The sequence below is a fragment of the Actinia tenebrosa genome, unplaced genomic scaffold (genome assembly GCF_029948245.1).
Source record: "Actinia tenebrosa isolate PJP-AT-01 unplaced genomic scaffold, QUT_ActTen_1.0 PGA_scaffold15__27_contigs__length_11533743, whole genome shotgun sequence".
NCBI classification, from domain to species: Eukaryota; Metazoa; Cnidaria; class Anthozoa; order Actiniaria; family Actiniidae; genus Actinia; species Actinia tenebrosa.
In genome coordinates this window covers 8,778,135-8,897,201 of record NW_028292575.1, presented here as the reverse complement: position 1 = coordinate 8,897,201, position 119,067 = coordinate 8,778,135, and the positions used below count along the sequence as shown (strand labels likewise).

At 37.6% G+C, this 119,067-nt stretch overlaps 14 protein-coding genes and 2 pseudogenes across 14 annotated transcripts; 7 read left to right on the top strand and 9 right to left on the bottom strand.

Annotated features, from left to right (window-relative positions):
* The first annotated feature begins 14,172 nt into the window (after positions 1–14,172).
* LOC148911027 (uncharacterized) lies at positions 14,173–15,389 on the top strand. The gene is made up of 2 exons (XM_089030162.1): positions 14,173–14,463; positions 14,583–15,389. Exons 1-2 carry the CDS (start codon positions 14,173–14,175, stop codon positions 15,387–15,389), a joined length of 1,098 nt encoding a protein of 365 aa, XP_088886288.1.
* A 5,910-nt stretch (positions 15,390–21,299) lies between these two features.
* LOC148911026 (uncharacterized) lies at positions 21,300–25,197 on the bottom strand. Its single transcript, XM_089030781.1, has 3 exons — positions 25,174–25,197; positions 23,038–23,386; positions 21,300–22,925 (listed from the first exon to the last, which is right to left on the bottom strand). Exons 2-3 carry the CDS (start codon positions 23,380–23,382, stop codon positions 22,533–22,535), a joined length of 738 nt encoding a protein of 245 aa, XP_088886907.1. The 5' UTR covers positions 23,383–23,386; positions 25,174–25,197; the 3' UTR covers positions 21,300–22,532.
* A 2,505-nt stretch (positions 25,198–27,702) lies between these two features.
* LOC116299733 (uncharacterized) lies at positions 27,703–29,495 on the bottom strand. Its single transcript, XM_089030161.1, has 2 exons — positions 29,151–29,495; positions 27,703–29,029 (listed from the first exon to the last, which is right to left on the bottom strand). Exons 1-2 carry the CDS (start codon positions 29,493–29,495, stop codon positions 28,232–28,234), a joined length of 1,143 nt encoding a protein of 380 aa, XP_088886287.1. The 3' UTR covers positions 27,703–28,231.
* A 3,632-nt stretch (positions 29,496–33,127) lies between these two features.
* Positions 33,128–44,793, bottom strand: LOC148911025 (uncharacterized). Its single transcript, XM_089030815.1, has 3 exons — positions 44,764–44,793; positions 35,006–35,354; positions 33,128–34,893 (listed from the first exon to the last, which is right to left on the bottom strand). The coding sequence occupies exons 1-3, from the start codon at positions 44,775–44,777 to the stop codon at positions 34,096–34,098; spliced, it is 1,161 nt and encodes a 386-aa protein (XP_088886941.1). The 5' UTR covers positions 44,778–44,793; the 3' UTR covers positions 33,128–34,095.
* Positions 44,794–58,570: 13,777 nt separating this feature from the next.
* Positions 58,571–59,973, top strand: LOC116299735 (uncharacterized; the record flags this gene model as incomplete). Its single annotated transcript, XM_089030160.1, has 2 exons — positions 58,571–58,762; positions 58,882–59,973. Coding segments are annotated over 2 exons (1,002 nt in total), but the record flags the coding sequence as incomplete, so codon positions are not given.
* A 10,006-nt stretch (positions 59,974–69,979) lies between these two features.
* On the bottom strand, positions 69,980–71,313 carry LOC116299737 (uncharacterized). The gene is made up of 2 exons (XM_031708454.2): positions 70,915–71,313; positions 69,980–70,795 (listed from the first exon to the last, which is right to left on the bottom strand). The coding sequence occupies exons 1-2, from the start codon at positions 71,251–71,253 to the stop codon at positions 69,980–69,982; spliced, it is 1,155 nt and encodes a 384-aa protein (XP_031564314.2). The 5' UTR covers positions 71,254–71,313.
* A 3,806-nt stretch (positions 71,314–75,119) lies between these two features.
* Positions 75,120–75,494, top strand: LOC116299724 (histone H2B.2 pseudogene; annotated as a pseudogene).
* Positions 75,495–76,392: 898 nt separating this feature from the next.
* On the bottom strand, positions 76,393–76,787 carry LOC148911024 (histone H3-like). Its single transcript, XM_089030158.1, has 2 exons — positions 76,779–76,787; positions 76,393–76,692 (listed from the first exon to the last, which is right to left on the bottom strand). Exons 1-2 carry the CDS (start codon positions 76,785–76,787, stop codon positions 76,393–76,395), a joined length of 309 nt encoding a protein of 102 aa, XP_088886284.1.
* Positions 76,788–76,973: 186 nt separating this feature from the next.
* On the top strand, positions 76,974–77,285 carry LOC116299726 (histone H4-like). Its single transcript, XM_031708444.2, has one exon. It carries the CDS (start codon positions 76,974–76,976, stop codon positions 77,283–77,285), a length of 312 nt encoding a protein of 103 aa, XP_031564304.1.
* A 592-nt stretch (positions 77,286–77,877) lies between these two features.
* LOC148911023 (histone H2A pseudogene) lies at positions 77,878–78,255 on the bottom strand (annotated as a pseudogene).
* A 1,292-nt stretch (positions 78,256–79,547) lies between these two features.
* Positions 79,548–88,497, bottom strand: LOC116299723 (polyadenylate-binding protein-interacting protein 1). Its single transcript, XM_031708442.2, has 10 exons — positions 88,239–88,497; positions 87,043–87,317; positions 85,150–85,271; positions 84,728–84,836; positions 84,223–84,339; positions 83,183–83,298; positions 81,898–82,072; positions 80,970–81,036; positions 80,223–80,289; positions 79,548–79,874 (listed from the first exon to the last, which is right to left on the bottom strand). Exons 1-10 carry the CDS (start codon positions 88,360–88,362, stop codon positions 79,781–79,783), a joined length of 1,266 nt encoding a protein of 421 aa, XP_031564302.2. The 5' UTR covers positions 88,363–88,497; the 3' UTR covers positions 79,548–79,780.
* A 578-nt stretch (positions 88,498–89,075) lies between these two features.
* LOC116299740 (TM2 domain-containing protein biscotti) lies at positions 89,076–100,138 on the bottom strand. The gene is made up of 6 exons (XM_031708457.2): positions 99,942–100,138; positions 99,748–99,824; positions 92,396–92,483; positions 91,415–91,506; positions 90,994–91,067; positions 89,076–90,459 (listed from the first exon to the last, which is right to left on the bottom strand). Exons 1-6 carry the CDS (start codon positions 100,052–100,054, stop codon positions 90,358–90,360), a joined length of 546 nt encoding a protein of 181 aa, XP_031564317.2. The 5' UTR covers positions 100,055–100,138; the 3' UTR covers positions 89,076–90,357.
* A 266-nt stretch (positions 100,139–100,404) lies between these two features.
* On the top strand, positions 100,405–111,267 carry LOC116299728 (Fanconi anemia group C protein homolog). The gene is made up of 12 exons (XM_031708446.2): positions 100,405–100,668; positions 101,350–101,437; positions 102,076–102,173; positions 102,427–102,540; positions 102,971–103,035; positions 107,397–107,493; positions 108,684–108,733; positions 109,189–109,286; positions 109,749–109,828; positions 110,235–110,321; positions 110,919–110,974; positions 111,147–111,267. The coding sequence occupies exons 1-12, from the start codon at positions 100,516–100,518 to the stop codon at positions 111,250–111,252; spliced, it is 1,092 nt and encodes a 363-aa protein (XP_031564306.2). The 5' UTR covers positions 100,405–100,515; the 3' UTR covers positions 111,253–111,267.
* On the top strand, positions 105,337–106,958 carry LOC148911022 (uncharacterized). The gene has a single exon (XM_089030821.1). It carries the CDS (start codon positions 105,489–105,491, stop codon positions 106,419–106,421), a length of 933 nt encoding a protein of 310 aa, XP_088886947.1. The 5' UTR covers positions 105,337–105,488; the 3' UTR covers positions 106,422–106,958.
* Positions 111,268–111,317: 50 nt separating the features above from the next.
* On the top strand, positions 111,318–116,738 carry LOC116299730 (uncharacterized). Its single transcript, XM_031708448.2, has 3 exons — positions 111,318–111,620; positions 113,279–113,393; positions 114,809–116,738. The coding sequence occupies exons 1-3, from the start codon at positions 111,318–111,320 to the stop codon at positions 115,258–115,260; spliced, it is 870 nt and encodes a 289-aa protein (XP_031564308.2). The 3' UTR covers positions 115,261–116,738.
* LOC116299727 (galanin receptor 2a-like) lies at positions 116,279–118,804 on the bottom strand. The gene has a single exon (XM_031708445.2). It carries the CDS (start codon positions 118,405–118,407, stop codon positions 117,250–117,252), a length of 1,158 nt encoding a protein of 385 aa, XP_031564305.2. The 5' UTR covers positions 118,408–118,804; the 3' UTR covers positions 116,279–117,249.
* Positions 118,805–119,067: the final 263 nt, after the last annotated feature.

The window sequence follows — 119,067 nt, the reverse complement described above, 5'->3', positions numbered from 1 at the left end:
GCTAAAATAAGAAAATACATCTCTTTGAAAACAACTGAAACTCTCGTCCACGCGTTCATATCCTCCAAACTCGACAACTGTAACTCTCTGCTCTTTGGCTTACCAAACAAACTCTTAGATAAACTACAATCTGTACAGAATGCTGCTGCCAGAATAATCACTCTTTCCCATAAACATGACCACATTACACCTATCCTCGTTAATCTGCATTGGCTACCAATTGAATCTAGAATCAAATATAAAATCCTATTACTTACTTTTAAAGCTCTTCATGGCCAATCTCCTATCTATATCCGGGAACTCATTTCAGTGTATAAACCGAACCGTAATCTTCGTTCTGCATCACAAGTTCTTCTATCAGCACATTCTTATAATCTTAAATCTTATGGTCATCGCTCCTTCTCTGTGGCTGCTCCTGAACTCTGGAACTCACTTCCAATATCTCTCCGAAATGCATCAAGTCTTGCCTCATTCAAAACTGAACTTAAAACTTATCTCTTCAAATTAGCATATTCTTTGTAAATTATTTTATTTTGTCGTTGTCTTTGTCGTTTGTTTACTAGCGCTTAGAACAGATTTGTATTTGCGCTTTATAAATAAATATTATTATTATTATTATTATTATTATTATTATTATTATAAGGTCGTATCGTAACGTTGGTCCATGTGGGAGCAGAAACACTATGAAAATTCATCAGAAAAAGAACAGATACATGCGCAAACCCATATTTATGCCGAATGTTTGCCGTAGTCTATCGGTGAGAAAGCGTTATGAACGAGTGAAAAGCTATTGTTATTCTTTTTTTATTAACCTAACTTTGCCTCCAGTTTTAAATACGGAGGGGGGATCTGATACAAATATAGATACATGAGAACGGGAAACGATAAATGCGAAATGTTTTAATTTACTGACCGGCATAAGATCGATGGTTAACATTTTTTTCCCCCAAAGATATAAGCTAAAATATAATAGCATGCTACCTTAGACTGTATCGTGTTTGATATATACTATTCACCATACGACTCTTTCCCCTCTGTTTTTTCGTCATTCAATAAAAAACAAAGTTTTCAATTAACTTTACCTCCAGATTAAACCATTGAAAAAACACGAAGAGTGCGCCTTTGTTTAGCTTGTTAGGGAACCGTTAAATGATAAGACTAGAGTTGAATATTTTTCTAAAAAAAATCGATCATTTGAAATTGCGATGTAAAGCTTTTCTTAATAATTATGTAATTATGACTCATAATTGGCATGAAACAACTTATTGACGTTTCGGACGCTAGTTTTTCGTCGGGGTAAAAGAGAAAGAGGTGGTAGAAAGGAGTGTTTATATGATAGATGTTTTTTCATCTTTTCACGGTGTATAATTTACCTTTTCATCATTACTGTTTCATTAGAAACACCGACGCAGCTCACACTAGTTTTTAGCTAGTTATATCTTCTTAAACAATTATTGAATTACATTCTCTTAAGTTATAAATTTAATATAGACGGGGGAAAACTTGCTAAAGGCCTAGCTATATATATATGTTTTCTGGTTATTTTTGAAAATACAGTCAATTTTATCATATGCTTCTAAAGTGACATTTATCCAATTGATCAAACGCTTACGAATTTATTTATTGGATTGTGAAATCGATTCATCCTTACTTTTGCTAGTGCTTCAATTTAACTGGATTTTTCGTATAATGTGCTTTGATTATCCTAGCTCATAACAGTGTATTATATTTTAAGATTTTTTAAGTGTTTAGCCTATTACGACCGAAAATTAAAAAGTGCTATTTTTTGTTTTTGGCTTCCTTTAATTTTGCGATTCTTTCTGCTAAATCTCTGGAACAAGAGCAATAAACTGACTCTGATTAAGTTATTTCCTTGAACTGTTAGACGCCATTTTGAATACCACAGGGGCCCCAACTGTTAATCAATATTGTAGAGATAAAAGCAAGTTCAGTACAGTCAATTCTTGACTTTCACATCCCCATAATCCTTTGCGTCTTTGCGGGGTAACCAGAGGGTAAAAACCCACTTATTTTGCTGAAGGCTGATCAAATAATGTTAAAAATACCTTGTTCTGTATCCAAAGATAAAATGAAGAAGTAAAAAACAGAAAAAGATAGAAGCTTGAAGACGTTTAAGGTAAATTTTAAACATTCAGTTTTCGTAGATCAATACATTTTCTGTAAGACCAAAACTCTTGATGATATGTACACGCAAAAATAACTTGGAATAAACTGATAATCAGTATTGTACAGATAAAAGCAGGTATAGTATAAATTCAATTAAGAAACCTTTCAATTTGGGACAGTTTTTTGATTGGTTACCCCCAAAGACGCAAGGCATTATGGAGATGTGAAAGTCGAGAATTGAAGCGCGTTTCATTTTGGGCCAGTCTCTTGATTGTTTTTTCCCCAATACGTAAAGCATTATGGGGCATGCGAAAGTAGAAAATTCACTCTTTTTAATAATATGCAAATATTTAACAAACATCATCAAAACGAGTCTAAGTCCGCAAAGCTTTGACTGATTCATAATGGTAATTGAACTTCGTGTCGTGCAATTTGGTCTGAAATCAAACGCGCGATTACAAAATCGCACGACCGCGTAGCGGGAGTGCGATTTGTAATTGCAAGTTTGATTTCAGACCAAAATTGCACGACACGAAGTTCAATTACCACTTTATTACATCCATTTTGAAATCTATTTTGAAAAAGACGTTTTTTCCAGTTAAACCGACATGACTTACAATCTAAAAGCAGTTGATTCAAACATGCTGCCAAGAGAACTTGTTTATACTGATCGAGCAATGATTCTCATTTTGAAAACGAACACTTTCAATCCAAAACTAAAATGAATTTATATTGGACCAAAAGGCATTACATGTATTAAGAATCATTTACTTACGTTAAATAGCAAGACAATCCTGCCCAAAAGGGTTGTAATGAACTGGCTGTGCTCCACTGCTTGTATTTTTACGATTTCTGTTAAACATGTTTAGATCACACTTGTGCCGACAAAACAGCAAAAATCAAAGGTTGTTTAGTCCTTCGGTTGTCCTTAAGAAGTCACGTAGCTCAGCAAAAATCTTCTTCTTAAGAAAAACTTCTTTTAGTGACTGTATTTTCGATGTGTTGTTATGCTTTAAAGATTGAAAAGGAAACCACTTTCCACGATCAATCGCCAAGAAGTCACATTCAAAAGATGCCGATTGCATTTTCTCCCACTGCTTTTCGCTGTAATATCTTCAACTTACTTAAGCACAAAGATGCTTTTGACGATTTTAAGTGATCAGTTGGTCTTTTTAAGTCCTTTTTACGGCTTTTTAAGTCTTTTTTTAAAGACTTTTGACGGTGAAATCGTTCTTCAGAAAAATTTTTTTTGAGCAGCTCAACACTCAGATGGATTCCCTGTTATAATTGGCTAGAAAATGACATGTCTCTCTTGTGATTGGTTCATATCAGTTGATGTGCAAAATCGTGCAATTTAGAGCTCAAAATCGTGCAATTTATGCTGAAATCACTGCTGCAGGGAACCAATCAGATTGCAGGATTTGCTTGTGATTTCAAAATGGATGTAATAAAAATGGCTAACAAGCAGTAAAAATAAAGGAGCTTAGTTCCCCCCCCCCCCCCCCCCCCCCCAAGGTTTTACATTTTTATTTTTGAAGGAATTTAAGAAAACTACATACAAGAGTAGCGGGAATAAAGACATTTTAATGCCAATACCAATATTTAAAAATATTCAATACCAATATTTAAATATATATATTGTTATGACTGAATTATTGTATAAACGTAAGCATTTGCACGTAATTTGAAAATGGCGATCTTATATTAAAAATACAAGTCTTTGTGTGATTGCTTTTCCGTATTTCATGCCTTTGATGTAAATCATCTTTTGATATAATTTTACCAGGAAGTTATAGAGTACTTTTTGAATGCTACTACATTACATTTACAAAACGTCTGAATTCGGTCACTCGATCAAAAGTCTATACACACTTTTAAAAGTCATACGACTATAATCTGCATAATCGCTACCTAGAGATTGTATCCTGGTACTCCTTCAGCACTGGAGACCCCATATAGCGGCAATCAAACACAAACCTTCGAAATCATAACTAGCACTTTCATGTTTTAATGTGTTAGCAGTTACTGGCCTTCAGAAGCTCGCGATCGACAACAATTGTTTGATATGAGTGGTTTCATTTCTTTATTTTATGCAAAGGCGATAGAATACAAACCATAGAGAGTGCAAACCATATATCCGTGAGATAGCACAAAAACTATAAATAGCACGGTAAACACCTCTACTTTTTTGTTTTTAATTGTTTTATTGGTGCTGTTAACACAAACTTCTATTATTATTCGCTTTTCTATCACTCGTTCAAGACATTTAGAATGAATCAGAGCGGATAAAAGTTAAAACAAATAAAACGTGAATGATAGTATTTGGTTATACTTTTATTATTTTTTATTTTTTATTTAGAATTTTCTCTGTCAAGTTTTGCAAGCAATTACAAGCAGACAAGCATGTAATAAAGCAATAAATCTTTGTGACCAAAATCTGTATTACCATCTATAGATAACGGGTGCTTCTAGACATTGCGTCTTGTTTGAATTATACTATTTTTGAATTCAGGCACCCCTTTAGAACTTCTGTGTGGTTCATTGTCCTCCCGGATAGCAACAAAGGCCAAGATGAGTCCTACAAGAACGTGTATAGTCATAGCCTCCACCCGGGCACTTCCATTTAAACGGCCAAAGGTCGCCATTCTCTCCGCTAAAGTTACATTTACAATCAATGGCTCGGGGTTTCAAAGGTATTTCTATAAAACATAAAAAGTAGCAAATAATCAACAAAAAGGGGCCAGATAATGGGAAGTACATTTCTATTTACTATTATCTTGGCCAATCATTTAAACATTTACATTAAAAATTATTGTCTTCTGTTGATCTTGAGTTCGGGTAAATTTGGCATACGTTCAAAAAATACTGTCATACTCCTCGTGAAGTAAAATTTTCACTATCTTGGTTACTCTTATATGTCTCCTGAGGCAGTTTTGACCCTGGCTTTCGAAGAAGCTGAAAGCGTTTGTGATAAAAGCAAACTAGTATGCTGTTTTACTAAGAAATATTTCGAAATAAAAAGCTTAAAACGTCACTAATGTGGCTTTTACAAAAAAGTTAATAAGTATTTTATTCCATACCTTCTTTGTCCGCTAAGACAAGAGTAACACAAAGTACCAACACAGCCAGGAAGACAGTTTTCTCCATTTTCTTTGCTACACCGAGTTTTAAGTACTGTTTCAGTAATAAACGAGCAGGAGTGTTTTATCGGGTATAAAACACGGGGCGTAGCCGAGTGGTTTTAGACCCGATAAAACACGATCTGCGAGTTTATTAAACGGCTTAAAAAACTCCTGATGTATGTTCTCATACTGTACCGAATTCTTTACGAAATGAACCAAGTTTGATAGAGAAAATCCAAGTTAAAGTTTATGCAAATGAAGACGAATCTATATCAGATATAAAACCTCCTTCATGGTCATGATGTCTATTGTGTTTCCTTCATAAACTACTAATGAGTTTTTTAACTAGTTTTAAAACTGTTAATCTGTTGAAGAAAAATCCAAATATATAAGCTCTACTTTTAAGTTGTTAGTTAGAAATTATATTATTGATCCAGAAAAGAAGAAGTTTAGTTCCTGAAAAAATAAGAATATGACAAAAGAAATCAAAGTGTATTTTTCTTTGAGAATAAATGAAGTTCTTTAATTCTGAATTTTCTTGTGAGGTTCACAGACAAGATATCTTTCAAAGTATTCCACAGTAAAATGATAAAATACCTTGTATCTTGGAATTTTGGTTTAGTACTCTTGCCACGCGTTGTGATGAGAAGTGAATCAAACTCATGTCTTTGATCTTATATTTGTACCTGATTGATCACCATCCAGAGTCTGTGGTGTTGATAAATTAGCCTTGTGCGTTGGGGGTGAGGGAAAGTAGTGTTTTGTCATGTATTTATGTAGTATTAATCAAGTATTAATCAAAAATGTTATAAATTCCTTTTGTTGAACTGAGATTCTTTGACTAATAATGTTCAAACATGATCTATATCCTGAATCGAGTCCATGTCAAGACTTTAATGAGCTTAGAACGTCTACAACATGGACTCCACTCCTCCCTCTTGAAATGATAATTCTACTGCTCAGGGTATAAAAACACGTCGCTCAACAAAATAACAAGAAATTATTCAACATGGGTGTATCCTATATTTACCTTGACCCCTAGACCGGTTTTTGTATCTTGGGAAAACACGGTACTGACTTACAGCAAGTACACGGTCATGCGAAATAGCATTTATGATAGAAAACAATTATTGAACAACTTGGACCCAAACCTTTCCCCTTATTTCATTCTACTGCTCAGGGTATAAAAACAAGTCAACAAAATAACAAGCACTGAAATTATTCCACATGGTGTGTGCTATATTTACCTTTGTGCGTCAGTGGAGTAATTACTGATGGATTTATCCAAAAATTTGTGTCATAATTGATAATACTCATCATTTTCCATACATCGGTTCACTGGTCAAACACGAAGAGCTCAAGCGAGGCGACAAGGTACTTTCAAAGAATTAAAGTGAAAATCAGTACATCATACTCGCATCCTTTTATTTCGCAAACGCGTGAAAATTTAATTTTTCGCCAACATATCTTTATCTCATAGGAGCAGTTCCTTTAATTATTATTATCGATTTGCCGCGTAGGACATTTCTCCAAGTTCAATGTGTTTATTATAGTTAGATAGCGTATTTTTAGCTAGAATCACTGTCATTAAAACGTTTATGACAGAACTAAAGTGCGCCTAAGCTCTGATACAATAGTTTTAATGTGAAGAAATAGAATTGAAAACGCGCGCGCGTGCTGTGTGCTGTCATAAAGCACGCGTGTGTTGGCAGAACATGAGAAAAGTGTTAGGAGAAGCACGACGCTTAGCGGAGTGCTTCTGGACACTTCTCGAGTGCTCTGCCAATACCCAAGTGCTTTACGACTGCACACAGCACAGCAAGCAAGTTTTTATTTCTTTTATAAAATACAAATTACAATAACAGATAAGAAAGACGCAACGGAAAGTGCGCACGCGTGCAATGTGCTCTCATAAAGCACGCGCTCCAAACCAATCAGAACGCGACATTTTATAATGGCTCTTGGCGTATGGGTGGGAAACATACGTTATTGAATTACAGAATGCATATACACGGTACGACATGCCGTAACATTGGAATGGCTTTCCGTAAGAGTGGATCTCGTATGGTTGAGAAACGTACGCTATTGATTTACAGCGCGTTACGCGGTACGACGTGCCGTAATATTGTTCAGTAACTCATCCAATCACACCATCACGTAGTTACGTCTGTACGGTAAGATAACGCGATACGGCTACAGCATGCGCACGACTACGAATTTGCCGTATCGCTTGCCACGCAAACGAAAACAACTCTATAGAGTCTTCACACAATCACGTGATGGCAGCCATGATAAGATGCACAACAACAGAGCTTTTTCTCATGGGAAACTGCATTCCTTAATTCTGATGTAAATATGATTCAAGTGTTCCTGCCTCCTGTCATGACTGCCATCACGAGATGGCGTAAAGATGGCGTAGTATGATTAGAGTATGTTAGTTGGCTTCCCGTGAAGGTGATCAACAGCTACAAAAGAATTTTCCATGCAATTCCTTATTGCAAGCCTACGGGGCTCTATTGAACTATATTTATATTTAAGTCACGGCTTTGCCTAACTGTTTAATACTCGTAAAGAATAAGCTTACTGCATGGGATGTAAAAGTCTGTGTAATCAATGTCTTGGCAATTACCAACTAGGTACAGTTTCATGTTTATATTATATTTAAGTAAGTATATTATGTATTTTTGGTTTCCTCGCTTTCCTTTCCACGGTTTCCTCGGTTTCCTCGATGTCGCATTGCCGTCATTAGTTAGTGTAGTCTAGACTTTTTGATCGATGAAAACCTTCAATTTCCACGCAAACTTTAAGTACCATATACTAGCGAAAAATCAATACGAATTACTACAATTGCCCCCTAACACGATGTATTATGAAATGAGAACTAAATCGGTGACCCTCATTTCCCCCCTCCTTTTTAACTCGTGGATAAGCGAAGCGTAGAAACGAGTTATTGTGAGGGGCCTGAATATGCAAATGTGTCACTCGCTTACTCACTAAGATGTTAGCAGACCGTTAGTTAAACGTTTATCGATCGTCTTAGGACTCCTGATTAAGAACGTTACACGACACTAACAAGCACAAAGCTCTTACACAATGTTACAACGAATCTTCCCGCGGCTCGCAGTTACCCATGGGCCTGCGCGTCGCCAGAGTTCTCGCGGCATAAGCAAACAACTGTCGGACGATCACACGTTTATGGTCAGTTAATCTCTTCAGTTCTTTTCCTCGTACTGTCTTCACCTTAGGATCATAACCATCAGGTAATATCAACCTAGTAATTTTAGTTAAGATGTGAGCATACCTTTTTCATAATTACACTGTTAATTTTCTTAGAAACCTTCATCTCAAATAAGTCTTCAACATATCAAACCATCTATCCGAACCTGTCTATTCCTGCAACAAGTTTAACCGAAATTGTTGAAATTAAACATAAAATTGAGAAGCGTTTCTCTGGTTATTCATTACATGCAATATAGATTTTTTATTCATATGAGGAAATGAAATGCTGAAGTTCCTTGTGAAGTTCCGTGAGGACCCACTGTGCATGCGCACACTCGCACTTAGTTTTATCTTAGGATTATTCATATTAAAAGAATCAAGGAGAGATGCAAGTTAATATAAAATTATACTATTAACACCTGAAATAAAATTTCAATGAGTCAAACCTTTTTTTCTGGTGTATTAAAGTAAATCGCTTATGGACAACGCCAACATTTCGATTTTTCAGAAGACTCGTAGATCGAGCCGTATGCATCGAAAAACTTAAGTACAGCATCCTAGGTAGCCTTTACTGCATCCGGAATTTTCTGTCGTAAAGACTTTACGAGTAAACGTTCGGAGGCACGCAGGCTACATCCTAGGCCTTAAGGTACAGATTGTTTTCTACGGAATGAAGTATGTAGGGTTATAATAAGAAGGAAGAACTATTTTACTGCGTTTTAATGCGGATATTTTCAGGTTTTTCTTTTTAACTTCGAGCATATATTTTTAAGAAGGACTAAAGTTAGAGTTATTCCCTGATTTTCGGATTGGAAGTATTACTAACGCAGTCTGTGACGTCACCTCATGCAAACACATACATATCACACATTTGTTTGAATTTTGTAATCGAAATATTCAATAATTTCAAACTAAGCATTGACGAAAAGAGACCAAAAATGATTTTAACCACGAGTAATGTACGTTATGTCGAGAATGATCCCAAGTTCTTATAATTTCACTCGATATGAAGAAAGTAAAACCACCTGCTTACATGACTAAAGTTTTTCTAGTGACACATGATTATTTTCTTTGTTCTGGCGGGAATTTCGTAGCATGATGTCTTTCAAAGTGAAAGAAAGCTCACAATACCTACGCCAGCCACGTAATAACAAGTGTATTAAGATGACAATGCGTTAAATATATACGGTAAATATTAACACTCAGAATGAATAAACAAAATATTCAAAATATTCCTACCCTGCCAAACTTTCTCAAAACGTTTCCATCAAGACTAAACTTTTGAATGCTGCTGTGATTATGACAATCAGCAATGGCCATCTCTCCATTGTGAGGAAAAAACTGGTTCGAGTTGCAATTGCAGTACCTTGTGGGCTTTTTTAAGGGAGTACATGTTTCCAAGATGGCGTCTTTTTTTACTCCTAACCAGCCTCACAATGCACTGCCATGCCAACTCATACCAGTCTTTTCCTTTCCTCCTCCCCTCTCCCTCCCCAAAGCGCCGCTACACAGGCTAGCGAGGTCGCTGAGAATAATATTCAGCGTCCTTCCTGCTGTGGACAATTAAAAAAAGAAAAATTAATTGCCATGCAAACAAAATTGCGAAGTACTTCATATTTCGTGTTACAAGCAGCTAGCTAGAAGATAAGGATTAGATGAAAGAGGGCGTTTCAAACACGTTCAGGCAACGTCTATGATTTAGCAGGTAAGGCTTAAGTAAATCTTGACCACGTTTTATTAGATATTTTTAGTCTAGAATCGAAAACAAAGCAGAAGAGTTCTTGGTTGCGATGTGTGATCATACTTTTAAAAAAATAAATATATATAGCCGATCTAAAACGTTGTTTGAAAAATATATCACAAATTTTCGACTCCAGAACTGTGAGTCTTTGTGAGGTATATTATGGAAAGAAGAATTCTTATTCACTAAAACATTTGAAAGTTGGTAAAGAAAACTACGCGTTCTAGATAATATAATTACCTTGGTTAGAATATATTGTGTTACAAGAACAAGAGATGATAGCGTTCGACCGGCATCCGTCTCTTTATCATGAGATGTTGAAATGATCACTCATTAATTGGTTATCGCTTATTTTTCTATTACAAAATTGTCCGTTCAATCGTTACTCATTGGTTTGTTAGTATTCCCGAAAGATGGAGCAGATACATATATTCCTATCAACCTAGTTTTTATATACACCTATTTTTAAAGACTTTGTCTGTCGGAGATCTGAAATCTGAAATCAGAGACCGAGTAACACCTGAAGCAGCAAAATGTAATATATTGACAGTCGAACAATGTAGTTTGCTTTTGCCATTTCAGATCTCAGACCGACAACGTTTTTAGAAATAGTTGTATACGATATTAACTGCTGTGTCTCATGCATCTTTAGAGGTACTAACAGGACTGGTTTAGTATCTAAGTACGGCATCCTAGGCCTTAAGGTACAGAGTTTTTTCTACAGAATGAAGTATGTAGCTTTTGGGGAAGGGTTGGAATAGGAAGTAAAAAAGATCTTACTGCGTTTTATATTAATACGGACATTTTCTCAGCATTCAAGTTTCCCCGCTTAAGTTTCTCGTCGAGTATATTTTTTAAAGAAGGACTAGTACGAAAATCGTCCGAATTTTTATTAAGCTGAAACTTTACTGGAATAATCCTTAAAGGTATAATAATTATTGGTTAAAGTTTTCACCAGATATTCGGATGGAAAGTATTATATTTTTTGAGCATTTTTAACAGGGTCTGTTACGTCACCTACTCATACCAACACTAAACATCGCTTCACACATTTCTTTGTATTTTGTAACCAAAATATTCGCTAATTTCATACTCAGCATTGAAGAAAAGACACAAACAATGATTTTAACCACGAGTAATGTACGTTATGTAAAAAAGTATACCATGTCACGACCCTGTTATGTCAAGAATGATCCCAAGTTCTTATGATTTCACTCGATATGAAGAAAGTAAAACCACCTGCTTACGTGACGAAAGTTTTTCTAGTGACACATGATTATTTTCTTTGTTCTGGCGGGAATTTCGTAGCATGATGTCTTTCAAGGAGTAAGAAAGCTCACAATACCTACGCCAGCAAAGTAATAACAAATGTATTAAGATGACAATACGTTAAATATATACGGTAAATATTAACACTCAGAATGAATAAACAAAATATTCAAAATATTCCTACCCTGCCAAACTTTCTCAAAACGTTTCCATCAAGACTAAACTTTTGAATGCTGCAGTGATTATGACAATCAGCAATGGCCATCTCTCCATTGTGAGGAAAAAACTGGTTCGAGTTGCAATTGCAGTACCTTGTGGGCTTTTTTAAGAGAGTACATGTTTCCAAGATGGCGTCTTTTTTTACTCCTAACCAGCCTCACAATGCACTGCCATGCCAACTCATACCAGTCTTTTCCTTTCCTCCTCCCCTCTCCCTCCCCAAAGCGCCGCTACACAGGCTAGCGAGGCCGCTGAGAATAGTATTCAGCGTCCCTCCTGCTGTGGACAACTAAAGAAAGAAAAATTTATTGCCATGCAAACAAAATTACGAAGTACTTTATATTTCGTGTTACAAGCAGATAGCTAGAAGATAAGGATTAGATGCGTTAGTAAATATTAACACTCCAGATGAATAAACAAATATAACTAGTGGCCTTGTAAAATATAAGACGTTCTCAGCTGGAACAAGTTAATATAGTGTGGGTTTTCGTATCGAGGTTAGATTGAATAAATAAATCAACAGAGAAAAACTAGCTGATTAAAGAATTGTGTGGAATAAATTGTTTGGTTACCTTTCTTATTGCTTAAATATAAGCAAAATATATCAAGTCCGCAAACTATGTAAACAACAAAAAACGGTAGCACACGTACTTACAGAAATATAAATATCCAGTTAAAATACAAAATCGAAACATGTTCTAGAACATTCAGTTCAGATAAACGAAATGTGTGGTCCCGGAGGGAAATAGTTCAGTTTTATTACCTGAGGTTTTCCCTGAACTTCGGGATGGCGTTGGAATGGCCTAATATTCTACTTTTTGTGAACTTCCACTGAGCTTCATTTATCACGCGTTGTTTACAGCTCTCCTCGCCACGTAATAACCTAAGCATTTTAGCAAACCCGGTTTAACAAGTGAGGGTTATCGGCCTTCCAGCTCGTGGTTATGTGAATATATCAAAGGCCGATAAACGGTTTATTTTTACATCGGGGAGGTTTTCTGAATAAAATAATAATGAAGCTATGCCTCCTTGACACTCTCTGTGAAAAGAAAAGCAAAGAAGACTTTAGGTGACAGGGCTTTTGTAAAAGTAACCCCAAGAATATTGAATAGACTGCTGCCTCTGGAAATAAAGCTGACTAAATCTTTTTAAAGCGTTTCATGATTAGAACTTATCATAGTTTATATTTTATTAATTTTATACCTATTTATTTACTTTTATTAATTTTACTTAATGATTATTTTTTATTTCATTTTAATAGTTAGGAAATTTTATTATATTGTTTATTACATCCATTTTGAAATCACAAGCAAATCCTGCAATCTGATTGGTTCCCTGAAGCAGTGATTTCAGCCTAATTTCACGATTTTCAACTCTAAATGCACGATTTTGCACATCATCTGATATGAACCAATCACAAGAGAGACGTCATTTTCTAGCCAATTATATTAAGGCATCCATTTGAGTGTTGAGCTCGCCGCTTCTTGCGACCACGGCTCAAAAAAAATTTCTGAAGAACGATTTTACCGTAAAAAGTCGTAAAAAAGACTTTAAAAAGCAGTAAAAAGGACTTAAAAAGACCAACTGAGCACTTAAACTGATTGTCAAAAGCATCTATGTAAAGTAAGTTGAAGATATTACAGCGAAAAGCAGTGGGGAAAATGCAATCGACATCTTTTGAATGTGACTTCTTGGCGAGTGATTGTGGAAAGAAGTGGTTTCCTTTTCAATCTTTAAAACATAAAACACATGAAAAATACAGTCATTAAAAGAAGTTTTTCTCATAAGAAAAAGATTTTTGCCGGGCTACGTGACTTCTTAAGGACAACCGAAGGACTGTAAACAACCTTTGATATTTGCTGTTTTCTCGGCACAAGTGTGATCTTAACATGATCTCTGCTTAAATTGTTAAATTAGACACGTTAAATTGCTTTGTAACTTGAAATTGAAAGTATCTTTTAAGGGAAAGCAAGCATTTTGGGAAAGGTTTTGGAGATGACATTAGTAATCCAGCAAAATTATTTTCATTAAAAAAGTTGGATTTTTCGGCTACTGCTACTGCTACTGCTACTGCTACTGCTACTGCTACTGCTACTGCTACTGCTACTGCTACTGCTACTGCTACTGCTACTGCTACTGCTACTGCTACTGCTACTGCTACTGCTACTGCTACTGCTACTGCTACTGCTACTGCTACTGCTACTGCTACTGCTACTGCTACTGCTACTGCTACTGCTACTGCTACTGCTACTCGCGGGACTGATATATTTAAATTTAATCAAGGAGAACACACTTTTTTAACCAATAAACACTTCCATATTCTATCCGGGCAAATGAATAATCCATTATTTCCTTTCAGAAACACAGTATACAAACCACTCAGTGATAGCACTGATCAGTAACTTGATTGCAGATTCAAAGTTGAACATGACAGTCATGATATTCTTTGTATTATTGACCACATCCACTCGAAACATGCAGGCTCTTTCGGACCAAGACACGTGCCCAGTGGTCAGATACACTGGCAAATTTAGAGAGAGTGACAACGTGAAGGACCACGCCCTGATTGGACGATCCTACACAAACCTAACATCCAATACCGTACAGGAGTGCTTCAGTGTCTGTGTTAATGACTGTCGATGTGTGTCCTATCAACTATCTGGTAGACGATGTGAGCTGATTGACGAGAACAGATACACAGCTCCTGATCTTTTCAACCCATTGGTAGGATACAAGTACTACGACCTAAAGCAAAAATTTAAAAAGGTAACATAAACAAAATATAAATTAAATAAAACGTAATCGTGCACTAACTACTTTTAAAACTCTTTCAATACACTTCTAGAATTTTCAATTTTGTAAATAGAGTTTTTAATCTATCGCAGTCCAACAGTGCTGGTTGTTCAAGTCAGTGTAATAACGGCTGTTGTCGTTATTCTAAACCTTGCCTTAACGGTGGAACCTGCATCGAGACGTGCCAAAACGTCACACACAAGTTTCAGTGCAAATGTCCACAGGGTTTTGGTGGAAGAGTTTGTCAGATTCCTCCTTCATGTGCAGCGTACAGCCACATGTCTGTGCCAAATATCTATCCAATCCAAACGACCATTGGTAAAGTTTTGAAGGTGTACTGTGATATGACGTCAGAGCAGAGGATGGTGTGGACTTTGATCGAGTCATTTGCTCTTTCGGCAAAAGAAAAATACAAACCGGCACCCATGACAATGAATTTTCCTTCCAACGAAGAAAACCCTCTCAACTGGTCTGACTATCGCTTGTCACGCAATACAATGCAACACGTCAAACGTGACGCTACTCACTGGAGAGCCACTTGTAACTATGACACTGAGAGACTGGTCAAAACAGACTATATCCGGGGACATCTGAGTGAAATGGATATTCTGACGTACTTGGGGGGTCCCACGTGTGCTAGAGTCGAGTACATCAACGTGCGTGGAATCAGCTGTCCGAACTGTACCACTCATTTCAAGCAAGGCTCTGCTCTGCATCCATTTGTTGATAGTGGGCAGGGATTTAAACTCGGTTGCCAATGGAATGGAAGATCTGGAGGCACTCGTACTAATAACAACTGGTGCGACAACTTTGGAAAATATAAGACAATAAACCCTGGTCATCGATGTTCATCTTCGTCTTCATCTACCACCCAGTGGTGGCTTGGAAAAGCTTGTTAAGGATGTGAGTTTTACCAAAAAGACTTTCCCAAATGGTCTGACTATCGCATGTCACGCAATACTTTGTAATTAAGTAATTGGAGGGCTGGACTGGAAAATCTTTAGCTCGAGGTCATGCCGCATGGACCGAGCGCAGCGTTTATAAATGGGCAAGAGCCAAATATTTTTCCATCTGGCCCGACCTAACTTAGTCAATTAGCATTTTGTTACATGACCCAATTTTTGTCGTAAAAATGATTGAAAAATCCTCCTAAAATTGATAAGAACGCGCGCGTAAACGAGGTGGACATTAGGATTTTTCTCGGCCCGCTCAAGTCAACTGGTCTTGCCCCATCACGTGACTTTTCCCAAAGGTTTCATTATGAGAGCGCGCGAGCAGGACGGTACGGTCATAAAATACAACACGTCAAACACTTTGGCCAAAAAAGGTCATATCATCCCTTTATTGACAGTTCTAGGGGGTTAGATCTTGGGTGTAAATGGAAAGTAGGTCCTGGAGAATGCTCACCGGTTGTGAATTGGTGCGATGACTAGAGGGATATTATCGAGCTACCAACCCTGCTCATCGTTGTACTGTATCGCCGTGTTCTACTTTAATAGTCAATTTTCGTTCACTGTCTAACAATTCTTGCACATTACAATGTTTGAATGCTCTTGCGAGAATGCCAAGCAAACGATAATTAGCTAAAAAACTGCTATAATAATATACAAATATATATATATATATATATATATGTATATATATATATATATATGTATGCAGCGATATGCAGAAATTCTGATCCAACCAAGTATATAGTATATATACTATATCGGGTGCATTATGGGTAATAGACCCGCGGGATTCGAAGCTAAGTACCAAAGCGTTGGCTGGCCTACCGAGTGCTGTTATAAACAGCGCTAAAGTCAAGAGGCGGGAACTATGTATAATTATATGTATATACAGCGATATGCAGAAATTCTGATCCAACCAAGTATATAGTACATAACTATATCGGATGCATTATGGATAATGGACTTGCGGGATTCAAAGCGGGATTCAAAGTACCAAAGCGTTGGCTGGCATTTTGTTTAAGATAAGCTTCTTTGATAATCTTCAAAACAAACTCCGCTTGTTCCAACAAATTTTTTTTTGCAGATACGGGTTGCGTCCACACGTGTCCGGAAATTTTTGTATCCGTATCCGGAAATTTTCGAAAACGGTCTCTAGAGATGAAATTTTCTAATGCGCTCCGAATACGAATACGCGTGGACAGTCGTATCCGCAAATTTTCGTATACGCTGACGTAAACACGATTTTGCGCATGCTCAATAAGTAAAACTGTCCGTCAAAGGGACTAGACACTAGTGTGCATCAGGGCGGATCAAGAAATTTCCGGATATGTGTGGACAGTGAAAACAATTCGAAATTGATTCGAATACTCTGCGTGTGGACACGAACATTTTCGTATCCGCAAAAGAGAGAGAGAGAGAGAGAGAGAGAGAGAGAGAGAGAGAGAGAGAGAGAATAAGTATACCGACTGTTTTGGTTTTGCTGTCCTCGGAGTGATTGATTGTTTTAGAAGGGCACATATAAATAACCGAAGAACGAGTTCAGAATTGAGTTCAGCTCAACCGAAACTTCCAAGAAGAGCAATTCCAGAAGGCTGATTTTAAACCGAACCAATTGCAAAACTTCCAGTGTTTCACTTTACATCAATAAAACCGTTTACAATATGACATTTTGTTCTAATAGTGTAGAAGTGCTAAAAAGTGAACACATTCTCGCCTCTTGACTTTAGTGCTGTTCATAAACAATACACGGTGCGCCAACCAACGCTTTGGTACTTAGCTTGAATACAACTGATTTCCAAAATTCATTATAAACACAAGATCATTCGATGAACGAATTCCATGTTTATTATCAATAAACTAGACCCTGTTGCAGGGTACACTGGGATACCTTGGGAATGGATCTTGAGTGCCCAGGGCTCACTTGTGAAAATGTTCTTTTCTGCGAGTTAACGAGTATGTTGACTTTTAAATTCTTAAAATAGTATGATTTTTATCAATTTTGCTTGCACTGGAGAGGGGTATTTGAATAACATTTCCCAGGCCCCGACTTTGGGGTATTTGCCTTTTTATGTCGGCCGCACATGTGGTGAATTTGAGAAAGGTTTGAACGAAAGAAGAAATTGTTACCAAATGGTAAACTTTCCGATCAAATCTCCCTCCCCTGCCCGGGTACCCCCTCCCCCAACGGGATTTACATTGATAGATGCATAATTTGAAGGGAAAAATATGCGCGGGGTGTTACCAGTTTACTTTGAGACGTCTGGTTGTCACGCCACTTTAGACATTGTTTCGTGCGTCTAGTCTATAGTTGTCATGGATTGTTTCAAAGTTTGACATATGCCCGATAACAAGTTTTCATATCCATAAGTTTCCCCTGTTATTATGTAATTTGATTTCAAACTTTCACGAGAATTCGATTGCTACTAGTAAGAATAAATGTGGGCAAGGATAAATTTAATTCTTATGAGGAAAACCTTTAGCTAGTTCGGTGTATTAAGAATACACGTAAAAAAATCAATGTCTTTTAGCACGACGACCATAAAACAAACAGTAAAATTTTGCAAAAGCCCCACAAACAGCACGTGTACTAATGCAAAGACTAAAATAAACAAACGTCTCGTATCGAGATCTACAGTTCTTTATTGATAATGACTCGTTATTATCACTTAGAAAAGAATAGATAATAAGCCTGATGCGAGATGACGTTTTACCCCCGACTCTACACCATAATAGTTCTTAAAATTCTTTCATATTAAAATTTTTGATTCCTTAGAGAATACAGGAACAATAGTCATAATTAAACAACAAAAGCAATGTGAAAAGGATTATGGTCTAGAGACGGGGGTAAAACGTCATCTCGCTTCAGGCTTATTGGGCGGCTTCCTTAAATAAATCACACTCACCGAAGCTATTCATGGTAAAAATAACATAGGAATAAGCCCACGGGAGAGTCGCGTGAACACACCATAATATCATAACATGAACCAAGAGAAATTTAAGATTTTGGATATGTTTATCAAACAAAAATATCAATGCAACAAAGATGATCACCTTTCTGATCAAAACATCTTTACAGCTGTTTCGTGTACTGCAATCACATTCCTTAGCATGAAGTGAATCCAACATGGCGTATCTCGTCACAAGCATTTCGTCGCATCCATTAGAGGTTGGTTGTTTAGTAAAATGCATATTTAAAGATGGATCACTTTGTTGAACAATGCATTTTTTTGAACAAAGGCATAGGCATACAAGGCTTTCACATTGGCATACAAGGCTTTCAAGGCATACGAGGCTTTCAAGGAGGCAAGGCTTTCAGGGCATACAAGGCTTTCAAAACTTGACTTTCAAAACTTCGCGAACCAATCCGTTCCGAAATGATCGCTCAATAACATCTTTTTGTGTGGATTGTTCGCGACTCAAAAGCTGGGTGAATGCATTTGTAAGTATTTCGAGCGTTCGTAGCATAAAACTCCAAATAAATGCAAGTAAAAAACGGATAGACTTATGCTTCAGCGATAACGAGCCCCAAAAACTGACGCCTGACGAAGAGAAAAACCTCGTGGTGATCATCTAACTATCAATCACGGACACTTACTTAAATACTAATTTACCCTGATTGGACCGTTGGTTGTCAGGTGATCCTGTCAATCACGAGTTTCGATCATTCACACAACACTACTTCAACCTGATATTGGACTATTCGTATGTGTCTCTTTAACTTTGAAAACTAAAATTTTTTGGCTTTCCGCTGTTTTAATAAAATCATGTAGTGTATACTGCGGTAAACAAACTGTCTCAGCTTTCACTTTTGCTGTTCAGGCGCCCTATAGTTCGAGTTGGTATTCTGGAGACAAACCAAGCCCAAAGTCAGGATCCGAGCCAGGACTCGAGCTGGGACTCCATTTGCGACATATTTTTTAAAGAATAATCTAAATCAGATAAAATGCAAAATGTAGTCACGACGCTTCAAAGTTTTTCGGTTAAAGTACGCTTAAAGTATTAACATTTAAAAAACTGAAACAATAGAGTCGTTTTCAAAAACCTATCATGCATTGCTCTGTGGCAATTTTTGGCTAATCCAAGTGCTCTCTCCCCCTCCATCCCCCCCCCCCCCCTCCCCCCTCTCCACACACACACACAAACATTCTCTGGGGCATCTCCCAAATAACTAAACAAAGCCAATTTTACAAAAATCTAATAGCTTTATTGAATTCAGTCAGAATTGCCAGCCAATATGATGTGTACTTCTGGCAGAACATAAACTAAGAAACTAAACCGTGACTTCAGGGTTAACTCGTGCCCTGTACATGTATAGTGGTTGCTTAATTATACTTAACTGCGATCAAATGACTCGATTAAAAGGGTGCGGAAGGGTTAATAAGAGCTGGGATATTTATAAGCAATTAATAATGAACACTCCCTTAGAGCTGGGAAATGGGATTTTATAAATTGGAACTGGGATTCACAAACAAGAGAAAAATGGGATTTAGATTTGTTCTTTTGCACTGGGATGAGATTAGGACGCCCTTCAGAATCCTCGCTTGATAATGAGACAAGACATAAGACTATAATGAGCACTTATTTCAGCTTGTAATATTAGTGGGATACCTGGAAAGGGGACATAAAGGTGGTTGAGCTTCCAAAAAATACTGATATAGTGGCAGTGGCAGTGGCAGTGGCAGTGGCAGTGGCAGTGGCAGTGGCAGTGGCAGTGGCAGTGGCAGTGGCAGTGGCAGTGGCAGTGGCAGTGGCAGTGGCAGTGGCAGTGGTATATCGAACGTCTGGCACAAACAGGGACAAAATAATGTCGAGGAAATGAAGAGCAAGGGACCTTCAAGGAAATGCAGAATATTCATACACATATTCTTCAAGAAACAGATGTCTAGCTTTTGGAACCAAATTATGTTATAACTGTGGTGGACCAAACCATTGGCCTGGAGTATGCCAAACAAAACGAAACAACACTTTTGTTAGGCCCATGGCAAACGTCGGAGTAACGTCGACTAAGGGCCTACGTTGCGGCAAACGTAAAATCAATGTCGATCTTTAATTCACTCACCCATTGTTATCATAATTTTAATTGGACATGAAATGCACGAGGGAACGCACGGACATTTGTTTGTCTTTTCCTGATTAATGTATATCCTTGCAATGGCGAAATATAGCGCTGGACCACAATTAAAACGGGCATTTCTATGGAATGCAGTACAACAAAACAGAAAACGGAGAATGGCATTGCACTCTGCACTTATTTCCTGTTTTTCATGTTTAGGGAGCATCCACAAAACCTTGTTGGGGGGGGGGGGACTGATGAGAAATTATTCTTTGTAAAAAAATTTGCAGGACCCCCCTTGTTCCATTATAAAAATGTCAGGGACAACCCCCTGTCCCCCAAACCTGACATTTTTAGACCTCGAATTCACTCTTCATCAATTAAAATATTTAGTATATTATAGTAGAGTGCCTCTCATATGATTCGAAAACGGTATAGCCCGTAACGTAGCTGTCAGTGCGTATATATATATCTAGAGCACTTTTCGTATGACTGTGAAAACGTCGGTGCCGTATGCGTGCCTTGCTGCGACCGTGATGTTTTCTAGAATTTTGATTGGGGGATTTTTTTCTCGCGCAATGTGATAGGTGGGACAGTGCCGTGACATTGGTGTGACCGTGTCCGCGCCGTGTTCCGAGCCGTGTTTCTGACATTTGATTGGATAAAGAGTAAATTCTCGTGCAATGTGATTGGTCTGGAGTATGCCTTGCCGCGTCATGACCGTGTTCGTGCCGTGAGCTATTCAAGGTCATACGAAAACTGCTCTATAGAAAAATGTCAATTGAACACTCATACAAAAAACACCCTAATGAAGACATTTTATTTCTAATTTCTTACCTAACCACAATCAGTTAGCCTGCTTACAGGCGCTACACATTCAGTAGTACAGCCAGTTAGTCTCGAATCTTCTCACAATCCTTCTTCCCGATCTTGTAGCTGTTACACTATCTTCTTCTGTGACTTTATCATCCTCTTCCTTTTCATTTCCATATCTTCACCAACATTACTTTCATTTTCACTGCCATCTGTAGTCCACTATTCTTCACTAGCACTATACTGCTAAGGAGATTTACACTTTCTTCTTCTTGTCTTCTTGCATAGTAGTGATGCCTTATAAATTCTAATTTTCCATCTTTGGAGAGGTATTTGCAAGAAAGTTTATAATACTCTATGTATTTTTCGAGTTCTTTGGCTGTTAGCTTCCAAATCCCCCTGATTTAATGAGGTAGGGCCAGTCATAGTCATCGTACAATTTAGCTTTCCGATCTTCCTTGTTTTGCTTTCTCTTACGAGCCCTCATCACGCTCAAAATTTTGAGCTCCTCGTAGTGTTTCACGGAATCTTGGAATAAATGTACAGGGACACACAATTCTTTACTGAGGTCTGTCAATGTTTGTTTGTCAGAACTCTGTAAGACACAGCAGCAAAACATTTCTTGACTCTTGCTCTTCTTGGTAAGAAGTCATCAATTTCTTGAGGTGATCCATCTTCAGTTGTAGTTGCATGCGTACTGAAAACACATCTAAGTAATGACCTTCTCTTGCCTTATCCGGGAAAGGACTTGCCATTGTGTAAATTGGCTATATTCACATTTTGTAGCTGGATCACATGAATCTCGAATATACTGCAAATACAATTCGCCTAATTGAACGTGCCTCTGCATAAAGACCTCAAATTTCTGCATATAGTGGTATCCAGGAACAGAAGGCTTGTTGTTAGCTGTTGCATGCTGGTACTCCTTTATGTAAGTCAGGTTGAAAAAATGAGAATCAGTTCAAATGATGGGGCCATTTGTGAATGAATAAACTCACCCAAAACAGGTGCACCACCAATTCTTTCAGCAATTTCATCTGCCACTCCATGCATTCTTTTGCATTCTAATCTCTTCGGTTCTAGTGTGCGCTTCTATTGAAAGATTTTTAATTTCTTCATCTGTGAGGCAATCAAAAATTGGGTAATAATCAGAGCTTTCTTTTTTTCCCCAGTACCCCCCTTTTATATCTTCATTTCTTTGGGGGAGCCCCCACCCTTTTTCATCAATAGTCAGACCAGTTGAGAGGGTTTTCTTCGTTGGAAGGAAAATCCTTTGTCATGGGTGCCGGTTTGTATTTTTCTTTTGCCGAAAGAGCAAATGACTCGATCAAAGTCCACACCATCCCCTGCTCTGACGTCATATCACAGTACACCTTCAAAACTTTACCATTGGTTGTTTGGATTGGATAGATGTGTGGCACAGACATGTGGCTGTACGCTGCACATGAAGGAGGAAGAATCTGACAAACTCTTCCACCAAAGCCCTGTGGACATTTGCACTGAAACTTGTGTGTGACGTTTTGGCACGTCTCGATGCAGGTTCCACCGTTAAGGCAAGGTTTAGAATAACGACAACAGCCATTATTACACTGACTTGAACAACCAACACTGTTGGACTGCGATAGATTAAAAACTCTATTTACAAAATTGAAAATTCTAGAAGTGTATTGAAAGAGTTTTAAAAGTAGTTAGTGCAGTTTTATTTAATTCATATTTTGTTTATTTTACCTTTTTAAATTTTTGCTTTAGCTCGTAGTACTTGTATCCTACCAATGGGATGAAAAGATCAGGAGCTGTGTGTCTGTCCTCGTCAATCAGCTCACATCGTCTACCAGATAGTTGATAGGACACACATCGACAGTCATTGATACAGACACTGAAGCACTCCTGTACGTTATTGGTGGTTAGGTTTTTGTAGGATCGTCCTTTCAGGGCGTGGTGTTTCACGTGGTCACTCTCATTGAATCCGCCATTGTATCTGACCACTGGGCACGTGTCTTGGGTGAAGGCTGCTCTCGGTAGATATGAGACAACGATAAATATCAATGCATGAAGTATGAGCATCTTGGCCATTTTGCTTTATAGGAAAAAACGAGAAAATCATTTTTTTATTTATTTATTTGTTCAATTTAGTTGATAAATACAAAGCTTACAGTGCAAATACACCTACCAAGGGCACCAGTACAAATTGTCACACAGACTAGACAAATCCCGATTGAGTATTCAAACAATAGAACCCATACAATCTTTGTTATCACCAAAGGTGCTACCACCTATTTTTTTATCTTGCAAGAACTTTAAAAATAGTGCCAAAGCTCTTTTCGAAACTTTTTTTTTGACAAAAATTGGTGTAAAATATAAGAAAGAAAGCCTCTACGTTACGCTAGCAACCGTAACAATAAGTGCATTTTTAAAACCCTGAATAATTCATAATCCTTTTATCCAGTTGGACAAATGTCTCTTTAGACGCATAAGACACAATGACAAACAAAATTGACTATATTTTCAAACATTTCAATAAAAACGTCCATATAAATAAGCCTGTAGTAGGATTTCATTTCCTGCTAAACTTAAAATACTACAAGATTAGGAGAATATGCATATGCGGATAACTATGTAATTGTTCAGTGATACCTCTTTCGCTGATCGGGGATTTTTTTTCTTACGGCACTGTCTAATAATAATAATTAAGGAGAGTGTCGAAAGTATTTTCAAAAATTTCCATAAAAGACGTCCATGTAAATAAGCCTGTAGTAGGATTATTTTATTTCCTGCTAGACTATTACAACATCAATAGAATATTCATATGCTCTAACTATGTAATTGTTTGATAACTTTTTCTCTGATCGGGAATTTTTCTTCTTACCTACTGTCTAATACTAATAATTAAGGAGAGTGTTGAGAGTAGATCGGCAAAAATATATTAAAGATGAAGATGATTAGGAATCCCTTGTTAGTAATAACTGGATTCTTAAAGCAAGGAGGAACTTATCCAGAATGAAAGTTCGACTTTTGAAGTAAAATACAATGGAGTCCATTACCTTGGCCAAATGTAAATATGGCCATGATGATCTTTATTATTATAATGGTTGACAGCAAGAGGGCTACAACAACTTTTATTTCAAGGAAGAATAGCTATGTTGGCTAAAATCCCCACTAAATTAATTGAAAGTTCAGTGTGTAGGTGGTTTTGAAACGAATTTAAGGCTGGGGTTTTCCCCCTTGAACTTCGTAAAATACTGTTTAAAATAAAGTCTTAAAATACTTGCAATCATCGAAAATATATTATGTCGTTCGATGCCTTTTTCGGTGTTTATTTGGGTGGTGAATACACTCCCTCGTGTAGGAAGAATACACAAGGCCAGGACTCCAATCAAACTCACATTCTTCTCAAAATCTAACAGGAATTAATCCTACGCTCTCTGGCACATAAAAGGATGATAATCAATGATTCTTCTGGGAAATGTTTTTGGAAAATCGCTTCAATATTACAAACGAAACAAATTTAAGAAAGTCAGCCTGTGCGTTCATTATGGCATCTGAAAATACTCGAAGTTATTACAAGCATTTGGCACAAATTTACAAGATAAAAAAAGTCAGATTAACGCTAACTGTAAAAGGAAAATTCAATAAGGAATAATTATAAAAAATTAAAATCAATCTAAATGGTGAAGTCTACGTTTTGGTTAAATGTCATAATTTATGGTAACATTAGATTGAAATTCTAGTTTTCTTATTAATCCCATACAATATGCTGAACAAAACCAAGGAATCCATTTTGTTTTTATCACATACCTCTAAGTATTGAGAGCTGAAGATTGTCTTTGCTTTGTTAAGGACATATTTCATTATTCAAATACATACCTTAAACATGGCAGCTCCGAGAGAAATAACTTTACCTTGATTCCAGCATGAAATGTAAACAGAATTGCAATGCGCGTTCTGATTGGTCAAAAGGCATCAAAAACAGCCTACGTACTGCAAGATGACATAAGTCCCACCAAACTTTAGAACATTCGCTCTAACAAATCTTTCAATATATAAATTTATGCACTCACTTAGCTGCCTGAATTGTTTTGGCTTGCAAGGAATTCGAAAATAGTGTGAAAGCTTTATTATTCCAACTATTTATATATTTTTCAAGATTTCATTTGAAACTGGTTGAGAATAGATCGATTTCAGTCGCGGGGGCCAAATAGACCTGTTTATCATATATAAAACTAGAATTCCATACAGTAAATCCGTGTTATAAAAATATCTATGTTTATATTTCACATGTGAAAAAAGCAATACGACCAATTAGCGTCTCGTCGCTCGTACCTCGCTCGTTCATGTTTTTACACAAACAACTCATGAATATAACCCCGTACGCCGCCCTTTTCATTAATAAATCTATATTTACCGATACGGTGACCATCTTCTATTGCAGGAGTTTTAGTAGAGTAATACCCTTGTTTTGCACTGCGAATGCAACTAGAAGCATGGAACTAACAAAGTATGAAGTGTTTTCTCGATATTCAGGACGAAAGTATGATATTTTTACGATTATTTTTTGGAGTCTGTGACGTCATACACTCAACATCCAACATCGCTCCATACATTTATTTGTAGTTTATGATCAAAATATCAGTAATAAAGGGAGAAAGAAATACCCAAACACCCCAAAATATAAATTATAGTCACAAGTAATGTGAAATAAGCACATTAGCCACCCTTTGGGCTACATAGGAATAAAATAAATTAAGGATTTATATACGAAGAAATGTATATAGCAGTGTTTGATGTTGAGTGTATGACGTCACAGACTCCAAAAAATAATCGTAAAAATATCATACTTTCGTCCTGAATATCGAGAAAACACTTCATACAGTGATTATTGGACCTTTAAAGAGTATTCTTAGGAAGTTTCAGCTGAATCCAAGTTTGAGCGGTTTTCGTCAGAGTAGCACTTTAAATTTACTCGGGATGTTCATGGATTTAGACTTAAAATAAGTTGAAATACAATAAAATGTATTTACTAAGAACGTAAACTAACCTTCGCTCATTCCCGATGTACCCAACATGTCTTCCCTTCGGAACTCCACATACGGCAGAAAATCGGACAGAATTGAAGCGAAATCCAACAAAAGAGGTTTGTTTCTTGTCAGACAAAGCCAATAATTTTCTAATACGAACCTATGGCGACATTTTATTAGTGGAGCCCGAAAATCATTCCAAAATTATACTTTATGCACGGCTTACGGCTTTGCCTCTCTGTGACAGTAGCTACAAAGCTTAGATAGAATGTATGGCTTTGGAGGACGCTGTTCGCCAACATACATTCTCTCTTATTTTTGCGAAAAAACTGACGATGATGGTCCAAATAGTAAAGGCCGGATACAAGAGTTTGAGAAGGGTAGTACGCTATGATAACCGTCACGAAATATGTATTTTTGGCGTTTTGTGATTATAGGAACTATGATGTCGTTAAGCAGTGTAGCAGTGTAGCAGTGTAGCAGTGTAGCAGTGTAGCAGTGTAGCAGTGTAGCAGTGTAGCAGTGTAGCAGTGTAGCAGTGTAGCAGTGTAGCAGTGTAGCAGTGTAGCAGTGTAGCAGTGTAGCAGTGTAGCAGTGTACAAATAAATAACAAGGCCTGGTTTTCATTTTCAACGTAGTCGGTGTCCAACACGGAACCAAACTCCGACTCCGGGTAAGACTACGATTTTGTCGAAAGTAAAAATTTATTCAGGCTTAAGAGGTTAATTCGGAATGCAAGACAGTTACACTGACTCCATTACACTACACACGTCGATTTCAAATGATTGATGATTGATGAACCATTCTTAATTTCACTCTTGCTTTCTTCCTCTTTCTTTCCTTTCTCGCTTCCCTTTCGTTCCTTCTCTGTTTCCTTTCTTTCTTCTCTGTTTCCTTTCTTTCTTCTCTGTTTCCTTTCTTTCTTCTCTGTTTCCTTTCTTTCTTCTCTGTTTCCTACTTTATCTCCCTTTCGTCTTTCCTTCCTTTACTTTCTGCCACATTTCATTCTTGTTTTTGGAACAACAAGCGCCAATTACCATTGTGTAATGATATAGATAAAAAGATATATATGGGATATATATATAGCAGTTTTTAGCTAATTATCGTTTACTTGTGTTTTTATTTCATTCTCGCAAGAGGATTCAGACTTATTTGTAACGTGCAAGAATTTTTGGACAGTGAACGAAGGTTGACTATTAAAGTAGAACACGGCGATGCAGTACAACGATGAGCAGGGTTGGTAGCTCGATAATATCCCTCTAGTCGTCGCACCAATTCACAACCGGTGAACATTCTCCCCCAGGACCTACATTCCATTTACACCCAACATCTAACCCTCTAGAACTGTCAATAAAGGGATGATATGACCTTTGGCGAAAGTGTTTGACGTGTTGTATTTTATGTCCGTACGGTCCTGCTCGCTCGCTCTCACACTGAAACCATTGGGAAATGGTTAATTAATTTTAACAGGATGTTTCACTCTTTTCACGACAAAAATTAGGTCTTATAACAAAATGTTAATTAACTAAGTTAGGTCGGGCCTGACGGGAAAATATTTGGCTCTTGCCCATTTGTAATCGCTGCGCTCAGTCCATGCGTCATGACTTCGAGATAAAGATTTTCCAGTCCAACCCTCCAACTCAGTCAATAAATACAAAACATTGCGTGACGTGCGATAGTAAGCGATACCATTTGGGAAAGTCTTTATGCTAAACCTCACATGCATAGAATGCTTTACCAAGCCACCACTGGGTGGTAGGTGAAGACAAAATGAACATCGCTGAGCAGGCTTTATAATCTCGTACTTCCAAAGTTCTCGCACCAGTTTCTTTTAGTAGGAGTGCCTCCAGGTCTTCCATCCCATTGGCAACCGAGTTTATGCTAAACCTCAAGAGAAAGTCACATGCTTAGACCTCTTTACCAAGCCACCACTGCGTAGTTGATGATAACGAAGATGAACATCGATGAGCTGGGTTTATAATATCGTATCTTCCAAAGTTGTCGCACCAGTTACTAAGAGCTCCATGTCTTCCATCCCATTGGCAACCGATGTTCAATCCAAACCCACTATCAACAAATGGATGCAGAGCAGAGCCTTGCCTGAAATGAGTGGTACAGTTGTGACAGCTGATTCCACGCACGTTGATGTACTCGACTCTAGCACATGTGAAACCCCCCAAGTACGTCAGAATATCCATTTCACTCGGACGTCCTCGAATGTAGTCTGTCTTGACCAGTCCATCAGTGTCATAGTTACAAGAGGCTCTCCAGTGAGTAGCGTCACGTTTGACGTGTTGCATTGTATTGTGTGACAAGCGATAGTCAGACCAGTTGGGAGGGTTTTCTTCGTTTGAAGGAAAATCCATTGTCATTGGTGCTGCTTTGTATATCTTTTTTGCCGAAAGAGCAAATGACTCGATCAAAGTCCACACCATCCCCTGCTCTGACGTCATATCACAGTACACCTTCAAAACTTTACCATTGGTTGTTTGGATTGGATAGATATTTGGCACAGAAATGTGCCTGTACGCTGCACATGAAAGAGGAATCTGACAAACTCTTCCACCAAAATTCTGTGGACATTTGCACTGAAACTTGTGTGTGACGTTTTGGCACGTCTCGATGCAGGTTCCACCGTTAAGGCAAGGTTTAGAATAACGACAACAGCCGTTATTACACTGACTTGAACAACCAGCACTGTTGGACTGCGATAGATTAAAAACTCTATTTACAAAATTGAAAATTCTAGAAGTGTATTGAAAGAGTTTTAAAAGTAGTTCGTACACGATTACGTTTTATTTAATTTATATATTTTGCTTAAGTTACCTTTTTAAATTTTTGCTTTAGCTCGTAGTACTTGTATCCTACCAATGGGATGAAAAGATCAGGAGCTGTGTGTCTGTCCTCGTCAATCAGCTCACATCGTCTACCAGATAGTTGATAGGAAACACATCGACAGTCATTGATACAGACACTGAAGCACTCCTGTACGGTATTGGTGGTCAGGTTTTTGTAGGATCGTCCTTTCAGGGCGTGGTGTTTCACGTGGTCACTCTCATTGAATCCGCCATTGTATCTGACCACTGGGCACGTATTTTGGGTTAAGGCTGCCCTCGGTAGATATGAGACAACGATAAATAACAATACATGAGGTATGAGCATCTTGGCCATTTTGCTTTATAGGAAAAAACGAGAAAATCATTTTTTTTTAATTTATTAGTTCAATTTAGTTGATAAATACAAAGCTTACAGTGCAAATACACCTACCAAGGGCACCAGGACAAATTTTCATACAGATTAGGCCAATCCCGATTGAGTATCCAAACAACAGAACCCATACAATCTTTGTTGTAACCAAAGGTGCTATCACCTATTTTTTACCTTGCAAGAACTTTAAAAATAGGGCTAAAGCTCTTTTTGAATTTTTTTTCTTCACAAAAATTGGTGTAAAATATAAGAAAGAAAGCCTCTACGTTACGCTAGCAACCGTAACAATAAGTGCATTTTTAAAACCCTGAATAATTAATAAGCCTTTTATCCAGTTGGACAAAAGTCTTTTTAGATGCATAAGACACAATGACAAACAAAATTGACTGTATTTTCAAACATTTCAATAAAAACGTCCATGTAAATAAGCCTGTAGTAGGATTTTATTTTCTGCTAGACTTAAAATACTACAAGATTAGGAGAATATGCATTTGCGGCTTAGTATATGTAATAGGACTCCATGCTGTCCAATTAAGAAATAATTGGACGAGGAAAATTCCGAGGACTTCCAAAATTGGATGAGGCCGTATGCCCAATCCAATTTGGTAGTCAGAGGAATTTTTCGAGTCTAATTATTTCTTGATTGGGGAGCATGGAATCCCATTACCTATTAATTATATAGCTGCCTAATTAATCCCATATCAACAAGACTTGTCCAATTAAGAAAATAATTGGACAGTTCCCTATATAGGATTAATGAGTAGCTATGTAATTAACTATGTAATTGTTCAGTTGTAACTCTTTCTCTGATCGGGATTTTTTTCTCATACTGTCTAGTACTTATAATTAAGGAGAGTGTCGAAAATAGATCGGCAAAAATATATTAAAGATGAAGATGACTAGGGATCCACTTTTCTAGTAATAGCTGGATTCATGAAGCAAGGAGGAAATTATCCATAATGAAAGTTCAGCTTTTAAAGTAAAATACAACTCCCACACCCTTGCAGTGTAAATAATGTTGGCCGTGGTCTTTATTATTATAATGGATGACAGCAGGAGGCCGGCAACCATATATCGAGCCAAAATATTGTAAAACAACCTTTATTTCAAGGAAGAATGAGCTATATATTGGTTAAATCCGCACTAAGTGACCAAAGTAATTGAAATTTCAAGTTGTAGGTGGCTTGAATTACAAATTTAAGGTTGGGTTTTTATTCCTTTCCTTAAAATACTTACAATCATCTAAAATGTATTTTTTCGTTTTTCGCTGTTTATTTGGGTGATGAATACACTCCCTCGTTTAGGAAATATACACGACGCCAGGACTCCAATCAGACTCACATTCTCCTCAAAATCTAACAGGAATTAATCCTACGCTCTCTGGCACATAAAAGGATGATAATCAATGATTCTTCTCAGGGGCGGCGGAACCGGGGGGGTAGATGTTTCTAATATTTCTCATTAGCTCTATTATCTCGATAAAAAGAACTCTAATTTTTCGATGATTCAAAAGAGAGGCAGCGTCAATAAAAAAAAACAAATGATAGCAGACATTGGAGTTATACTCTACTGCTTCAGAACAATAATTTTTGCCTTGGGTCAGGGGGGCCTGGCCGCCCCAAAAATTATTAGTTCTTAGTCATTCTATTACGCCGCATGCGTCTGCAATCAAACAAAACATTGTCATTATCACATAGCGTTAAATATAATCTTCAGTGCCCCCCCCCCCCCAAGATTTTTGGCTTCCGCCGCCCCTGCTTCTGAGAAAGTTTTGGAAAATTGCTTCAATATTACAAACGAAACAAATTTAAGAAAGTCGTTAGACTGTGCATTCATTATGGCATCTGAAAAGACTCGAAGTTATTGCAAGCATTTGGAACAAATTTACAAGATAAAAAAAGTCAGATTAACGCTAACTGTAAAAGGAAAATTCAATAAGGAGTAATTATAAAAAATTGAAATAAAAAACAGTCTAAATCGTGAAGTCTACTTTTTGGTTAAATGTCATAATTTATGGTAACTTTAGATTGAAATTCTAGTTTTCTTATAAATCCCATACAATATGCTGAACAAAACTAAGGAATCCATTTTGTTTTTATCACATACCTCTAAGTATTGAGAACTGAAGATCGTCATTGCTTTGTTAAGGACATATTTCATCATTTAAATACATACCTAGTTGTTAAGGACATATTTCCTTCGCTCGTTCCCGACGTACCCAACTTGTCTTCCGTTCGGAACTCCACATACGGCAGAAAATCGGACAGAATTGAAGCGAAATCCAACAAGAGAGGTTTGTTTCTTGTCAGACAAAGCCAATAATTTTTTAATTAAAGGTCACTTTTTGTTTAAAATTACGGGTAAATTAAGACTCATCAAGACTCATTCACTCGATCTACTGTTGTCAAAGCGTGAAGCTGGTTTGCTTGCTCACCAGCAATGCGTTGCTATGTGGTATCCAGGCACGTGACCAAGTCCTGCAAAGAGACTATACTTGCAAAACCTTTCATTTGACCGTAAATAGACATGAAATGTGTCATCGCTGTAGAAGCGGTTACACTGCGGTAATATACGAACCTATGGCGACATTTTATTAGTGGAACCCGAAAATTATTCCAAAATTATACTTTGAGCACGGCTTGCTTGCTTACTGCTGATTGGCTACGACGTTTCTTTAATTTGTTACTTATTGACGGACCCCCTACATCGCGATAGCATAGAGCCTTTGCCTCTCTGTGGTAGTAGCCACAAAGCTTAGATAGAATGTATGGCTTTGGGGGACGCTGTTCGCCAACATACATTCTCTCTTATTTTTGCGAAAAACTGACGACAAAAGGTTTATTAATTATTAATGCCTTCAATTTACAAACAAGGCTAATTTTGCCAACTAATCAGTTAACTTTATCGACACCTGTCTCTGAACGTTTTATTAGAATTGCGCTCTATTGCCTTCAAACGATCATTTTGAGTCGAGGCATTTGAGTCAAATATGCAACGAATTTTATAGAAACTGACCCAAGGCAACAATTATTGTTCTGAAGCAGTAGAGTATAACTCCAATGTCTGCTATCATTTGTTTTTTTTTTAATGACGCTGCCTCTCGTTTGAATCATCGAAAAATTAGAGTTATTTTTATCGCGATAATAGAGCTAATGAGAAATATTATAAACATCCTCGTAAATCAGTCATTACTGAAGGATTCCTGTGTCAAATAAAGTTTATTAAAGTTTATCATACTGTATTATATTTATTTTTCCATAGTAGCCTCCTCCACAGGCATCTCCTTGGCTCTTTTTGCTCCTCGGGTTTCCTGTGTCGAGGGCAAGAACGACGAAGTCTCCTCCTCCTCTCTCGTCCCTAGTCGTCTGCCGTATAATTTAACACAAGAATCCCAACCGAGAATATATGGGGTAGCCTACAGATTAGGCTATTTCCATAGATTTTAAATGCCAAGCCTTAAGACCTAATTTGAGGCTGCCTCGTGATCAGTATGTCATTACCATTGACACAGAGGACCACAAGTACGACTGAGTCATTACCTTTAACGGCCATTGTAGGAAATACCTGATTCAAGATCTGACCAGAACAACAACAACAACAGCAAACAGTCTTTATTTGTACAATTCAGTTACAAAAACAAGAAAAGAACTATGAAAAAGTGTGAAAAAAAGGCCCGAATATTTGAGACGTTATGAGGTAAGACTCTAGATAAGACTAACTACATCAACCAGTACAACAACAGTATCAGCAGGTGTTGGTTTCAAAAGGATCTTTTTAAAAATATCCTATTATTTTAAATATGCGCATTTAACGAGAACATTGGTTATCATGGTAGAACACGGCGATGCAGTACAACGATGAGCAGGGTTGGTAGCTCGATAATATCCCTCTAGTCTTTAGTCGCCGCACCAATTCACAACCGATGAACATTCTCCAGGACCTACATTCCATTTACACCCAACATCTAACCCCCTAGAACTGTCAATAAAGGGATGATATGACCTTTTTTGGCCAAAGTGTTTGACGTGTTAAATTCTATGACCGTACGGTCAAAGTCACGTGATGGGGCCATATCGGTTGACGTGAGCGGGCCGAGAAACCCGTACTGCACTCCTCGTTTTAGCAGGATTTCATTAGTCTTTTTTACGATAAAAATTGGGTCTTATAACAAAATAATTGACTAAGTTAGGTCGGGGAAGACGGAAAAATATTTACCTCTTGCCCATTTGTAATCGCGGCGCTCGGTCCATGCGGCATAACCTTGAGCTAAAGATTTTCCAGTCCGGCCCTCCAACTCAGTCAATAATTAAATACAAAGTATTGCGTGACATGCGATAGTCAGACCATTTGGGAAAGTCTTTATGCTAAAACGCACATCCTTAGAAAGTTTTTCCAAACCACCACTGGGTGGTAAATGAAGACAAAGATAAACATCGCTGAGCAGGATTTATAATCTCGTACTTTCGAAAGTCCTTGCACCAGTTTCTTTTAGTAAGAGTGCCTCCAGGTCTTCCATCCCATTGGCAACCGAGTTTATGCTAAACCTCAAAAGAAAGTCACATGCTTAGACCTCTTTACCAAGCCACCACTGCGTAGTTGATGATAACGAAGATGAACATCGATGAGCTGGGTTTATAATATCGTATCTTCCAAAGTTGTCGCACCAGTAACGAACAGCTCCATGTCTTCCATTCCATTGGCAATCGATGTTCCATCCATACCCACTATCAACAAATGCATGCAGAGCAGAGTCTTGATTGAAATGAGTGGTACAGTTCCGACAGCTTATTCCACGCACGTTGATGTACTCGACTCTAGCACATGTGAAACCCCCCAAGTACGTCAGAATATCTATTTCACTCAGACGTCCTCGAATGTAGTCTGTCTTGACCAGTCCATCAGTGTCATAGTTACAAGTGGCTCTCCAGTGAGTAGCGTCACGTTTGACGTGTTGCATTGTATTGTGTGACAAGCGATAGTCAAACCAGTTTGAAGGGTTTTCTTCGTTTGAAGGAAAATCCATTGTCATGGGTGCCGGTTTGTATTTTTCTTTTGCCAAAAGAGCAAATGACTCGATCAAAGTCCACACCATCCCCTGCTCTGACGTCATATCACAGTACACCTTCAAAACTTTACCATTGGTTGTTTGGATTGGATAGATGTTTGGCCCAGGCATGTGGCTGTACGCTGCACATGAAGGAGGAATCTGACAAACTCTTCCACCAAAACCCTGTGGACATTTGCACTGAAACTTGTGTGTGACGTTTTGACATGTCTCGATGCAGGTTCCACCGTTAAGGCAAGGTTTAGAATAACGACAACAGCCATTATTACAATGACTTGAGCAACCAACACTGTTGGACTGCGATAGATTAAAAACTCTATTTACAAAACTGAAAATTCTAGAAGTGTATTGAAAGAGTTTTAAAAGTAGTTAGTGCAGTTTTATTTAATTCATATTTTGTTTATTTTACCTTTTTAAATTTTTGCTTTAGCTCGTAGTACTTGTATCCTACCAATGGGATGAAAAGATCAGGAGCTGTGTGTCTGTCCTCGTCAATCAGCTCACATCGTCTACCAGATAGTTGATAGGACACACATCGACAGTCATTGATACAGACACTGAAGCACTCCTGTACGTTATTGGTGGTTAGGTTTTTGTAGGATCGTCCTTTCAGGGCGTGGTGTTTCACGTGGTCACTCTCATTGAATCTGCCATTGTATCTGACCACTGGGCACGTGTCTTGGGTGAAGGCTGCTCTCGGTAGATATGAGACAACGATAAATATCAATGCATGAAGTATGAGCATCTTGGCCATTTTGCTTTATAGGAAAAAACGAGAAAATCATTTTTTTATTTATTTATTTGTTCAATTTAGTTGATAAATACAAAGCTTACAGTGCAAATACACCTACCAAGGGCACCAGTACAAATTGTCACACAGACTAGACAAATCCCGATTGAGTATTCAAACAATAGAACCCATACAATCTTTGTTGTCACCAAAGGTGCTATCACCTATTTTTTTATCTTGCAAGAACTTTAAAAATAGAGCTAAAGCTCTTTTTGAATTTTTTTCTTCACAAAAATTGGTGTAAATGTAAATGATTTGCTGTTTATTCGATTACGTCACTTCGTCAATTACTATTAGCGTAGTATAATGTTTCAGCCTCGTGGCTTTAGATTGAATACTGTACGGGAGGAAAGAGGTATGTACTATGTTATCCTTCTTATTTTCCACCCCCTTTATATCATATATTTGGTGTTACATGATGATTTACAATCACCTATACCTGATTACGGAAGAAACCCATCAATATCTTTAGATCCATACTTCAACGTATACAAATCTGTTATGATTTAAAGAACCAAACTTATACAATGTTACCAAAGTTTACGCATGTGATGCTAGCTTAGTAACCCGATTATAGTCGCTTATAGTTAGTTATTTATGTCCTTTGTATTATGTTTTAGTTTTTACGTGATCCAACATTATTACAATAAAGAATCGAGTATGGATTACAGTGTTTAAGCCTTTCTCCCCAAGCGGCGTAACCGCGGGTCTAGTTGACAGCAAGGGTGACCCCAAGCCGCTACAGTAAAAACTCTTTCGATCAAAACGTTCAAGTTAAAACCATCGGATTGAAACAAGGCCTAGCGAACTGATCATGACAGAAAAACGAGTAAGAATACAGACCGAGAAAGGACGCGTATATCAATTACAGCTAATCGACATCGAGTTTCGTAATGCTCAGAGAGAATGGTCAAAACAACACAATAAACTAAGGGATATGATATCTGACAGCGACGATCCCGAGAAATTAAGACCCGAAAGGATATATCTAGAAACGCGATGGGAAATCGTCTCGTCCGTCTACGATAGAATATCAGAATTAAGAAACGAAGAAGATATAGGCACAGAAGTAAACTCACACGCAGAGAAATTTGAGAACTTACTTAAGGAACACAACGAAGTATTAAAGTTGGCAAATAACCGAATTTTGGAACTAAAACGAACCGAGGAGAGAGAGAATTCCGCGCCGCCGTCAATATTAGGAAGTTCCAGTAGCAAATCGCAAAGATCGCAAAAATCGAGTGGCTCAAAGTCATCGACAGCTTCGTTTTTAGAACGAAAGGTAAAAATGGCAACAAAATTAGCGAGGCTGACAGCTGAGTTACATTTAGCAGATGTAGAACGTCGACAAAGAGCAGCGCTTAACAAAACAAGGGAAGATCTCAAAAAGTTCGAGCTGGAAAAAGGATATGAAATAGCACGGGCCGAAATGAACGCTCTCCTCGATATCGAAGGCATAGGATTTGCGGATTTGCCTAGTGAAAACTGTTCACAGGAACGCTTAGAAGAATATTTAGAAGGTCAAGTCAATTCAGTCACGCATTCTCAATTAGACAAATATAATCCTCCTCCGTTGCATTCAAACCCTGTCTCTAACTACAATTCGACCCCGATCACCGTACAAGACCAAATACACCATCAGCTTCTCATAGATTCTCCCATAAAATCTGCATTCCACATGCCACCTCCGCTATTGCCTAATATAAACACTAGTAAAGTCGATAAATCAACAGCGGTAACGCAAACCGCTGGCGAAAATGATAAATACTATACATATATCACCGAGTCACCGACAAAATCGCTCCAGCTTAAGCCTCAATTCGTGACCAATCCATTCGCCACAACAGCTGAACAGTCACGTGATACCGTTCCGCCAGTCACACAAGTCTCCTTCTTGCCCAGCGGAATAGATAGCGCGATAGTCCGCGAGTTTCCATCCGCCTCCCCATCGGCCTCTAGATACACGAACGCTCACACCATGGAAGGATTTGAGCATGCTTCGCAAGGAACAGACGTTTTCGCTGCACCGGTCCCTACCGCTTCTGCTGCACAACCGTGGTCGGCAAACGAGGAAATCTACCCCCCATGCGAACTGCGTAGCAAGGCGATCCCGGAGCCGACAATTCCTCCTGATAGGAATGCAGCCACGACTGGTACAGTACGACCTCCAAAGGAATCACCGAAACCCTCACAGTTAGAAAATCCTCTAATGCAACTGGCTGATCTGTTGAGTGAAAGGCGAACAAGAGATTCACTGCCACTCCCAGAACCTGAAATATTCCGTGGAGATTTGCTTCATTACCCCAAATGGCTAAAGTCCTTTCAGACCATCGTGGAAGAACAAACTACCAAGCCGGCGAAGCGCCTGTACTATCTTGGGAGGTACACAGCAGGTGAAGCAAAGGAGGCGATAAGTGGGTATGTCACCTTAGACACGGAGGAAGCATATCAGGAGGCCAAGGCTGTACTGAAGAACAGGTACGGAAATTCTTTCCTTATCGCGAATGCCTACCGAAAGAAAATAAACGAATGGCCCAAGGTCCAACCCAACGATGGTGTCAGCTTACGAAAGTTTTCAGACTTTCTGAACCAGTCGCTAAAAGCAATGCGCACCACTTCATTCCTGGACGCTTTAAACGATCCTGACGAAAACCAGAAAATGGTAAAGAAATTGCCACCTTACCTCGTCAACCGATGGGCTAGAGAAGTGGATCATTGGATGAACCAGGACACTCCAACTGCCGGTTATCCACCGTTCTCACAGTTCTGCAGCTTCATCCAAAATGAAGCGAGAATCGCCTGCAACCCCATAATCTCCATGCGCGCTTTCAAGGCTGAAAGTGAATCTAAACACAAGAACAGTGCGCACGACGGCCGTACCAGACCCTACGGCAGTGTATCTCACGCAACGAAAACAGCCTCTAGAAGCGATGAGAAAAGGCAAGATCCCAGAAGTCCCACCTGTCCAATGTGCAAGGATTCACACTACATAGAAACATGTCCCCAGTATCTCAAACTAACACAAAAGAAACGCAAGGAATTCATAATAAAGGCTGGGCGGTGCCTTGGCTGTTTGAGATGGGGTCACAAGAACAACGTGTGCCGTAAGAAGGTTTCCTGCGACGAGTGCAAGGGACCTCACCCAACATCATTACATGAGGAAACTTATGTACCACGTGAACAGCGACATGCAGAAAAGGAACCTCCCAGCCCCAAAACATCGAATCGCATTCAGAGCTCGCCAAGAGATGAAGTATACTCTGTCAGCTCACTGATAGTCCCAGTATGGTTGCACCATGCATCTGATCCAGAGCGGAAACTGCTAGTTTATGCTCTTCTAGACGACCAATCAGATGCTTGCTTCATAAAGGACTCTGTGGTGAAGAAACTATCCCTAACCGGCCCACTCGTCGATCTGAGCGTGGGCACGGTGATGGGTGAAGGCGTGGAAAGGTGTATGAAGATAAGGGGCTTAACTGTATGTGGCTTAAGTGAAAATGCCGACATACCTCTACCAGGTGCGTACTCACTTGACAACATTCCCGCAAGACGCAATCAAATCCCAAGACCAGAAGTGGCACGTGACTGGCCTCATTTAGAGCAAATAGCCGAACGGTTGATGCCTTACAGGGAAGACGTCGAAGTTGGAATCCTCATAGGTTCCAATTGCCCACGTGCCATAAAACCGCGTGACGTCATACCAGGCAGAGAGGACGACCCATACGGCCAGAAGACAGCGCTAGGATGGGGAATCATAGGCTCAGTGGATCCCAGCCGACTAGAAAATGAAGATCATCTATACACGACCAATCGTGCAGTCACGCAGTCAGACATCCGTGACAACAGATGTCATATCACATTTCAAACAGAATCCAAAGAGATTATCTCTCCTGCACTGATAAACCAGATGTTCATGACGGACTTTATCGAGAAGAGCAGTACGAATCAATCAGAAGAAAAATCCCTGTCCCGCGATGAAATGAACTTTATCAAAATCCTCGAGAGCGGTGTCAAGCATTTAGATAACGGTCATTACGAATTACCTCTACCTTTGAAGACTGACCAGGTATCGTTACCCAACAACCGACAGATGGCCCTGAGCCGTCTGAACAACCTCAAAAGGCGTTTCGATGCGGATTCAACTTATAGCGAACATTACCGGAATTTCATGCAAGAGGTAATAAGTAAGGGCTTCGCCGAGGAAGTCCCCGAAGCAGAGCTCTCAATCAACGATGGAACAGTATGGTATATCCCGCATCATGGCGTTTATCACCCCAAAAAACCTGGGAAGATTAGAGTGGTATTCGACGCTAGCGCAAAATTTCGAGGAAGTTCTTTGAACGGCAGTCTCTTACAGGGTCCAGACATGACAAACAACTTGACCGGCGTGCTTTGCCGCTTTAGAAAGGAAGCCGTGGCCTTTATGTGCGACATTGAAGGAATGTTTCATCAAGTCAACGTCAGGCCTGACCACAGAAACTTCTTGCGGTTCCTTTGGTGGAGAGAAGGTGATCCAGAGAAGGCAGTCAAGGAATATCGAATGGCCGTGCACCTGTTCGGAGCAACATCCTCCCCAGCATGTTCAAACTTCGCACTGAAGAGAACTGCCGATGGTCATGAAGAGGAGTTCGGAAACGAAGTTGCCGACTTCGTGCGCAACGACTTCTACGTCGATGATGGTCTAAAGTCCGTGGAAACAGTTAAGGAAGCAAATGAGCTCATAACGAAAACAAAGGCAATGTGCCAGATGGGAGGCTTTAACCTCCACAAGTTCACCTGCAACAGCAAGGAAGTCCTCGAAGGCCTACCAACAGAACAACGCGCTAAGAACATCCAAGAAATTGACCTCAAGTGCGAGGCCTTGCCGATAGAAAGAGCCTTAGGCGTGCAGTGGTGCGTGGAATCCGACCAGTTCCAGTTCCGTATAGAGCTTAAGGACAAGCCACTCACAAGACGATCGATACTATCCACGGTGAGTTCCGTATTTGATCCCCTGGGATTAGTCTCACCATTCGTTCTCAAAGGCAAGAAAATTCTGCAGCAGATGTGCAAGGAAAATCTGGGATGGGATGAAAGGCTATCGGACGAGCTACAAGCCGAATGGGAGAAATGGAGGGATGACCTGCACCACCTGAAGGATCTCAAGATCCCGCGATGTTATAAACCGACCAACTTTGGAACGATCGAGTCTGCTGAGCTCCACAATTTCTCCGATGCCAGCCTTGGTGGATATGGTCAATGCTCCTATTTGAAGTTAAGGAATCACAAGGGCGAGATACACTGTAGTCTAGCCATGGCGAAATCTCGCGTGACGCCTCTAAAGCCAGTGACGGTCCCAAGATTAGAGCTCGCAGCAGCCTTAGTGTCCGTGAACATCAGCGCATTCCTAAAGAAAGAACTTGCCTACAGCACCATCCCAGAAACGTTTTACTCTGACAGCAAGGTGGTGCTCGGGTACATCGGCAACGATGCCCGCAGGTTCCATACATACGTCGCCAATCGAGTACAACAGATAAGAGATCGCACCACACCAGCTCAATGGAAGTACGTCCAGACAGCGGAGAATCCAGCTGACGAAGCGTCACGTGGTATGGGAGCGCAACAGTTGATCAACAACTCAAGATGGTGGAACGGACCAGATTTCCTCTGGAATGACATAGAAAACCCAGCAAATGGTCCAGTGGTCCTGGATATCCCTGCCGATGATCCTGAAGTTAAAAGAGCGTCCGTATTCCGCGTCAAAGTAAAAGAACAGTTTAGCCTACTGGACCGCGTCAAACGCTTCTCAGACTGGCATCAAGTCAGGAACGGTATTGCTGCCATCACTAAATTCCAACAGAGAATCAAGCTCAGATCAAGGAACGAAGCCAACGATAAGCCAAACGTGGATGTCAAGGCCATTAAGCTTGCAGAATCGGAGATAATTCGCGCAGAACAGTTGAGCAACTTTCAAGAAGAAATTGAGACCCTACGCAATCAAGGCAAGGAACCAGCCACAGTGAAGAAGAGCAGCCCTATATATCGACTCGATCCCTTCATCGACACGGAAGGCGTTCTAAGAGTCGGCGGAAGATTAAGCAACAAAGATGTAGCGTTTAATATCAAGCATCCGGCTATCCTACCAAAGAAGGGTCATGTCACGGAATTGGTCGTCAGACATTTCCATACCAGGATAAGCCATCAAGGTCGTACAACAACGCACGCTGAAATTCGAGCGTCAGGATATTGGATAATTGGCGGTGCTTCCGTTGTTGGACATCAGCTATCCAAATGCGTCATATGCCGACGGTCAAGAGGTGCTCTGGAACAACAAAAAATGGCGGACTTGCCAGACGATAGAGTAAAGGAGGCACCCCCCTTTACATACAGTGCCGTTGACTACTTCGGACCTTGGCTCATAAAGGAAGGCAGAAAGGAGCTGAAACGCTATGGCGTCCTCTTTACTTGCATGAACTCTCGGGCGATCCATTTAGAGACAGCGTCGTCGCTAACAACCGATTCGTTCATGAATGCCTACCGTCGCTTCGTGGGTAGAAGAGGTCCGGTGCGCCAACTCAGATCTGATCAAGGGACTAACCTCATGGGAGCAAGGAACGAACTACACGCTGCAATGGAAGAACTACAACACGACAGGATAAGGTCCAAACTACTGAAGGATGAGTGTGACTGGGTGCACTTCAAACCAAACGTGCCCCATGCCAGTCACATGGGCGGAGTATGGGAGCGACAGATTCGCACTGTCAGAAGCGTGCTGACGACGTTGCTCCGCAGCCACGGAACCCAACTAGACGACGAATCGCTGAGAACATTAATGGTGGAGGCAGAATCTATCGTAAACTGCCGTCCATTGACTACAACTGGAAGTTCACCTTCAGACTCCGTGGAAGTACTCACGCCAAACCAATTGCTAACACAGAAATCCAAAATAGTCCTCCCTCCTCCAGGTAACTTTCAACAGGCGGACCTGTACTCAAGGAAACGTTGGGTGCGGGTGCAGCATTTGGCCAATCAGTTTTGGACTAGATGGCGCAAGGACTTCCTCTATGCCTTGCAAGAGAGACAGAAATGGGAGCGTCCAAGGACGAACCTAGAAATTGGAGACGTCGTGATCCTGAAGAACGAAAACCAATCCAGATCGCAGTGGCGCCTAGCTCGAATAGCACAGACATTCCCCAGTGATGATGGTCTAGTCAGAAAGGTACGATTGAAGATGGCAGACAACTCCAAAGAAAACAAGATAAACGCACCTACCTATCTTGATCGTCCTATCCACAAGCTAGTGCTGCTTGTACGCCAAAATGAACAGTGATGAGTATCCCGCTGCCACAGTACGGGGAATTCCCCACCAGAGGAGCCTAGCAGCAAAACAAGCTAATTCATGAACAATTTTAGATTGAATATTATCTCATTTATTGCTCTTTATCACATTTTGTTTTGTTTTGTTTATCGGTTTAAAAGACACTATTAATCGCTGGAAGAGACATTACTATACGTTAATTTTTGAGATCATTGTCACTGATTATAAATTGAAGGATCAATTTAGGGGAGCCATGTAAATGATTTGCTGTTTATTCGATTACGTCACTTCGTCAATTACTATTAGCGTAGTATAATGTTTCAGCCTCGTGGCTTTAGATTGAATACTGTACGGGAGGAAAGAGGTATGTACTATGTTATCCTTCTTATTTTCCACCCCCTTTATATCATATATTTGGTGTTACATGATGATTTACAATCACCTATACCTGATTACGGAAGAAACCCATCAATATCTTTAGATCCATACTTCAACGTATACAAATCTGTTATGATTTAAAGAACCAAACTTATACAATGTTACCAAAGTTTACGCATGTGATGCTAGCTTAGTAACCCGATTATAGTCGCTTATAGTTAGTTATTTATGTCCTTTGTATTATGTTTTAGTTTTTACGTGATCCAACATTATTACAATAAAGAATCGAGTATGGATTACAGTGTTTAAGCCTTTCTCCCCAAGCGGCGTAACCGCGGGTCTAGTTGACAGCAAGGGTGACCCCAAGCCGCTACAGTAAAATATAAGAAAGAAAGCCTCTACGTTACGCTAGCAACCGTAACAATAAGTGCATTTTTAAAACCCTGAATAATTAATAATCCTTTTATCCAGTTGGACAAATGTCTCTTTAGACGCATAAGACACAATGACAAACAAAATTGACTGTATTTTCAAACATTTCAATAAAAACGTCCATGTAAATAAGCCTGTAGAAGGATTTCATTTCCTGCTAAACTTAAAATACTACAAGATTAGGAGAATATGCATATGCGGATTAACTATGTAATTGTTCAGTGATACCTCTTTCGCTGATCGGAAAATTTTTTTCTTACGGCACTGTCTAATAATAATAATTAAGGAGAGTGTCGAAAGTAGATCGGCAAAAATATATTAAAGATGAAGATGATTAGGAATCCTCTTTTAGTAACTGGATTCATGAAGCAAGGAGGAACTTATCCAGAATGAAAGTTCAGTTTTTAAAGTAAAATACAACTCCCACACCTTTGCAGTTTAAATAAAGTTGGTGGTCTTTATTATTATAATGGATGACAGCAGGAGGCCGGCAACTATACATCGAGCCAAAATATCCTACAACAACCTTCATTTCAAGGAAGAATAAATTTCAAGTTGTAGGTGGCTTGAATTACAACTTTAAGGTTGGGTTTTTATTCCTTTCCTTAAAATACTTACAATCATCTAAAATGTATTTTTTCGTTTTTCGCTGTTTATTTGATTGGTGAATACACTCCCTCGTGTAAGAAAAATACACAAGGCCAGGACTCCAATCAGACTCACATTCTCCTCAAAATCTAACAGGAATTAATCCTACGCTCTCTGGCACATAAAAGGATGATAATCAATGATTCTTCTGGGAAAATGTTTGGAAAATCGCTTCAATATTACAAACGAAACAAATTTAAGAAAGTCGTTAGACTGTGCGTTCATTATGGCATTTAAAAAGTCTCGAAGTTATTGCAAGCATTTGGCACAAATTTACAAGATAAAAAAAGTCAGATTAACGCAAACTATAAAATGAAAATTCAATAAGGAGTAATTATAAAAATAAATTAAAATAAAAAACAGTCTAAATCGTGAAGTCTACTTTTTGGTTAAATGTCATAATTTATCGTACGCTCTCTGGCGCATAAAAGGATGATAATCATTTATTCTTCTGGGAAAGTTTTTGGAAAATCGCTTCAATATTACAAGCGAAACAAATTTAAGAAAGTCGTTAGCCTGTGCGTTCATTATGGCATCTGAAAATTCTCGAAGTTATTGCAAGCATTTGGAACAAATTTACAAGATAAAAAAAATTTAGATTAACACTAACTTAAATACATACCTTAAACATGGCATCTCTGAGAGAAATAACTTTACCTTGACTTCAGTATGAAATATGAATTGAATTGCAAAGCGCGTTCTGATTGGTCAAAAGGCATCAAAAACAACCTACGTACTGCAAGATGACATAGGTCCCACCAAACTTTAGAACATTCGCTCGATCTTACAAATCTTTCAATATATAAATTTACATCAATCTAATCTCTACTACTCCTTAGTTTATCCTTACTTAATTAATTTATGGCATTGTTTTGTGGGGACACACATACGAATCTACCATCAAACCTCTTTCTATTTTACAAAAGAAATCATTACGTATAATGACTTTTAGTGACTTTAATGAACACACTAATCCGATCTTTCTTAAATTGGAAATGCTAAAATTTCCAGAGCTAGTATTTTTCTACACCGCTTTGTTTATGTATGATTTCCATGCGGGAAATCTGCCAACTTCTTTTTCTTCTTATTTCACTCAAGTTAATCAAAAGCATAACTATAACACTAGATTGGCCTCTAAGTCGTCTTTTCCCTTCCCAAAATTCGAACTAATTTTGGAAAATTCAATATAAGATATTCGGGAGCAAAATGCTGGAATTCAATTGATGAAAATTTGAAAAAATTAAAAAATAGAAATAAATTTAAAGAGGGGCTGAATGATGACTTATTCCGCTCTTATTCTAGCTGATCATTAGTAATCTTAATCTCCAATATCATCGTTAAATAGTCAATATAACTTATTTCATATAATCAATTGATACTTGAGCCATCCTTTTTACCATAATTTTTGCTTTTTTTTTTTTTTTTTTTTTTTTTACTTTTTCTTATTATGTGATTAATTATACCTTCGTTCTCTCTTGATGATATAAATATATCCAGATCTTTTCTGTTATATTTATAGACCCAATTTTCTATTGTTTAAGGTGGAACCAAACTAATTCAGAGCGAATTTTGGACAATTTTATTTCGCTCCCTTCGCAAAACTAGTATGTCAGTTTGACTGTATTTTCCACATAATGTGCTTGGATTATCCTGGATTCTAACAGTGTGTTCTATTTTAAGATTTTAACCTATTACGGCCGAAAATCAAACAAACAGTGCTATTTTTAGTTTTTGGATTTTTTCTCCTCATCCTCAGGTACGATTTTTTTGAAATTTTCAGAATCTTATCAACTAGTACTATTACAACCTGTGTATAAATTTGGATGGAAAGTCTTTGTTAGATTTGCATTGATTTACACCAGTAATTGTATATGATGATTGCATAATAAAACACAAATACACCACAATTACTGGCGACGATGATGGCCACATTGTAAAAATTCGGAGGACTTCTTCTTGAAATAATGTGAGATTTCCTTGGTTTTCACAAACAAAAATGGCCTTTATTGAAAGAATACAACCATTCGACGAAGCTACAGACACATGGAGTGCCTACATCGAGCGTTTGGTACAATATTTTACAGTCAACGAGATCAAAACAGCGAAGAAAGTTTCCGCGCTTCTTACGCTACTTGGAAGTAAAACTTATAATCTCTTGTGGAATTTAGCAGCCCCAGAAAAACCTTCTGAACTTAAGTATGATACCATTGTACACCTTTTGGAGAGACAACTATTGCCTAAGATGTCAGTAATCACTCAACGTTACCGATTTCATACAAGAATGCAAGACGAAGGAGAAGCTATAAACGACTACGAAGACAACTAAGGAAGTTGGCGATTCACTGCAGCTTCGGTAACCTGAACAACATACTCAGAGACAGATCACAATCTGGAAAGTGTGTTGAGCCGTCTGCAACAGTACCAACTCAGTACCAGGTCAACCTAGACAAATGCCAGTTCTTCCAAGATGAGATCGAATGCTGTGGACACAAGATAGACAAGCACGGCATGCAAAAGACAGAAGAGAAGATTAAAGCAGTGAGTGATACTCCAGCACCAAAGAATGTAACTCAGCTTCGCGCATTCATTGGCCTCGTAAATTATTACCACAGATTCCTACCAGACCTAGTCTCGGTAATGAGACCACTCCACCAGCTACTGGAACAAGGTAAAGCATGGCAGTGGACGAAAGCATGTGACAAAGCCTTCGAGAAGGTAAAAGAGATGGTCACGTCAGATTTGCTATCGTGTCATCATGATTCCAAGAAGCCTATCCGCTTAGCATGCGACGCGTCACCGTATGGAGTCGGCGCAGTTCTGTCCCATATCATCGATGGACAAGAAAAACCAATAGCATTTGCTTCTCGGACCTTAACGAAAGCAGAGAAAAACTACTCTCAAATTGACAAAGAAGCATTAGCAATCATCTTTGGAATCCACCTTTACGGAAGACAGTTTACGTTGGTTACGGATCATCAACCACTAGTATCCATCTTCAGCCCAACCAAAGGCATACTAGTGACCACAGCTACAAGGCTACAGCGATACGCTATGTTTCTATCAGGCTTTATTTACGACATAGAGTATAGGAACACTAAGCGACACACTAACGCTGACGCCCTTTCAAGACTACCGTTCGAAGTAACCCCAGAGGATCAAAAGGAAGAAGCTATTGACATTTTCCACTTAAGTCAGTTTGAACAGTTACCAGTGACAAGCGCAACAATCAGACGAGAGACAACAAGAGACAAGACCTTAAGTAGAGTCCATGAACAGACCATGTCTGGATGGTCAACTAAGCCAGACGACAAGGTACTACTGGCGTACTTGGAGGTCATCCATTCGACTCACCTAGGCGTAGTAAAAATGAAAGCCCTCGCTAGAAGTCACATCTGGTGGCAAGGAATGGACTCCGTACTTGAACCGATAACCAAAAGTTCACCTTGGAATAGGACGAGATGTAGAAATTCCACTACCATCTAGATAAAGTTCTGGTCTATTGATGTAGGAAGTTTAAAGAAAAAACTTGGAGTAGTTTTGGTGGCCATCTTCTATTCCAGGAATTTTAGTAGAGCGGTTAAGGTAATTTTCTTGTTTTGCACTGCGCATTTTTCTACGCATGCAACTAGAAACTAAATAAGAAACATGTCCAAAACCATTTTCACTTTTTTCTCTTTAGGCTGTTAGATTCCCTTTAAGGGCTTGTTTTCATGATACAGTCACTTTTATCTGCAAAAGAAGTTCATTGTTTACTGTGAAACCAGCTAGCGTTGTTGTTGCCCTCTTGTCAGCGTATTTTGAAGTAGCACCTAAAGAGACATGAAATGAAAGCTGTGATAAATCATATTGGTCAACTTTATGAAAATTTTTGACGTTGATCATCGATGTGTCATTGCTGTAGAAGCGGTTAAACTGCGGTAATACGAACCTATGGCGACATTTTATTAGAGGAGCCTGAAAATTATTCCAAAATTATACTTTGTGCACGGCTTACTTGCTTACTGCTGATTGGCCACGACGCTTCTTTAATTTGTCACTTGTTGACGGGCCCCCTACATCGCGATAGCATAGAGGCTTTATCTCTCTGTTGCAGTAGCCACAAAGCTTAGATAGAATGTATGGCTTTGGAGGACGTCCAGTTCGCCAACATACATTCTCTCTTAGTTTTGCGACTTTAAAAACTTGTCTAATCAAATTAAGCATAAAAGTGAGTTATAATGCTCATTATTATAATTTTAAATAGCAGAAACCCCGACCCTAAATATAATGACTCTTAATTAAGAATATGTAAACCGACTTTCAAGCATTTTTAGCTTTCTAGTTATTTTTGGACGGTTGGTACCCCTCAATCTTTTCAACATATAATATAATATTGGATAAATATAATGTATCAAATTAGAACAAAAAAATGTAATAATGGGTACAAATAAAGTTCTTCTATCTAATCAAATTATGTGCAAAACTTGCTAACTCTACTTCTGTCAGTATTACCAAGTAAATTCTCACACTTTCACAATGTCAAATATAAGAAGTTGTAAATTTAACTTTACTAAATGTGTACTTCTAAACTTGCTTAAAATCATGACTCTTGGCGAGCTGGACGAGTAATTGGAAAAGTTTAAAATTCAAGTTAAAATGACCGGCTGATATATTACTTCAGAAAAACTGACGATAAAAGGTTTATTAATTGTTAATGCATTCAATTTACAACCAAGGCTAATTTTGCCAACTAATCAGTTAACTTTATCGACACCTGTCTCTGAACGTTTTATTAAAATTGCGCTCTATTGCCTTCAAACGATCTTTTTGAGTCGAGGCATTTGGGTCAATATGCAACGAATTTTATAGAAACTGACCCAAGGCAACAATTATTGTTCTGAAGCACTAGAGTATAACTCCAATGTCTGCTATTATTTTTTTTATTGACGCTGCCTCTCGTTTGAATCATCGAAAAATTAGAGTTATTTTTATCGAGATAATAGAGCTAATGAGAAATATTATAAATATCTTCGTAAATCAGTCATTACTTAAGGATTCCTGTGTCAAATAAATTTTATTATATTATATTTATTTTTCCATAGTATTTATTTTTCCATAGTTTCCTCCTCCGCGGGCATCTAACTTGGCTCTTTTTGCTCCTCGGGTTTCCTGTGTGGAGGATAAAAACGATGAAGTCTCCTCCTTCTCTCTCGTCCCTAGTCGTCTGCTGTATAAATTAACCCAACCGAGAATTTATTGGGTAGCCTACAGATTAGGCTATTTCCATAGATTTTGAATGCCAAGCCTTAAGACCTAATTTGAGGCTGCCTCGTGATCAGTACGTCATTACCACTGACACAGAGGACCACAAGTACGACTGAGTCATTACCTTTAACAGCCTTTGTAGGAAATACCTGATTCAAGAACTGTCCAGAACAACAACAACAACAGCAAACAGTCTTTATTTGTACAATTCAATTACGTTTAGAGACGTTTTGAGGTAAGATTCTAGCTAAGACTAAATACATCAACCAGTACAACAACAGTATCAGCAGGTGGTGGTTTCAAAAGGATCTTTTTAAAAAGATCCTATTATTTAAAATTTGCACATTTACCGAGATCATTGGTTATCATGGTTCTGTGCTTAGTCACTCCGTTCCTTCGCACAGAAAACGTTTATATCGTATACACCTATTTCAAAAAAACGTCACCGCCAAAATCGATAGGCAATAGGCGAGCGATAGGCGAAAAGAAATAGGAGAATATCTGGAATGACTTGTGTTTCTGCTTCTTATTCTCGTCAAGAACATGGACTTTAGTGTTGAGACTGATTCAATGTTATTTGTGGTCGACGAGACTATCACATTTGGCGATGGCAACGTTTTTTTTTTGTCGTTGTTGTTGTTTTTTTTGTTTTTTTTTTGTTTTGTTTTGTTTTTTTTGGTTTTGTTTTGTTTGTTTTTTTGTTTTGTTTTGTTTTTGTTTTTGTTTTTGTTTTTGTTTTTGTTGTTTTTTTGTTGTTTTGTTTTGTTTTGTTTTTTCTTTTTTTTTTTTTTTTTTTCTTTTTTTTTTTTGTTTGTTTGTTTTTTGAAATAGGGTGTATTCTACATAACAGACACAGGGTGTAGGGTAGACGCACACCAGTTACGTTTATAGGAGACGAAAATTATTAGCTTACAAATTTTAAATCGAACAGGAACAATGTACAGCTGCTAATACCATATCTGTAAAATCTACAACTAAAATCATATACTAGGTTACAAAAATACAGCAAATTATAAATAATAATACACTTATGAAGTAAAATTAGACTCGGTAACAAAACAAGTATGTTATTCAAACTGGTAAGGTCAAGTGAATTGTAATGCAGCTACTTATATACTTATTTCATTAAAGTTAGTCAGCAGAAAAGCTACAAAGCTAAGACCGACAAGGATTGTGGGTAGATACATTTTACATGTTTCAACTGCTTCATAATTGTTGATGGACTTGATATCTTCTACCAGTTATAATTTCACCTCTGAGCATCCTCAACTGCTGCAGTTTGTGCCAAAAGCTTTACTTGTTGGATATGAAATATTTCCCATGATTCTCAGTGATCTCAGCTTTCTAGGTTTTTGGTGACTAACTTAATTGAAATAAGTATATATAGTAAGAGAAGAGGTCCTTGGGGAGTGCACAAAACGCTTCTTACGAATGCCCAATATAAACACATTTCTGTCCGGCACTACGTTCCTTTGTACAAAACGCAACCCAAAAAATTACTTTCATATGAATTGTTTGCAGCACACACTATGGAAAAAATATATATATAGAAACATTGTTGAACGGTAGACGAAGAAGACCCTGACTGCACTTAGAATATGGTCACACCCACTCAGCCAATCAGCGTCCAATATTTCATTGCTCTATATCCCATAGAGAAACTTAGGTGTCAAGTGGTGGGGACCTTGAAGCCGAGGGGAATAGCGGGGTAAAGAAATTAGTATTCATAGTGACTCTCCATATGTAGCATACTAATGAGGCCTTTTGTTTCCCTTTGTTTAAATGACCCATTAGCATGTTTTATATAGAGAGTCACTATGAATACTACATACTTAACACAATAAAACTGAAGACGATAACAGTACGAAGTTGGCTATAATACGTAAAATTGGACAAAAAATGTGTACATGAACAAGAATCTCAATAATATACTGGAAAAATGCAGTTTCAATTCCAAATAAATATTTTAGATATGACAACCGCACAATAAATTTCTTAATCATATCCTTTTTAAGATCACTACCAAACCCTGCAATCTGATTGGTTCAAAGGAGTGCGATTAATTCCCAAATCGCATCCTTAGAAGCTCTTAATCGTAGCTTTTGAGCTGTTAATCGCATCTTTTTGAAAGAACCAATAACAAAACAGAATTCTTATATTCAGCCAATCAGAGAATGAAACAAGCCTTCTCAACGCGTTTGCAAAGTGCTTTTCTCTGTGAATTGGGACATTTTCACACTTTTTAGTACGAAAAAGCAAACAAAATTGTAAATTAGCATTATTTATGAATATTTAATGATTTGCTGATTTATAGTACACTCAACAAAATTACTTGACTCTGATTGGTCGAGAGAAGTACAATTATAGCGTTAATTGTACTCCGTAGGAGTAACGAATTAAGTCGCTATGGCAACACAGCCAAAACAATGTCAAAACAATTATTTTCTATCATTTTGTACTTAAAAAACATATAAATAAAATTTTAAAGCCGTAAGAACTAATCTTTTTTATGCATTTCAGTTGCACGATGGACTGAAAATCGGCCGCCAAATAGACAAAGATGAACGGCGTCGCTTCGCATTTTTTACTGAAATTTTGTTGAGTGAACTATAAACAAAAAATCTAAAGAACTCTATATATTTATAAATTGATTCATAAAGAACAACAAAATTATGTAACGTTAAAAATATCTTCATGGTTGTAACCATATTCTAAGACAGTTAGAGAATAAACGCTCGTGTGCTATGGGATGTAGAGTCGCTTACATAAACCCGCCTCGTGGCCTTCTATCTAATGTTAGCATAAACCTACTAGCATACTATGACGAATCCTGCAATCTGATTGGTTAACGTACTCACTATCTATCCTGTGATAGATAGCGAGTAGCGAGAAACAAACAAATGCATGGCCAAGTTTCGTCGAAATCTCTGCTTGTTCTCTAAAAAATCTTTAAAAATCGATTGTAGAAAATACAAGACTGTATCAAGGAAACGAATGGAAGTTTTGGACGGTACAGCTGTATTAAAAACTGAAGAATTATAGCAATTCTATCATGAAAAAGCGGCCGTCAAATTTCATTGAGATTTTCAAGAGCAAAACTTACGACGGACAAACAACTGACTACTGAGATAACGATGTTATTTTAAAAGGATTTCCTCAAAGAATAGAAAAATTCCAAAAGAAAGCTTATGAACATGTATACAAAAGAATTTTAAAACGGTAAGAACAGACGAAACAATAAAGAAAGTGCAAGTTAACTGACAATAATCTTAAGCGAATTGTAAACATGGCACGGCTTTGAATGATCTGACAACAAAATATTTGTAAACAAATCCGTTCCGTTTATCACTCATTGATTAGAAAAATGATCCCAAAAACTGATAAAAAGGAAAAAAATCTTGGAAAGAGAGTTTTGAGCGTAATGATATAGACAAAAGGCTATAGAAATAGAGCAAGTTTAAGCTTATATGCGCGTTAAGACATCAAGTCAAGTTCGCAAAGATGAATGAAAACAGTGCCGCCAGTTGACCGTCGTTTTGTTCAGTAAAGTTTTCAGTATCCTTCTTAGTTTTCAATATTATAATATTGGCTAGTAGGTTTATGCTAAAAAATTTAGGCTATTCGTTCTCGTTTTCTATGAGTCAAATAGTCGATTCGGCGCTACGCGCCTCATCGACTATCTATTGACTCATAGGAAACTCGATCTCGTAGTATAATTGTTAACTAGAACACTCGCGTTCATTACCCAACCTTACTAAGGAAATATTTTGGTTTCCCTGTTCCTCAGTAGCCTCGGTTTTGAGTAGAATGTTCGTTCGTGCGTTCGTGCGTTCGTGCGTTCGTGCGTTCGTGCGTTCGTGCGTTCGTGCGTTCGTGCGTTGTGCGTTCGTGCGTTCGTGCGTTCGTGCGTTCGTGCGTTCGTGCGTTCGTGCGTTCGTGCGTTCGTGCGTTCGTGCGTTCGTGCGTTCGTGCGTTCGTGCGTTCGTGCGTTCGTGCGTTCGTGCGTTCGTGCGTTCGTGCGTTCGTGCGTTCGTGCGTTCGTGCGTTCGTGCGTTCGTGCGTTCGTGCGTTCGTGCGTTCGTGCGTTCGTGCGTTCGTGCGTTCGTGCGTTCGTGCGTTCGTGCGTTCGTGCGTTCGTGCGTTCGTGCGTTCGTGCGTTCGTGCGTTCGTGCGTTCGTGCGTTCGTGCGTTCGTGCGTTCGTGCGTTCGTGCGTTCGTGCGTTCGTGCGTTCGTGCGTTCGTGCGTTCGTGCGTTCGTGCGTTCGTGCGTTCGTGCGTTCGTGCGTTCGTGCGTTCGTGCGTTCGTGCGTTCGTGCGTTCGTGCGTTCGTGCGTTCGTGCGTTCGTGCGTTCGTGCGTTCGTGCGTTCGTGCGTTCGTGCGTTCGTGCGTTCGTGCGTTCGTGCGTTCGTGCGTTCGTGCGTTCGTGCGTTCGTGCGTTCGTGCGTTCGTGCGTTCGTGCGTTCGTGCGTTCGTGCGTTCGTGCGTTCGTGCGTTCGTGCGTTCGTGCGTTCGTGCGTTCGTGCGTTCGTGCGTTCGTGTGTTCGTGTGTTCGTGTGTTCGTGTGTTCGTGTGTTCGTGTGTTCGTGTGTTCGTGTGTTCGTGTGTTCGTGTGTTCGTGTGTTCGTGTGTTCGTGTGTTCGTGTGTTCGTGTGTTCGCGTGTTACCAGGCTACTGTGACCGAACTAGAATATATAATAAGCATGCGGCAAGAAGAAGCAGAAATTTGGAAAGAAAAAATAAAAACAATTTCACCTTACCACCACGTTTGCTTCGTTCTTTCAAGCTACAAAAATGCTTTGGGCCGGTCATTTTGTCCACTCATGCTTTGCGCGCCGCGTTCTCCGCTCAGCTCGATACTTACTAACATACCTAAGAACAAGAATAAGTCGACACTTGCCCTCCGAATTGACCGAAAACAAGAGATGATTTTAAAATTCTTAACACTGATCATAATATTTTTATTATTAATATCATTATTTTTATTTCCCCAGCGTTTCCGAGATAATGTATTCGTTGTCATTCAACTTGCTGATCACTGCCTTCTATTGGTTGACATCCGTGGTACCAGCCACAATTTCCAAGGACACATGTCCAGTGGTCAGATACACTGGCAGATTTAAAGAGAGTGACCACGTGAAACACCACGCCCTTATTGGACGATCCTACAAAAACCTGACCACCAATACCATACATGAGTGCTTCAGTGTCTGTATTAATGACTGTCGATGTGTGTCCTATCAACTATCTGGTAGACGTTGTGAGCTGATTGACGAGGACAAACACACAGCTCCTGATCTTTTCAAACGATTGCCTGGGTACCGGTATTACGAGCTGAAGCAACAATTTAGAAAGGTACAATAATAATAACGAATCCTTCATGAGAAAATGGAAACAACTTATATGTTTTAATACGTTTTTGATCTGTTGCAGTCCATTAATGATGGTTGTTCAAGTCATTGTAATAATGGCTGTTGTCGTTATTCTAAACCTTGCCTTAACGGTGGAACCTGCATCGAGACATGCCAAAACGTCACACACAAGTTTCAGTGCAAATGTCCACAGGGTTTTGGTGGAAGAGTTTGCCAGATTCCTCCTTCATGTGAAGCGTACAGCACAATGTCTGTGCCAAACATCTATCCAATCTATACAACCAATGGTAAAGCTTTGAAGGTGTATTGTGACATGACGTCGGAGCCGGGGATGGTATGGACTTTGATCGAGTCATTTGCTCTTTCGGCAAAAGAAAAATTCCAAGCGGCACCCGTGACAAAGGATTTTCCTTCAAACGAAGAAAACCCTCCCAACTGGTCTGACTATCGCTTGTCACGCAATGTCATGCAATACGTCAAACGTGACGCTACTCACTGGAGAGCCACTTGTAACTATGACACTGAGAGACTGGTCAAAACAGACTACATCCGGGGACATCTGAGTGAAATGGGTATTCTGACGTACTTGGGGCGTGCCACATGTGCTAGAGTCGAGTACATCAACGTGCGTGGAATCAGCTGTCAGAACTGTACCACTCATTTCAGGCAAGCATCTCTTCTGCATCCATTTGTTGATAGTGGAGTTGGCTATACTATAGTCAACCCCAATTGTCTGTGGGATGGAAGAGCTGGAGCCGTAAAGAGGGGAGCTAACTGGTGCGAAAACTTTGGAAGATACGAGATTATAAACCCTGCTCATCGATGCTCATCTTCGTCTTCATCTACCACCCAGTGGTGGCTTGGAAAAATTGTTTAGGCACGTGACTTTCTTTCGAGTTTTAGCATCCAGACTTTCCGCCTAAAAAAATCATAAAAGTTGCTTTAGTTAGTTTATAACTTGATATTGACTGAGGTATCGCAAATGAATAAGCAGATTTAATTTAATATAGTAGATCGTCGACCATTATTTATAATAAAAAATTTATTTAGAAAAATGCGCAGTGCAAAACTAGGAATTACCTTAACCGCTCTACTAAAATTCCTTCAATAGGAGATGGCCACTTCGGTAAATATAGATTTCTTAATTAAAAGAGCGGCGTACGGGGTTATATTCACGAGTTGTTTGTGTAAAAACACAAACGAGCGAGGTACGAGCAATGACACGTTGATTGGTCGTATTGCTTTTTTCACATGTGAAACATAAAGCATAGCTTCGAAAATGGAGGCCACATATATTTAACACTATATAATGAGCAATTATTTGATCGTTCATTATATCTCGGTATCGAAAGCTTCTTATATCTCAACATTTGGTTGAGAAACATTGTGTTGACTTCTCTTTCGGGCGCAAGACCTTTAATTTAATCATCTTTTATAAGGCCCAGAAAATTTTACCATGAACGATCAGCGAAATCGATCTATTCTGAACCAGATTCAAATGAAATCTTAGTAAAAAAAAGTTGGAATAATAGAGTTTTCACACTATTTTCGAATTTCTTGCAAGCCAAAGCCAAAACAACACAGGGAGCTAAGCAAGTGCCTAAATTTATATATTGAGAGACTTGTAAGAGCGAATGTTCTTAAGTTTGATGGGACTTAGGTCATCTTGCAGTACGTATGCTGTTTTTGATGCCTTTTGACCAATCAGAACGCGGTTTGCAATTCTATTTATATTTCATACTCAAGTCAAGGTGAAGTTATTTCTCTCGGAGCTGCCATGTTTAAGGTATGTATTTAAATAATGAAATATGTCCTTAACAAAGCAAAGACAATCTTCAGTTCTCAATACTTAGAGGTATGTGATAAAAACAAAATGGATTCCTTGGTTTTGTTCAGCATATTGTATGGGATTAATAAGAAAACTAGAATTTCAATCTAAAGTTACCATAAATTATGACATTTAACCAAAAAGTAGACTTCACGATTCAGATTGTTTTTTATTTTAATTTTTTATAATTACTCCTTATTGAATTTTCCTTTTACAGTTAGCGTTAATCTGACTTTTTTTATCTTGTAACTTTGTTCCAAATGCTTGCAATAACTTCGAGTCTTTTCAGATGCCATAATTAACGCACAGGCTAACGGCTTTCTTAAATTTGTTTCGTTTGTAATATTGAAGCGATTTTACAAAAGCTTTTTCCTCCCAGAAGAATAATTGATTATCATCCTTTTATGTGCCAGAGAGCGTAGGATTAATTCCTGTTAGATTTTGAGGAGAATGTGAGTCTGATTGGAGTCCCGGCGTTGTGTATTTTTCCTACACGAGGGAGTGTATTCACCACCCAAATAAACAGCGAAAAACGAAAAAATACATTTAGATGATTGTAAGTATTTTGAGGAAAGGAATAAAAACCCAACCTTAAATTTGTAATTCAAACCACCTACAACCTGAAATTTCAATTACTTTGGTCGCTTAGTGGGGATTTTAGCCAACATAGCTATTCTTCCTTGAAATAAAGGTTGTTTTACAATATTTTGGCTCGATATATAGTTGCCGGCCTCCTGCTGTCATCCATTATAATAATAGACCACGGTCAACTCTACTTACACTGCAAAGGTGTGGGAGTTGTATTTTTCTTTAAAAGCTGAACTTTCATTATGGATAATTTCCTCCTTGCTTCATGAATCCAGCTATTACTAGAAAAGTGGATCCCTAGTCATCTTCATCTTTAATATATTTTTGCCGATCTATTTTCGACACTACTTAATTATAAGTATTAGACAGTATAAGAACAAATATTCCCGATCAGAGAAAGAGGTATCACTGAACAATTACATAGTTAATCCGCATATGCATATTCTCCTAATCTTGTAGTATTTTAAGTTTAGCAGGAAATGAAATCCTACTACAGGCTTATTTATATGGACGTTTTTATTGAAATGTTTGAAAATATAGTCAATTTTGTTTGTCATTGTGTCTTATGCGTCTAAAGAGACATTTGTCCAACTGGATAAAAGGATTATGAATTATTCAGGGTTTTAAAAATGCACTTATTGTTACGGTTGCTAGCGTAACGTAGAGGCTTTCTTTCTTATATTTTACACCAACTTTTCTGCAGAAAAAAATTCAAAAAGAGCTTTAGCCCTATTTTTAAAGTTCTTGCAAGATAAAAAAATAGGTGGTAGCACCTTTGGTGATAACAAAGATTGTATGGGTTCTGTTGCTTGGATACTCAATCGGGATTTGTCTAGTCTGTGTGACAATTTGTCTTGGTGTCCTTGGTAGGTGTATTTACACTGCTAGCTTTGTATTTATCAACTAAATTGAACTAATAAAATAAAATTGATTTTCTCGTTTTTTCCTATAAAGCAAAATCTCAATCGGGATTTGTCTAGTCTGTGTGATAATTTGTCCTGGTGTCCTTGGTAGGTGTATTTACACTGTAAGCGTGTATTTATCAACTAAATTGAACTAATAAAATAAAATTGATTTTCTCGTTTTTTCCTATAAAGCAAAATCTCAATCGGGATTTGTCTAGTCTGTGTGACAATTTGTCCTGGTGTCCTTGGTAGGTGTATTTACACTGTAAGCTTTGTATTTATCAACTAAATTGAACTAATATAATAAAATTGATTTTCTCGTTTTTTCTCTATAAAGCAAAATGGCCAACATGCTCATACTTCATGCATTGTTATTTATCGTTGTCTCATATCTACCGAGAGCAGCCTTCACCCAAGACACGTGCCCAGTGGTCAGATACAATGGCGGATTCAATGAGAGTGACCACGTGAAAGACCACGCCCTAAATGTGTGATCCTACAAAAACCTGTCCACCAATACCGTACAGGAGTGCTTCAGTGTCTGTATTAATGACTGTCGATGTGTGTCCTATCAACTATCTGGTAGACGATGTGAGCTGATTGACGAGGACAGACACACAGCTCCTGATCTTTTCATCCCATTGGTAGGATACAAGTACTACGAGCTAAAGCAAAAGTTTAAAAAGGTAAAATAAACAAAATATATATTAAATAAAACGTGATCGTGCACTAACTACTTTCAAAATTCTTTCAATACATTTCTAGAATTTTCAATTTTGTAAATAGAGTTTTTAATCTATCGTAGACCAACAGTGCTGTTTGTTCAAGTCAGTGTAATAATGGCTGTTGTCGTTATTCTAAACCTTGTCTTAACGGTGGAACCTGCATCGAGACGTGCCAAAACGTCACAAACAAGTTTCAGTGCAAATGTCCACAGGGTTTTGGTGGAAGAGTTTGCCAGATTCCTCCTTCATGTGCAGCGTACAGCCACATGTCTGTGCCAAACATCTATCAAATCTATAAAACCAATGGTAAAGCTTTGAAGGTGTATTGTGACATGACGTCGGAGCCGGGGATGGTGTGGACTTTGATCGAGTCATTTGCTCTTTCGGCAAAAGAAAAATTCCAAGCGGCACCCATGACAAAGGATTTTCCTTCAAACGAAGAAAACCCTCCCAACTGGTCTGACTATCGCTTGTCACACAATACAATGCAACACGTTAAACGTGACGCTACTCACTGGAGAGCCACTTGTAACTATGACACTGAGAGACTGGTCAAAACAGACTATATCCGGGGACATCTGAGTGAAATGGATATTCTGACGTACTTGGGGAGTCACACGTGTGCAAGAGTCGAGTACATTAACGTGCGTGGAATCAGCTGTCAGAACTGTACCACTCATTTCAGACAAACCTCTGCTCTGCATTCATTTGTTGATAGTGGATATGGATCTAAACTCGGTTGCCAATGGGATGGAAGACCTGGAGGAGTACACAATATTGTTGATGACTGGTGCGACAACTTTGGAAGATACAACCTTATAAACCCTGCTCATCGATGTTCATCTTCGTCTTCATCTACCACCCAGTGGTGGCTTGGTAAAGCTGTTTAAACGCGTGACTTTTTTTTTGAGGTTTAGCACCCAGACTTTCCACCTAAAAAAATCGTAAAACTTGCTTTAGTTAGTTTAGGATATGACTTGATATTGACTGATGTATCGCAAATGAATAAGCAGATTTAATTTAATATAGTAGATCGTCGACCGATATTTATAATAAAAATTCAATATAAGCACGTTTAACTTGGATATCTAACTTTGATTAGTTTGTAGTCTATATTTCGGGCACCCAAGCAGCATGAAATACTATGAGAGACTGATAATTGATATTTTTATTTGATTTAATGGTATTGTTGTCTTAGAAAATAAAATGTATCTAATCGAACATAAGTATATTTATTCTTGAAGTCTATAATGTTTTCAAAGTAAAAATAATACACTGCAACCGAATTAGATAAGAATCTCACCTTAACCAGCCGACTGTGAGAGTATATCTATAATCATATTTTATATGAGAGAGGTCAAGTGCGTAACCACGATTTTTCGAGAGTGGGGGGGGGGGGGGGGGGGGGGGGGGTAAAATAAGATACAAAACCGCATTTTGTTTCACTTAATTTTCAAAGTCACTCCCTCACTTCCTTTTCAATTAAGTATTATATTGCATTCCATATTCTAAACAACAAATGTTCCCTGGAATTAATTATATGCAGAATCTATATAATTTAATGAAAATATATAAATAATACTTATTTGATATTATATTAAGAGCAATCTCCATGGCCCTAATATGAACGATTAATAATGCTAGTAACAAGAAAAGTGAAATTTTTTTTCTATTTCAGTTTTTACCTCATTTGTTGCTCGCTTTGAATTGAAATCACCAGTGATAGCCCACTTAGCACACCAATGCCAAAGTATTCTTCTTCCCTCAAACTTAATCAAAGCTTTGAAGGAATTTCCCTATTTCATTGTGTCGTCACTGCTTGTTTATGTGGGGGATAGAATCGCCAAATCCAATAGAAAATTCAACAAAATTTGCTCCTAGCGAAACAGTTTAATCTAAAATGGCCTGGTTTTCACATATAATATGTGTTAATCTTCGAGGATTGATACGGGTTTTAGAACAATTTTCGTGGAATTTGCGTTGATTTGACCCCCTCCGACGACCATGATCCTTTGCGTTTAAACAATAGATTGTTTTGATGTGACGTCATAGTGATTTAGGGCAATTGATATGGAGCAGGAAGTTTTATCTTTGGACTAACAAATATGAAGCAGGTCTATTAGAAAGCTATGACGATTTCCTGAAGCTTGATCGGCCTGGCAAACACTGCTTGAAAAAGTTCAATGACGAAGATGAAGCTAAAGAAGCTTTAGAGAAGCAATTGCAAGAACTGGCTGCGAAGAACCAGGAAAATAGAAGTTCGCAAATAATACAAGAAGAGCATGATAATGTTCAAGAATCGCAAAACCCCGTAGACGATTTGACGATGACAGAAATTGCAGGAGAGAAGGAAGAAATTGTCAACGGCCATGATGACCGTTATGAAAAGCTCGAAGCAGAGATGAATGCTCAAAAGGAGATCAATGGGAAGTTCGAAAAAGAAATAACAAAAAACACCATAGAGGTGAGTGAACTTTCCTTAGAGCTAAACGATTTAGAGCAAAAAGCAAAGTCTTGGATTGGAGAAATTAAGATATTTTTGAATAATCTCGTAGAAGATTTTAAAACCGAATACGACAACAAAATCAAATCCCTTGAGAACCAATTAAGCGACTTCAACAAAAGAATGACCAAGTACGCCAAAAAACTGAATAAGAAGTTAGAAGAGGCCGACAGATCCTTATTGGAACTATCAGAGAAATTAAACTCGACTAGAGAACAAGATGATGATGATAGTGACGACGACGATAATGATGAATCGACAGATAAGTCGCAAATAATTTATTATCAAGTAGAGACTGAAAACAGATTTGACGCACTTCAAGAGAATGACAGTAATGATGTTCCACCTTCAAACACATCAATAAAGTCGAACGGTGCAGAACAAAACAATAGCAATGAAGTAAACAATGAAAGCCATAAGCATACTGATGAAGAACAAAGTAAACAAGATTCGCATCCACAACAAGATGAAAAAGGACCGATCCTTATCCTAAGTGATTCCATGCTTAGAGGAGTAAGGCAAGACAAGTTTGCGCCAAATAGATATGTTAATAAACAGTACATCGCAGGCGGTACAAGAGAGCTTCTGAGACATTTGAACAACATAGAAGATAACTCCAACTACGAGTTCATAATCATCCATACAGGAACAAATGACATTGGGAAACTGTACAATGAAAATGTAGTAGAAAATCTAAGTACAGCCATATCACAAGTACAAAGTTTATGGCCTTCAAGTAAAATTGGGCTCTCAAGTATCATATATACCCCACGGGATGAACAGAAAAACATTGAGATCTTTAACATAAATACAGAGCTATATAATCGATGCAGCTATTCAGATGATGTGATATATATTGACAACACTAGAGTCGCTTGCAATCGAGATGGGACACTGAATGCAGAAGTCTTCTATGACCATATACATCTTAACAACCAGATTGGAGTTAGAAAGCTCGTCAGCAACTTAAAATTTAATTTGGGGCTCAAGAAAAGAAACATTTCATATAGCCGCAGACGCAGGCAAGAGCAACAAAGCACTAGAGTTCACCTTCAAGATTCACAGCCTGAGGTATCGTCACCATGGGACATCACGAAACCTATAGATTTAATCCAGAAGCCAACCTCTGAAAAGAATGATGAATTGATAAAGAACTTTCTGCAGGTCATAGCACAGTTGGTGCAGGGTCAGGTTTAGTAAATTATTTACTTATTGATATATATATACTTTTTTTTTTCTATAGAATTTAAAACGTAGAATTTTTGCTTAAATTTGTTTCAAATGCCGGGGGCCTTAAGATTAGGACTCTGGAATTTGCATGGGCATTACAGCAAAAATCTTGGAAACAAATTGAAGCTAAAAGAGGTTAACAATATAATTAATAGTCATGATATTTTTGGCATTATAGAAACACACGCCAGCCTTGATTCTGACTTGAAATTAGAAGACTATAAATACTATACAAAATGTCGTGACAAAACAGGAAACCGCCATGCTGGAGGAATAGCACTATATATAAACAATAGAATCAGCAAGGGCGTTTCCTATATACCGACGTCTAACCAAAATGTTATTTGGTGTAGAATAAGTAAAGACTTTTTCCATCTAACAAATGACATATACGTAGGCACAATTTACCTAAGCCCAAATAATTATGCAAAAGAGAATGATGAAGATATATTGCAGGATATAGAACTAGATATAATTAATTTTTCAACTAAAGGTGAAGTCATTCTACAAGGCGACTTTAATGCACGAACTGGGGAAATCCAGGAATACATAAATGATGATGACAGTAAGTACCTTAATTTACCTGATGATTATCTCATTGACAATCAAATGAAAAGGTACTCTAAAGACAAAGAGAACGTCGATAAAAGGGGTAAATGTCTAATAGATATTTGCACGGCTTGCAATTTACGAATCTTTAATGGAAGGGTTGTTGGTGACTTGACGGGCAAAAAGACTTGTTTTCGATACAACGGAAATAGTCTAGTCGACTATGTAATCGGGAGTACAAATCTACTTGAAAAAGCTCGATTTTTGAAGGTTAATCCACTAATGCCAGATCTATCCGATCATTGTCATATTTCTTATGGAATAGAAATCCAACTTTACCCCAAAAACAGTGGAAACAAAGAAAGAGAAGAAAATAGGGAATTTTCGACAATTTCTAGCTTAAAGTGGCATACTGGAAATATCGATAAATTACAAAACATTTTAAGCACTACAGAAATGCAAGCAACGCTACGCGAATCAATAGAAAACGCAGATAATGTAGACTCAATGGTTAAGGCATTTACTGAAACCCTAACAAGCATAGGAACAGAAGCAGGTCTTTGTTCCCTAACTAAACAAACTAAAGCATTTAAAGAAAATACAGATTCACAAAAGTGGTTTGATTCAGAATGTGAAAACGAAAAGAAAAATCTTCGATCTCTTGGAAAACAAATTTGTAGGAATCCAAATAATGAACAACTTCGTAGGAATCTACATACCCATAAAAGGTCCTTTCGAAGCATGTGTAGACGTAAGAAAAACAAATATTTCAATTCAAAATTAATGAACCTTGACCTCAAAGATTCGAAATCCACCTGGAAGTCTTTGAAACAACTTTTTAATGTAGGCAAAGCAAAAAATGCAAACTCCTGTCGAGCAAACGAAAAGGACTTATTTAATCACTTCAAGACGCTTAATAGCTCCCAGACATCTGCAGTAAATACTACGGAGACCTTAGAACAGTCGCAAAGTCAAGGGGAATTAGATTTTTCCATTACAGATCAAGAAGTATATGAAGTTCTAAGTAACCTAAAGAAACATAAAGCTCCCGGCCCTGATAATATTCCAAATGAGCTATTGATAACGGGAAAGGAAGCACTAAAAGGACACCTAACGGTAATTTTCAATAAAATCCTAGACAACGGAAAGTTTCCCTCTTCATGGAATCTAGGATATATTGTTCCATTGCATAAAAAGGACGATCCAACGAAAGCTGAAAATTACCGTGGAATAACACTCCTTTCTGCAATTGGCAAAGTTTTTACGGCAATACTTAACAAACGGCTCTATGATTACCTAACTACGAATAATATAATTAAACAGGAACAGGGTGGGTTTAGAAAAAAGCACGGAACAACAGATAGTATTTTTATTCTGAAATCCGTAATCGATAAATATGTTAAAAGTAAGCCACGGAAGAAAAATAATTTCCTTTTTTCCTGCTTTGTAGATTTTCAAAAAGCGTTTGACTGCATCCCAAGGAAAAAATTAATGGCAAAACTTGAAAATGTTGGTATAAATGGAAATTTTCTAAGAGTGATACAATCGATGTACTCCACTGATCAATCAGCAATCAAAGTAAATGGACACATTTCTCCGACATTTTCCTGTTATATGGGTGTTAAACAAGGCTGTATGCTGAGCCCTACGTTATTTAATTTATATCTTCACGATCTGCCTGACTCATTAAATTCGTGTAACAACAATGATGTAATGTTGAATGGCAAACCGATTAGTACTCTTTTATATGCAGATGACCTGGTTCTGTTCTCTAAATCTGCTAAAGGGCTTCAGAAATATCTCGACAAGCTAGAGGCATTTTGTGAACAATCAGGCTTAACAGTTAATATAACAAAGACAAAAGTGATGGTTTTCAATAATACAGGGAAGACAATGAATAACTTCCAATTCTATTTGAACAAATCTAAACTAGAAAACGTTAAATCATATAAATATTTAGGATTAAATTTTACAACCTTTGGAAACTTTACGTTTGCAAAACAAGAATTAAAAAAAGCTGCATTAAAGGCACTATTTCAGATGAAAAAACAAATGGGTGAATTTTTCACATCCAATATCAAATTAACTATAAAACTGTTTGACTCGCTTGTTACACCAATACTTCTATACGCAAGTGAGATATGGGGTATCGAAACATTAAGCACCAAAAACCAAGAGCTCATGGAACTTGTTCATTTGAAATTTTGCAAAATGCTCCTCAAGGTGACAAAGAATGCTAGTAACCTTGCATGCAGAGCTGAGTTAGGAAGGTTTCCGCTAAAATGCAAAACATGCAGTAGAAGCTTTAAATTCTGGCATAAAATTATAAAGTCGGAACTACACCCAAAAAAACTTTCAGCCGAAGTCTACCAAGATATTAAAAATGAAACTAAAAAAGCCTTTTGGAGCATAAAAATTAAAACTACTTTAGAACAACTCGGATTGGGGATAATTTGGATGAAACAAAATGAACTTTCTCCAAGATGGTATGAATATGGAAAAATAATAACCCAAAGAATATATGACATTGAGAGGCAAATTTTATGGAGTAATCTCCACAATGATGAAAGGAAAGACGACAGACATAAAAATAAACTCAGAGTCTTTCGTCAGTTCAAAACGGATTATAACTTTGAAGAATATTTAAGTCAAGTCACCAATATTAAGCACAGAGTGGCGCTTACAAAATTAAGAATTAGTAACCATAAGCTTGAAGTAGAAACGGGGAGGTATAAGAGGCCTTATCTCATTTACGATGAAAGGATTTGCCCAGTGTGTAAGTCGGGAGTAGAAAACGAAAAACACTTTCTAGTTTGGTGTCCACTATATGACTCTCATAGAAACGACTTAAGAGAGTTCATAGAAAAAAACACCAGCATTAATTTCAACAATATGAGCGCTGACAGTCGTTTTATGTTCTTAATCAATTCAAAATCAGCGTCTCTACAAAGAGCCATATCAGCATACATTCATCAATGTATGCTGATACGTGAAAATGAATTAAGAAAATTACCTAATACATAGTATATATATATACCTATAATATATTTGGAATCAAACACTCATGTACTATTAGTATAAGGTGCCAAATAAAATTGTATTGTTATTGTTGTTGTATGGAGTTTTAGAAGACAAATCCCGGGCGGGGTTCAGCGATTCTACTCTGGAACAGGGTATATACAGGTTTTGACACGGGAAAACGTTTCAAATGTGCTGGGCACATTGGATACTTTGAATAGAGTAGAAGACTATTTGTGATTTAGTCATTGTAAGACAGAAGAAAGTCCGTGTATTGGGTTTGACTAAAATAGAATATTTTGTAATGCTGATAGAAGAGATACGTTTTTCGTCGAGGCAAAATTTTTTACGGTCAAATTGAACCAGCATAAACGAGTCTTGGTCGCAAACCCCAAAGCAAACCTCCGTCTCTCTGAGAACCAGTGTTATGGTGGCTCCATCGGCTCAAAAACACCACACAAAACAATGAACAGAGGATTCTCCATCTACACAAAAACTTTGGTCTGGAAAATTTACCTTCCCCCGAGTGAGAGAAAGGAAAGAAGACTCTTTCCTTTCTCTCTCTCGGGGGAAGGTAAAGGAGACTCTGCTCGCAGGGTAACCTCAGAATGGAAATATTGCGAAAAACGTATCTCTTTCCCTACGCTTCTTTGCAAATTTGCCCCCGAGACAATATGGCGTCGGAAACCGTGAAAGGATCTATAAATAAACTAATATAAAACTCGTGTGAGTACTCTTTTATGTAAATCATGACGCAGTAAATTCCTCGTCCACCCACTCATTGAAAGTTTCGGCATGAAAACCCCCTTTTTCATAAAAATATTCGACTAGAAATAGATACGTTTAGCTAACCAAAACAAAAATCATTACTTTAGTTAATGCAATAACATATAACTCGTGCGAGTACTATTTTAGATCAATGACGCAGTAGAAATTCCTGGCCCGCCCCCATTTAAGCTTTCTGCATGAAATACGTTTTTTTCATAAAAATATTCGACTAGAAATAAATATGTTTTGCTAATCAAACCAAATATCATTTTTCTAGCTAATAAAATAATATAAAACTCGTGCGAGTACTATTTCACATCAATGACGCAGTAGAAATTCCTGGCCTGTTCATTTACAATCTTTTGTTTACGTAACTAATTCGAGTTGTATCAAAAAATAAAAATCGCCTTTAAAGTTTCTAATTTAGCTCCAGTTTCTAATTATCTGCTTAGAATACTACCAAATTAAGCTTAAAGTAAGTTGGATTAAGGCACTCTTACCACGAAAACCACATATGTTCAACCTCTTTCAACTCCTCCGTGTCCCGATCTGACAGATCACGATGTCCATTTTCACCTCGTGTTTCACCAATGTCAATCATGATGAGGTCCACCAATGGCATCTTCGATATAGGTCTCATGTTCGTAACACTAAATTCTGATCATACCTAACTCACCAAAAACAAATGTACGGTGCCCATAGGCCCAGCATAAAAATCGCGCTCGCTCTGGGACAGGGTATATGAAATCATGCTCTCTCCTCTCTGGAACAGGGTATCTATTATCGCAATACCGGAACAGGGTATGGTTTTCAGCGATCTTGCTCTGGAACAGGGTGTGAATTTCAGCGATTTTACTCTGGAACAGGGTCAGGGTTCAGAGGGCTCAGCGGCACATCCCTACCCTAAACGGGCATTCCCCCCCCCCCCCCCCCCATCCCCCGGGACACAAATTTCCTTAACACATATCCTTTTTTTATGAATTTTCACAAATTTTTAGAATAGGACTTTTAATAGGCATATTTATTTCATATATTAGTTGTTTCATATAATGTAGAGTCCTATCTGACATTGGAAAATGCGCGACATAAATAAATTCGGATTCCGATCTTTAATGCTAGACGTGTTTCGGCAGTCCAGTTGCCATCATCAGTAGTAGATAATATAGATCACAAAGCTAACTAGTTATATAGCAAAAATATATATGAATATGTATATAGTGATTCAATCGGTATATGATGCGTAAAGAAAACAATGTCAAGCACTTAAACCTTTGTCTTTCTATTTGATTTCTCTCAAAACGACTCATTATATATCTAAAAATCATTGCTCAGTTTCTGCTCTCAAGATCATTTGGAAATGATTATGATTATCATAAATTTGTCTGACAACATAACCAATATATCGCATTGTTGTCGAAATATTACAAAGGCTAAATTTTGCTTCATAACAATGTTTACTATAGCAGAGATAAACAGCACGTAAAATGGCTGTGAAAACCTATTTCTTGGAAACTTTTATGAATCACTGCTAAGACATCATAGAGTGCTTACACTATGTCCATGAAATAAAATCTAAATATTTACTACCTAATAGTTTTTATTTAGTGACTATTAGTCACTATCACTCAACTGGAACGGCTTTAGTAACAATAACCGAGGGAAACCAAATACTCAAGACAATAGAAAGATAATACTTTTTTTAATAGAGGCATACTTTATTGTTTCGACATAAAAATCATTGCATTTCATTACAGGGGTTTTCACAAACCCGTGAAATATTTTACTCTTACACCGGTCTGATTCTTTTGCTTGCTTTCCCTAGTGTATTGTCACTAAAGCCGTTCCAGTTGAGTGATAGTGACCAATAGTCGCTAAATAAAAACTGTTAGATAGTAACTATTTAGATTTTATTTCATGGACATAGTGTAAGCACTCTAATGGGGCAGAAATAGAGTCTAATTGTTTAATTGCGTGTCTTGCAAAATGGTTGAATTACTCTATTTCTAGGCTGTTTGTTCAAATAGTAACACGAAAAAAATTATGAATTACACCATATACGAGGAAGGAAAAAGAATGCATTTCTACAATTCCGGAAAGACTAATGTAAGCCTACACTGTACGAAACGCACTGAATAATAAAAAGATTCCAAGTGACTAAAATAAACATTCGAAACCGAGTGTAGTAGCTCTCGATAGCTTACAAATTACGAATTCGTACCAGGATCATTTTGGCTAGAGAACGAGTTTGTTACGGTTTCTCTTAATTCAAACTTTCGATAGGGGTCCATTCAATATTAGCGATCTTAATACACCTAAGTCCAAAATGGCACAAGGCCGAGTGTGTTACATGAAAACCAGGCATCCAGGGCCAAATGCAAAGAAATAATATGGTGTCACTGCAAAGTATACACTTGTTTACTTGTTCTATCTTTCTTTCGTTCTTACATTAAAGAACGCGACAATTTTGCAGCATCAAATTATAAGAAAATACTGTAAATTTGTAAATTTGGCCCTGGATGTCTCGTTTTCAACCGGCCGTGCGCCATTTTGGATTTAGGTGTATATTCGAAGACGAGTAAGAGATCGAGCACGAGTTTTGAAATTGGTCCCGTGCGCGTTGTTAACACTGGATCGAAGTCGTTTTCCGATTTGATATTTTAAAGCTTCAATCTACCTACACGACCACGACCACAAAATGATAGAACCAATATTAAAAGTTAAAAAACTCGTTCTCATTCTTGTCGTCGGATCTCAAGGGATCTATTTATGGGTTTTAGGAGTAGGGGGCGCTATTTTTTTCTTTTTGTCCACAATACAAGACAGTTAAGCTGACTGCGTTACATTACACGTTCAAATTTAAATTATAAAAGCGGATAAGTCGATTGAAACGATTCCGTGAAAACAAATATAGACAACCTAGTATATAAGAATTGAGCCTTATGGACTGTGCGAATAGCACGCAAACCATTCTTAAGTTTCATTATTTATTTCTTCCTATTTCTTTCCTTTCTCGCTTCCCTTTCGTTCCTTCTCTGTTTCCTTTCTTCCTTCTCTCTTTCCTTCTTTATCTCCCTTTCCTTTTTCCTTCCTTCTTTTCTGCCTCAGTTCATTCATGGCTTTGGAACAGCAACTCCCAACCACCATTGTGTAGTAGAAGACGGCGATGCAGTACAACTATGAGCAGGGTTGGTAGCTCGATAATATCCAAAGTTGTCGCACCAATTTGAATCGGTGACCACTCCTCCAGGACGTCCATTCCAAGTACACCCTAGATTTAACCCTCTAGCACTGTCAATAAAGGGATGATGTGACCTTTTTTGGCCAAAGTGTACTGTGCATTCGGAGCACTTGATTCCACGCACCTTGATAAACTCGACTCTAGCACACTTGTGACCACCCAAGTACGTCAGAATATCCATTTCACTCAGACGTCCCCGGATGTAGTCTGTCTTGACCATCCCATTAGTATCAAAGTTGCAAGTGGCTTTCCAGTGAGTAGCGTCACGTCTGACGTGTTGCATTGTATTGCGTGACAGGCGATAGTCAGACCAGTTGGGAGGGTTTTCTTCGTTGGAAGGAAAATCCTTTGTCATGGGCGCCGCTTGGAATTTTTCTTTTGCCGAAAAAGCAAATGACTCGATCAAAGTCCACACCATCCCCTGCTCTGACGTCATGTCACAGTACACCTTCAAAACTTTACCATTGGTTGTTTGAATTGGATAGATATTTGGCACAGACATGTGGCTGTACGCTGTACATGAAGGAGGAATCTGACAAACTCTTCCACCAAAACCCTGTGGACATTTGCACTGAAACTTGTGTGTGACGTTTTGGCACGTCTCGATGCAGGTTCCACCGTTAAGGCAAGGTTTAGAATAACGACAACAGCCATTATTACACTGACTTGAACAACCAACACTGTTGGACTGCGATAGATTAAAAACTCTATTTACAAAATTGAAAATTCTAGAAGCGTATTGAAAGAGTTTTAAAAGTAGTTAGTGCACGATTACGTTTTATTTAATTTATATTTTGTTTATGTTACCTTTTTAAATTGTTGCTTTAGCTCGTAGTACTTGTATCCTACCAATGGGATGAAAAGATCAGGAGCTGTGTGTCTGTCCTCGTCAATCAGCTCACATCGTCTACCAGATAGTTGATAGGACACACATCGACAGTCATTGATACAGACACTGAAGCACTCATGTATGGTATTGGTGGTCAGGTTTTTGTAGGATCGTCCATTAAGGGCGTGGTCCTTCACATGGTCACTCTCAATGAATTTGCCATTGTATCTCAACACTGGGCACGTGTCTTGGCCCGAAAGAGCCTGCATGTTTCGAATAGATGTGGTCAATAATACAAAGACTATCATGACGGTCATGGTCAACTTTGAACCTATAATCAAGGTACTGATCAATGCTATCACTGAATGGTTTGTATACTGTGTTTCTGAAAGGAAATAATGGATTATTCATTTAGCCGGATAAAATATGGAAGTGTTTATTGGTTAAAAAAGTTAAGTGCGTTCTTAAATAAATTAAAATATATTAGTCCCGATGAAAACCACTCTGATAGTTGGGAAATTAAAAGATGGTGTAAAGGTACTCGCTTTCTTCAATCTCATCTATGGGGTCTCGGTTTCAGTTCCGGATGGACTCGCCTTCATCACGTATTCGAGTAGAATTTTTTTTTTTTTTTTTCTTAGAGCAGAAGGGTTTTTTCTGACGCAAATTCAAACCCGGAATGGCTAATTAAAGATTTGTTACCGTCGACTCTCGATGTTCGAGGTAACAAAAGTAGCTATTTCCCCACGGGACCACATATTGAATTAAATGTTCTAGAACATGTTTAGATTTTGCACTTTAACTGTCAGATGTTTATATTTCTGTAAGAATGTAAACTACAGTGTATTGACGATTGATAGACAGACTTGTTAGCTTTTTTATATAAGGTCTATAAGCAGTAACATTCCACTGGACACAACGCTTTAAAAACTTTCACTTGTTCCAGCTGTGAACATCTTATTCCTTACAAAGCCGCTTATAATTTGTTTATTCATCTTGAGTCTTAATATGTACTAACGCGTTATCATCTTAATTCACTTGTTTTTACGCGGCTGGCGTAGGTATTGTGAGCTTTCTTACTTTTTAAAAGACATCATGCTACGAAATTCCCGCCAGAACAAAGAAAATAATCATGTGTCACTAGAAAAACTTTAGTCATGTAAGCAGGTGGCTTTTACTTCCTTCAAATGCGAAATTACAAGAACTTGTGACCGGCAAACGAGAATTTCTATGATAACTTAGACCTGTTACCTCATTTGTATGAAATGCAAGAATAAAGGCGGGGAAAGACTACAAACCGATCCGAGTCTTCATTAAAGAAATAATAAGCTTCGATTCAACTTTCTTTAAGATTTCAAATTCAATTCATACGAAAATGTTCAAGATATTCGATTAATAATAAATAGTTCAAATTTATATGTTTGTATTGGAATTTTCATCGATATCTATTTAATAAACAGACTGACATTACATGGGCGCTTTGACTGAGATACATATTATATCTTCGAGTGTTGAATATATCTCTCACTCGTTCGCTGTGCTCGCTCAACACTCGAAGATAAAATTCGTATCTCCGCGCGCCCATGTAATATCCTCAGTGTGTTGGCATTAGTAAAGGTTACTTCACAGACTCCGCGGTTAATAATACTTCCCATCCGAATATCAGGGAAAAACTTTAACCAATAATTATTAGATCCTTAAGGATTATTCCAGTAAAGTTTCAGCTGAATTAAAATTCGGACGATTTTCGTTTTTTTCCTCCTTTAAAAAATAAACTCGAAGTTAAAAAGAGAAACCTGAAAATGTCCGCATTAAAACGCTGTAAAATATTTGTTACTTCCTATTACAATTAACCATTCCCCAAGAGCTACATACTTCATAAACTAGTCTTGTTAGTAACCCTAAAGATGCATGAGATACACCAGTTTCTCCTTAGTGCAGAAATAGATATTGATACTAGTTTTATTAAGAGCGTAAGTCATGGTCGTACTCGACGATCAAATACATCTAGTGATGTAAAATACTTAGAAATGCCCTTATGCAAATCAGCTACTTTTCAGGCCTCTTTCTTTAATCGTAGTATTAAATTATGGAATTTGATTTGGAAATCAATACAAGCAACTGACTTTCTAAGTATAAAGACCTTTAAGGCCGCTATCATTAAAGTGTATAAAGACGAACTGTTCAATATTTTTGACGCCAATAATATTTGTACTTGGGGCCTGGCCCGTAATTGTGGTTGCCATTGGCAACAGTAGCTTATTGTATGTTTAGAATTTTTTTTTTTTTTTTTTTCCCCTTTTTCATTTTTTCTTAAGGATAACTTTTAGGTTTTATCTGGAGGGTGCCTTGCATGGGACTTAATGTCCCGTTTGTACCTTTCTTTTTGGCCTCCTTCTCATTTTTTTTTTAATTTTTTTATTTCTTTCCTTGCGATTTTTATAACAATTTAGATGTCTGTTGTTAAGTAGTTAATATGATGTAGACCAATAAAGATGATAAAATAAAATAAATCAAAATCAAAATAAATCAAAATGAATCATATACACCTATTTCAAAATACGTTGTCGGTCCGAGATCTAAAATGGATGATCTGAAACTAAACAGAATTTTTGTACTTTTAAGGTCATGCATCATATTCCAATATAAAAGTAAACTACGTTGTTTGACTTTTAATACATAACATTTTGCTGCGTCAGGTGTTACTCGGTCTCTGATTTCAGATTTCAGATCTCCGACAGACAACGTTTTTAAAAATAGGTGTATATAAAAACTCATTTGATAGGAATTTATGTATCTGCTCCAAATTTCGGGAATGCTAACAAACCAATGAGTGACGATTAACGAAGTAGTTTCTTTAAAAAAATCTATCAGTTTTCTCTGTAATCACAGAGTGGGACAATCACGAAAATTTACAAAATTTTAGAATTTTCTCGTTTTGTTTTTGATTCTAGATGAAAAATATCTAATAAAACTTGGTCAAGATTTACTTAAGCCTTACCTGCTAAATCATAGATGTTGGTTAAACGTGTTGGAAACCCCCTTTTATCTAAACCTTATCTTCTAGCTAGCTGCTTGTAACACGAAATATGAAGTCTTAAAATTTCATTTGTACTTCGTAATTGTTTGCATGGCAAAATAGTTTTTTTAACTGCCCACAGCAGGAGGAGCGCTGAATATGTATTATACTCAGCTGCCTCTCTCGCCTGTGTAGCGCTGCATTGGGAGAGGGATGCCCATGGCTGGCCTCTGCTATCCCCTGTCCATAAAAGTTCTGTCTCTACCATCCCTTGGGGATCCCCAAGACATCCCCCGTCTATCCCCTTTTCCCTACCGCATCATAAAGCCCTATCTACTATCTATGTGTCTCTCCCATGCCCTTTGTCCCCTGGGGATCCCCTAGACAACCCCTGTCTATCCCCTTGTCTCCACCAAGTGACGGCCAAGGGATTTCTGAAGGGATCCCCAGGGAACTTCGGGATGAGAAAGACACCTGTATTCTAATGGAAAAAACACGGACAAGAGGGTAGACAGGAAATGTCTTGGAGATTCCCAAGGGATGGTAGAGACAGTCCTGATGCATGACAACTAACGGCGCATACACATATAATTTTATCTGCAGCGGTTGATGTTGTACTGGATTATTATGACGAATAGTTTCATTATTATAACTCAGTTATACGATGCATGAAAATATATACGTTGATCTTCGTGTTTTGTAAACGGCGCATACACATATCAATCATTTCATTAGTGACGAACATTTAATCGTTATAAAGTTTTTCTTAGTTATCTTTTTAGTAATGACGAACATTTAATCGTTATAGGCTTTTCGTAACTAGTGCGATACCTGTGATTTCGCGACACGATCGACATGTTCCGGTGGCCGACCTTTTGGGGGGCTCTGAAATGTAACACACTTTTTCTGTTGGTATTCCTGTATAGCGAAATGAAGTGTCCTGTCGGGCTATCCAGTGGATTCACTGGATCCACTGGAATATCAGTTCGCAGACATGAATCCTGTCGGAGTACTGGACATGTGTGGATAATGCCCTCTGAATATTTATGTCTATACCAATTAAAACCCTAGAATGTCGGTTCGTAATTTTCAATAAGTTCGGTATAAATTCGTTCTACAGCATCATCCCTATATCGTTACATCTGTTCAATACTATCAAAGAAGATGCCTCCTAAACCAGCCGTAGTAGAAAAGAAAGGCGAGAAGAGAGCAGGCAAAAAGGCTGCCATCGGTGACAAGAAGAAGAGAAAGTCCAGAAGAAAGGAATCCTATGCCATCTACATCTACAAAGTCATGAAACAGGTCCATCCTGACACTGGTATTTCCAGTAAGGCCATGAGCATCATGAACTCCTTTGTGAATGATGTCTTCGAGCGCATCGCTGGTGAAGCTTCCCGACTTGCTCACTACAACAAGAAATCCACCATCACTTCTCGAGAAATCCAGACGGCTATTCGTCTTCTTCTGCCTGGTGAACTGGCCAAGCACGCAGTCAGTGAAGGCACCAAGGCTGTCACCAAGTACACCAGCAGCAAGTAAACAGTTTTGAACTGTTTGCTACACAAAAACAACGGTTCTTTTAAGAGCCATCCAAATGAATCAAAAGTCATGACTACTATGCTGTCTCGACAACAAACAATTCCAAACCAAACACAAACAAATACATGTCCCTATAACGCCATGGCAAACATCAGTATATATAACTTGATGAAGATCATAGAAACTGTTTAAATCCCTAGTAAAAACCGTTTAATCCTAGTATAACATAGATAACAAAACAAATGAAGCTTTAATGTGATAAGAAAACCAAAAGGAAAAAAATGAATTGCAGAAACCCGGTATCGTTTAACAGAAACAAATATATGTCGTTATAGCATCATGGCAAACAAATATATATAACATGATATAACGTCATATAAACTGTTTAATCCCTAGCTAGTAAAAGCTGTTTAATTCTAGTATAACACCTCTAGATAGATAACAAAACAAAGCAAAACAAAAACAATTGAAGCGCCAATACTTTATTGCAATAAGAAAAGCAAAACGAAAAATTGAATTGCCGAAACCCGGGATTGTTCAGTAGACTTCCTACAAACTCTTCGGATTTGAACCAGGGACCTTCAGATCTTCAGTCTGACGCTCTCCCAACTGAGCTATTTCGGCAGATGTGAAATAATTGGGTTGTTTGTTTTTCTGAGATGGCCGGCGTTGTTTGGCGGTCAGCGGTCATTTTATGGCGAGGGAGGAGAATGAAGCGTGTTATCAAAAGGAAAATGTTTGTTTTTAGTTTTGAGAAATAAAAATGTTTAGATAAAGCATGTTGTATGGGAATGTAATCACACAGCGAGTGACAAAGGTAACGCATATATGGCCATGGCTTTGTGGCATTTGATGGCTTCTAAAGAAGCCGTTGTTAGATTGAATATTTGTAGAGTGTTTAAGCTCTCTCTCCACGGATTCGGCGGGCAAGCTGAATGTCCTTGGGCATGATGGTGACTCTCTTGGCGTGAATGGCGCACAAGTTGGTGTCTTCAAACAGACCAACCAAGTAAGCTTCACTAGCCTCCTGAAGGGCCATCACAGCTGAGCTCTGGAATCGGAGATCTGTCTTGAAGTCCTGAGCGATCTCACGGACAAGACGCTGGAAGGGCAGCTTGCGGATCAACAGCTCGGTTGATTTCTGGTAACGACGGATCTCACGAAGTGCGACGGTACCGGGCCTGTAACGATGAGAATTCTTTCCATAGACGAATTTGGAACCCACAAATCGAAGTTTGAAACAAAGTATAGATGTTTGATACTAAATATGAGTATTTTGTCTACAAAAGACATCCGTTTTGGTGTTCGAATCGAACAAGCAGTGCTAGCCTTACATATTTTAATTCATGATGATGATTTTTTTTTCATATTCAAATATTCCTTTCACGATTGTTTCCTAAGAGGTTCGTTTTCTTGATATTTAGGGAAAGAATTTCGGTGTCAATCAATTCATCATCGGAAATATCTAAAGAGCTAAATATGTCTGGTCGTGGTAAAGGAGGAAAAGGCCTTGGAAAGGGAGGTGCCAAGCGTCATCGTAAGATCCTTCGGGACAACATCCAGGGAATCACCAAGCCCGCCATCCGTCGTCTTGCTCGTCGTGGTGGAGTCAAGAGAATCTCGGGTCTGATCTACGAAGAGACCCGTGGTGTCCTCAAGGTTTTCCTTGAGAATGTCATCCGTGATGCCGTCACCTACACCGAGCACGCCAAGAGAAAGACCGTCACAGCAATGGATGTTGTCTACGCTTTGAAACGCCAAGGACGTACCCTGTACAGCTTCGGCGGTTAAAATGGAACTTTATAAAAACAACGGCTCTTTTAAGAGCCACCACATGCTAAAAAGATCATGACTGTATCCTTGAATTACACACACACACACACACAGCTAACATCCAAAGTGAACGAATCTTATAATTGCAGTCTAGAAAAAAATAAACAAGTTCCCTTTAATAACCTGAAACCGATCTTTAGATTTCTTTCGTTTTTTGAAAAGTCGCAATAAGAAAAGAAATGTTCGTATGTGATGCTATCAGAATAGTCCTTATCGGGATAAAACCGCCAAATACTTAGCTTTCTCTCATCGCTCGATACGCGTTATTCGCACATGTTTGTTTACAAGACATAGAGCAAAATCGAAAAAACGATCTTCCCAACCTTACTTTGTATGAGTTATAAAAGTTTTATTTTCTGGTTTGTGTGATTATGGCATAATGATTGGGTTGTGTGCGTTCATCATGAGATAGTGAAACTGGTGAGTGTGTGGTAAGGTCTATAGAACTGAAACTAAGTGTAGTCTTTATTATTGGTATATAAGCATATAATCATTTCTTTTTCGTCATTTGGTGGCTCCTAAAAGAGCCGTTGTTTGCTGTTTTCTAAGCTTAGGAACTTTTCTTTTCTGCCTTCTTGGGCAGAAGAACGGCTTGAATGTTGGGCAACACACCACCTTGAGCAATGGTAACCCCTCCGAGAAGCTTGTTCAACTCCTCGTCGTTTCTGACAGCCAACTGCAAGTGACGGGGGATGATTCTGCTCTTCTTGTTGTCACGAGCAGCGTTACCGGCCAACTCGAGGATTTCAGCACTCAGGTATTCAAGAACAGCAGCCATGTAGACTGGAGCACCAGCACCAACACGTTGAGCATAGTTGCCCTTGCGGAGAAGGCGATGTATACGCCCTACGGGGAACTGTAGCCCTGCTCTGGATGAACGTGTTTTGGACTTGGTGCCCTTTGCTTTACCTTTACCGCGACCAGACATGTTTGAGAAAGTTTTCTTTTTCAATCAACTTAATTAGATTTCGCGCGAAAATACCCAAACAAACGCGTCTATCAGATTTTATAGCCCAAGCTGGACGATGGTCGGATCACAAGCCACCAATAAGATGCGGACCTGACAACAATACACAAAGACTACGAGAAGAATGCGCTCTGAATATTTATGGCTCTACCAATCAAAACCTTAGAATGTCGGTTCGTAATTTTCAATAAGTTCGGTATAAATTCGTTCTACAGCATCATCCCTATATCGTTATATCTGTTCAATACCATCAAAGAAGATGCCTCCTAAACCAGCCGTAGTAGAAAAGAAAGGCGAGAACAGTTTTGAACTGTGTGCTACACAAAAACAACGGTTCTTTTAAGAGCCACCCAAATGAATCAAAAGTCATGACTACTATGCTGTCTCGACAACAAACAATTACATGTCACTATAACGTCGTGGCAAACATCAGTATATATAACATGATTAAAATCATAGAAACTGTTTAATCCCTAGTAAAAACCGTTTAATCCTAGTATAACATAGATAACAAAACAAATGAAGCTTTAATGTGATAAGAAAACCAAAAGGAAAAAAATGAATTGCAGAAACCCGGTATCGTTTAACAGAAACAAATATATGTAGTTATAGCATCAAGGCAAACAAATATATATAACATGATATAACGTCATATAAACTGTTTAATCCCTAGCTAGTAAAAGCTGTTTAATTCTAGTATAACACCTCTAGATAGATAACAAAACAAAGCAAAACAAAAACAATTGAAGCCCCAATACTTTAATGCAATAAGAAAAGCAAAACGAAAAATTGAATTGCCGAAACTCGGGATTGTTTAGTAGAGCTCCTACGAACTCTTTGGATTTGAACCAGGGACCTTCAGATCTTCAGTCTGACGCTCTCCCAACTGAGGTATTTCGGAAGATGTGCGATTATTGGGTTGTTGCGGTCTGCGGTAGTTTTTTTTGCGAGGAGAATGAAGCGTGTTATCAAACGGAAAATGTTTGTTTTTATCTATGTTTTGTTCCTGTTTGATTTGGCATTCGTTTGAATTCGAGACAGCATAGTAGTCATGAGTTTCGATTCATTTCATAAATTAGTACCTTTTAGAGGTCAAAAATCATTAGTTTTCTTTAGGGAGTAGTTTGACAGGATCCCCATGCACCCTTCTATATATCGGAGTACTCCCTATCCCTCGTTTACAGCGTGGTTGAGCCGTTCCTCGCATGTTTGACGTTTCATTCCTTAGAAATGTTTACAAACCAAGCACTCAATTGTTTTAACGTTTTCTAGTTATCATTTATTGGTTGACAAGTTGCACTACCTAAAAGTTTTAACTCGTCCGTACACAATACTCATCTTTGTTATTCTAACTTGCTATTTACATCAGATTAACAATAGAAAAGCACATCTTCTCACAAGTATTTAAAAACATTTTGCATTATTGTTGCGTCATAACGTGGTGTATATAAATTCAGCGTCAAGGATATAGAGGATCATGTATGGCTCAGCTTCCTGGAGGGTGATTCTGTTCGAGCATAAACTTGTCGAAATCTTGTCTCATCTCTTCTGTGAATGCTTCATCTTCATCGCCATTCTCACTGTCAAGTAACACATTGATAAGGTTGATTCATTAAATTATAGATAGGTTTAAAGATAATTTGAATGGACTAGAGTGGTTTAATTAGAGTATACTAGTCACACAAAGACAATAGACAGCAAAAGGACTATCGTGAGGTAGTGCTTTCAAATACGCTAAAGTTTATTTCACAGGTTAATGAAAATCACTCTACTTCGTAGATAATGCCGCCATCTTCTAATCGCATTTACCACTCTTGGGTGGACGGAGAGCCTAACATGTTTTACAACCAATTCGATAAGTCTATTTGCGGAAGCAGAAAAAAAAAAACGTTAAAGACCCTCTTCACTATAGCAATACTTAAACTTACCCGTTATCATTCTGATAGTAATTGTCGTCTGGTTCACTGTTGTCTTCACAATACTCATTCCATTGGTCTGAAAATTCAACAAATATTGCTTTATTCAATTTATTTTCTTCGAAAAATAAAGACTGACAGACATCACCTCAAAATGGGAAGGGAGTACTGGAGATGTATTAAATATTCCAGGAATCCTTTTGTCCTCTCTCTCCCTCCCCTTACCCCACCTTACACTCCTGACTAAAAGTTCAGTAACCGAAATTGGCCTTTCCGTGGTTACGTTGAAAATTAATGAATCATAAATCATTGGGCTGCAGATCTGTCTTAGCGAAAACGCAGTATGGCTGAAAGAGATATCTGCAGGCATCCCAGCCACTTTTTAGACAAATTTGATAGGAAATATAGCCTATGCAAGTTCTAAATATAGGAAAATATAGGATTTTTTCCCAAAAATATATGCACTTTATAGGAGCTAAGATAGCTTTTCGGTGGCGTAACCAGGGATCGGGAGGGTGCACAGGCAATAATTGGCAGAACTAAAAAGCCATAAAAAAAAAAAAACAGAACCAAAATAATAATAATAAAAAAAGGGTTATTTTATTTCCTTCGCCAAATGTGCTAAACAGTGTAAAATATAGATGTATCAATCAGCAGTCGTCCTATTTATAGGAAATATAGGAGGTTTTCTTTAAATATAGGCTCTTTATTTTGAGTCACGATTGCACACACACTATTGTAGAGTTTGGTTAGCGTTACCTGGGTTATAGACAGGTGTTATGTCTTCATAATAATCCAACAGATCATCAGGAGGATAATATACATCCTAGGAATCATATAAATCGTTTAGCATTTGATGGAATATTAAAGTTACTAGTGATGGTACCACGTAGGTGGATCTAAGCTGGGGAGGTGGAAGGGGCAGATATATCAACAAGTACTATAACAATTATTACACTATGGAATTGCCCGAGTTTTCTTATGACAACCACATCCACTTTTGTATCATTGCCCCACCAATTTTCATTTATAAATTTCCAAACATGAGCAAGGCTGTCATAAGAAAACTCAGGCCTTACTTCCACAGTTCAATGATTTTCGTAGTATACCCTGTTCACACCAAGTAGCCTTAGTGAGTTATTAGTTTCTCTATCCTACGTCCTTCCTTGTTTGTCTGCCATCTTTACACAGGATTAAAACTACCTTCCCAAGGTTGTTTAGTGAAACAAGGTCTGCAAATTAGTAAGCTGTGCCCATGGTGTGAACAGCCACTAGTTAAACATGGCCGGTAAGGCTCAAAAAGTGGTGAAAAGAAAACGTTTTAACACCAAGATGCAAGCCTTGCCTTTGTTTCCCTCCCTCCGTAAAAATCAACATGTGAGTTGAGAGTTGTGTGTATAGAATATTCAAATGTTGTGGTAGTGCGTGTGAGTGGACTCGGAGATATTAGTAGTCTCTACTACTCTCAAATCAAAGTAGAAATAGAAAGATTATTATTATTATTATTGCTACTAATAATGTCTTGGCACTTAGAATTAATTGTTAAGATCTTTTCTAAAGTATATGAAATCCTCATTTCTAAAATGTTTAGGATCCACCTTTGTACCAATACCATGCCACCATCGTTTGTTAAGATTACAAAGCAATTCACTGCACTTGAAGTCAGTGGTGCATGTATTTACTGTACCTCTTCATCAGCATTTTGTGTTGGATCTAAAGTACTGCTATATGGAAACTGAAAGGGAGCTGCATCAGCAGACAAAGTTGATGAGGTTGAGTTAGCAACAGGCACCGGTGTTGTCTCACGCCCCCAGTTCTTTTCACGCAGTGCTATGACAGACGACAGAAATACCTTGATGGTTCTAGAATAACACAATGTTAACAATTTAGAACCCTATATAGGTACGGTATTACAGAGTGACCTCCACATTAAAAAATCTCAACTGGAAGTACAAACAAATTCATTCTCAAGATTTGGAGCTAGGCTATGGAATACGATACCGAGCAATTTGCGTAAATTAAAAAAGAAGAAGTTTAAGTTAATATTACGTAAAACACTATCTGATTTTCTCCTAAGAGAAGATAGCTATGTTGACACTTCCACTATTGTAGACAGACTACATTATACTTTGAACGTCTCGGACTGAGTCTTTATATATTGCGACTATTTATAAATAATTATTTCTTGATTTTCAATACTTGGTTAGTATCATTTTTCCTTTTTCTCCTTTTTTTTTCCCTTTTCGTTTCTTTATTTTAAGTAAACTGTTAGTTTTTCATTTATTTATCGTCACATTTTATTTGTAAATCTTCTAATATTTATTTAATGTAATATATCGCCTCCCGCCTAGATTAGCTTTATGCTATTTGCGGGAGGGTGATAAATTGTGTATATATAGTCATTACTTTGTAAAAATAAACTTGAAACTTTGAAACTTAACATGCCCTTCGTTGGACAATTGGTTCTTTGTTTTCCAATGAATTTTATAATTCAACAGTTATTCGCAGAAGGCTAAGTCAATATTGGGAAATATTTACCAAGATGCAAGTCTTTGAGAGTTTTGTTACGTTTTTTCAAATGTTATTTATCTCTGCAAGCGGCACAAATCAACAAATGAGCGTGCGCACCTGCCCTATATTTACCTGTAGGTGGATATATAGCAGCATAAGAGGTAAATTGTAATTACATCATATATTTAATCATATTCACTTGTGTAAAAATACTAATATTATATAGATGAATATATGAAACTCTTGAAAGGAATAATCTTAATCTCATGAGAATGAAAAAATGTTCAAAAATGGAAAAACACTTAAAGCTTAAAGTAAATTAAACATTCGAAAATGATAAATATTCCTACTGTCTCTCAATTATTCAGTTGTTATCTAATGGTCATTTAAAAACTTTTCCCAGTTTTGTTATATAGTCTAATTAAACACACATCTAATTTTGCAGAAACATCTTTAGTTACCTTCCATGTGGAGAAGCAGGTTGGACGATAGTATTAATTTCATTGAATATTTCAGTAAGCTTGTCGCTTGAGTCTTTTTTAACGAACTGTGGCTCCTCTAGAAGGCTTCCTGTAAGCTGCAAGAGAAAAAAATATTTCTAGTATCCATCGTGAATAAATTTTTGAACAAAAGTAGCATCTTGGGCATAACTTGTTTTCCCATTTCAGTCCATGTGTCATTCTTTGGAAAATAAGACTCTTTGTTTGAGTTGTATCCATATATTCATGTGTCTTCTCATGTGCAACCGGTAAACAAAGAAATGATACTCTAGGGAATAACACATGGTCTGAAATGTAGGGCTTTCGAAAGTTTTGGAGTAAGTGGTCATAAGTCTGAGGCCGTCCACACGTATCTGGAAATTTTTGTATCTGCAAATTTTTTTTCCCGGATACGGGTTGCCCCCACACGTCTGGAAATTTTTGTATCTGTATGCGTAAATTTTGGAAAACGGTCTCCAGAGTGGAAATTTTCAAATACGCTCTGAATACGGATACGTGTGGATGGTTGTATCCGCAAATTTTCGAACACGCTGACGTAAACACGATTTTGCGCATGCTCAATGAGAAAAAATATCCATCAAAGGGACTAGACACTAGCGTGCATCAGGGCGGATCAAGAAATTTCCCGATACGTGTGGACAGTGAAAACGATTCGAAAACGATTCAAATACACTGCGTGTGGACGTAAACATTTTCATATCCGAAAAAAAAAATTGCAGATACAAAAATTTCCGGATGCGTGTGGACGGGGCCTGAAATAGCTGGCAGTGATCTGATACAAGGAAAATGAGGTATTTTATAGAAATGAACAAAGTAGCCAGGGGTTAATATCGTACAATCACTGGAGCTACAGCAGTTGTCAGCTTATTCAAGAAGCTCTGAAATGGGAAAACATCAGTCACACCCAAGGTAAAGAGCTCTATTTTGTGCAAACATTACTCAACTCACAGACTCAACTCACATGTAGACAATGAAGTTAATTTGATTTTGACTAAATGTACCTTAAGAATACGGCCAGCATAGAGTAGAGAATCATCGGTTCTGTGGTTTATAAGTGTTATCAGCATCTCTAAAAGTTTTTTTTCAAGGATCTGAACTGGTTGTGGGCTGCCTTCAAACTAAAAACAATGTGTGAATATTCTGAGGCAGAAATTACAACACAGCACCATAATGAAAGGAAAGCAAAGGGAAGAGAAGACAATAAAGGGGGGAAAGGAATGGAAGGATAGGATAGGGAAGGGAAGGGAAGGGAGAGAAAAGCTGTACACGTATGATTTATCTGGCTTTGCAGCAGAAGCTGAATTGTGCTAGATTTATGAATATGTGTCAGGGGACTAGATTGACCACTACTAATACTACTACTACTATACTGCTGCTACTGCTGCTGCTGCTGCTGCTGCTGCTGCTGCTGCTGCTGCTACTAACAACAACAACAGCAACAACAACAACTACAACAATAATAATAATTATTATTATAATAATAACTCTGAATGCAGTTAAACTTACTCTAAATGTACTAAATAGCTCAGCTAGGAACATAGCAAATCCATGGACTCTTGCTACAGTTGTCGGGTTTTTTAGTAAATCTTCTCGCTTATTATGCTCTTCTGAACACCTGATTAAACAATTTGTATATAAATCAATTATTTATTAATTTCCCATCCTCTTAGGTTAAGGATCACAGATTTTTAAAACCCTTTTTCTATTGCATGCGTGAACAAAATAATTCAGTACGAATACTGGTTTCCAAATTGGCTGACTACACTATCTTCAATATTCTATATAGAAAACTGATCAACACACACATGTAGATTGTCTATGGGATGTGAAGGGCCAAAATTAAAGAACCCAAAGAAAATTCCTTTGTTTCTTTACTGTCCTACAATACTAATGGTTTATTATACAACATGTTTCCTTTTTATCCTGACCTTGTGAGGAATATTGTTCTAAATGTCTTGGAGCCATCTTGGATGTCAGTTAGATCTCTTCTTCTTGCAATCAGGTCACAAAGCCTGGCTCCAGTGTAGGTGAAGTTTGTTTGTACAATAGACTGAATGAAAACATAATGATGAGAAATAGTCGAAGAAGCAAGAACTTGATTATGACTTTGATGAAGATCATTAAACTTTAAATTGACATGTTTTGACGTTGCCATACGCCATCCTCAGAAAGTGAAGTATGAGTGTATTTTGCTCTATCTATCTATATGTTGTGTACACTTGTACTTCACTTTCTAAGGATGGCGTTTGACAACGTCAATACATGTCAATAGACCATTTCACAGATCCCGTGGCTCAACCTCAGCCTCGTCAGCATGTAATATATTCTTTAGAAATTGCCTACAACCTTGTAACCTTTTAAGTGTAACCTTGTAACCCTTACAACCTTTTAAGTGTTTCAATTGTTCGTTGATGTGTAAATTGCTTTCATTACCACGGACTGTACAAAGTCAAATTCTAAAGAATAATTACACGCTGACGAGGCTGAGGTTGAGTAACGGGATCCGTGAAATGGGCTATTGAAAGTTTAATGATCTTCATCAAAGTCATAATGATGAGAAACAATTATATGATTATCAATTAATATTAACATAATTATTAATTATTATTATTATTTTGTTATCTCACTATTACAATAGACTGAATGAAAACATAACAATGAGAAACAAGTATAATATAAAGATGACCCAAGACGTTGATTACAGCTGTAACACCTGAGAGGTGTCTTAACCAATAAAACAATTATTATCTTTTAGTAAAAATATGCAGGTGATTATAGAAAATCTCGCACACTGATTGGTCAAGAAACTTGCACTATCACACAATAATCACCTCGAGCGATAATCCAAAATGGCGGCCAGCCGCTTTGTTGCTGTTACCGGGAAAAAAAAGCCTTTTATCTTCTTTTTTTTTAAAGAATCACCTGTGTATTTATACTAAAACAATTGTTAAATAACATATCCCCATTTTTGAATAATCCTTTATTTAGAACGAAATATGGATACCCAAGGGACCAGGAACTGTCTGTGTTAGATGCAATTCACTGCATCAACTACACATGCCATTAGTGGGGTCAGGAGAGAGGAGGCAATTAGAGTGCATAGTCTTGTGACTTCCTAGGATGGGAAAGTTAGAGTCATTACAGTAGGTTGTAGAGGGAATTCTATAGAAGAAAAAGGATGACAAGGTACTTGTAACACTTGAAGTTTCATTAACATGGCTATCAAAAATACCAAGAATAACTTCAAATATGACCAATAACTCTAAAAAACTTCTGAGATGATCAAAGTCAGGGCACAGCACATATCAAATTGCCCTAATGACGTCAAAGCTTGTTTACATGGGGGACAGAATCACCGACAACAATAGGAATTTCGACAAAATCTTCTTTCTCTCTGAAAGTTTGGCTTCAAATTGTCCAGTTTCCATATATGTGTTATGTGCCAAGGTTCATCCTTCGATATTAATAGTATTATGTTGTTATTCCTCCCTACTCTGTTTTGTAAATGCTATTTATTGTGTTTTTTTCTTTGTATTTTTGTCATTGTCTGACGACCATAATCCTTAGCGTTAAAACAATAGACAGTTTTGATGTGACGTCATCATGAAATAGGACAAATTGAAATTTAGAATTTTAGGTTTTTGAGAGGGAGGAAAACCTTAGAACTAGAATAAAACTAAAAACCTTCAAATCCAGGGCTCAGAGGCCTAAAAAGTCTATCACATATGACAAGTCTAGAAATTAAGCATGAGACTCCTGAGGTGTGAAGAGTTGAGTGCACTATTGCAATGCCACCCTTGCGTCTGACCTGCTTGACTCACCTGCTCAACAATCACCCTAGCAACTTCATTCAAAGTACTAACGTCATGTATTCTAGCCTTCCAGGCCAATGCTAGATCATCAACAACAAGGTCAAATTCCCCAGGACTGTACGTCAGTCTGTCCAAAGATTCTTTGACATAATCCACTACTTGCTGGTCTGGTGGCTGGACAGAAGGCTCTTGGGGTTTGGTTGGAACAATGAACCTTGGTACGAATTCTTTCGCGTTCACATTAAGTGATGTTGCTGTTACAGGTTTTAAATTACCAGTAGCATCTGAAATGATTGAAATTACACAAGTATTATGACCTTAATCTACTTATTACTTCTAAACTTAACATCATTTTACAGTGCATGCGAATTGAAAAACTGTGGGCACCTAGAAATATTTCAAAACATCTTGAAACTCAATGGAACTTTACTGGATCATGTGAATATTCTACACAAAATCGAGGCTAACCCTGTGTAAAAGAGTCTGTAATCAAGAAACACAGCGGCAGAACTCAAAAATTGTCTATTTCCAGGCGGGGAGGGGATGGGGGTGGCAGGGATGGATAATTTCTGGAACAACACATACATTTTCTTTCATTTTCTTCCATTTGCAACTACTAAGTTATGTCATCTCACGATCTTTATTTTCACTGTGCCATTAATTAACCAAGGTTTTCTAAAAGTTGTACGAGGAAAATTACTACAAATTTGTATTAAAAGTAAATCATAGAAAAAAGTTTCCATTTGAAATGAGAAAAAGAAAAGAAAAAATGATAATGAGTGCTAGTAACGGCATATTTTTTAATCTAAAGTGAACCCAAAAAGATGGGGGGTTTTATACTTCCTACTATTTAAAAACGAACAAAAAACGACACATTGGCATTCGCACAAAAAAAAATTACTTCATTAAGAAAAACAGTTAAAGTACATCTCAGTTCATAACTACAGCAACTGAAAACCAAAGAATCGAAATTTTTTGAGACTTAAAAGGATGAAAAAGAAAAAAAAGTTGTTATAATGGAATTATTATAATGGCAATGTAAGCTTACTATCGAAAGTTCACAGTTTTTCCCTTTAGAAAACCATTCTTTTTTAAACGATAAAAGGGAAGATAACTTTTCTTTTCTTATCTGTATATGACATTAGAAAAGAGTTAATTAAAAGCCTAAAACAAGCCGTTTTTGTATTGTAAAAAGAGTACGTTACTTGAGTTCAACGGGACGCCATCTTGTGGTAAGTTTTGGGGAGGCTGACGAGACTGACCAGGTCTTCTTAACGGTTCTTTGTATTCTTTAGATGCAACTCCTCGTCCAGAATGATTATTCGACATTTTAGACGGTTCACTTTGGTTATACACTCATTTTAAGGTCCAAAGAATTGTGGAAAAGAGGGTCACTTTGACAATAAAACAACCGAAAAAAATGACCCACGATGTTTCTGATGTTTTAAGCCTCAGGCTCAGCTCTACCACAGGCAACCCATGAGCTTGAACACCGCTAGTAGCAGGTGATGTTATTGTTCTGCATCTAACCACGGGTAGCCCAAGCTTTATCATATGTTGTTTTCTTGTTAATAGTACTTCCAGTAACAGATTAACGTGGACGTATACTTCTAATACGTCAGATTTGAATTTTAAGCTGCTCTCAATACATGCGTTATACATTTACGTTAATCTGCTATCAAGTTACTGGTAGTACGATTACCGAAAAAACAACACAGGAAACCCAGAGTACTTTGTCAATCTGTTTGTTTATGTACAGCTGGGCTTCCTGTGGTGTAAGTGCATAGATGCAAATAATGGTAATTCACAACATTGCCATTGTTCAGAAAAGGTTGCAGAATAATAATTACTATAGACCAAATTCAAAACTCGCACCGATGTGAGGCTTAAGTTGTGAACAAAGGAATCTGGCCTGATTCGTGACTTTTGAATCACGCCAGATTACTTTGAGTCATGCCAGATCCCATTGTTCACAACTTAAGCCTCACATCGGTGCGAGTTTTGAATTTGGTCTATTAAATTATATCAATGAATGTACAATATTTATTATTAATTCAATAATTTTTATTGTTGGATTTTCTCAATTTGCATCTTAAATAATTACTTTCTTCCCCAAGCTTTGTCCCGTCTTTGGACCCTATTGGGGCATGCATTTAACTTACTGTCTATGCTAATATTTATTATTCAGGGACTATTAATCAGGGACAATGTAACAATGATGTGCTAGAATGATTTTTGTGCTCAACACTTATAACATTTTTAGAAACTAGGCGATAGGATAGCGAGTCTATCAATCCAGTAGACCAGCAGAGTAATCTACTTGTAATAGCCCATATACACTGTGATTTAATAGGTTATTCATTCGTTGATTTATTTAAATAAAATTATTAAAAAAAGCCAGAGTAAACAAATTTAAACCCTCAAACCAACTGTAGATTTCCCAAGAAAGAATAGTTATCATTAGAAAACAAACAAAAAAAAAAAGTAATCCAAAAACACTTTCAGATTATGGACTAGTGAGTCCTAATTTTTTATTATCACTAAGCCTGAAAAAAAAATTTACTAATCCCAGACTAGTGGACTAGCATTAATGTTGAGTCTGCACAGTTTTTTTAGTATGCCTGTGTAGATTGGCTCCCCCCTCCCCCCTCCCCTAGGGCTGAGCTATGCAGGCTATTTTTAGTTATCCTGGGCAGTGCTATGCAGGTTAAATGCCATAATGATTTATTTCCATTGTATCTGAATAACAAGCCTAAGATAAAGACCAGTCATCGGAACATGAATTGGGACTTGTCTGGTCAAATATTTGTCTTGTCGGTTATTTTGACAGTAACAGTTACAGGGAGCCCAATTTAGACAAAAGTTAAGAGTATATATACATATCAGCGACATTAGATACCATAGGAAAAATATATAGGAAAACAAAGGCTCGAACGAAAAAAATTTTCTAGTGCATTTTTTATCTATTTTTTCTTACTTTTTCGTATTACCAAGGACATTATCTTGAATTCAAATTTAGAAAATAATCAATTATTTAATATTTCTGATTTATTTTCACCATTTACTTTTATCTAAATTGGGCTCCCTGTGGTATGCCTGAGCTAAAATTAATTTGATTGGTCATCATGACTGGTGACTGACCAGTCATTACTTATAGCCCTGTAATGAATTATTATCCAATCACACACAGTTATAGCTGTGCTAAGATATGATAAAGCTACATCATGACTCCATTTTTATAGTATTTTTCATTTGTACAAAAACTGCTTCATTTCACCATGCATAACTGCAGAGCAAAGAGGCTTAGTATCATTGTCATCCCTCTCACTGTGGCTTTAGAAATGTGTTATCATTATAGCCAACTTTAATCAGTCTAGGACCATAATAATCTATGACATACTCTGATTCATCTGCAGGACCAACGACCTGTACAATAACCAAACATACAACAAATATTAGTCAAACCTTGATATTATTAGAATGTAAAACATCAATATAGCCCAGTGAAATGTGGATAAAACAATAGACCCTTGCAGCACATCGGAATACAGCTCAATTTGGAGGACTCAACAATAGGTTTCCAATTTTTATGACGAGATTGAAATTTATTCTTTTGTTTCGCTTCCAAATTGAGCTGTTTTGACGTCACATGCTAGGGGTCTATAAGTAAGTTGCAACGACAAAAATAGGATTATACTAACAACTTCTTCCACTTTTTGAAATTCTAAGATAAATCATTATTTTGGGATTCCAACCCCCTCCAGGAATGGCAGAAAGGGAGGGGTAGATGAGGTTTAGCCTTCCCACTTTGTATTACTAAATTTCCAATAAAAGTCTCAGCCCCCCAACTTTTAGTTTTATGTGTAATATATATTTTCTCATTCAAGGACCATCACTTTGTAGGGTGCTCTGCATTCTGTTAAGAGTCAATTCAAAATCAAGTAAAGTCCCTGGCCCTACCTGTGTTGCTATCAAAAGGATATCTATCAATTGGAATAAGAAGAAAAATCCTAGGGTACAAAATTTTAATAAACCTGCAAGATAATAAGAAATCAGTTAGAATAAATTAAAATGAGCAACATTACTTGAAATTAAATAAATTTATTTAGTGTAAGTTCTTTTATTTTTTCACTTTATTTTCCATATTGTACTCAATATTGGTCAATGTAATTGCTCATTCGCAATATAATAATCATGGATAATTCGTGATTAATTAAATAATTTGATATCAAGCTCCAATTCTCAGGAGATTTAATTATCTTGTTTTGTCCACCAGATCAAGCTGCTTTGACGTCACATGCAAAGGGTCTATTGGCCAACAAAATGAAAACTTTTGTCCACACACACACACACACACATTGATCACTTTCTAAGATCTTACCAATTGCTGGATATCCAAGGTAGAATCTATCAATACCAAACATGCCAAAAAATATGGACAGAAGTAATGCAGTTTTATAAGAATAACCATTCCTAAAAAAGAAAGATTCAACACCGAACGTAAATGTCATGGACCAAATTTATATTTTTTATGTAATCACTCCGCACCAGCTGAGTGATGAATTTTGATTCAGCAAATCACAGCGCATTTAGATATTTTGCTGCCAGCCCTCATTTCCAGACTACTGTAATTAAACTTTTGCGTATTTTTTGTTTTCTTTTGACAAAAATATAATATATGTGCCTACAAGAAACAGAAATATGGAAAGGAAGAATAAAAACAATTTCACTTTAGTGCCACATTTCCTTCATCCTTTCAAGCTCCAAAAATGCTTAGGACCGGTCATTTTGTCCACTTATGCTTTGCGCGCTGCCTTTACTGCTCAGCAGGCACTTTATATGAAAAATACCAGGACTAGCAGGAAAGTTTTTCTGAAATTTCAGACATTTTCCTCTTCTACTGAAGTACATAACTGGGGGAGGAATAAGGCATTTTGGGAATCAAAGCTGGCATTCCAGTATGGGATATTGGGTTCGATTCATGGACTGATCAATATCACAAGTGAGTAGATTTAGGTAGGTCTCTCCGTTGCTTCAAGAGTTTTGTGTGGGTTCTCCAATTTTATTCCCTTCACGAAACCTAACATGGCCCTGACTTTAATTGGCCCAGAGGAATTTAATTGTTTCAGGGTATTATTATAAAATTTCAAAATTGAAAATTACAAAAGAAGTCACTTCAAATGGACTAAACCCAAATTAGTATGTCATGAAGCACAAAACTGATTCAATTCAGTGTGATCTATCAACTGTTCACTTTGGCTCTTATTGACTAGGACAACATAATAGAGAAATGCATACTGTACCGTACTGTAAAAAATTAAAACAGTAACAACGAAACTAATGAGATGGCTGAACTACTTACGTATATCTACAAGGTACATCCCTCTTGAATTCAGAGACAAGTTTTCCATTTGATTCACATTTTAATCCACCACTCACATGGCATTCAACTATAAGGAGAAAAAAGAGCTGTGAAATACAGAAGTGACCCATGCTTGTGCTCTACCCAGGAGCTAAAGGAGCCAATAGTTACTGTTGCACTTGATACAGGGAGCAATTCATAAAATATTTTGGCTATCATTAGAATATGGCAAGATATCTCTAATATTTTAGGAGGGGGACATATGGTGAGTCAGGATACTGCAAAACCACACAGAAAAAATACAAAAAACACAATATGATGACTAATAATACCAAGTACTGTATGAAAAGCCTTCAATTAGAAAAGCTTGATCAATGATGGTCTCTTGAGTGTGCAAGAAATTAAATTCTATAATAACTGCAAATCTTGGGAAAATGCAATATCACAGGGTAAAATAAAAATATACTGGCAAAACTGCATCAAAAATAAGCGAATACTGCATCACCACAAATCTTTACACCCCCTAGCTTAGAGTGTGATGGAATATTGCATCAAAGAGGTATACCTCCCAGGTATACTGCCCAGGAAGTATGGGTTGTTGTCATTGACATACAGTAGGAATATAATCACAACACACTATATGTGCTTCATGGCATAATTGACTGCAATTTTCTATTTTCTATGAACTCAGACATTTCAACAGCTTGATATGTGAAATTGCTTTTTCACTGCCGTTAGTCAGGAATATAAGGTACCAACTGATTATTTTTGATTGCAGCAAAAAAAAAACCCAAAAAAACCCAAATTTCAGCATGCAGCTCATAACTACCAATTTCACAGAATATTTGAATGATACATGTTCTATAATGTAATACCTATTGATTTAATAGTCATATTGTGTATCTTATAAACAATAGACCATTAATTGTGTTCAAGAGAAAAATAAAAACAAATCCTGAGTACAAGATACGTTTACATGCATGCATACAGTACATATCATAATATAATAGTATCCTGTGCCACTTAAGAAACGGGTCCATATCATGTTCTTTATCATGATATGTGCAGTAAAAAGGAACCAATTATCGGTTCCCTATATCATGAGCCTTTTACTCATAAAAAATGTGAATTCATTGCATTTTAGAGTATGTTAAATTATTGACCAGTATCATTTAGGTGATTTATATATCGAATATGCGGATAACATCGAAGTTTTTGCAAATTATCGTTGAAAATTTTCAGTATGATACGAAATGCGCACATTTTCTTGTATACATATACCTGTATTTCCATTTCTAAAAACTATTAAATGCGTATATAATGGGGTTTACGCTCAACCATATCAAGTCAGTCAGTTAGTCAGCATCGTTAAAAATCATATCTAGCGACCTTTATTAGCGATACACATGAGCCTGATACAAATTCAAGGTCATAAATAAATTCAAACTAGCAGTGGATAATTTAAACCATATCTTAGTAAAATGATACGAAAGAATTCGTGCTTTCATGATGAAAATTAATACATAAATAATTTTATAATCTCTTTATACCTTTTGTGCAAGATACTACTGAATAAGTACATCGTTTCGAATACATCTGACAAACACGAGTGTGGGCATGAAATATCTCTGAGTTGAACGGTAAGTAGATGTTAGTCAGCTAAGTATCTCAAACATTTATCACAGGCTGTTTGCTCTTATTTTTGAATGTTTGAAAAATGATTCAGTACATCATTTTAATTATGAATCAAAATTCAATAACCTAAAAAAATTATAATTTCCGTGGATCTAATATTTATCGAAGTATCTAGATACCAGGCACCCGGGAACCAATACCCGGGAGTTTTTGATTTTTGAAAAAAAAAACAAACAAATAAACAGATCGGTAAGAGCATGATACCAAATGCACTCATTTCTTGACCCTCTTGTATCACACTCCCAAGATTCACTTCTCCATTCCCATACTGGTGATGAATGCATTCGTTAGCGGGCTCAAAACCTACCACTCTCTCGTACTCCATCACCAGCTATATTCCAATCCCATACATTGGCTGAATTTCGTCGGTACGAGCATGATATCAAATGCACTCATTTCTTGACCCTCTTGTATCACACTCCCAAGATTCACTTCTCCATTCCCATACTGGTGATGAATGCATTCGTTAGCGGGCTCAAAACCTACCACTCTCTCGTACTCCATCACCAGCTATATTCCAATCCCATACATTGGCTGAATTTCGTCGGTATGAGCATGATATCAAATGCACTCATTTCTTGACCCTCTTGTATCACACTCCCAAGATTCACTTCTCCATTCCCATAACGGTGATGAATGCATTCAGGACCTACCACTCTCTCGTACTCCATCACCAGCTATGTTCCAATCCCATACATTGGCTGAATTTCGTTGGTATGAGCATGATATCAAATGCACTCATTTCTTGACCCTCTTGTATCACACTCTCAAGATTCACTTTTCCATTCCCATAACGGTACTGAATGCATGCAGGACCTACCACTCTCTTGTACTCCATCGCCAGCTATATTCTAATCCTACTGCGTTGGTTGAATATTGTCCGTAAGAGCATGATACCAAATGCACTCATTTCTTGACCCTCTTGTATCACACTCTCAAGATTCATTCCCCCTTCCCATAACAGTAATGAATGCATTCATGACCAGCCACTCTCTTGTACTCGATCGTCAGCTGCATTCCAATCCTACGAGCGCGGCTACCTCTGGAAGTGGTGGTAGGGAGCGCAAGTTTTGAAAATATAAGAGACTAGGGGGAAAAGTGGGAGAAGGATTGGATCGAAAAAATATGAGATACTAGTACCTCACCCATATGTCATATATATCACATGTGAGTAGCGTCTATTCGATTAGTCTTGCCCATTATTCTAAATTCCAGTACATTACAATTAAATCTATTAGTTAGTTTATAGATACACTTGATTGCAGAAACGTTGTAGTATACATTTATACAAATATCTAATGAGATGCATAATGCAAAATAACCATTTTCAACGCTTAAAACCAACTGATTTATAATCATTAGACATGAAAAAATATTTTGACAGTCATTGAATGAAACAAACAATAAATAAAGCGATTTTTCTGTTTTGCATATCATTAAATATACTGAATAAATTAGATATTTGAATAAATGTATACTGCAACGTTTCTGCAATCGAGTGTAAATTTGTATCTCCGCGCGCCCTTGTAATATCCTCTATTTACATTACAATCTTCTTAGACTACATTCACGAATCCTTAGCCGGTAGAGCAGAGCATTGGTTGTGCTGTTTTTGCTTACAACGTCAGGACAAATACTTTTTCCAGCACTCTTTTTTTACAATGTCTCTTCAGAGACTTTTATGCATAGAATAACTTCAAAACGCTTTACATGATAGACTCTAGCTTACCACAGAATCAAGCATGTGTGTTTGAAGGCCACCTTGTAATAATAGCTCTTTGTTAATTAAGAAGACGAACGTCCTTAATGACAAATTGACTAAACTAATTATATATGTAAAAATTATGATAAAATATAATTAATGACAGAGTGCTCACACTAAATCCATGAAACAAATACTAATTTTTAGCACTAAATAGTAATATTAAACAATAGAAAACAAAGGATTCTGTATGAAATAGTACTAATTAGTACTATTTAATGTTCACGGTTTTAGTGCATGCACTCTACAGCAAAAATAAATTATTAAATACTTATCTAAAAAAGCATTTATTTAAGAAAACTTTCTTAAAACGCTCAGTTTTTGATGGGAGAATAAAACTATGTACTCTTACTATCTCTTAAGGTGCTTATAAGCCTTTACACAATATTTTCAGAATTGATTCTTTAAATAGTGAATAGTTGATTGTGAAAATAATTCGTCATTTGAATGTTGGGTCTTTGAGATACAAAGGTTAATATTCCCAATATGTTAATGACTATGACGTAACATAAGGGATCATTTAATATACAGCATTGCACTCGTTCTGGAATACAGTATTTTAAAAGCATCACCCTTTTACTTGTGACTCACGTAAAGGTTCTTACAAATTTGTTTTCAAAAAACGTCCAGCATTAAATATTAAAAGTTGCCACAAAATAACTCAAATCCCTTATGTTACGTCATAGTCATTAACATATTGGAAATATAAACCTTCGTATCTCAAAGACCCAACATTCAAATGACGAATTATTTTCACAATCAACTATTCACTATTGAAAGAATCAATTCTGAAAATATTGTGTAAAGGCTTATAAGCACTTTAAGACCCTGGTCCTCTTGGGTGGAAGCAGATGGAAAAGAGGGTGATAGGCCGAATTACTTTATCCCATAATCTTAAATCTGATTTTTCAATTATGTCTTTCACTGGAACCGTATTCTTAACATAACCAAACTTAAAATCCCTATTCTGCAAAATATCTATTTCATATAAATATTTAGAGTAACTAGAGTACAAACACTTTTAGTGTGTAACATAAATACCACTAAATACTGCTAAATCATGATAATCCTATTGTTTTCTATTGTTTAATTAGCACTATTTACTACTAAATACTGCAAAGTGTTGCACACTTTTAGTGTTTGTACTCTAGAACAGCCCCAAACTGAACTGGCATAGGTGAATAGAGACATAATGATAGATTGGAAAAGGTGATGGAGGCAGTCCAAACTATAACCATATTTCTTACAAATCCTTAGTATATACATTCTCTTCCCTGCCTTTTTAGTAATATATACAGTATGAGTGGCCGTGTTGTTATCAGATATACAACCACGAGGCGTATCCGAGTGATTGTATATCTGATACAACAAGGCCACTCATACTGTATATGACTTATCAAACGTCTAGGTTAGTTCCTTTGTGTTTCACTAAAATTTTCAAAATTAAAGTGAGTTTGGCCAAGAAAATCCAACTTCAAGTTTATGCAAATGAACACAGTTTTGTATCAGATTTACAACACTCTTCACGGGCGTGATTTCTGTTGTGTTTTCCTCATGAATTATTAATGAGTTTGATAAAGTAAGTTATCAAATGAACACCCAAAAGTTTAATGTGTTACTTGTTCAATACCCTGTATGGAATTAGGAATAGGTGCCACAGCTTTGCCCTTGACAACAAGTTCTTTAGTCTTAGATAAATTAATATCCATTAAATTATCCTGAGCCAACTTCTTAATGGAGTCTACCTCTTGGATAGAACAATCATTATTACCAATCCTAAAGGTACTTAAAGTTATATCATCTGTGTATTTAACCAAAATAGAGTTAGAATTATTAATAGGTTTGATGTCATTTAGCATAACTGAAAAGTGCACGGGACCCAAAATTGTTCCTTGGGGAACACATTTATTTATAGATACAAAAAGAGTAAATATGCCATCACTAATGACTCTCTGTTGTCTATGAGTAAGAAAATCCACTACCCAGTTAAATATATATGGGTTAATAGGCAATTGTCTAAACTTATTCAGTAAGATGAAGTGGTTAACTGAATCAAAGGCTTGCGAGAAATCAAAGGCAAATACCCTTACGCTATCAGCCATCCCATCCAACCTTTTCATCCACATATGTTGGCAATGGAATAGTGCCAATGTGGTATTACAACCTTGTTTATAAGCAAACTATTTCTATTTCTATGCTTGGTCTAATCTCTAAGTTATAAATTATACGTTCAAAGAGTCTGATAATAATGTTAGTCAAAGATATTGGATGCAGTTGATTGATAGTCTGAAGTAGAGATTCTTTAGGTATAGGAGTTAATTATGCTATCAACTTTCCATGTCAGTGGGACTGATTGAGCTTCAATAGATAGGTTGAATAAGTGAGTAATAACTGGAGCCTGAGTTCTAGTGCAAATTCTTTCCAGAACCAGTACTGAATACGATCCGGACCTGAGGCTGTTTTTTAACACTTGATAGGAACTTGAATGTGGTAGATTCATCAACAGGCATTCTTGTATGTTCCGTAATTTCCAATAAAATAGGAGTTTTATATTTAGTATCTGTGTTAATTCCTTGAAAAATAGTATCTATATCTTCCAGACAGAAGATTGAACTAAGTGGGACATCCTTTGCCTCTCTACCAGTGATAGTGTTTACTGTCTTCCACCACTGCTTAGTAGTGGATCCATGCTTCTCATTTTTGCTTTTGACGGAGTTGATCTAATCTTATTTTCAATTATGAGTTCACTTATCCTTGGCAGAGGTGAGTTTGCTTCAACAATCATACCTTTCTGGGAAAAACCTTTGTCTTTTCTTTAACAGATACTTTACAAGAGGTGTAATAAATACAGGATCATTCGATGACATCTTAACCCTTTTCATGGGGAAACAGATTTCAATCACAGGGCATACTTCAGTATAAAAACGAGTCAGTATAAAGTCTCTTCCAAATAGCTCACTCCTCCAGTCAATTCCTTTCAGGAACTCAATCATTGCTAGTTTGCAGTGTGATCGAGTATCCCGAAATTCAACCCATTTTCTTGCATGTGGCTTCGGTCTTTATTTTGGGATGAACCACCACACACTTGTGATCAGTGTAAATCAGGCTATTTATGCATCTTACAGATCCAAAGTCTAGTGGTGCATTAGTTAGGAAAACATCCAGAATTATGCTGCCACTAGTTGGTTTCTTGACGAGTTGAGAACCACCTCCAATCCTTTCTTTTCTGTCTTTAGTTATAAGATTAAAACCACGTGGAGAGACCAGGTTCTTGTCAAAACGGTCATGTAGCCACGTCTCGGACATAAAACAAAGATCTATTTGGTGACTGGATAGATCTCCTTGAAGAGCTTGAACAGCTCCAGGTTCATTGTCTCCTTCGGTGTCATTGCCTTTAATTAATATTATTGGCTTTCTTTTCTGGCCGAAAGCCGAAAAGTTTGTTTCGTGTGCCTTTTACGAGGCCTTGAAAGTAAACTACTTCTAGAAAGAGGTAAACTGCTTCTATCTAAGTTCTAATTTCTATAAAGTTCTTATACAAGACCAAGTATCCAGGTATCCAGGACAAGCTTCAACGTATAACAGCTGACAGTAAATAATGAAGGCTCATGATATAGGGAACCGATAATTGGTCCCTTTTTCCGCACATATCATGAGAAAAAACATGATATGGACCACTTTTATACCTCCCTGTGCAGTAGCCAGAGTAAACACACCTAGTTAAATTATATTTAAAAAATTGTCTTACACTATGAAATCAAGAAGCATTGAGGCCGTAAAAATTGTCTTTTATGTATTCTTTGATGAGCAGATAGAAGCTGAATAAAATTATGAGTTTATTTATTATATAAGCTTAAATATAAAGCTTACTAAAAAAGCTGACATAGACTATTACCTTTAACAGTGTGATTTTCGTTGCATCCTGCAGCAGACTGGGTCTTTGAGTCGATAACTGGCTTATCACATTGGTATATAAGCACAGTCAAGGGCTAAATATATACAGTTTTCATTACAAGTAAAAAAACAACAATAAAATTACGATATACTGTAAAACCTACAGAACACTGTGACAACAAACAACAAGGATACTGTCCATCGAGCAAATCGTCGCATTTCACTGCATCTTCATCATCGCTCACACCAAGATAACACAGTGTGAAGAACAATAATATCAATATCGAAAAAGAGTGCCAAGAGACCATTTTAGATCCATAACAAGCTAAAAAGCAATTATGAAGTCTACTTCCTTCAAAACTCAGTCGTCCGCCATCTTGGGAAAAAAATTGATGGAGATGAACCTCAACCCGGTGTTAAAAGCACAGAAATCCCAAAAACAAAAATTTAAACTACGGGTGTTTTTATTTTTCTAATTTAAAAAAAAAAAAAAATTTCAAAAAAATTTTTAAACATTTTTAAAAATCTTAACTAGTAATTTCATAAAGAACGGTAATTTGAGCGATAAAAGTGGCGACGGAAATATTTTGGTATCAAATTTATAACTTGGGCTTCCTGTATTTCTTAATCTTCGCGCGTTTTACGAAATCTTCGAATTCAATGGAAAGTGCAGAGTTAAATTATTGTGAAAACAAAGTAAAGATGCCGAATATGATGATTCTATTCACCATCTAACGATATCTGGTTAGATGATTTAACAGCGTTGGTGATGATTTGTGAAGAAGAAGTAAAGAAATGGCTAAATATTTTCCAGAAATCTTCTGAGGAAAGTGAATCCAGCGAAAGAGATCGGAGAGCGTTAGACAGCTTGGATGATCTAGTATCATTCTTGAATCAACTGAAAGAATTCATCGAAAAAAAGGTATTATTAACTAATATTTTTATTATCACCTTTAGTAGACTGACTCTTTGATATAGTCTAAAGGTTCATTTTAAGTCTTTAATACTATACAAAGACCCTTTGCACAAAATCCCTCCCTACCATGTTACGTCATAGATGCCTTGTTGGTCGACAGTAACAAAGCATTTCTCATTACAGCCATTCTCAATCACACGCGCCCTCTAGTGATTGTTTCTGTCCCGACGAAGAAGGTTTGGTGGACGTCAATCACAAGGCGTTTCCATAACATTGTCGAAAAACACAAAGCTATAAGGGCACGTGCCTATAGAATGTCATAGAAACGCCTTTATTGACGTCCACCAAAAGCTACTTCGTTGCAAAAGCAACAATCCCTAGAGTGGTGCGTGTGATTGAGAAAGGCTGTAACATCAAATAAGATTTCGATCCTCAAGAAAAAGGGAATTCTTTTGTTTTGACCCCAAGATTGTAAATTAGTGCAAGGATCTGTAGTTCTAGATTGTCAATCTTGAGTTCCTTCCCCTCCCCTTATCGTAAGAGTTCCTCCTCTTTCCTCTCCTCCAGTGCATGCATTGTTGTTCATAGCAACAGTGATTCATTCACTAATACAGCACAGTTCTCAACCAATCAAAGCAAGCATACTATGTAAGCTAATATGATAAATATATATATGATGTTTCACAGGGACACCCTAGAGCCGTTCTCCATGAGATACCAAGTGTTGGGAAACTTCTTGGAATGTTGGCCCAAAATTATATTATGCAATGCTCAGGTAAACATGGGTTGTTGTAAATCAATACTACCAAAACACTGTAGAATGAGAATTAGACTGTCACACTTAATGCACAGTGCTTAAAATAGCAGCTGGACATCAGACAATGTTGGGCCAGAACAGGGACTTGTCCAGTAAAATCTTTGCCTTGCCGGTCATTTTGACCAGTAATGTTTAGTCAGAAATAAGTTCTAACTAAGCTAAAACTAATTTGGGCTGTGATCATGACTTGCGACTGATTGAACCTTATTTTAACCCTGTATTCAGGGTTTTTATAAATTTGAAATAATAGGAGAAAATCGTGAACTAGGTGGAGAGTCCTGGCAGGATTTTCATTATGTTTTGAAAAAATAGAAGGTCATAGTAATGATAAAAAGTTTAATTATACACCATGAAAAGATGTAAACTTACTCTGACATTTCGGTGGCTAGTCCTTCGTCGGAGTAAAAGACCATAGTAGTTTAAGCTAGGAACTTTTGCTTAGTTACAGGAGATTTCTCAGATCTCTGACCTTTAATGAAAACACTGTGTATGGGTTGGACTTTACATCCTTTGGAAACTAAAATACCCTGCTTTACAAGGGTGAGATATGGAAATTTTCCAAAAGTTACACATTGATATTTTGGTTATTTCTCTAGAGGAAGCAGTAAAAATCGTTTTCCACTGTATTATGTCCCTGGCTTCTGCCGGAAATGCAGCTGACAGTGCTACACATAAGACCATTGCCTGGGCACAGGTTTGTAAAGATTGAATATCTGATTAAATATCTTATGTACACCAATAAATTTCAAGCCCAAGGGGAGGGGGGTGGGGCAGACTGCCCTAAGAAATTTGACAATGAGCCATTACAAGGTACATCATACAATATATAATTTCTCAAACAATACAAAATTGTTGCCTCTTTATTCTTTTGTTTGTTGATCTTCCTAAACTGTAACCCTGCAAAAATTAAATTTAATTAGCCAGGTAATTATTTTACAATCTTTCAGTCCCAGATTAGGCACATGGTGAGCCCAAGTCCAATGTGTCCATCTTCTGTTCTTTTAATCGGTCAGTATATTGGAAATACGGCAACAGAAACAACTCAAATAATGATTGAGAAGGCAAGTAAAAATAACAGTGATTTTTGGGCATGAGTTAATTAAATCAATCAATCAACTTTATTTATAGAGGTTGACATGATAAATGCTGAGTTTTAACTGATAAACTAGTGGCCATCTCTGAATGAGACAAGACTATGGTATATAACCTGAGACACAGCAAAGGTCCTACCATTTTGCAGATATTTAGACATTTATTTAATATTTGAACCAGGGGATTAGTGAGGTCTTGACTATGGGAGGGGGAGGGGGGGGGGAATTTACCATTTTCCTGACAAATCCACAGGAATCCCACTTGAATTAATTCAATTTTGGTGCTATGCTAGTGATCTGAACCAACTGGGAGGTGGGTCAAGCAAACAAATTAATTTTCCATTTTCTCTTCAAAACATCAACATTTCCAAACTTTTTTTATTCTATGTAATTAAAACAGGTGGTTGACTCGATTTGTTATGATTTGATGAAACATGATGGAACGAAATGGAGCACTTCAGCCAAGTAAGTATAAAAATATGTAAATAAATATTGAAGCTAGCCAAGGTATAATATGGATATAAATTATAATAGATTCTTCCTGATAAATTTTATTTTTTAGTATTTATACTTATCAACAACATAAAAGGAGACTCTGCTCACAGGGTTAGGGGAATTATAAAGGGAAATAAAGGCACATGCAAAAAATGTCCTAGTGCATATTTTTATTGATTTTTTGCTCTTGTCTATTACAGAGGACATTTTCTTGATCTCAAATTATGAAAAAAAAAAATTATCCAATTTGTCCGATTTTTTTTCAACTTTGACTTTTATCTAAATTGGGCTTCCTGTGTTTGCCCGTCGTATGTTGTTCTACCAAGTGCGCCTTCCGTGACAGTCACGCTAAAATTAGATGATGCGTGACAAGAGAAAAAAAAACATGGCGGCCGTTTCGGGTAAAGGTGAACGACAAGAGAAATCAAGTTTAAGTGAAAAACATGCTTTTCCTGAAGTCGTGCTCTTGAAAGTATTCAGTAACTTATCTATACATGATATGGGAAAAGCTTCCTTGGTTTGTAAGCAGTGGAATACTGTGGTTCGATCGGATGTAGTATGGAAGAGGTTTGTTCCAAAATGGCCATGGTTTGAACCGCCACCCGGAGCACAAGGTGCCTATCAGATAGTTAAGAAACTATGGAAGAAAAAATGCGTGAGAATAGGAAACGAAAGATGGCTTCCTAACCCAATGATGCAGCTCGTTAAGTACGAGAAAAGGCTGAGGAAAGCGGAGTATCATAATTACTTTACTCGTTGTTCTTCAATGACGTTGATAGCGAGGCTGAATCCATGTTACGAGTTCACGACCAAAGGAAAAGATTCAGAAGACGAAACGATGAATGAAGTTTGTGGGGAAATATGGAAGTCTTTTGGAGGGAAAGAGGAGCATCCATTAGTAGTTCATTCCCATCACGATATCATGACACGAGCCACACTTCTATCTCGTAAAGAAGCTATGGCAAAAGTATTGGACACTTTAGAACCAAGGTGGTTTCTGGAAGCTTTGAGGCTTGAGCCCTATACTTTAGACGAAGATGGAGAAATTGTTAGTGTCGGAGGGGCGAAACTAGAGGAAGAAGATGTACCAGTAGAGGAAGAAGACGACATAGGAGAAAAACTAGGAGTTTCAGGCGACGAAAGCATTTTTGGATCGTATAGAGACCATACAGCCTGGAAAGCAAGAATCAACAAGAGATTACCTATTGCGCTTTATCGAAAGATTAAAGCTTTTTTCGCTAATGGAAGCAATGGGTTCATTGAATATTACCTTAGTGATGGTTGTTTCAATGAGAATTTCGAGTATGCATACTCCTTGCTGATTAGCGATACCGCAGTCTTCCATATTAAACAGTTTTATGAGCTTTAGTTAATTGAACATTAATTAATAATTCTTATAGTAATAAATGCTATCCAAATAAATGATCATAATCATTATTTGGCGCAAGTTTTATTAAGGTGTAAAGTTGAATCAAATTTGCCATTGATAGTTTAGACAACCGCATTCAAAGTGATTCAAATTTTTATACCAGATACGCTAAGAAAAAACGTAGAGACACTGCGAATATAATGCTAAGATAAATGAACATTTGATGAAAAAATTGTACTAATGTTTGACAATACTTAAATAAGATTTTGACATGTGTAACAAGAGAAGATTAGTGCAATGCATAAAGTAATTGAACAATTGCAATATAGGTTTAGGAGATGGCGGGAGGAAGGATATTCTTGACTATCAATAGACGTCAAGTTTTATTAGGATGCAACTGGAATCAATTTATAGTTAACAGGGGCGGATCTAGAGGAGGCTTGCAGGGGGAGCGCACTCCCCCCTAAATGATCTGATATTTACCGCATTATTGGTGTTTGAGTTTGTAAGCAAAGGGTACAAAATCCTGGATGGTGCACCCCCCTCTAAAAAAATCCTAGTCTCCCCCACAGCCGCTTTCAGTGTCGTCACGCAACGCTTTCTCCCCTGAAAGCGGCTGTGGGGGAGACTAAAAAAATCCTAGATCCACCCCTGGTTAAGACATCCGTAATTCAAAGTGAATCAAATTTTTATATCAGGTAAACTTAGAAAAGTTGTAGAGAAGCTAAATATAATACTAAAATAAATGAAAATTCAATTAGTTTATTTGAACAAATACGACGAATACTGTTACATGAAACCGTATACTCCATTCTTGATTGATTTTTTCACTCCTTTGTGTTATTGCAAGAGAGCTTGGTGGCGCAGTGGTTCCAGCTCTTACTCCGAAGGCCAGTGATGAAATAAATGTAATATGTTAAAACCTTCTATTGTAGGGACTGCACTGTAAATCCCTCGTGGCACGGATGACCACATTAAATATGCGGACGCTAAAAAAAAAAACGCCGAGGACTGGCTGGTGTGGGCTACCTGTGGAAAGACTGCATATTTCAAGATGGCCGCAGAAGTAATTGAAAGGGAGATTGAACCTAGTTATACTTTCTCTTTTTCCAAGCTTCCTGACTTCGTTATCTTAAATATCTTTACTTATCTACCTTTGAAGGATGTGATAGTGGCTTCTTGTGTTTGTAAAAGGTGGAAAGAGATTGCACGTAGTGAAGTAATTTGGAAGAAGTTTATCCCCTTTGCACAATACGTGGAGCTGGTTTGCGAAGGAAAGTCAGCGTTTGAAAAGGTCTCATACTTGTGGAAAAATAGCCTCAAAGTTGGCGAAGAAAGATGGTATAGCAACCCACTGCCAGAGCTTGTAGAATTTGACAGGAAATTGAGAGAAGCGGAATTGCAACAGTTGATGCTAAACGATAACTCTACAATGACACTGATGATACGTTTGAATCCATGTCACCCCTTCACTACTAAAGGAAAAGAACAACAAGACCCAGACATAGATAAATTATGTGAGATTATATGGCAAATGTTTGGGTTCATGGATGATAATGCATTGGAAATCACTTCGCATAATGATGTCTTTCAATATTTGAAATATACTTCAAGGAAAGAAGCAATGGAATCTATATTGAGAACTTTGCAACCATATTGGTTTTTAGACCAATTGAAAATTGAACCCTACGAGGTGGGCGAAGATGGAAGGATAGTGAGTGGAGGGGGAAAAAGAGATAAAGAAGAGGATGAGGACGAGGATGATGATGACGATGACGATGAGCATAATGCATGGAAGGAAAAATTAAATGAGCCAGTTAGTCTAGACACCTATGAAAAGGTGAAAGCCATTTTTGCAGATAAAAGTGAAAACTTCATTGAATACTATTTGAGTGATGGGTGCATCAATGAAAATGATCAGTTTGCACATTCTTTGGTTATTAGCAACACTGCAGTGTATCACATACAGCAAATATATGACCTTTAGAGTGGCTCATAGTCAAGCCAAAATAAAAGAGTACAATAGAATAGACCTCTTTTTCTTTTGGAAATGAAACTTCTTTGTTTGAGCTCTATGATCTCATGTACACAGCCATTAAATAAAAGAATGATACTCTGGAAAATGATAGGTAGGCTGAATTGGGGAAAACATTCCCAAGGTATAAATATCATTGGACAACATGTAGTCCTATTACCTATATTAATTATCATACTCGATAATTAAGGATTTAGAACAAAAACTTGGGTCCTTCAGTTTCAACAAAACATTGGGTCTATTTTGAGGCTGGACCTTGATTTGGGGCCTTGTGTACTTTAGTCACTCAAGCAAATTCAAGAACAAACCTCCTGCAAACAAATTTTTGATACTTATCAATGTTAATAATGATGGGAATGTTATTTCAATGATTGAAGTTACAGTAGATTGTAAAAAATATATCTATAAAACAGTGCTAATATATCTTATAATTTATTATTAATTTATAGTGCACAAATATCAATTGAGAGAGATTTTCAAATGCACATTTAGTACTATAGCACTGGTGAAACAATAGAAATTTAACTATTTTGTAATATATAGTGCAAAATAAATTGAATGCTATTTCACAGATTAAGTTAGAGTAGTCAAGTGGGGGAAATAGAAAAAAAAATTGCAGCAAATGGACTCTCCTTAAAAGTATCATGGGTATGAGGTTAACATGGAAATGTAAAAGAAATGCCTTAAATTCCATCAGGAAATAGTGTGATTTCTTTTGTATTACATGTTAGCCTCACACCCACAATACTTTTAGAAGGATGCATTAGGTGTATGCACTTTCCTCTTTGGGTAGAATGTTGGTTTTGTAATTTTCCTTCCTGATTGATACCCAATAAAAGTTGTAAATCTAAATCTAAATATAAGATGGGAAGGGGAATAATATCTAGAAAGCCAGTTTCTTACAATCAAAGTTTTTATCTTTAATAGTGATGTGGTGCCCAGTTTGAAACACCAAGGACTCACTTTATGGACTTTATCTGAGATGTGTGTGCCATTGGTGTCCAAACCTGTAGTCAAACCCCTGGTAAGGCTCTTGAAGCTACTTAGATCTTATTAACCAAGCGGGAGGTCTGTACAGGATAATCTTGGCCGAGGTCGGAATGTACAGACTGAGCGCAGCGAGGTCTGTACCCGACCTCGGTCAAGATAATCCCGTACAGACCGACCAAGCTCAGTTGATAAGAATTTTATTATATGACCACTTTTCATGGAAAAGGACAAAATGTTTTCGCCATAAGATTAATATGCGATCGGACCGGTTAATAGTGGAGAATCTAGACCAGTCTGCAATGCGATCTATCCAATCAGATTGCTCGATTTGCTAGTGTCCAGGCTCTGATTCAGGGTCATATAATAAAATACATTATAAATCTTGGATCCTTAATATTTGGAAGCTCAGGTGGTGGCAAGGGCAGATCCAGGGGGGGGGGGGGGGGGACAAAGGGGGGCTGAAGAATTAGATGCTTTTTTTGTTTTCCGTTGTGTTGACGGAAGAAACTCAATTAGCCCCCCCCTAAAATTTTGGCAGGATCTGCCCTTGGGTGGCTTAGTAGTGAGAGCAACAGCCACTCAATGTGGCCTGATTTTGGGTCCTGCTGGGCTTGTTATCATATCGAGGCCATAGCCACCACTTGGACAGTGGTCCAGGTTTTAGGAAAGGTGGTCCTGTTTTGTTATTCACTTGTGTAATACCATACTGGTGGCTACGGCCCAGAATATGCGAATACAGTTGCTTGTTGGTTCTCTCCTATGCTTTGAGGGTATTTCTCCTGGTTCTCTGGCTTTCCTCTCCCCAAAAATCAACTTTTAAATTCATTCCAATTTGATCTGGCATCCAGTGCTTTACTCATAAACCTCTGGCTCAGAAGGAGACTGAGCAATCAAGTTGTTGGACACCAATTCATTCTATTTGTTTTACTTGTTATTGACGTGAGTCAACGTCGAAGCTTTGTCTTTTTTAAGAATTTATTTGTCAGCTATCTCATATGGAGTGAACAGCCCTGCAGGGGCAGATCCAGGGGTGGTGAGGGGGGTGGATAGCCATCCTCTTTTGCTTAAAATTCTCAGGATTATCCTCAGTAATCCACCACCCCCCAACCCCCCACCCCCCCACCCCTTTTCCTCGCATTCCTGGTAAAACCTTTGTAATAGTCAATCCCATGCTAAAATTCATGGATTGCTTTGATTCAAATCTCCTATATTCTTGTACTGCAGGTTGAAAGCCTTTTAGTTGCAGGAAATGCAACAACTGACTTGATTTGCAGGTGATTCTTTTGTTCTCTTTATTTAGATTTTATGTGTGTGCTAGTCAGTAGACATAATACATTTGGTTTTCCCATCACAGACCACATGTCATCCCTATAAATTCTTTATTAGTGCTTTATCGATCAAAGAAATAATGCTCAAAAGAACGGGGTGCTTTGAAACCAGGTTTGGTCAAGTATGAATAAAAAGTGTAAAACAACGCGAGAAAAAAATTTGCATTGGGAGTGGGTTGCGCGAGGGGAAGGGGGTGGAGTGGGGTGGGATGGGGCGGGCAGTTACACATGCCACCCTCCCCTGAAAACTGAACCACAAACTACGACAATAACGAGGAAGCCGAGTTCAACAGCAAGAAAATGAGATTTGGTTTTCGAAATCACTGCCCAAGTAATCCTGTTTGTAGCTGGTTAAAACATTACTGAACTCAAAATCACCAAGTCATTTTTCTCTCTTATAGTTCCAGCGACTATCAGATGGTTGACTGCTTATCTCCAAGGTTTCTTTCATCTGTCACAGAATTGACACGTCAGAAAGCGATAAACTTCACAATTAAAGGTAAAACAATTAGTCATACATGACTTTTCCAGATTTACCTTACTTCCATTGGGATCGAATCAGCTTTTAATTTGCCAAAACGTGATGTCGAAAGAAAGAAACGGAAAACAGAGAGAAAGAAAGGAAAGGGAGTGGGGGGAAATTAAGGATGTTCATGTTCAAAAGCAATCCATCGTCAGTTTTTTTAACATTTTGCCTGATGAAGTACATCATACAATAAGAGATCATGGCTTCTTGGTATAAAGATGCGCGCGAGTCTGAAGTTACTTAGTCGAGGTTGCAGAATTAGTGCAGTTTTCGGAATGATGTCCTTTTCTCACTCGCATTGGCAGTTGTCTGGTGTGCCCTTCCTGGGTCGCTCTGTTCCATTGGAGGGAAGGAAGCTATGGATTCCACGTTTTCCTAAAGCTTTTGATCGTATAAATGAGTGCAAGTCTCTTGATCCACATTATTGTTTTTAAGGATTTGGTGTAAAGCATACTCTATCCTACCAGTCACTGACCAACCTATGGCGCCGTTACCAGCCCAGCTTTGAGAACCAGGTTAGTCAATCTAGCCTATCGCTTCTCTGTTGATGGGAAGGAGTTAGCGAGTTCCCGTCGCGTTGTAACAAGGGAAGGAAAGAACAGAAAAAGCCTTTGCGTGTATTAATCGCCAAATAAAACGCACAAAAGCATATTGTTTCCAAATAAAGAAATAAACTTGAGTGACGACAGGGTACGAATCTGAATTATTGTAATCACTGAGTCAAATTTTCATGTCAAAAATACTAAATAGAATTGGGGGGTGGGGGAGCATCTCTTTCTTTATCTCCCTCTCTACCCCACTGAGTTGCCCTAAAGATAGTAATGATGGGAGTTTCTTACTCGGTTGTGAGATAAATTATATCAAAGGAAAGCCTTGTTATATTTCTTAAGCCTTCTTATATTTCCTTGTTGTTTTCTATAGATTTTTGATCTCGTGGAGGCAGTAGTTCTACGTTATCCAGATGCCTCAAATAATGATGTCAAGATCGTCATTGAGACCATATACTTGGCAAGTGATAGTATATCTAGTACAGAGCTTTTTAAGTGTGAGGTTAATCTTATGGAAAAATGACTTCCGGGTCCAAAACGAAAAGGAGTTCTATAAAGATTTTTCTGACTTTCTCTTCATGACCATCTTGAAAGGTAGCCGTTCCTTTGCATCGAAGCGAGACGAACGGTGAGCGTGCAATGATAGAGACGTGTGAATAATTGTCCAAGGTGTCAAAAAAAGGTCTCTATCATTACAAGCTCACCGTTCGTCTTACTTCGATGCAAAGGTACGGCTACCTTTCAAGATGGCGCAGGGAACTGTGAAGGGGTCTATTGTCATCCAAAATCCTATTTTGTTCAGGTGGAGGTTAAATCGTTGAAAACATTTTTCACTTTATTTTAACTTTGATCGATTAGCAATTCCGAAGTTGAGAAAAATGGGTTGAGTTTGCATTGCAATGGATTGTGGGACTATCTTAGAAACGAAATTGTCGCCATCTTGAAAATATGTCCCTATAAACAGTCCCGCAATGCACTGCAATGCTAACTCTGCCCACTTCTCTCCTCGACCTCGGAATGACTAATTTTCACGACCTCATTTTCTTCACATCTAAAGGCCAGAGCATGCAGGGATTATGAAGAACTTTTCTTGGTAGCAATACAAATCGTCTAGTAAGTCAATAAGTTACGTTAAAGTGGTCCCAAAACCTATCATGTGGAACACCTTAGATATACGAATAACTCTTCAGCTATTATTTTTAACCCCTTTACTTTGTGGAAATTCACTGTTAAATCAGTCCCATTTTTATCTTATCTTATCTTGTTTTTACTCGCTATTTTGCAGTTCATTTGGTCGCAGTTCACCTCAAAACACAAGACTTACTTTACTTCTGAATTTACTTAAGGAATCCATAGCGAGGTCATCAGTCGCAGTGGAGATAGCACAGTGACCTTTAAATAATTGAAACCCTAACGCCTTGGAGTTGGAGGACGCAAAGTTTTATTGAATGGAAGCATGTTTTTCTTTGTATTCTTTATTTTTCTCGTGTGTCACGCAGCACAAAGTCAAGAATCAGATTTCTACGTTTACCATTCGTTTCAAGCTCTCGCTTCTTCGTCTATTATAAAGGTTTTGAAAGTACAAGGACAGTTGAAATGTGCTTTATCGTGTTCAGGTTTATCTGGCTGTCACTCTTTTAACTTCGCACACGAGAAGGACTCGGATGGTAACCATTTATGTCAACTGTTGCCCAACGACAAGGGAATTAAGACGTTGGAAAGAAGCGACGTTTTTCACTACTACGAAAAATTCAACCCGGTAAAACGTAACATTTTCACTCATAAATTACATCACGTTTTCATGTCACTTTTGTATAACAATTTTATTACAAGAATGCAGTTTTTTTTACACTTGAAAGACTTACAAATACCATTAACAGCATTATGATATTATTACTCTAATCTTTGCAAAGTAAACTGACATAGTTTTTTGAATTTCCCTCGCGCTCTATTATGATTTTCAATACCCTAATGATGGAGAATTATCTTCAAAAGCTTGGTTTAGAAAAAAGTATTACGTGGTCGATATAAAACATCTATAAAACATAGTTGCTTCAATTTATTCTTTTTATGACTAATGAATTTTGGTTGAAAGCTAAACTGATAAGTTTGTAGCAAACCTGTGCAAATAAATACTCAATCACATTCCAATTATTGGGGATATACAATTAATTTCAGGGCATATTTATGATTTTCCCAATATATAATTCTATTATTACTGAAACATTGCCTTTTTTAAACTAATAAATCCTCTCAGAAGTTACACAGTTAAAGAATAGAAACGAATGTTGAACTATAATCAAACTTCACAAAAAATCTCTTTAACAATTTGTGGCATGTGCAATATTGATTCAAAGCCGAGACGGAATACAATTGATTTACAACTCGGCTACGTTTATAGGCTGAATTTTTGTTTTCTGAACATTCGATCAAAACTACCATGCGCACTATTACGCATTTTTTCTATTTTGACGAGAGAGAGAGGAAAAACAAAAACAAAAAAAAAAACAAGCGTATTTCAAGACTGGTTTGACACAGGCAACCCAGTAATTAGAAAATCGGACAATCCCAAATATATGGTAGCAAGTGTATTTGCCCAACTAATCAAATTCATCAATATGTCGTACTGTTCGTATTGCCATAAAAATACAAACACAGCCGTTTTTAAGGTGTATTTTCCTTTAATTACGCGTTTATTGTTTTCCTTTTCTGCTTCTGGATTGACATTCAATTTTAAGCAACATTAAAAAAATTTCTTTAGTAAAATTAAACGAGACTTATTTCGAATTGTATTCATTGTTTTTATTTTTTATTGGCCATATATTCATTGTTTTTATTTTTTATTGGTCATATATTCGTTGTTTTTATTTTTTATTGGTCATATATTCGTTGTTTTTATTTTTTATTGGTCATATATTCCTTTTTTCTATTTTTTATTGGTCATATATTCGTTGTTTCTATTTTTTATTGGCCATATATTCGTTGTTTTTATTTTTCAATGGCCATATATTCGTTGTTTTTATTTTTTATTGGTCATATATTCGTTGTTTTTATTTTTTATTGGTCATATATTCGTTGTTTTTATTTTTTATTGGTCATATATTCGTTGTTTTTATTTTTCATTGGTCATATATTCGTTGTTTTTATTTTTTATTGGTCATATATTCGTTGTTTTTATTTTTTATTGGTCATATATTCGTTGTTTTTATTTTTTATTGGTCATATATTCGTTGTTTTTATTTTTTATATTCGGCCTTTTTTTACTCTCTAGAGCTCTTGCTTTACAAAAAAGAGTCATCCCCCCCTCCCCAATTTTTTTCTTGTTTGCAACTAATGTCAATAAAAAATGTAATTGATTTTAATGAAAAACCTTGCAGGTTTAGAAATATTATTATCCGTTGCTTTTTTTCGTTTAAGGACCCGTGCAACAGTCATCCGTGCCAAAATGGCGGGAAATGTGCCGTCATGGTGGGAGCAATTGACTTTACTTGCACCTGTACAACACGGTTTACTGGAAGATTCTGCGAATTAGGTTTGTCACGCTTTGTTTGGAGTCAGATTTTTTATGACTGTGATACGTCACGCAAACAACTGAGGCCTGAGGCCTGTCACGTTACGGAATTGATAACTTTTTTGAACCAATCACACACAAGTGGTCTCTGCTTAGCCAATTAAAATGTTAGGACATGTCGACGTGACAGTCACGGCGCTCATGCACGTTTGTCTGTAGTTTTTTCACAGCCGTGTAAAATGTGCTTTACCAAGAGAAAATGAACTAAGAGAAGGAATCCGCGCGCTCCATCATGAGTACTCTTTGATGCTATTTTTAGAATCTGATGTTTCCTTTTCTGCACGCGCGTGCTCTACCCTGTTTGCTCCATTTTTCATGCGTTTTTCAGAAGAAAAAAAAAACGTGAGCAAACAGCGTACAGCGCGTGCAGTATGCGCTTGCAGAAAGACAAACGATGACAAATGTGATTCTAAAAATAGCATCAAACGGTTCCTATGATGATTACAAGCATGAATACCAGAGATTCCTTCTCTTAGTTCATTTTCTCTTGGCTTTACTTATTGCATTAGTGCATTGGGAAAGAAGGTTACAGCGTAACAGAAAGAATAGCAAGGGCGGATCCAGGGGGAGGGTCGGGGGGGTCGCGACCCCCCATGTCATTCCTGAGGTCAAATGGGCCTTCTGTGGTAAAAAATTTCTTTGCCCACAAAATTTACCCCAGAGACCCCCCCTTCAAAAAAACCCTGGATCCGCCCTTGAATAGATAAAAAGAATCCAGATTTTACGAACCCAATCTATTTCCCATACTATAATCATGAATTCATTGTATACAGCTATTTCAAAAACCAAGGGATTTCAATACATTGGTATTGTAATTTGTTCAAGATGCGCATTCTTTACATTACAGTCGCCCTTTGCGAACGATATGTATTTCCTCTTAAACGAGGCTAATTCTGTATCATTTAGTCTGTAATCAAATATCATAGCATTATCTATTGAATAAGAAGGTTTTTTCTTATCAACACTGAAAAACTGGATAAAATGAAATATAAAATACCAACTAGATTGTTTTAGGAGATCCATACGTTTTCTTTTCCAAAGGAATAAAAAAATTAAGACGTTAACAAAATAAAATAGGCCGTTTGCATGATGGCGTCATTTGACTCCCACTACCATAATGCTTCGCAAATTTTCTTATTTAAATTTGCATTCCCTCATGAGAATAGTAAGACAGTTGGTGCTAATTAACTGAACAAAAGAAAGCGTGCAAGGGAGTCTGGTAGTAGAGGTCAATGACGCCAAAATACAAACATCACATTTGGAAGCAACATTTTTCAAATGCGATTTTTACGTCATTTCTGGTCGCCTTTTATTTTATTGACCCGGTTTTCAGTTATAATCAATCACATTTTGAACCATTCATATATTCATATCAGATAACTGCACCAAAATCAATACCAATCCTGTTGGTTTTGGGGCCCGTGATAACAGATACGGCTCATTTTCCGTCCAGCGGACTGGTGTGTGTATCCAAATCAAGCTGGTCCACCGATGGGGTTTCTTGACATGCAATACGAGTGATCCAAATGGAAAGAATTACTGGGGATGCTTTGAAAATGGGCATCACGCATTCCTGTCCGTGGTTATCACCGATAATGGTAACAAAGTTCTACTACCGAGTTCATTCCCCTTTCCAGGGACGCATGCGTATAACCTCCCAGGTGTGACTGCATTATCTAAGGAGCTGGTCTTTCCAGAAGTACCTGGACTGTTTCCCGTCACGTCTGGCCAAAACTACCGTATTTGGTTTGGTCAAGACTTAGATGACTTTTCAGAGTCCGACAATTATGGGTCTACCTATGCTGACGTTTACTGCCTTTATCAATGAGCAAGAGGTCACTTGATTGTATCTTTCGGGTTCTAAAGAAAAACGTTTGCGCATGCGCGCGTTTCACTAGTTTTCAATATCGTTCCCAGACCCTTATTTCATACTGCGCATGCTCGACGAAATAATTCGACAATTACTGATTCAAGTGCATATTAGTGAGAATAGTGAGTTTATTTTTTTTCTAAATATACAAACGAAGAATTAGCCTTAATTTCAAGAGTTGTCTTTAATGAATGATACTTATTCGTTTGTCTCACTATTGCTGAGGGTAGTTATTTGGCAAAGACTGTGGCGTTTCGACGTGACGACAAGCTGCTAATCTTCATTAGGCGATATTTTAGACTATCTTCAATTTATCTAAAGTCTATTTAAAAGACAAGTTTGAAAGTCAAACTTGCATACTCAATAGCACGAAGCCGTTTTGGATTAATTTGCATAGATAATGGAGCATGCGCAAACGTTTTTCACTCGTTTTAAAATTTCATATACGCACAGTGAAATAAGAGAACCTCTTGTGTCAAGAAAAAACAAAAATAAAGCAATCAATAAAAACAGGAAGAAGGTCTTAAAGCGATTCAATAATAGGTCACTTGCATCATAGCGGCGTTATTTACTACCACCACCACCAGACTCCTTTGCACATTTTCTTTTGTTCAGTTCATTAGCACCAATTGTCTTACTATTCTCATGAGGGAATACAAATCCGAATAAGAAAGAAAATTCACGAAGCATTTTGGTAGTGGTAGTAACATGACGCCATCATGCAAACCATGTAATATTTGATATTTGCTACACGCCGATTCGAAATATGGCCACCAAGCAATTTGAATAACTGTTGTCCTGGACTGACTTGCCTCGTGTTCACGTGGAAACATAAAAGCTTTTTCACATGTATGAGAGGCTAGTCAGTCAAGAACAATAGTTGTTCAATTTTGTCGCCATATTTCGATTCGATATATTTTTTGTGCTTTTCCAAAATTCTCATTCGTTTGGCAAAGTTTGGCAACCAATCGATCAATTTAAAAATTTAGGGTAAGCTTTATTTTATGACATTAGATATCGTATTTCCACGTGCTCGTCCGATGTAAACAGGATTCGCATAAGACAGGTGCACTCGTATCATTTAAATTCGTATTAACTTAATAAATTACATTGAAACCCAAATTTTAAAATACGTGGACTGATATAATTGACTTCGTCAAATCTTAAATCAGGACAGTATTAGAAATCTTAATGTTCCTAACTAATATGATTTATATAACCAAATGAGTTTTAAAAATTGGATTAAGGTTGATCCACTGACTTATGCAGTTGATGCCAATTAACTTCGCCAGCTTGTCAATGATTTAGCCAACGCTGCTTGTCTTACTAGTTAGTGACTTGTCATTGTGTCTTTTATCGGCATTAGTTAAAAGCATACTTATGAGGTCGCAACTTCAATTTTTAAGAGAACTCATTAAAAATTAATGAAAGAATAACTTTTAGTTGACAATTTTTTGACTTTAAACATGCTTTTGAATTGAATTCAGCGGGGATCTTTAGGAACGTTTCTTATGGAGTTACATGATAAAACCATGTGGGTGCATCATTCACTCGGGGAAGTCAGGTTGTCATGGTATAGTAAACACTCGCCTTTAGCCTCCTCGGTGAGGGGTTCGATTCCCAGTCGTTCTTGCTGAGTTGATTGGTTCCTTTTCTGACTGCGAGGGTATTTCTTCCCGCTTTTCAGTTTTTCCTCCCTCCTGTCAAAGCAACCCTAACTAAATCAAACTTAGAGCTGTGCTCGCTCCGGGGTCATACGTGGACTGTATAGCGGCTGCCAGAGGCGCCTTCATATCTTTCAGTTGGACCTCGTTGAGCTGCGCCACTGCTGTACTGGTGGTGGTGACTAGCTAAAAAACACAGTTTTAATTTGGTGGCGTTGAAGCTCCGAAAAGGTTTTTTTCGGGTCAAACCAAACCGAGTGTCCAAATAACTTTCAACTAAGACCTATATTGGATCCTCTATTTCAATATGGCTTCCATCTTTGAAGGGTTCACCACACAACTTTTTCGTAGTCGTCGTCGAAAGATATTTCGACTTCGTAGGCCGGAAACTCGTTGCAGACTCCATCTCTTTATCAATGATCACACTCAACTGCTCACCCTGGGAGTCGTTTGAAGAATGATGCTGACACTTCAAATGGGCGAAGAAATTCCTAAAGACCTGGCCAAAGTCTTTGTTAAGGGTGCCGTAGACTATCGGGTTGAGAGCGCAGTTGGCCATTGTAAATACGTTGGAGAGTCGAAAAATATACATTTTGTAGCTCAGATAGTTAAGGTTACCATATGTCATCCAGAAATATATTATATGTTGAGGAAGCATGCATACTGAATAGAGCAAAACCAACCCTACCAACATGTTGGCGATTTTGGTGCTCTGTTTCATACGTTGACGAACCGCCATCGTCTCTACCTGGGAAAAACGTCTCTTTTTGAAAAAATCATTTTGTTTTAGTTTATTGGCAGTAATCACAGACAATGCTGCTATGATTATCAGTGGAATAATGTACTGGATGACAAAAATGGAAATCCAGTAAATCTGTTCATAAGGCGTGTTTTCGGGCCATATCTCAGAGCAATAGAGCTGTCCATTTGGGTAGCGATCCGTCCCTGCTACGAACAGCAAAGGTAGAATTAAAAGGAACGAGACGATCCATATCACCGCAATGATGATCTTGACGTTTTTTAAAGTTAGTCTCGGCCTGAGTGGATGGGCGATGGCTCGGTACCTATCACATGATATGGCCAGAAGACTTCCAATAGACGATGACAGACAAAGAGGAATGATATCGTAAGCTACTTGGCACATAAAGTTTCCCAATGGCCAATTGTGGTCGTTCTCGAATGCAGCCATTTGTGTCGGTACGTAAATCCCTACCACAATTAAATCTGCTAAAGCCAAATTTAAAGTGAATAAATTGTTGCTGGTTCGCATTCTCTTGCGTCGAATGATGGCACAACAGACTACGAAGTTGCCAACAATTCCAATCAGGAAAACAGCAATGTAAATCAAGCGAAGAGACCATCGCAGCGGAGGTGGTTCAACCAACCCCACAGGGTGGCTTTGATTGTTCAACAATGACCCATTCTTTGTTCTCATAGACATGCTGGAGAAAGCTTGGTCGAGAATCTTTCTACGCTTCTCAAAAGTGCCTCCGTTTCAATGAGTGCAAAAACATCAAGGTTTACAGGTCCTGCTATAAACTCTTCACCATTTTCGACAGGTTGTGCCAGCAATAAAATATTTAAAGGTCTATTTCCAGTTCTGTAGGAGCTCGTGCCCAAATCCATTCGCCATCCATCACAGCAGAGAGTCAGACTACGTAGCTAGCGTGTCGGTGTATTTCTTCGTTGTTTTTCATGAGCTAATTTCCCAAGTAAGTGGCAGTTGCCTCGATGTTATTGCATCTTAATTGGCAGTCGACAAATCATGGTTTTCCTGTCTGTCAACCAGGAATACTTTTCACACGAGCTGTATACTTAACAATTACTAGATATCATCCACGCACACCGCCAGTAATGAGAAGAGCCAAATCGGGATCTTGAAAATCATTAACAGTCGTCGCCTCCCCAAAACTTTATGATTGAAATATTTGCTCTCGTAAAGAAATATTTTTTTGAAACAATCATTTTACGGCTTCGGTGCCTACTGTGTTGTGTGAATAATACTCAAGGTAGACTTCGCGGCGTGAGGCTTTTTTCTTTCACAATTATCAAACGTCTAACGCATTGAATTGAAATTGAACTAGTGCTTAAAAAAGTGTCC

Bases quoted from the DNA above. Each gene is read 5' to 3' on its own strand.
- LOC148911027 (XM_089030162.1), top strand. From the start codon at position 14,173: ATGCAGGCTCTTTCGGACCAAGACACGTGCCCAGTGGTCAGATACACT. The intron at 14,464-14,582 runs GTAACATAAACA...AATCTATCGCAG, and splicing joins TAAAGCAAAAATTTAAAAAG to TCCAACAGTGCTGGTTGTTC.
- LOC148911026 (XM_089030781.1), bottom strand. From the start codon at position 23,382: ATGGCCAAGATGCTCATACTTCATGCATTGATATTTATCGTTGTCTCA. The intron at 22,926-23,037 runs GTAAAATAAACA...AATCTATCGCAG, and splicing joins TAAAGCAAAAATTTAAAAAG to TCCAACAGTGTTGGTTGTTC.
- LOC116299733 (XM_089030161.1), bottom strand. From the start codon at position 29,495: ATGGCCAAGATGCTCATACCTCATGTATTGTTATTTATCGTTGTCTCA. The intron at 29,030-29,150 runs GTAACTTAAGCA...AATCTATCGCAG, and splicing joins TAAAGCAAAAATTTAAAAAG to TCCAACAGTGCTGGTTGTTC.
- LOC148911025 (XM_089030815.1), bottom strand. The intron at 34,894-35,005 runs GTAAAATAAACA...AATCTATCGCAG, and splicing joins TAAAGCAAAAATTTAAAAAG to TCCAACAGTGTTGGTTGCTC.
- LOC116299737 (XM_031708454.2), bottom strand. From the start codon at position 71,253: ATGACCGTCATGATAGTCTTTGTATTATTGACCACATCTATTCGAAAC. The intron at 70,796-70,914 runs GTAACATAAACA...AATCTATCGCAG, and splicing joins TAAAGCAACAATTTAAAAAG to TCCAACAGTGTTGGTTGTTC.
- LOC116299726 (XM_031708444.2), top strand. From the start codon at position 76,974: ATGTCTGGTCGTGGTAAAGGAGGAAAAGGCCTTGGAAAGGGAGGTGCC.
- LOC116299723 (XM_031708442.2), bottom strand. From the start codon at position 88,362: ATGTCGAATAATCATTCTGGACGAGGAGTTGCATCTAAAGAATACAAA. The intron at 87,318-88,238 runs GTAACGTACTCT...CAATCATTTCAG, and splicing joins TGGCGTCCCGTTGAACTCAA to ATGCTACTGGTAATTTAAAA. The intron at 85,272-87,042 runs GTGAGTCAAGCA...GTTTTCATTCAG, and splicing joins CTAGGGTGATTGTTGAGCAG to TCTATTGTACAAACAAACTT.
- LOC116299740 (XM_031708457.2), bottom strand. From the start codon at position 100,054: ATGGTCTCTTGGCACTCTTTTTCGATATTGATATTATTGTTCTTCACA. The intron at 91,507-92,395 runs GTAAGTAGTTCA...TTTCTTTTTTAG, and splicing joins GATGTACCTTGTAGATATAC to GAATGGTTATTCTTATAAAA. The intron at 91,068-91,414 runs GTAAGATCTTAG...ATTATCTTGCAG, and splicing joins CCTTGGATATCCAGCAATTG to GTTTATTAAAATTTTGTACC.
- LOC116299728 (XM_031708446.2), top strand. From the start codon at position 100,516: ATGATTTGTGAAGAAGAAGTAAAGAAATGGCTAAATATTTTCCAGAAA. The intron at 100,669-101,349 runs GTATTATTAACT...GATGTTTCACAG, and splicing joins AAGAATTCATCGAAAAAAAG to GGACACCCTAGAGCCGTTCT. The intron at 109,829-110,234 runs GTTAGTCAATCT...TGTTTTCTATAG, and splicing joins AGCCCAGCTTTGAGAACCAG to ATTTTTGATCTCGTGGAGGC.
- LOC148911022 (XM_089030821.1), top strand. From the start codon at position 105,489: ATGGCCGCAGAAGTAATTGAAAGGGAGATTGAACCTAGTTATACTTTC.
- LOC116299730 (XM_031708448.2), top strand. From the start codon at position 111,318: ATGTTTTTCTTTGTATTCTTTATTTTTCTCGTGTGTCACGCAGCACAA. The intron at 111,621-113,278 runs GTAAAACGTAAC...TTTTCGTTTAAG, and splicing joins ACTACGAAAAATTCAACCCG to GACCCGTGCAACAGTCATCC. The intron at 113,394-114,808 runs GTTTGTCACGCT...TATTCATATCAG, and splicing joins TGGAAGATTCTGCGAATTAG to ATAACTGCACCAAAATCAAT.
- LOC116299727 (XM_031708445.2), bottom strand. From the start codon at position 118,407: ATGTCTATGAGAACAAAGAATGGGTCATTGTTGAACAATCAAAGCCAC.